Source organism: Pelecanus crispus, chromosome Z, assembly GCF_030463565.1.
Source record: "Pelecanus crispus isolate bPelCri1 chromosome Z, bPelCri1.pri, whole genome shotgun sequence".
NCBI classification, from domain to species: domain Eukaryota; kingdom Metazoa; phylum Chordata; class Aves; order Pelecaniformes; family Pelecanidae; genus Pelecanus; species Pelecanus crispus.
Genome location: NC_134676.1, coordinates 31,334,717 through 31,465,094, shown reverse-complemented (window position 1 = coordinate 31,465,094; position 130,378 = coordinate 31,334,717). Strand labels below are relative to the sequence as shown.

The window sequence follows — 130,378 nt, the reverse complement described above, 5'->3', positions numbered from 1 at the left end:
ATATACAAATTTAATTTAAAGAGAGGTATTTTTAAATATCTAAATTACTTCTTTTGTTCACCTTGTTTTCCCTAGGAGAAATGATCTGATATATTTGTCATTCTCACCAACTGACATCTGCACTGTTTAGAAAATATGTTTAAATATTAGAGATGCACTGCAATCCAATGTAATTCAGAATGTTTTTACAAAATAAAAACAACCATTGATAGCCATAAAAGTGCTGATGAAAAATAGATTTATTAGAAATATAAGTATACAACAGTAATTTCAGAGTTTAAAACATTTGAGAGCGCAGTATGAATTTCTGAAAATTGGGCCCTTGTTGCTCTAACAGGACATCCTCTTTGTGTATGGTTTAAAACAAATCAATAAATGGAATTCTAGTATCTCTGCTAATTTGTTTGGTGATTTAAGACAAACAAACAATAAAAACTGGAATAGAAGCATAAACACACAGTGCTTAGTTCTAGTATTAGAAAATTAATTTGATATAATGGCTTGCATTAACCCTTTGAGCATTGTAAGTAACATGATGGGAACAAAGCGTTTTAGATAATTTAATTAGTCCATTGAGCATATACGTTGAAATAGCTGACAGTGTTGTAGAATTTTTTTTAATTATGTCTATAGTAAATACTTGCATACTATACAGGAATGGTTTTGTTATAGGAGGCTCAATAGATGTAGGCAAAATGTTCACTGCCATTGATGTGTACTGGCTAATAGAAAACAGTACTTCAGCTCTCTTGTTTTCATAATTGCATAAATATATAAAGAAAATCAAACATATGTTTCTACAGATAGGAAGTTGTCTACTTTAAGATGCCTTTAGAAGAGAAAGGCTTAGAAAATATATTCAGACTATTTTGAAAATCTCCTGAGGTAGGTTAGTATTGGAATACTCTGGTACTGTAAGCTTTAGGATTAAAAGAAGGCTTAGTGAAGAAGGATACATTTTGAAGAATATTTGGTATGTTTGCATTGAAATTTTTGGCAGTGTTTTTGATAAATGAACAAAAAGTGCACGTGAGTGATACTCCTTTTAAAACTCAGTCACTGCAATAATGATTAGCTTAAAAGATGAAGGTATTTTATTCATCTTCATCTACGGGGTATAGTTTGGGTGGCCCTTATTGAATGTCAGAATTTTAAAGCAACCTAGAAATTGCACAAGCCTTTTGCCATTTTAAAAAGCCCCTTTGTTCTTACAAATACTGCTTACAAGAACAAGGGAACAAGTGTAGTAGCAAGCAGAGAGTCTTTGAACTTACAGATGGATATGCCACCTTACTAAGTGAGAGTACAATACATTTTCTACTGGTTTCTTGCAATATCAATCAGTCAGCAAACACTAAGTGCAGTTGTACTTATGTAAGTCTAGCTGAGGGCAAAAAACAAAGGGTCTCATTTTAAGTTATTTAATGGAATTCTGTCAGTAGTATAGTGCAAGTAAGCTGTAAACATTTTTAGTCAGTTAATGCAAATTCATGCATAATTAATTATCGTAAATGCAATACTCAAAGGGTTTTAATTTAACAACTTTTTTTATTCATAATTTACTGTAAATGCTTCTGAGTTTGCATGCCTTGATCATTGCTGCTAGTGATTTTATGTGCCAGTAGACCTGAGTTTAATTTACCAGTTTAACTAAGAAATAGTAAAAGCCACTTACAAAGTGACTGCCTAGTGTTTGTTTGAAGTAAAATATGCCTTACTTTGAAAAAGATCATTTCAACTCTTGTTTCATTCTGATTTTTTTTTCTTTTGCCTTTTCCTGTTGAAAAAATAAATTAGCATTTTGGGATTGGAAGCCCTGAGTAGTTAAATATTTGGTAAGAATTGTTGTTGTAGATTGCTCATTAAGGCTGAAAATCACTGTAGAAAAGGCGGCCCAGAACAAGCCTATGAGCATCAAATGAGCCTCACTTAAATCTAAATCAGGAAAACGTTCTTTGTATGTTCTTAAGCACTTTCTTGATTGTGGTGCAACAGGAGTTTTCAGTTCTGGATTAATTTTACTCTGAAATAATAAATGTCTTTGTAAAAGAGGAATTTGGACTTCGGAGGAACAACCTTGCATGCAGTGGTATTTACCAGGAGCGCAGTTCAGTTCTTTTTGACTCACCGATACCATCAAGAGCTTTTTACACAAAGAACACTTAAAGGGTTCCCCCAGTAAAGTTTCCTTCAATACAATATTAAATTGATTGCCTTGTATTTAAACATTAAATATCCATCTTCAAGTAGCCCAATTAAGCAATTTAAAATATGCTAGGAAAACATCACTTTGTACCAAAGCAAGCTGCCCATCTCCACTCATCTTCACTGAAAATTTGGATTTATAGTTAATAACCAATGAGGCTGTTAAAGAAACTTTGAGTGCCTTTCAAAAACTTGGAAAATTGTGCCTGAGGTGGTAAACTTTAATTAGGTTAATTCTAGAGCTACCAATCAGTAATTCTGTCATCACTCAGGGCTTTCTTACCTTCTAAGAAACTTCCTTTGTTGCATTTATTTTATACTGTATTTTTTTTTAAGTGCCATCATTTAAATTTCACTTAGTAAGTGGCAGATTACATTATTCAGTCCCACAGCACAGAAACATCATAACACTAGGACATATTCAAATTTTTATTTTCCAGTTGACTGAATATATTATGTAAATGAGGTAAGCAACTTTTTGTAGATTGTATGTGTGAGATAATGTAATGTTCTTTTCCAGTTTTTGGACTACAGTTGAATATACTTTTTAATTATTTAAAGAAGACATCTTTACAAAATAACGTGATGGTTTTTTTGTATAATGTATTTGATTTTGTAAATACGTATTTCCTGATGTGATTTTTGTGAGAAATGCTAAATCTTTTAGTATATCATGTCCTCTCAAAACTGGCAGGAGCTAAATAATAGTTTGTGGGCAATTTGTATTGTGTACTGTACAATAACTGGGGAACTTTTATAATTATAAAAATATATATTAACTTTTAGTGTGTTGTTTAAAAAAATGACTGGAACATACTAAAGACAGTAGGATTTTTCTGAATATTTCAGACTTGAACTCAGGCTAGCTTTCTTGTGTTTTTCAAAACAAAATTGTGTCTTGTCTTTTAAAATCAATAAATTTGTTTTCTTGTTACAAACATATCTGAATTGCTTCAGTTTTTATATAGCCAGATATTTTAGATGGTGGTACTGTTGATTTTGAGAAAAAAATTACTTCAATTTATGCCTTTTAAGTAAGACTGCAATTTTTTATTTAGCATCAACAGAACTAAGTAACCAGTGTGTCTCAGATTGCAAAGGAAACTAATATTTTGAAGTGTCAATTAATTAAGTAGCTGTCACATTCTCAGTAAATACGGATAGTAATATACTTATTAATTTCAGTACTAACAATAACTTCCCATTACAGATTTAGCTAGTTAACAGCTGTCAGTGAGGGGGCATGCAGACTTTGGCCTCCAGGAATTAGTGGTGTCAATTCATTACCAGCAAAACCTACTTCTGCAAGTTTTGCTCTCAATATTCTGCAGTATGTTAATGCATTGGACATTTTGGGAGTTTCACAAAATATAGACAAAGTCTTAATTTTATCGGGTCATGTATCTTTTGGGTCTCTAGTATGTATTTCAGGCACTGTTTCATATAAAGAAATGCAGAATATTATTTTAACTGGGGAGGACCTGCTGAGTAATAGATGGTAAAGTATCAAAATGACTATTAGATACCAAGATTAAAACAGGTATTTCACACAAAACTGTGGTAAATATAGAAAAGCTGCATCCTAAAGCTTGTTTTTCTCAGGAAGGTCAGCTGTAAGTTGTGGTCCAGTCATTGCTTATCCTTTAATTTCAAATGAAGACCAAAAGCTTAGTAGACTACAATATTGGTTCCTGCAGTGCATCCTACCAAACAAGACTATAAATTTTCTACACCGGTGACCAGCCACACTGATGTTTACAGGATACTCCTAATTGGTTTGCTAATCAAGACTGAGATTTCATTTCCTAGCTGGTGCTTTGCTGAGACTAAATAGGTCTTACTCCAGCACACATGCAGAAGAAAACAATGTGTAGAGGGACATCTCCCTCCAGATGGATCTCACACCAACAGCTGATATAGCCAACAGGCTACATGACTCAGTTCTTTTCCACTACCAGTGTTACCAGGAAGACCCTGCAGAATTCAGCCTCTGCCACTGATCATAGTAATTAAAGTGGTTTAATTAGTTAACCAATGGAAGTTTAGTTCAGCATGCCAAAGTACTATGATCCAGACCTCAAACCATGAAGCATAGCTGAAATGTACGAGAAATTCGGAAATACTGGGTACTGTAAGAAAACACGAGTGTAAGAAGGGTTATAAGTGCAGCTTGTTTTTATTACTTCTGTAAGGTCATTTTCTGCAAAATGTTAATGATATCAAATAAGATAGATTCTATAGTTATTTTAAGTGTATTTAATTTGACTGATGTAAAGATGTAAAGTGTTCACTTCAATTATGTAAAATGTCATACAATCCAACGTGCATCAGTTGTTAAGTTCCATATCAAGGTCTATGCCAAAAGCCACCTGAAATATAACCCAGTTATTTTTCCAGAGGCGTCTGACCAAGGCAAGGAAGAAGCCTTGGTCCTTTTTTGGCACTGTTAACAGTATGCTAGAGAAAGTTTTTATTCTGACTTGATTCTGCTGATCTCATTCCAAATTTTGCTAAATCTGACTGTGTATGTTCTTCCCCAATACCTGAATTAACATAACCAGTAGGACTTTTCTACTCAAAAAACAAAACAACCCCTCCTTGACCAGTGTGCTGCTGATGACAGTTTATTCTAAGCAATTTTATAAGCAGAACTGTAAGAATCACTCTGCATATAGACATTTTCCACTGGCACACTGGGCACAAAATCTGCTGCTGCTTTCATGCTCAGAGTTTAGGGCAGACATAGTAGGTCAGTACTTACTTAGTAACTAGCAGTTAATAAATCAGATGTACTTTTGGAGATCTAGCTGGAAGCAGTACAAAAAAACTGCTGCCTCAAGCTGTTCCCTCTTTGCAGCTCCATGTTACCTTTCCCCACAATGGGGCCACACTAAAGGTGGTGTCCTGACACAGTTCTTAGCCACCTTTGCTCAAACTGCTGCTAAAAGTGGTCTGTACTAATGTCTCCGCTGCTGGAGACATTTGTTGGTGAGAAAGTCTTGACAGCTTGCTGAAAGCACAAGAGTGCACAGATTCTTTATCTTCCTTCCTAAAGTATTACTGCCAGAAGCATATTTACAATACTTGAGTTGTTAAAGCACAGTTTAGGAGAGCTACCGGTAGTTATTGTGAACAGGAACAGAAGAAGGGTTTGTGAACTGGTCCTTTGCAGGAGCTTTAATTTGAGGTTGTATTGTCTTCCACCAATATTGAAACACTGCAGAAACAGCTTAAGAAGCTTCTATAACACCGCAATGATTGAAGTTAGGGTCACAAAAAATTGCGTAGTTGCAACACAGGCATTGAATCTACTGGCCCACAGGCGTGACAAGATGACTTTTGTTCAGAATGGTAGCAATCCCTTTATCCTTCTATTTCCCAGTTTTTCCACAGTTTCTGTTGCCTAAGAAAAGTTTAGACTCCCCTTCTTCCTCCAGTTCACAGAATCATAGAATCGTTTAGGTTAGAAAAGACCTTTAAGATCATCAAGTCCAACCGTTTCACGCAAAAAAGCCAAACAACCAAAAATCAAAAGGTGCAATGAGTAACACAGCAAGGAAATGAGACAGCCCTAGCCTGGAAAGCCTACTTTCACCAACAAAGGGAGGCTTGGAGCTAAAGTAGCATGGCATGCTCCCCAGGCTCTTGATGGATCTTTTCACTGGCTTCAGGGTCACAGAAGAAAGACTTCTATCTGGGATCCACCAGCGACCAACATGATACCGATGTCGTTTCAGGTCCATAGCATGACATAGCAAGTAGGAAAGCTGTCACTTTGATGTTGCTCAACTGTTGGAATAATGCTCCCACCTAACTTGTGGATCTCATCTCTGCATGAAAGAGACGTCTCCAAATGCTGCTTGTTTTAGAGCTCAGACAGAGGTGCCTGATGCTTTTTCTCACATTTATTAGGTGGAGCTGTCTGCTTGCTATGGGGTCAAGGCACACTTCTCTGAAAGGACTTTGAGAGCGTGTGAGTGTTACGGTCACAGATGTAACACACAATGGCATTTTGCAACCATACTTATCCTCAAAGCTTTCACAGGTGCATTTTTTCCACAGGAAGGAAATGCTGAATAGTTCTGAAGTTACTTTGGCTGTGTATGTGAAATACAAAAGTATTTTATCTATAAATATGGCTAATCATCACCACATAAATGATAGCATTCTCCTCCTGGGGACTTCTGGTAGAGGGTCCGTTTTGTGTGTCTTTGGAAAGCATGATCCTTCTATCTGTACACTTTGCCTCCATCCACTTACTTTGGCAAATCCAAATCAAATTAATGTTTCTACTACACCAACTGCATTACAGGTAGACAAGAAAATGTCCTCTTGTAGGATGTTTCTGCTGACAAAATTGCCAAAATATCTAACAATATGCTGAATAATGTACTACAGTTAAGTTTTTTTGTCCTTTTCCTATAAAAGGGAATTTAGTTGATTTAAAATTCCTGAAAGTTTGGGTGGACTTTTCTTTTTTAAAAAATAAAAAAGTGGTCAAGTAGCTAATCCATTATAGACAAAGCTTATTGCGATGTCTGGAAGAGAAAGAACTTTCCTCATTTAACACCACCAGATGCTATACCTTTAAACACTAAGCAGGATTGTAACTGCAGTTGCAGCTTTATTTTAAAAGCAATGGGGCTCTCTCTGCAGACACAGCAGTCCAACTGGAAAAGACTGTGAAATTCCAACCTAGTTTGGTGTTATAGCACTTGTCACATTCCGAGGTGGTTTTTGTAATCGGCAATTCATGTAGCTGGCAAATGGACAGGGTATGCCTGCAGAACGAATGCTGGCTGATCTGTTCTAGCCTTCAATGTCAAAGGAGAGGCTTAAAAATAATATTTAATAGGATAAATTGTTGCACCACTAAAGTTAAATTTGGTTCAGATTTCTAAGTATAAAATACTTGCTTTAGCAAGACATACTGAAAACTTAGTGTTTATACTATTCATGAAGAACTAGTTGGTAGCATTAATTTCATACCTACTGATACTGGTGCCTTTGTTGATAGCCAATGAAGATAAAACTGGATTAAAATTGTTTTCCTATTACTTCCATTGATCATTTTTGAAACAAAAATGGTGCATTCTACACAACAAAACATTCACAGTGAGGTAACAGTTTCAGGTGAGCAACATCTTGAATAGTGTTTCCAGTCAAATTTTGGTGGAATTCACCGTATAAGGGATACAGTAATACACGGTTTGAGCAATAAACCTTGAAGTTATTTCCTCAAATTCTTGAGCAATACTGTAGTTTAAAGAGACTGATAGAAATATGGATAAGAAAATGATCAGAAAGTACAAAAGCAGAACATAAATAGTCAGTTGAAAGTTGAAAGTTTTCTTTGCTGAGTCATGTAACAATGCAAGATGTGCATTAAAGGCTAAAAGGAATAGTCAAAATTCCCTGTCTTCCATAGTCCCAGCTCACACTAGCTGTTACCGCTCAAACTTTTAGGAATACAGGGGTTTTTTCAGATACATTGTCCTCTTGTCAGATTTGATAATTAAAATTACTTTATGCCTTCAGAAAATATATTTGCCCTGTATATGTTTGGCAAGGGGCTGTAAAGCAGCAATTATCTCAGACCTCTTCCCCCCATGCCTCACCCCCCCAAAAAAGCACATGTATTTGGTTCAGGAAGCAACCTTGCTACCTTACCTTCATTGTTGCAGCCAAAAACTACTGTCCTGGAGCCACAGCCATGTCGCTGTTCAATGGTTTAGTGGTGGTACCTGAAGCTAAAAAGGAAGCAAGGCTGCAAGTTGAAACCGAGGTGGTAAAAGCAGCAATAACTATTGCCTGAAGTGGACAGGCCTCTTCTGTGGGACACTGTTTAACTCTTAAGGCTGCAAGAAGTAGTAATGCTGCTGAGTGGTTAGTGGCACACCTCTACTGAGGTGAGGCAGTCATCCAGTAAAGATACTGGTATAAAAAAGATACTCTCTGTCTCCTTGTACATGTGAAAAGAATTTACCCCTCCAAATTACCCTTGCCACCTTCTTTTTCAGAGCATTAACACCAGCAATAACGTGCCTGTTGCTCCATTTTATGACTGGCGTGTCATCAGGCTGTCACATCTAGGAGGCACCGAATCTATTTGCATGATACTTTCCTGCTTATCCACTGGACTTCTACAACTCTTAGTCTGGCACTTGCCCTAATATTTCAGCTACCTATAGATACTTTCTTCCAGGCTCAACAAAGGCAGTCATGCCTTACTTGTATTTATTCAACCTTTCACTGCAATATGAATATGACAGCCCAGAAATCCCCATTCTTTGGCATAGAGGTCAGTTAAGTGGCTGTGGAGTTGGGTTTGGGTATAAGCAATCCAGCTGAGTGCCAAAGCATTTACTGCATGCAGTGAGCTATGCACACACACCTGATAGCATGGACAGACTGTCTTATTCCTCCTTCCTACAGAGGTAAATAAATTCCTCATCAAATTCCTTCTTAGAAGAATCAAGAGGCGATACCTCATTTTTGTTCTCAGAAGGGGTAATTAAATCAAGGCAGAGAACTGCGCCATTGCAGTAACAGAATTGTGCTGTCTTTATAGACAAAACACCGTGCTCATTAGTGCACACACAGGCTTAGCAACATGTGTGCCGCTTCAGCACATTCTGTGGCTTAAGCGGCTGAGAGGAACAAGTCTCTGTGTACTTGGGAGATCATCTCTTTGTACAAGACGATAGTCTTTTAACAGTTGGGGTGAGTACATTCACTTCCTTTCCAGCCAGCTAGACAGAACAGCCCAAGTCACCATTTGGGTCCAGAGAACATTACTGACATACATATTACAGTAATGTCTGGAAACTCAATGAGCTGAGGCCCATTTAAACTTTATACAGCACTTTTAAACTCAGAGCACTTCTCAAATATTCATTAATTAACCTTCACAGTGTCTCTTTGACATGGAGGCATACAAACAAAAGTAACCAGCAGGGTTTTGGGGGTTTTTTCCCTTTTACCGGGGGGGGGGGGGAAACAAAAAACCCCCGTCAACCCCAACAAAAACCAAGTAACCAAACCAAACAAAACCACCAGGGAGAACTCTTATAGCAAAACAGCGCGCTTACAGCTCAATATTGCAGTTACATCCTTATGCTCTTAGCAAATAAAGTGGAGGGGGAAACACCAGGAAGGGAAAAGGCAAATTACCCGGTGTTCAGTGAACCCTCTCCTTAAATCACTGCTACAAAGTTCTAGTCCCGATGCCAACACGAGAGCTGCCCGTAAACACACGCGCACGGCCTTTCCCACCGGCTGCGTCAGGGCCCCGGGCTCTCCGCCAGCCGCCGCCGCCGGTCAGCAGGGGCGGCGGCCGGAGGAGGGAGGGCGTCACGGTGTCACGGCGTCACGGTGCCACCGCCTCCCCGCCGCGCCTGCCCCGCTGCCCTCCCAGCGCGGCAGCGACAGGGAGGCCGGCGGGCGCCCGGTGCACGCCCGGCAGCGGGGCTGCGCCACGGCCGCGGCCGGCAGGGAGGCGCCGCTGCGGCCGGGAGGTGTCGCTGCCCGCCGCCCCCAGCCCCGCTTGCCGTGCTCGGGCGCGGTTGAGGGGCTGGGGAGCTCTGTGGAAGCGGGGGTGAGGCAGCGGTGCAGATGCCGCGGGAGGCGTCTGAGCCGTGGAAGTGGTCTGCCGGCGAAGCCTCCTCAGCGGCTCTCCCTCCGCCGTAGGCGCCTTCCGCTGGGCTGGCAGGAGGAGGCGGCAGCGGCAGCAGCGCCGCCGGAGCCCGACTCGTCGGGCGGCAGCCGCTGTTGGCAGAGGGGGGTGGCGGGATCATGGCCGCTCCGTCTCCGCACGCACAGCAGCAGCAGCTGCTGCGGTGCGGCGTGAAGCTGCTCCTCGCCAGGGAGGAGCTGCCGGCGGGGCTGCAGCTCGCCAGCCCCAGCCAGAGAGCCCTGCAGCTGGAGGTGCAGCCGGGAGAGGAGGACGCGGACGTGACTGTGACAGACGGTTAAGTACCGAGCCCCACCGCGCCGCAGCCGGCCGCCCCCTCGGCTCCCTCCTCGCAGGGGGACACCGACTTCGCCGCCCAGGGCGGCCCCCGCTTTCCCCCTCCGCCGGGAAGCGGCTGGCCCTGGAGGGGGCCGGGCGCTTCTTCTCGTTGACGGCTCGGGGGACGGGGGGAGAGGCCCCGTGGGCCGCGGGGCTGTCAGCGCCGAAGGCGACGCCGGCGCGGTGCGGGGGGCGGCCGCCGCCTTCCGTCAGCGCCGCCGGCTCCCTCGCGGCCAGGTGGCGGCCGCGGCCGGGCGGCGCGTCCCGGGCCGTTAGCGGCCGTTAACGGCTGGGGTGCGGCGCGGGCGCTGTGCGGGCTGGGGGCGATGGGGCCGCGTCTCTCCCGCCGTGGGTCGGCGGGGGCCCCGGCACCTGCCCCGGCAGCGGCCGGCCTGGCCCCGCCGGGGTGAGTTCAGCTCTTGGAGCAGGTGGCTGTTCTCGGTGCTTTCCTCGGGCTTGCCGTGCGCTGGGGTGGACATGGGAACGAAATATTAATAAACTCATGGTGAGGAGCCAGCTTGAACTCCAGACGAGTGTCACGCACGCAGCTAGCGGGAACAGGTCTGGTCTGCGTGGCCCTGCAAAGCGCGGCCCCGTGTACAGCTTTCCCTGCTGTTGTGGCAAGCTTGTCGGTGGCAAACTGCCTCTCGGCAACAAGAAGTTGCCTTACCGGGCAAAGGTGCAAACTGGCACGTCAGGGACGGTTTTCCTCTCTGTTCTTGAGCATTGTTGGGTTTGTAACTTCAGCCAGGGATGGTCAGAAGAGGTCTTTCCCCCTTATCTGAAGGACAAGGTCTTCATTGCTTCCTGCGGAGCCAAATGGAAGAGACAAAATGACGGAACTGGAAAGGGAAGGAGGTAAAGGAGCCGCTCAGTAGTTGTATGAACAGAACTGCGTTTGTTTTTCTTCTGCTGCTGCCAGTTGGGCAGCTGTGCTGAGAGGGCAGCGGAACACTGCGGTGTCTCGGGATGCATTGTGCTGCTGGGAGAATCCAAACCGGTCCAGAAGGGCAGCAGTTAGCCCTGAAGTAATTCTCTCAGCCTATCTACAAGTAGCGGAGCCAGTCTTAAGATGCACAGGTGATGTCTGCATGCACACAGTTTACTGACTTTCTCGAAAGCAATCATTGTTTTGGATTTATGTCTTTACGGGGTAGTAGCAGAGCTGACATTTTGAAATAAAACAAACTTCTTGGATCTGGGTGGTGGGAAGACTGAAAAAAACCTGAAATTGCTGTATATATAGGAAGTAATTAGAAATGCTCTCAGTGAGTTGGGTGTATATGAGACCAATCCTGAGCAGATCTAGACACACAATACTTGTTGTGGCTTTGATTTTTCAAAAGTGATCTCAGTAACTTTTGAAAGGATTGCTGGAATAGATGGATTACAGTCATGTTTGTTTTTCAGTCAGCAGGGTAAATAAATCAGTTTGTATGCTCGTTGATACTGGATATTTGCTTGTGCTATCATTTGACATGTCATTTAAAAAAGCGTGAGTGGCAAAACCTGTGATTAGATCAACACTAATCACAGTTGAGACATGCTTCTGTCTTGCGTTGTATTAATTTGAAGACTGGTCTGTAGTTACTGTTCTCTTGGTCTTTGATTTCCTACACGCTTGTTCTTGCATGCATGTGAATGAAAGACCTGCTGGAAGCAGAGTGAAATTCAAAGTTATCAGTTGGTGGGGTTTTTTTGGTTTGGTTTTTTTTTTTTATTGGAAGGGCTCACATGGGACACAACTGAAAACTTTGAAGATATAGGGCATATATATCTTTTTTTTTATGCCAAACAATACTGGAGTGTAGTACTAAAGACCTGTCTGGTAAGTTTTGGATGAGGGTGCATCAGTGGGCATCTGTGTATTGTGGCTAAGAGAGGGGAACTTTGCAAACCTGTTTTGAGGTGCAGGCCATCTTCTTTCATCTTTTTCCTTTCACATGAAGATGTTCAAGCTGTGCCCTATCAGACCAAATGCGTAACACCAATCTTTTTAGTCATATCTGGGAGTTCAGTAACTTGATGCCTGAATACTTTGTGTATTAGGTGAGAGAAAAAGTCTGCAGACAGCTAGATGACATACCCTATTATTCATACTGCCCATGTACTGTGTTTTTCTAGCATTAATATCTGCTCTTTACAATTATCTTACTATTACTTATGTTGTCTTACCTAGGCTGGACAGTTTTGCTGTGAAAAGAAAAACCTTTCTTAGAAATCTTGATTAGAAATGATCACACTGTGGTTCCTTTTGGTGGTGGTGGTAAGATGCAGGTTATTTAAGCAATAAAAGAAATTGGCATAATTTGAAGTGTCGACTTCTTTCTTTTTTTCTCCATACTTCACACTGAAGTGATGAAAATTACTTTCTTTTCAAACTTTCTACCTGAATATGTGTCCCAAAGCTATGTATTGGGTATGGTTAGAAAAAATAATTTGGTTGTAGTTAATATGGTTCTTTAAACACATCTTGAAGGGGAGTTGCTGTTTCTTTTCTGATTATTAAAAAAAAAACCAACCAAAAACCCCAAAACCAACACCAAAACACACACAAAAAAAAACCCAGTTCTAGTTTAGGATACCATCGGCTTTCTTCACCGGTAAGGGAATATTTGTCAGGAAGTATTTTTGTGGAGAATGAAGCATACACTTTTTATGTGTATTTTAAAGTGATAAAATACCCCAGGTCAAACTGTCTGGTCAAAAATTACTCTGACTGCAGATCTGTGATTAGACTGTCCATCGGGAGACTGCATTCTTACCCTTATTACAGCATTCCGTTTATCCGTAGTTTTTATACTTCACTGCTGTATTTGTCTGAACTTGTTCTATTACTGTCTGTAATGTAATAATGGTAATTGAGTATAGAGCTAAGTAAGACTGTAGACTACTGTGCAGAGCATAGTGTGTGGTATATAGTCTGTTGCTGGTACTGAGATTGATTTTAAAGGCAAACGTGTGAGCAGGTTCTGCTGTGGTTGATCAACTGCTGGAGTTCGTGCTCCTTACTGGCACTGTCGGTAAGAATTCCACCAGCTCAAGCCTTAACATTTCCCTTTCATGTGGATGCACATTGGGGCAATACAATGTCTGAAGTCAAGGAATATCTATACAACCACTCTGTTCTCCAGAAAGGAGCCTGAAGCAGTAGAATTTCTCCGTAAGTGGAATAACTGGTTACGATCCTGAGAGATGCAGAAACTGACAGGATGTTAAAACAAGGAAGAATGAAGAGTTATGGTTTATCAGGCAATGGATCTGTTTCAGCTGTGGGACAGGAGAAAGCAAGAATCTCCACAATGCAGTAGTAATGTATGTAGAGTGGGAAGAAACACTGGACTTTCTAAAGTACAGGTGCCAAAGGCAGCAGGTGAGTGTACTTCTGAGTGCTGTGGAGTGGGGCCAGTGCTGAGCTGGAGCTACAGCCATCTGAGAGAAGTGTCCCTCAAGGAGACAGTGGTTTCTGGTGAGCTGTGAACCCAAGGAGAGCTGGAGACTGGTGCCTCTTATGGAGCAAAGGAGTTGTCAATAACATAGATGATCACCTGGTTCTACTGATTTTCTGTGACAGTTCTTCACCGCTAATTTGGAAATGAGAGTGTCTGCAAAACTACTCTTGAAAGGTAGCCTGCTGCTGCTGAGAGAACTCCAACCTTGGGCCAAAATATTTTTGAGGAGGATGGGATTTGGGAGGATGGAATATTAAAAATGTAATTTATAGCTGGTTTATGAAATGATCATAACAGAATTGCAAAAGTTCTGGTATAAGTGAGAACTTCTGGGAAGAAGGTAGAAAACACTCCAGGAAGTGTTCCCAGGAGACCAAGAGAAAATTGAGGGCTGCAAACTACTTGGATCAAAGGAAGCTTAAGAGCAGATGGCCGAGTGTCATAAGATGCAAATGTAGCAGTGTGGTGGCTTCTGCAGGGCTGGGAGACCTTTGGGATTCCCTTTCCTGTGATAATTGGTGTGTAAACAGGTGGTGGTCTTAAATTGAGGCTAGTGAAGTTCTAATTGAAGGCTCCAAAATTTGGCAACGCTTAGAGATTTCTCCTAACCACAGCAGCTCTACTTCAGTTCTGTTATATCCTTGTTTAGTTGCTCTGAAAGACCATTAGCTAATGTTTCTCTGAAGTATTTTTTCCCCACTTCATCTGACAGCTGTTTAGACAATTAAAAGAAACTTCCTTGAATACTTTTAAAAACATACTGTAAAATCCTTGGAATCTTGTATTGGTTTGGGTTCTTTTTGTTGATTTATTACTGTACTTTTTTGTCCCTTACAAGTATCAAGTGTATAAACACAGACAGGATTTAAGCTTTCAAAGAGCAAAACACATCCAACTCCCCCTTACCTAACAGAAGTAGATGACATTGTGCTTGGTCCTGGTGCTTTCAATATGAAACAAGGTTTAGAGCTATTGAGGCTGAGAACAGGAACTTGGCAGCTAGCAGCTGCAGCATCCATGTATTTCTTCATTAAAGTGCAAGTTCTGTAGAAGTGCATATTATACCAGCTCTTTACTCAGTAATTTGTTTTGCCTGAGGTTACTAGGAAAAACAAAATCCCCAGTATCTTTTTAGGAAAGGGTTATTGGCTGTACCTCATAGTTTGGAGTGAGGGAGAGAGAGAGGGGAGTATTTTTTTATGATTCAACGGTATTTTGACAAAATTCAACAGCAGCCTAGCAAATATGTAATTTTTATCTCCACTCATATGTAGAAGAAACTCAGCAATACCTAAGTAGGCTGCTTTGCAAACTTTTTTTCAGAGGACCTGGACAGCAGCTAGATGAAACTGGAAAAGTAGTACTTTTTTTTTGTTTTGAAAAATGAGCAGTCTTTTTTGAAATTCTGATTTTTTTTTTCACCTTACTTTCCATGTTCCAGTATCTGCAATAAACTTGTTAGTTGTAAATGACAGACATTAAAAATTGCAATGCTGGCAGATTATTTTCTCTCTATCTGTTTACAGTTGTAAGAAGACTATTAGGAAGTCTAATAAATTTGTGTTTTGTTTTTTATATGTGTTATGTGAAGTCAAAAAAAGAAGAAAAACTTGGGCATTACATATACAGGAAAGACTGCGGGGTAAATGCTATCCTTTTAGATTGTTGTTACGGTGTGTCATGGTTTAACCCCAGCCGGCAACTAAGCTCCATGCAGCTGCTCGCTCACTCCCCCCTGGTGGGATGGGGGAGAGAATTGGAAGCGTGAAAGTGAGAACACTCGTGGGTTGAGATAAAGACAGTTTAATAGGTAAAGCAAAAGACACGCACACAAGCAAAGCAGAACAAGGAATTAATTTACTCCTTGCCATCAGCAGGCAGGTGTTCAGCCATCACCAGGAAAGCAGGGCTCCATCACACATAACGGTTACATGAGAAGACAAACACCATCACTCTGAACGTCCCCCCCTTCCTTCTTCTCGCAGCTTATATGCTGAGCATGGCGTCATATGGTATGGAATATCGCTTTAGTCAGTTGGGGTCAGCTGTCCCCAGCTGTGTCCCCTCCCAGCTTCTCATGCACCCCCAGCCTACTCGCTGGTGGGGTGGTGTGAGAAGCAGAAAAGGCCTTGGCTCTGTATAAGCACTGCTCAGCAGTAACAAAAATGTCCCTGTATTATAAACACTGTTTTCAGCACAAATCCATAACATAGCCTCATATCAGCTTCCCTGAAGAAAATTAACCCTGTCCCAGCCAAAACCAGCACACAGTGTCTTCACTTATGCTTAAGGTTTTTCTAATACTTTTTAATTGTTGCTGATCAGAAAGTACGAGCTTCTATGGATGGCCATGAATTTTGGAAGAATTGGTACAATATGGGAAAGCCCTAAGGAAAGTCTATTGTATTTTACTACATTTTTACATTGTAACTTAAATATTTAAGATCTTTCACATCTTCCTTAAGAGCTGCCTCTCTGAGTTCCAAATTTCGAACCCTAGGAGAAATGATACACAATTTTTTAATAATTGTAATAAAACCCAAGTTATTAATTATGTTATATTTTCTGTTTAAAGATGTCACCTACTCTTCAGGAGGTAGTTCTGTGCCCCCAGAAGCAGATGGAAAATTCATATTGACTTCGAATATACTGATCATGTCCCAGCTGTGGCAGAAGACAATCTGCAGGCAAGCTGGATGGGCAGTAGGGAGTATTGACTCTCACAGGATATGATAGCTGTAGAGAAGCCCTGCTGCCTTTTGTCTTAATAAGTACTGGTATTATAGGCCATATTTAGCTTTTTTTAAAATTACATAAAAGGGAAAGTATGCAACATTGTTGGACTCAAGGAGAATGTGTTCTATTTGTGCTCCAGAATAAGGATGCTAATTAGAATTTTACAGCTTGGAAAATTCATCACTGCTGGTCCAGTTCCACCAACTCAGTGGTAAAAAAATATTTGTGGTAGTGAGCTTCAGACACTATTGAGCTGGACTGGATATGAACCATTAACCGCAAGAGATGAAACTCCACATTCTTTTACTTGGCCCTTGCTTAGTTGCCCCCATGCAGTACCTTGCAATCAAATACATTGCATATTTTTTTTTTCCTATCCCATACTGAGAGCAGTTTTAAATCCTAATACATTAGGAGATTAAAAAAATAAATCACTTACTAGCTGAAATTCAAAATTATCAGGTTTGGATATGGTGAAAAAAATATTACTAGTATGAATGCTTATGTTCTAATACTGTGCATTCACATGGATTGTACAGATTGTACTAGCATCAGCAGCCTCAGTGTGCTGGTAGAGGGCAATCACTGCCAATAGTTCCAAACAGGAGAACTGATGTCATTGACCATTTCCTTTTCTGCTGTGAAAATCTTCATTTTCCTAGTGGGGAAAAATCTGTTGCTAGAGGAAGTTTGAGCAGACAACATAGTTAATATTTTATACGTACGATTTATGTAACCTCTGACATGCAGGTGACATGGAGGCTTTTAGTTATCTTTTCCCACTTCTTTCTACATCTTTAGGGCAGCATAAAGGATTTCAGGAGGGAATAAACAAAGCACTTAAAATTTTTTATTTTATTCTGAGGGGAAATTGCAGGTCAGACAATTCTTGAAGCAGAATAGTTTGTGTGAAGGAATAGCAATGTGGTTGAAGGAGGTATGATTAGAAACAGTAATCCTGAAATTTTCTGTTAACAGTTTCATATCATAGTACTAAGTATTCCATTGGTTAGTTGAGTAGATAAATTCTTAAACTTACATTTCACAAGGGTCTTTTCTTATATCTCAAGTACTAGGTTTTTTCTTCCATGCAGAACTTTTGCAATATGTAAGTAATTTGCTAATCAGTCATGGCCCTTTTTTTACCCTGAAAGAGCAAGCAAGTAAAGCAAGAAGTGCAAGTTTTGCAGATTATGTAGATTAATATATAGAGAGATAATTAAAGACTGAATTGGGATGTTGAATAACTAGCCTGAAAGAGGCTACAGTGTATACTGGATAGCTTGGTTGGTTTGTGGTGATGGTGGCTTAGGGCTTTTGTTCGTTGGTTGCTTGGTTTTCCTTCTGCTTTCTCACAACTCTTGTTGTGCTCTTACATTGTGCCATCACACTGCATGTACTGTGTAACAAATGTGGTGCTCTGGCTATGGATGCAAGTATGGGATTTGAGAGACCTGGATTCAGTTCTGTGTTCTCCATGAAGCATCTTCATTAGTAATACAGCTAATCTTTCTGTAAAATGCGGTGATACCACTTCTGGCGCCATCAGCCATATAGTAAAGCTAAATATTTTAAAGTCATGAGGTGCTTGGAAACTGTGATGAGACCATCTATAGATGGATTGAAGTAGCTTTATAGTGACTGGTGCTGGAACAGGAAGCATTAGAGCTGAGTTTATGGTAAATAGTGTTGCCTTTAATGCCTTATGCTGAGAAGCCACTGTATATTCAACCACCCCGACATCTGCTGGAGAAGTAGCATGACAAGCTGTAGGCAATCTAGGAGACTCCTGGAGTGCGTTGATGGTAACTTATTAAGCCAGGTAATAGACAGCCCTACCAGAGGGATTGTGATACTGGACCTGATGGTCACCAACGCAAGTGAGCTAATCGGTGATGTCAAGATTGGAGGCAGCCTGGGCTGCAGTGATCATGCACTGGTGGAGTTCACAGTCCTGAGGGACATGGGTCAGGCAAAGAGTAAAGTCAGGACCCTCAATTTTAGGAAAGCAAAATTCCATCTGTTCAAGGAGGTAGTCAATAGGACCCCCTGGGAAACCCCCCTCAGGGACAAGGGAGCAGAACAGAGCTGGCAGATCTTTAAGGACACTTTCTATGAAGTGCAAGAGCTCTTGATCCCCACGGGTAAGAAATCTGGAAAGGAAGGCCAAGAGACTGGTACAGATGAGTCAAGACGTGCGGATCAAACTAAAGGGCAAGAAGGAAATGCACAGGCAGTGGCGGCAGGGACAGATATCCTGGGAAGAGTATAGGGATGCTGCCCAGTTGTGTAGGGATGGGGTCAGGAAGGCCAAGGTGTGGCTGGACCTGCACTTGGCAAGGGACACAAAGAATAATAAGAAGGGCTTCTATAGGTAAGTCAGTCAGGAAGGGAAGGTCAAAAAAGTGTACCCCCCTGATGAACATGACTGGCAGACTGGTAACAGACGAGGAGAAGGCTGAGGTACTCAACAACTTTTTTGCCTCAGTCTTCACTGGCAACCTCTCTTCCCACACCTCTCAAGTGGATGAGCCACAAGGCAAAGAATGTGGGAGCAAATTCCTTCCCACTGTAAGCGAATATCAGGTTCAAAACCACCTGAAGAACCTCAATGTACATAAGTCTGTGGGACCTGATGAAAATGCATCCCAGAGTCCTGAGGGAATTGGCTGATGTAGTTGCAAAGCCACTCTCCATAATATTTAAAAAGTCATGGCAGTCAGGTGAAGTCCCCAGTGACTGGAAGAAGGGAAACATTACACCCATTTCTTTTTTAAAGAGTAGAAAGGAGGACCCTGGGAACTACCGACCTATCAGCCTCACCTCTTTGCTTGGGAAGATCAGGGAACAGATCCTCTTAGAAGCTATGCTCAAGCACATGGAGGACAGGGAGGTGATTCGAGACAGCCAGCATGGATTCACCAAGGCCAAGTCTTGCCTGACCAACGTAGTGGCTTTCTGTGATGGATTGACTGCATCAGTGGACAAGCAAAAAGCTATGGATGTCTTCTATCCGGCCTTCTGTAAGGCCTCTGACACAGTCCCAACAGCCTTCTCTCTATACTGAAGAGGTATGGATTTGATGGATGGACTGTTTGGTGGATAAAGAATTGGCTGGATGGTCACATCCAGAGAATAATGGTCAACAGCTCAATGTCTGGATGGAGGTCAGCGACAAGTGGTGTCCCACAGGTGTCCAATATTGGGACCAGTACTGTTTAATGTCTTCATCAGTGATATAGACAGTGGGATCGAGTGCACCCTCAGCAAGTTTGCAGCCAACACCAAGCTGAGTGGTGCAGTTGACATGCCAGAAGGACAAGATGTCTTCCAAAGGGACCTGGACAAGCTGGAGAGGTTGGCCTGTGTGAACCTCATGAGGTTCAACAAGGCCAAGTGCAAAGTCCTGCACCTGGGTTGGGGCAACCCCCGATGTCAATACAGGCTGGGGGATGAAGGGATGGAGAGCAGCCCTGCAGAGAAGGACTCGGGGGTACTGGTGGATGAAAAGCTGGACATGAGCTGGCAATGTGCGCGCACAGCCCAGAAGGCCAACCGTATCCTGGGCTGCATCAAAGGAAGCGTGGCCATCAGGTCAACGGAGGTGATTCTGCCCCTCTGCTCTGCTCTGGTGAGACCTCACCTGGAGTACCATGTCCAGCTCTGGAGCCCTCAGCACAAGAAGGACATGGACCTGTTGGAGCGGGCCCAGAGGCGGGCCACAAAAATGATCCGAGGGGTAGAACACCTCTCCTGTGAGGAAAGGTCGAGAGAGTTGGGGTTGTTCAGCCTAGAGAAGAGAAGGCTGCAGGGAGACCTTATTGCGGCCTTTCAATACTTGAAGGGGGCTTATAAGAAAGACGGGGACAGACTTTTTAGTAGGGCCTGTTGTGATAGGACAAGGAGTAATGGTTTTAAACTAAAGGAGGTTAGGTTCAGATTAGATAGGAGGAAGACAATTTTACAGTGAGGGTGGTGAAACACTGGAACAGGTTGCCCAGTGAGGTTGTAGATGCCCCATCCCTGGAAACATTCAAGGTCAGGTTGGATGGGGCTCTGAGCAACCTGATCTAGTTGATGATGTCCCTGGTCATTGCAGGGGGGTTGGACTAGATGACCTTTAATGGTCCCCTCCAACCCAAACCATTTTATGATTCTATGATTTGCCTGGGCTTATCATCCTTTCGCTGTGTTTGTCCTCTGAACAAATTCCTTCTCTTGTACTAATTGACTTGCAGTTTTAAGGTGCAGTTTGATGGCCTTTATATTATTACTGGTAATACAGCTTTCTAGGAATTATTTCAGACAATTTTCTTTGGTTGGTTTGCAAAGGTCTAAAGACTTCTTGAGTGAGTTTACAAGATGACTGCATCTCTTTCTGAACTTAAACTTCAAATAAGGGCCTTCAAGAAAGAGTGTAAAAATTCTAAAGCCTAAATATGTGCTAGTAAAATTAAACTGCTGGATATTTTCTTTTCACAGCAATATATTAAGAATCCTAAATGAACCAGAAGACATTAAAGGCCTTGCTGAATAACAGTACTTTTGAATTTTGTTACTTCTGCTGCAGCTTGATCTGCACTAGATTAGGACTTGGAACATCCAGTGGTTATGACAAGAAGATATAGTGTGGATGGAAATAAGTATAATAGAAAACTATGCAAGATTTTTCTCCCCCCCCCCCCCCCCCCCCCCCCACTTTCTAGGTAGGCAACATACATCAGTGAAAACACCTGCTTAAGCTTGTGCATGTTTGCTTTTAAATGTTTTGCAGTGCTGCCCAGATATTATAATAGAAGTGGTTGTTTCTTAAGGAGTTCCCAGCCTAATTAGAGCGTAGAGATGAATGAGAGAAGAAAGAAAGAATCATCTTTGGTTTATAGATCACAAAGCTAAGGAGGAGGACACTAGCAGAAAGTTTTTTACATCTAGGAGGCAGCCAATAAGTGCCACAGTAAATATTTAGATTGAGTTTAGGATATGTTTTTAATTAAAGGAGGAGAAAGTACTGCCCTCTGAAATAGGTTTACATTTCTGTGTTTATTTTGGGGGAGAGAAGGGAGGTTATTAAGGTTTGTAGGGGCATGGGATTATTTTGCCGAATTACTTAAATTGTATGCACTGAGAAAATGAGTGGATACATGCCAAGATAGTTTTATTTAAAGGCCACTGGCATTAGTGGAAAGGTTCTTATTGACTTCAAGCAAGCCTGGATCAGTTCCTGGCTGTCTCTTTCCTCCAACCAAAGCCAATTAAAGGGATCAGCGTATTGTAAAGGTAACAAAATGGCAACTGAATACTGGGATCACCGAGTTGTTTTCATAGGTGGCAGAAGTTGTACTCAGCAATGTATTTAGTGCAGTGGACTTGGCAATTCTGTCACTTGTACCCCAGAAGCCACTACTGCTTTGTTCTGTGTACTACAGATGACTGAATTAGTGTTTTAATACATGGAAGGATTTCTACATAGTAGTAGTGCCATAACCCTACTCTCACAGGACACTTGCACATGTTTGTGTTAGCATAGTAGGAGTCCCATTGCTAGCTCTGTTGGTTTTATGATCTTTTCCTGTTCTATCTTGAATTTTCTGTGGTGAATTTTAATTTATTTAATCTGCAGAGGAAACTGAAGCTGTATGTAAATATATTTGGATCTTGAGGTAAGTGAATCTAAATGTAAATTATTTTGCCCTTTCAGTAACCTTACATGCTATCTATAAATTAAATTATATCTATTAATTAATCAAGGTCTCCGCATCTGAAATTGTAACTTGAAAATCTTGCATCCATTTATGTTTAGCTATATAATTTTGAGTGAGCCAGGCACAAATCCTTATCCTGCAAAAATGTGTACTAGTAATTTTGCCTCTGTGATTAATTGCCATTGACTTCAGCTGGCAGTGTTCCTGGAAGTAGCATGGGTGGCATTACGTCTGCATGTGTCTGTAGGATCAGGTTCTTTTTATCCAGAAAACAAATTGGAACTGTTTAATAATAGACATCTGGATAGCAAACCATCTGCACTGAGGTCATGACGGCCTAATCATTTCAGTGCCAGCTGCTTGTATGCCAGGTTCTTCTGGCAGCTAAAGAGTGTGCACTAGAGAGAGGCTTTCCATTCATTTCACACTGTCACACGTACGGAATGTTCCAAATATGTCCTGGACCCTGCAGTGGCTTCCAAAACTGTAGCAGAAATGCTGTATTAGGGACTTAGTTTTCCTAAAGGCAGGTCTGCTTATTTGATTTCCAACATGGCATGATACAAAACAAGTGCAAGGCAGTGTTGGTGCAGACAGAATGATAATTGGTTCAAACATATGCAGGGAATATTTAATGCAAAGACATTCCAATTTTTTTGTCCAACTCTAGAATTCTTCAATCTTTAGTATTAGTTACTATGTTCTGGTTTTAGTACTTTAGTACTTTGCCATGCACAGTGGCTATGTGTTTCCGAGTAGAAAGGAAGACTCTGTTGCCTGTTAAATGTTTGGCAAATAATATGTTAAAAACATCTGTGAAGCAAAAAAAGCATTCCTGAAGTGGGAGCACTACTGCAAATATATCAGGTATAATTAAAATATAATAAAGTAATGAAATAAGACATTTCTGCTGTTTCGAAGCAGCAGAAGGAGATGGCTGAAAATTACAGGCTGCGTTGCTAACTATAAGGTACTGAGGTAAGGCAGTAAAGGTTAGTGATGACTGAAGATTTGTCAGCATCTTTTGTTTCTTTCTTCCCTGCTCCCTCTCACTATGCTTAAAAAGATAAAATACATCTGACTTGTTGATTAAAATGTAACAAATCTTATATATGTATTGGTCAGTGACTACAATTTCTTAATTTCCCTATTTTAAAATTGTCACTTGTAAACAGAAGGCTAGTTTCTTTAGCTATCCATGGATAAGAGATTCTTAATTTACTGCTCTCCTCCTTTTCTTTCTCATTATTAGAAGATGAAGTTTTCAGGAAACAAACTTTACTTTTTAAATTTACATTTGATGATGCTTTGCATTAGACATTAGATTTAACATGTTAGTGTAGTCCTCAGTGCAAAATGAAAGAAGCTTGTATCTCAAAGTGATACAGATTAATTGGTGCTGTCATTTTTTGCTGCGCTGTACCCACCAATTCTTTAAAATATACTGCTACTGAGTATATTGGTTTTTTCAATCCAGAGGATATTGTGCTTTTCGATCAATTTTTTTTGTTATAATTTAAATGCAAATGGTCAAAAGTGATGTATCATGGCAACTTTTCCTTGATAATTTCATGGTATTCTTTTTAAGTCTTACTTATGTAAAACTATAGTTGAAATGTAATGATGCTGTCAGAGATGCGTGGACATAAAATTAGCAAAAATAAGGTAAATATATATTGTAATTAGAAAAGAAAAGAAGTTGCAAAATGAGAACGAGTGTAACCTTCTCTTTCTGTAAATCTTGTAACTTTACACCAGGCCCTTCCCCTCCAAGATGTTTTTGTATAAAGAGAGAGATGCACTGACTCATTAAACAAGCTGAGTAGACACCAGCAGTGTGAAATCAATTTACGACTAGCAGTATGAGGCATTATGAAATGCTATTCTTGATTTTCTTACTCTGAGTCCTTTAGAAGTACAAGGAAGTAGCTTATACACTGCCATTGTATTCTTTTTATCCTATCTTACCTGAAAGTGCAGTGCTTTATTGCTGCAGTGTTTCTAAGAGGCAGTGATTTACCACAGTAGTCTGAGATTAGTATTTGCTGGTTTGAGGTTAATGAAACTGTGCCTGTTTATAGTAGAAAAGAAACTCTTTAATACTTTTAGAGATACTAGTGTATAATTGAGAAATAAATTTCTCAGACTCAAAACACTTCTAGTTTAATATCTAGCTAAATAAATACTATTTTTTTAAAGTATCTGATTTCTCTAAAGATTGCTGCAGTACAATTAAAGTAGATTTCCTATTCTGTGCCTCAAATCACACTCCCATGGTGGTTATTTCAGAGCATTTGCTTGAGCTCTGACTGCCTTACAAACTACATCCAAGACACTCAGGATACTAAGAGGGCAGTTGTCCTAAATCGTCACCATTGTGAATCCATGTCACAGAGATTCTTTACACCTTCTGGGTGCCAGTTTTAGTCATGTATGAGGCTTTAAATGGTGCAGTTAATACTTAGAGGAGGTATCACTAGTGAGATTACAGGCAGAGGTGGGTGTTTGGATGAGGTGGTTTGTGTATCAGAAAAATATTACAGCCCATGATTCTAAATACCAACTTGTCCTCCTATCTCAAGCTTTTTTTCATAAACAGTTATGCTTTTTGAAACTTGAATGTGTCAGTTACACCAGTAATTAGAAGAGGTAACTTGTTCTAGTCTCTTGTTGGTATTGCAACATGACACTTCATCTTCTTGAGGCTGGCCAAATAAATAGGAGTACTCTTTTAAAATTGGCACTAATTGTTCTGTACCACAGTATTCTTTTTACACCTCTTACAGTTGGTAACTCTTGATCTGCTTGTGATTACATGTTTTATTCGTTAAGCTGCATGACTGCAGGTAAAGGCAGAGCTCTGTTTTGAGGCTGACAGACCAGCACCCTGACAGGTGCATGGTAAAAACCAGCTATGCCTTCAAAGGTCAGGTTACATATTAAGACTGTTGCCTGTAGATAACTTCCAGACTTGAGTCAGTGTCTTTGGAAGATGTCTTTTGCTGTGTGAGTGTACCAGCTTCGGTTAACTGTTACTGAGGGATGTTTACATTGCAGTTAGCTGTGTGGGGTAAACATTCTTTGTTGTGTTTGGTGTTTTAAAGGCTGTAATGAATCAGACAGCGTGATATAGGTGATTAGTAAGCAGGCGTATTTGAAGCCCACTATTGGTGGGGCTTGCTTTCATTTTGTATTTGCATCAATGGCAAAAGACAAGATGGTGTTAAAGGATGTGAATTGCTTGGAAATTGGTTTTTGGCATTAGCCTTCTGCATGCAGTAGGTGCTGATCTGTTTTCAAAATGGTATACAGGTGTAGGGAATAAAAAAAAACAACTGAAAGGCATATAGGAGTAGATAACTGTGTCAGGTTATCTTTGTTTTAAAGCTGATTAGCAGTGGTTATTAAATTAATGTAAACATCTTCTTCCTCTTAACCACAAAGGCCAGGAAAATCTTAAAAGAAAAGTATTTTGTCATGGGGGACCAGACGAGAAGAACTGGGAGGGAAACACCAGCAATATTAAATCTTACATTCCCTGAAAGAGTTCTGATACTTACAAAAAGTCATTCTGTGAAGTGAATGCCTTTTCTGGTGATTAAACGTTTTAGCTAAATAATAGTTAGTTTCAAGAAAAGTGTACCAGGGAAGTATTTAGAAACCACTTTGATGCTTTTTAAATAGTTCTCAATAGTTCACCTAACATCTTAATTGGAGAAAGAGCAGTACAAAAGTAAATATTTAGCGCTCAATTCTGTAGAAGGCATCTATGGGTAGGTACAGGTATCTGCAAGATAGATTTAGTTTCCAAGTAAACAAACACTGCTTAGCGATATTTCCTGAAAGACAATAAGAGGATTTCATTTCTAGTTTTCATTGAGTACTGAGCTGTGAAAGTGAAATTTTGCAGAGCTTGTTCCTTTGTTTTCTTTTTATCTAGGTTCATCCAAGCCCCTCTTCCCCATTTCCAGGCTTTGTCATATTTCTTTTCAGACTCTCAATCCCAGGGTTTTCTACCAAGGAAAATCTTACCAAGATCTCTTTTGAAGAGGAGCAAAGGAGGAAGACTTTCCTACTTCTAAAAAGATTACTGCTAACTCCTTTTTTGTTATTAATATGTTGAATAAGGAAAGGATTTTAAATAAATTACAGAAAAATTGTTATTTTTCTGTCTAGAAATCATTTAGCAAGTATTGATTTTAAAGGAATATATTTAATCAGATCAGCTTACTACACTAATGATTTGGCTTTGTTGTTTGTGAAGTAGGTAGGAGATAATGCTATGAAATACATAGTTCCTCTTGAAATTTGCATTTATTAATTCTTTTTTTTTAATTGATTGTGGTTGTGGGCTTTTTCCTCTCCTTCTGCAAGAAAATGGTACTCATTTGTTACCTAACAGGGCAGCTGTTTATTTTGAGCTTGAAAGCATCAAGGCCTCCATGTAGTAACACACTGGTGCATAAATTACACAGAATTCAGGCTTGTACTCCTTATTAAGGTTGCATCCAGTTCACATGTCAGTTGTTACCAAAACAGTATCTTAGGAATTTTGGTATAAAGTGATAGTAATGTTAAAGCTCTGAACAAGAGAAGTGTTAAGGTAATATAATGGCGAACTGGGCAAGATTCCAAGGCTTAAATCTCAGAAGACCTTTCTTTTTTTCCCTTACTTGCTTTATGTGAAAGAGCAAACTTTTTAGACATTTTGAGTGTGGTTGTTCTTGATATAGATAAAAGAGGTAGAACACTTTTTCTCTCTTTTTATTAGAAGAGCAGGTATAGTGCAATACTTGTATGTTAAACTGCCTCCTTACTAGCCACATTGTGCCATGATACAGTATTACTACACTACAGCCACTGTGTACAATCATCTAACAACATCAGGGAAAGTGAAGGAGAGAAGCATCAGTTTCAAGCGAGTATGTGAGATCATCATATCAATCTTTGTTCCTTTTTCGAGACCACCCGAGGAACCTCAATGTACACAAGTCTGCAGGACCTGATGAGATGCATCCCAGAGTCCTGAGGGAATTGGCTGATGTAGTTGCAAAGCCACTCTCCATAATATTTGAAAAGTCATGGCAGTCAGGTGAAGACCCGGTGACTGGAAGAAGGGAAGAAAGGAGGACCCTGGGAACTACCGATCTATCAGCCTCACCTCTTTGCCTGGGAAGATCAGGGAACAGATCCTCTTAGAAGCTATGCTCAAGCACATGGAGGACAGGGAGGTGATTCGAGACAGCCAGCATGGATTCACCAAGGCCAAGTCCTGCCTGACCAATGTAGTGGCCTTCTGTGATGGATTGACTGCATCAGTGGACAAGGGAAAAGCTATGGATGTCATCTATTTGGACTTCTGTAAAGCCTTCAACACAGTCCCCCACAACATCCTACTCTCTAAATTGGGGAGATATGGATTTGATGGTTGGACTGTTTGACGGATAAGTAATTGTTTGGATGGTCGCATTCAGAGGGTTGTGGTCAATGGCTCAATGTCCACATGGAGACCGGTGACAAGTGGAGTCCCTCAGGGGTCCATACTGGGACCAGTACTGTTTAATGTCTTCATCAGTGGTACAGACAGTGGGATCGAGTGCACCCTCAGCAAGTTGCAGCCAACACCAAGCTGAGTGGTGCAGTTGACATGCCAGAAGGACAAGATGTCTTCCAAAGGGACCTGGACAAGCTGGAGAGGTTGGCCTGTGTGAACCTCATGAGGTTCAACAAGGCCAAGTGCAAAGTCCTGCACCTGGGTTGGGGCAACCCCCGATGTCAATACAGGCTGGGGGATGAAGGGATGGAGAGCAGCCCTGCAGAGAAGGACTCGGGGGTACTGGTGGATGAAAAGCTGGACATGAGCTGGCAATGTGCGCGCACAGCCCAGAAGGCCAACCGTATCCTGGGCTGCATCAAAGGAAGCGTGGCCATCAGGTCAACGGAGGTGATTCTGCCCCTCTGCTCTGCTCTGGTGAGACCTCACCTGGAGTACTATGTCCAGCTCTGGAGCCCTCAGCACAAGAAGGACATGGACCTGTTGGAGCGGGCCCAGAGGCGGGCCACAAAAATGATCCGAGGGGTAGAACACCTCTCCTGTGAGGAAAGGTCGAGAGAGTTGGGGTTGTTCAGCCTAGAGAAGAGAAGGCTGCAGGGAGACCTTATTGCGGCCTTTCAGTACTTAAAGGGGACCTATAGGAAAGATGGGGAGAATCTTTTTAGCAAGGTCTGTTGTGACAGGACAAGGAGTAATGGTTTTAAACTAAAGAAGAATAGATTTAGACTGGATAGAAGGAAAAAATTTTTTACAATGAGGGTGGTGAAACACTGGAACAGGTTGCCCAGTGAGGTTGTAGATGCCCCATCCCTGGAAACATTCAAGGTCAGGTTGGATGGGGCTCTGAGCAACCCAATCTAGTTAAAGCTGTCCCTGCTCACTGCAGGGGGGTTGGGCTAGATGACCTCTGAAGGTCCCTTCCAACCCAAAGCATTCTATGATTCTATGATTCTTCCTAATTTAATGTACTCTTATTCCCAAGCCTTTATTGCATTTATTCACTATGTTTCATAAATTTAAGAAATTAGTTTTAAGTTGTATGGAACATTCTTTTTAGCTGTTGTAATTTGGTTTAAACATGCTTACGTCTGTTTCTTGAAGGATTTTTGCCATTGAATTAATAGTAGTCTAAGAAAAAGAAATTCCATAGTGTGTTCTTTTTTCCTGATGTGAACCCAGTAACTTTTTAACCTATAAGCTTTTAATCAGAAGTATAGTAATTCAAAGCTTATACAGTAAATACCATAAATCACACATAGAAAAGGAGTGTCTTTCCATGTAGAGAAGAGGAGCTTGGCACACTTTTGTGAGAAAAGATGATGTAATAATGCTGTCTGTCTCTTATTTACCATATCATTTTTGAGCTTGCTTGGAATCGAGGTGCTTCATATTTGTTTTCCACTGTAAAGTCTTGGCTAGTAAGAAGAGAGATGCCTGGGAAGGGGAGGATGCGACTGGAATGGCAAAAACTCTTGTAATCAAAATCTGACCTAATAAAAAGTTCTTACACCTTTTGCACTGCTAGACTGTTTTCTCTTTCTGTAAACAAAGTGGGAAGAGTCAGGGTGAAAACATGTCATTCTGGCATCTGGGGTCCTGCAGCTAGCCAGTCTCCAAGGCAGTGTTCACACAGCTTCCTTGCTTGGGCTTCCCCTCTGCCTCCATGATGCCCCTGGTCCAGTTGATGGCAGCATCCCACCTGGTGCTAAGCCACACAGTGGTGCATGATGGCATCGAATGACTTAAAATGGAAAAGACACAAAACCTAAAAATGATTGTGTATATGAAAGGAATAAAGTGAGAGGGAAAAGCAATGAGAAGTCAACACTCTTAATGCTGGGTGGGAGTAATGGGGTCTGTCCAGGGGACCTCTTCTAGTTTCTTGGAGCACTGTTCAGGATTTGAGAGAGCCCTGCTTATGTTGCCTTTAAACCATGTAAGTTTTGTATGTCCTTTAAAAGAAAAAGACATGCTGTTCTGAAATGCTGCATTTCCCCCCGAAGCTTAAAATTGCTGTGCTATTCTGTAGATGTTTCAATAGCTGGGAAGTGAGGGGGTTTCTTCAACGGTTTTGTTTCTCCTATTTACAGTAAAATTATAAACCCTTTTACAAGTTGGTTTTTTATATAGTGAAGTGTGTCCTAAGAGTGTCCTGAAACATATCCTAATGAGAGAGTGAACGTAGAGCCCATGGGGGAAGCAGGACTAGTTTTTTCAGTGGTGCATAGACTTTGGGGACATGCTCCACTGAAAATGGATATGAAATTATTTTCAAAGTCAGGCTGAGGAAATAGAGGTTATCACAGAGAATCTCTGGCATCTGCAAGTAGAAAAGCAATGCTGTCAGTAATGTCCTTGTCCACCTCAGTTCACTAACAACCTACTAGCCCTATTAAAGTCTTCTGTAGTTGACTGTTGCAGGCGTGCAGTGAGCTGTCAGCGCAATGCAAAAGCAACAAATTGAAATGGTATTGATTCTGTGTACTGAGTTTGAAGTGCGTTGTTTTCTTTTTTCATTTTAACTGAAGGGGGGAAAAGAAGTATTTACCTTGCCTTTCACATACTTCTGCAGGGTATGACATTGGCCACCATCTTTATTGCCTATGAGTCTTGGTACCAAAATACAAAGTCTGGTGCTTTTCTGTCTTTTGTTGTTGTTCTGAAATAGCACAGCATTATGCTGCCTGTCTGTCAAGGTGAAGAAAGATCTGTACAGGTCTGTACATGGCAAATAATTTTTTACCGATGCTGTTGTACTATATAGTTCACAGGCTGGGAGGAGGAAGGATCTCAGCATCTGGGTGTTTGCCATCTGTTCCCTAAAGGTCAGAAAATATGTGGGGAACGTCCACAGGAGCTCCAGTGAACATGTAGAGTATTCCAAGTTAGCAGGCAATTGATTTCACTATACTTAGGGCTTAACCATGATGTATTAATTGTAATTGGTAATTAATACATGGCAGAAGACAGGATGAGTGAGAGACTTTGGAATGAACTGTTCATTGAGTTGATTCCAAAATGGCCATTATCTCAGTCAGTGTAAATGTGGGTTGTAGGAATATTTAAGTGACAGCTGGAAGTGAAAATTTCCCAGTGCTATATTCCATTCTCTTAACATGCACCTAAAATTGGAGTAATACATAATATTTTTTTGCCTAATACTGCTGTGAGTAGTACTTCAAGATTAATCAGTGTTAAGAGTACAGACATGTTTTTGTAACTACTTCGAGATACACTTAGCTTCGAACTTTAGACCAATACCACTGTAGCCTTTCCACAACACAGTCACTTACTATTCAGGATTGGATCTCTCTATCTGGTTACACTCACATTGCTGTGTTTGGGAAAAATGTGATGTTTACCCCAAAATGTGATCTGGAAAAATAATGTTTTAAGTTACTTTTTGACAAAATGTTTGCTGTGTGATAGTTGCTGGATTATGGCTCACAGTAAAACCAACCAAACAAACAAAAAAAACCCAGGTAATTTTTAAGTGAAGGCCCAGCCTTTCAAATGAAAAAATAGTCTTTGCAAGTTGTAACAAAAAATTATTAGTACATTTCAATGAGCCCTTCCCATGACACTTCCAAGGGGAGTGGACTGCCATAAGCACACAGCAATTCCATGTTAAAGTACAGCACAGGAGAGACATGGACCTGTTGGAATGGGTCCAGTGGAGGGTCACAAAAATGATCAGGGGATGGAACATCTCTCCTATGAGGAAAGGCTGAGAGAGTTGGGGTGGTTCAGTCTGGAGAAGAGAAGGCTGCAGGGAGACCTTATTGCGGCCTTCCAGTACTTAAAGGGAGCCTACAGAAAAGATGGGGACAGGCTTTTTAGTAGGGCCTGTTGTGATAGCACAAGGGGTAATGGTTTTAAACTGAAAAAGGGTAGATTTAGATTAGATATAAGGAAGACATTTTTTACAATGAGGGTGGTGAAACACTGGAACAGGTCGCCCAGGGAAGTTGTGGATGCCCCCTCCCTGGAAGCATTCAAAGTCCAGCTGGACGGGTCTTTGAGCAACCTGGCCTAGTGGAGTATCTCTGCTCTTGACAGGGGAGTTTGAGCTAGATGATCTTTAAAGCTCCCTTCCAACCCAAACCATTCTGTGATTCTATGATACTTTGGAATGGTATATTTACTGTTCAGAGTGGCTGATAACTGGCTGTACAAGCCTAGTTACATTCCAGTCTATACTGAAAGTAAACTGGAAGTAAGACTAGATTAAAGGAATGTAGTTGTATGTCAGCATAATTTTCTGGCAAGGGTGCCCTGTAATTACTGTACTCTAATCACCCTCTGTGTGAACAAACTTCTAAATGTGATGATTGACTGCTTTGGCAGTGGTAATGAGATGCTCTGGAGGCAAGTAGTTTTATTCAGAAGAGGGCAGGTTGTATGATTCAAAGTATGTTTTCCTAATGCCTAATAGGTTATTCAATATGGACAGCCACTGCACCTGTTGTGTTTCCAAAATTAGATTCTGAGAAAACTACCACTTTTTTGGGGGGTAATAGGTTTATTTCTTAGCTATACATTTTTAAGCAACTTAGGCTAAGTGGATTGGTTTTCCAAAAGTGTTTTGTGGGTGAGAAAGGAGCTCTCACTGTATACAGGACTCATGCTGCGTAACTTCAGGCAAATGGTTTTGGGGCTTTCTGCAGGAGGCTCTCTTTTATTTGAGAAAGTTTAGGATCCTGAACATACAGACTCACAATCAGTAAAGCAAGTGAGCTTAAAATAAATGGAAGTAGATATAGTATAAATACCTTTCTACCTTTCTCTTGCGATGAAGTTGTGATTTATTAGTTGTGATTTCAAGTTGGATTTGATTCAGAGATTTTCTTGTGGCTGAAGTACAGGATTAGGAATTGCAATCTTTTGGCTTACCCTCAGCTCTCTTAGAAAATAGGTGCTTGGGGTTTTTTTCAAAGATAATGTAGTAGCAGAAGCTCTTCCTGTTGTCCTTGACATCCTTTGCTAGTTTCAAGTCTAGCTGAACTTTGGCTTTCCAAATACCAGCCCTTCATGGCTGGATAGAGAGATTAATTATTCATGTTTTTGCTTTTTTGGCAATAAGTATATGAAATGAATGCATGAAATTTCTGTACAGATTCTGAATTGTATATGATAGCTGTGGCTTTAGGGGTGTCAAGCAACCAGCAAAACTTGAAGTTTAATAATAATAATTATTAATACTAAAAATAGTAAAAAAATTACTAATACTCCTATGATTTGACCTGTTTGGTATGATCTTAGAGTGATCACTGTAACTGTACATTGGGAAATTAAAGTAGAATAAATTTATAATTACAGTAAAAATTTTATATATATAGGCAATATTATACATATATACACAATAGATACACATTTCTAGAAGGACATAAGGAGAAATAAAGTGAAAGCATTCTAGTGTGTCTGTCTGCATGTTTAGATCAACTCCCAATTGTTTTGTTTTTTCCTCTTTCTAAGATATTCCCAGTTATTAATTTCTCAGGAAACCCAATGACACATCTAATAGTCTTCAGCAAACGCTGTGTGCCTAGTTTTCTTTACCAGTATAGGAGCCAAGCTCAGATTGCATGTTTCTTTTCATACAGGCATCTATGTTTAGGATTCTGTTTAACTTCAGGTCAGCCTCATCTCCAGAGGTTGCTGATCATTCACTTAAGGAAGAACCATCCTTGAGGCTTTTGCCAGACTTTTGACAGCCTTCCACCTCTTTCAAAGTGTTGTTTTTCCTGGGCTTTGCTGGGTACCATCATCTTTGTCCTGAATTAAATGGAACCTGTGAATGACTACCCTACAATCTGACTATCCTGAGAACAAATTCATATCCATTGTGAGATAAAGTTTTGCATGCTTTGCAGGGTGGTGTTCAGCTCGTGCATGGTGATAATCAGCTTGCTTTGGGATGGCTGGGTGTTAACACAGCTGTTGAGCAATACTGTGCTAACTATTGAAGGATATCCTCCTGAAATAATGAAATAATAATGAAATAATGAAGTCTGAAATAACCACCATAAAGACAACATGTATTTTTGTTGAGTTCAGAAAAGATCAATCTTCATTATTCCAATGCAGCAAACTTTTTAAACTTCTTTTAATGAAAACCTTTATAATGAGGATTTGTCGAGGTCCTGTGAGTAAGTGTGTAATCTTACGAAAGGTTGGACTGTTTAGCAGGTGAAGAAACCCCCCACTAACTTAAGACCTGAATAGAAAAAAAGGGAAAGAAAAGTTCAACATGTTTTCGTCCTGCACTTTACAGACTTCTTCCATGTTATGTATTCTGAATGTAAAATGTATTCTGAGGATGAATATACAAATATTTTTGTTTTAAGACTGTTATATCTGTGTGGAATGTTATAAGGCAGGACTCATTCCACGACTGTTTTCTGTGCAGTTTTCTGAATAACAATCTCTGTATTTAGACCTCACACGTGATGAGGCAGGCATTTATCCTTATTCTTCATGCAAAATGTCAAATATTTAAAAATAATTTGCAGGTGTATATATGTATATGATAAAAAGCCTTGCACAGTCTGCATTAGGCCTGTGGCCTGTTCATACCAATGGCAATACTGTTTTTTACAGGACCATTGCATGCAAAAACACTTGTACAGCTATGCTATATCAATGTACTTATGTCTGAGTTCAAAACAAGTCCATATCTGTTTAGTGTGCTTCTGCTTTAATGGGTTACAAGGCCCTCTGCTTTAACTACACTACTGTCTTACATTCTCCTACTGGTTGCCCTAGTAAAGAGCCTTGCTCCATCTTCTCAAAGACCTCCACATAGGTGTTAGGTCCCCCCAAAGCCATCTCCAGGCTGAATAGCCATCCCATTTTGGGTCTCCAGTACAAAAAAAAGCATTGATAAAATTATAGAATCACACATGCTTTGGGTTGGAAGGGACCTTAAGGTTCATCTGGTTCCAACCCCCGCTGCCACAGGCAGATGTACTTTCCACTAGATTAGGTTGCTCAAAGCCCCATCCAGCCTGGCCTTGAACACTTCCAGGGAGGGGGCATCCACAACTTCTCTGGGCAACCTGTTCCAATGTCTCACCACCCTCACAGTAAAGAATTTCTTCCTAACACTTAGACTAAACCTACCCTCTTTCAGTTCAAAACCATTACCCCTCGTCTTATCGCTACACTCCCTGATAAAGAGTCCTTCCCCATCTTTTCTGTAGGTCCCCTTTAAGTACTGGAAGGCTGCTATAAGGTCTCCCTGGAGCCTTCTCTAGGCCAAGCAACCCCAACTCTCTCAGCCTGTTCTCATAGGAGAGGTGCTCCAGCCCTCTGATCACTTTTGTGGCCCTCCTCTGCACCCACTCCAGCAGGTCCATGTCTTTCCTGTACTGAGGACCCCAGAGGTGGATGTGGTGTTCCAGGTGGGGTTCTCGCAAGAGCAGAGTAGAGGGCCAGAATCACCTCCCTCGACCTGTTGGCCATGCTTCTTTTTATTCAGCTCAGGATATGGTTGGCTTTTTGGGCTGTGAGGGCGCATTGCTGGGTCATACTCAGTTTTTCATCCACCAGTACCCCCAAGTCCTCTGCAGAGAGACAGTGGTCTCATTCCACTCATTGCCCAGCCTGTATGCATGTTTGGGATTGCTCCAATGCAGGTGCAGATCAGTATGAATGAACTGAGACACAGATAAAAAGTCAATTTCATGTGTGTGCTAAGAGACAGTGTGAGTTAGAAATGGGTTAATTTACTCCTGTATCGCTGTACATTGAGAGTATTTTGCTTTTACAACTAGCTTGAATGTTTTCTTAGTACTGAGATTCTAAATAGCTGGTGCAGTATATATATGTTTTTAAAATTTCTTGTGGAAGATGGCATGGATGGTTATGTGTGGAAGAAAAGTTTGCATTTTGGGAAATGTAAGAAGACGTGCTTCAGCCAGGGCTTCTGGAACACCAGAACTCCATGTGCTGACCACTTCGCAGATCTGTGAAATGCTTTGGCAAACTGTAGTAAGCCCAGATAGTTAGGCAACTGCAGCACATGGTGTACAAAAAGAGTACACCAGAGGAGCTGGCTCTGTTCAGCCCAGGAAATATAAGGCTGAGTGTGTGCCTTCCATTAAAGAGACAGTGGTGACAGATTGTAGCAAGTCCAGTTGTCTGCCTTCAGTTTGTTCACAAGCCTAAATTACGCAAAAGGCTACAAAAACAAATGAGCGTGCAGATGGAAAAGTGTGCCAGCCCGCGTGAGACATATCCCCTTTCTTGAAAACATTTTTTGCCTGATTAAACTTTGCTCGACATGTGGAACATCTTTTACAGGTCTTTCTGTTCTGTTCACATCTCATCACAGCAGGTGCTGTGAAGTGTAAGGCTTAAAAACATGCACGGGGTGCCCATATGGTGTGTGTCTATGTATGCCTTCTCACTCTGGTCCTTCAAACGTTGCTAGCAGAATAACATAGCTCAGCTCAGTGTATAACTAGCTTTCTACTGAGTTTTAATAATAATTTATTTATTACATCTCTTGCTTTTCAAGATGTGTGTTTTCTTCCCCTTCATTCTGGCTTTCCTTCAGTTTTTTCTCTCGCACACATTTTAGTATATTGCAGTGTATCACCTTTCTGTGTTACTGCCAATTTGTGAACTCTTGATTTTAGTTGTCTTTTTGTTTCTGTTTTGCCTTAAACCTTTTACTTTTTCTAGGTCTGGTGGTTCTTTTTGTTTTGTTTTATCATTTATCTCCAGCAGGATAAAATGTGCATGTGGGGAGCATAATAAACACTTATCAGCAAAATGGACTAAAATACATGAAAGAATGGTCCAGGGGTATTAAGTCCTGGAGCTTTGCTGCTTGAGTGATCAAGATATATATGACACAAACCCCCCACAATTTAAAAGCTTTACCTATTGTAGCCCATGTCCATAGCTGCCATTTGCATGAAGTTCCCTTTCAGACCTCTTCAGGTTTCTGAAAGTGATAATGTGCATCTTGCTTGGTGTGCTCACACAGTTGCCTCCGGACAGCTGCGAGGCTGATAGTGAGACAGTGTGTACTGATGTACTGCACCACGTAAGCCTCTGATATTGGATCCCCCTCCCCAGGGAGCACAGTACACAGGCTTGCCCTCTGTTGCTCCTATTCCTAGCTCTGAAGTACTTACGTGTTCTTCATTGTCTGAAAAATTGCATTATTTTTTCTCATGTGGTAGGTTTATTGGTAGTTGTCATACATGGTGTGGTATGTAGTGTGTGTTTTCTGGAAAAAGCTAGTTTACTTCTTCTCGTTTAGTCAATGTAATTGATCCCTGACTCTTTACCCTGCCATTTAATTTGCCAGAGCACCATCTCTAGAGGTTATCAGGACATCGGCACATAGGATTACAGAAGCAAAAGAAGTAGAAAAAAAGTTAATTTAAGACATTGTTAGGGTTCAGGTAAAAATTAATTTAGACAGCTCTCTTTTTCTTCTGAGGACAGGTCAGCTTCAAGAAACTATGGATGATAAGTGGGATGGAAACTGTAGGTCACTGGAAAATTGGCTTAAGAAACAATGATAGAGAAAGTGTATTCTCACCAAGTTGTGTACTTCAGATACATGGTTATGTATATTGTTAATCAAAAGAGACATCTAGTTCTTTATATGGTTTTGGTTTTAAGTGCTAAAAGTTTTCTAAAGTATTTTTTTCCCTTCAGCTGATGGAGTCTGTGTGTTTAAATGCTTGGTTAACAGAGACACTGAATACTGTCGCGTGGGAAAACAGTCTGTGTTAATTACGCTGGGATACAACAGTGCCTTGCTCCAGTTCAAGTCACAAGCTGGTAAGTACAGCGTGCATTTGTGAGTATCTTCTCCTTCCTGCCACGCTATTAGTAAAGTTTGCTTTAAAATATGTTGTCTTCTACCTCTGTTTCATGTTGGCTATTTAAATATTACATTTTGTTATGGTGATTTGTGTAACTTCATTTGCTTCTAACCCACTCCAGCTGCCTTTTGTGGAGTACGGACCATTCACATAGTGGACGTAACATTTTTGCAAAACAACTGCAGATTAATTTTCTGAAGAAAGTAAATGCACATTCATATGACAACTTCATAAACTCTAATAACCGGTAAATGTAATACGTTGTTCGAGCAATCTGCCACTTGTTGCTCCCCATTCAGAAATTGTCTTGCAGATCTGTTTGTATAGTTAATTGAGGTAGTTTAACATACACCTGCAGTTCTTAGGATAGATATTTTGTGTGTAGTGATGCTGAAAAAGAAACTCAATCTGTTGTAGAAACATGACTGTATTTTAGTAGAATGTTGAGATCAGTATTTTTATACTTCCACCTGACCTGTGTTTTTGTAAATCCAACAGCTGAGACTTTTTAATATCCTCATGTCCTCATACTGGCTTTTGGAAAAACATTCTTAGTTTTTATGCAAGGAAATTCAGAAGGCTGCCTATTTATTCTGACCAGTGTGCAGCATGGCCGCAACTCATTTTGAAATTGTGTAACTATAGGTAACATACACCTTCCTCTTTAGCAATAACCAGTTCTTATAAAGCAGCCTACCTCAATAGGCCTGGTGATTTCCAGGAGGCCATTATAGTTATTTCTATTTTATATTGTGTGGAAAGTGAGGCACAGAGCAATTAGATTTTAGGTTTGGCAGCTTATTTAAAGACACATACATGTTTCAAAGCATCAAGGACTGAGAATTTGCACGTAGATAGGTTTGTTTGTGCAACAAGCTGCTAGTCCTGTGTCATGCAGACACAATACATGAAGTCTTGAATCCCACTCTACTAGAAAATACAGTTTTTAGAGTAACCTGATTTTTTCAGTTGGGTGCCAAATCTTCACGGCCTTTGAAGTCGTACCTGGTTACAGCCTTTCATCTGTATCCATCAAGAAAAACTGTTCACATTTTCAACCTCTTACCTTACTAAAACAATATGAATGTAAGCTAAGAATGACTGTGAGTGTCTGTTGTTTTTTTATCTATGTATCTGAGTGTCACAATTCAGTATTGTGCTTTCATTAATTTATTTCTTTTGAGACTGCAATACAATATTGTCTCTGTTACAGAGACCCACATCATAACTGAAGTGATAATTGAGGTTAGATTGTTTAGCAATTTATTATCTCACTGCTGAGATAATTAATAACTAATAATTAAGGAGTCAGGCAAGTTTTTCAGTACTCTGGTCTCCAATCTCTACCCTGTCTTCCCTACCTAGGAAGCTTCTGATTCCAAGAGGCACTGATAGTTTGGTATCCCAAGGCAAAAGAAGTTTCTCAGTGCTCTTCCCCACCTTTACAAAAAAAAAAAAAAGTTGAAAAAAATCCAGCTAATTTCTGTACAGTTCGGTATTTCTCCTGAGAGTAGTGTCTTGTAAATTAAGTGGTAAATTCAGTCCTCTCTTTAGCTATATTCCTTGGTGACTTGTGTTTAGTTTATTTACATAGCTACACATTGTGAAATAGACAAGAACAGTATAGATAAGTCTCTTAATTTATTACTTCTGATTACGTGTTAACATGACAAAATAGAGTGTTTTCTATATTTTTTCCATCTTTAAAATTCAGGGGAAAATAAAATCAAATGGCCTGTTAGTCCATGCAACAACTCATTGATAAAATGACAGGAATATAGTAGATTGGTCAAAGTAAAGTCTGTTCAGATTAAATGACAAACCTGCTGGTATCAAATGGAATGTGTTTCATGCTGCATTGAGCTGCAAGTTACTTGTAGGATGTTATTTCCCCATGCCATAGGAATAGTTTGCTGGTACCTTCTACATGTTGAGTATATCAAACTTGAGGAAGTTATATGTTTTTACAAAGAAGTCAAGGCTATAGAGCAGAAGCTAACCTTTGTTTTTTGCTGTGTACAAGTGTAGGTGTTACTCTCGGTTTTATGTGTTTGCAAGTATGTATGTGTGTATAATAAATAAAAATAATGCTGTTACTAAAAAATGGACTGAAAACTCCTTTTTTATAATTTAAGTGTTAGTTATGAAAATCCATTGTAAAAGTCTTAGGTTTTTTAAGTCCACTGTCTTTTAGGAAGGTAGAGGAAGATGAGGAGTGAGGACTTGGGGGGAGAGGGAAATTCATGCCCTGCTTGTGCCCACACAGAGAATTGCTGTTCTGGTTCCAGCATTTAGACAGTCATAAATCATAGACTGTATCTTTCATTTCCTGCTGAACATATGTTAAACATCTGAGTAGGATCAAGCAGGCAATAAAAATGAAGGTTAGTAGCCTACAGGCTTTTCTTTCAAAAACAAAGATCATTTATCTGTAACAGACCAACCAGCCAGTCTGTAACTCATCTGTGGCAGACTTGGTATGTAGCTCTCTACTCCTTGGTGGAAATGGCCTGCTTAATTTAGCACAGAATTAATTCATGAGCATTGACTGTAATTGCACCTCTGCAATTCACAATGATCGTGAAGTCCAACATTTGCTAGTCTCAAAAGAGTGGTAGGAGGTTCTACTACTGGAATGGCTTAAAAAAACAGAAAGGTTTTGACTTTTAAGCCATACTACATGCACAATTGTAATCCCTAACTTCTCACCTCCGGGGCAACAATTGTAATCCCTAACTTCTCACCTCTGGGGCAGAAACTTTGGTTGTGTGTCATACAACGGTTTCTAAACTACTCCACTGTCACAAAGTAGCTCTAAGCTTTGTAGGTGCTTTCCCTGAGTTAATTCATTTATGTGGCTGTCCCAAATGCTGGGTGGGCTTTGGGAATATGCAACCATCAGTTTGACCTGTTCAATTTCAAAAGAATTAAGTGTCTGATAATAATTTTCTAGGTTGTATTTGGAGCTGGGGACTGTGGTGTGCAAGAACACATACCCATGATGTGGTTTTGGAGACTGCTGGTCTGTTTGCAAATCTTAACAGAGAAGGCTGCCACTGACGATGCCTTCAGCTGCGTCTGTATCCATTGGTCTTGCTGTTCAAACCTCTGGGTTTGCCATTGTCTCAGTCGGTGGTTTTCTGTGCCATTGCCTTTCTTGATCCAGTTAGAGGCAACCATTCACAACCTTTGTGGTGTTTTGAGCTGACTCTCTGAGAGTGTGATGGGATGGTAGTAGGATCTAAAGGGAAGCTCAAGACCTAATCACTTATGGCACTATTTTCAGTACCTTTTGTTTCTCCAGGCTTTCTTTGAACATTTCTGTGGGAATGATTTTAGCATTAGCATTTTAAAGTATTGATTGATTTTGATTCCTGGGAGGGCAAAATAAAGGGGCTGGGAAAAGGTCAGTCACTTCTCCACAGTTTTTGAGTAACTCATAACATTCTGGTATTTTCATTGAAATTATTCTGGGCTGTTTTCTGCGTAGTTAACATTAGTGTTTGCCTTTCCAGATATGATCCGATTTTTTTTTTTTTCTTTTCTTCTATAGGCAAGTAATTTAATGTAATTTTCCCACAGTTTTAGGAAAAATTACTGTACGAAGGATTTTAAATTTCTAGATCTTTTTGCTCCTATCTGCTAGGTATGAGTACTGCTAGAACTGCCTGCCTGTAAATTACAATATGGCAGTGCCAATTCTGTGTTGAAGGTGGCAACATGCTTGTATTGGGAATTTGTCCAATCATTCAGAGTGTTTAAAAATCCATTTAGTTCTAATGTCTTGGGGTCTGCTAAGAGTGGAAGAGATTGGGGGGAGGAGGGATAATTGTTTAAAACAGACAGTACTTCATTCCAGTGAGGCAAGGTATGTCTTAGAAAATGTTGGCAGTATTTCGAAAATTATTCGCCACTAATACAGTGCTACCAGATAGTGCTTTCATGTGAGGCATGTCTGTGACCACCAGTTCAGAAGAGGCTCTTGCTAAGCACTGCTAGACTTTTTATGTACCAAGACTTTCAGCATTCTGGCTATTTAAAACTAGAAGACACAAGCGAACCACCTGCATTAACAGTATCTGTCTCAATATTTCCATTTCATCCAATTATACTGTACTGAGCAAAATAATCTTCCTTCATTAAAGTGTAATTTTTATTCTGAGGAAGCTTCTTTACATAAAAATCATCTGTTCTTTTGAGGAAGAATAAAAGAAAGAATCTAATGCTTCTTAGTTTAATAGTTTCCAAAGTATAGTTTAACTTCAGAAGTTTTGCAATATCACAATAATCTGTACAACCTTTATGTAAATTTGACTACAACTTAAAAACTAATTTCTCTCTCTGTTGTCTAATACAACTCTAATGGCCATTTTAAAGAAAATGAAACATTTATGTTTAGATACTTTATAATGCCATTTTGCAAATCATGACTTTTTTTTGGTAACATTTGGGAGAAGCTTTCACATCTGCTAGTTCACATTGCTTTGGAGTGTGGTTGCAGCTTGAAATTAAAGGTAATCCTTTAATATTGTTCTTGATGGTAACCAGCTTTCATCAGTTTGGCTTCATTTTTGTTTTATATCAGTGTGAATCACTTACTAATGGGTAGAATGTTCCTTTAGAAGAAAATCGATTTTAGTTAGGATGTTTAGCTTGGAGGTGATACAGTATTTTGCTTTCTGCCTACCAAAGAAAGCATATATTACTGGTGCTAAAAATAGAAAAGGCTTTTGCTTTGGGAAAAGTATGACTTAGGAAACTTAATGAGATTTGGAACATTTGGCATCCAGTTCCTGATGTAGAATGACACAAGGCCATCAATCATGTTTCCTGTAAAAACGCCCAACCAATTGAGCCCCCTGTGTGCTGATGAAGTGCTTACTGACTGAATTTCTAAGCATCTAGTTCTCCTATGCTGACACTTGAAATGATTCACCCATTAGTGTGTTTGGGACAAAATCATTCCCATTGCAAATCCAGACTCATAAAAAAACTTTGAAAGAAGGCTGCAGAAATTTACTTACGAAGTAGCATTGTGGTAAGTGACCTAGTCTGAAGATTGTGATTTAATATTCAGTAATGTTTACAACAAAACTATCTAGTGCAGATTGAAATATTAGTAAATGACTTCTTAAAATGAACAGAATCCCATTAGTCTATAATCTGCTGTGTTTATGGCAATGAAAAGCTGTATAATAGGTTAAAAGGTATAACATAAAGAGAAAAATATTTTTGATAAATATTGTCAAAGTGGTCTAAACCCAGGATTTCTGGGAGCTTTTTCTTTTGAGTCTTGTGGTGAATGCTGTTGGAATTTTACTAGGGTGCTTGTAGTAGGCATCACTGTGAATTTCTGAAGTCTGATGCTTACAACTGAATAGAAGCAAAAATATTTTCTTCATCATTTAGAAATAATACTCCAACCTCAGACGCTTTGGATAATAATCTGACCTTGATAAGCTTTCTATATTTTTACTGAATGTTTCACTTTTTTGCAAAGCAGGCATTTTATTATTCGGGTATTTTGCAATTCTGTTAAAGGGAAGACTGTGTCCCACTTGTTAACAGGAGACAGCCTGACCTGTCTGATCTTTTGATATAGTCTTGTGAGAAGTTATGGACTGACTTCCATTCATTTTTTCAAATGTGGCCAAAGTTATGACTGTCATCAGTTACAGGCCAAATTAGGCTTGCTTAATGTAGGTACTGCATGGTAATAGCAGCCTGCAGCAGATAATGCAAAATAATGTGGGAGTAGTGCTTCTCCATGGCTGTTATGCTAATGTCCTTAGATCAGAAAATCTAACAGCTGTTGGTAAAATATATTTATTTAATGATTTATTGCAAGTAGCATTATGTTGGATTGCTGCTGTGTGGAGTTTGTGGGGTTTTATTCTGCACTGAGTTTTCTTTCCCTTATTCTGTGTGTGTATGGGTTTTTTTCCCTTTCTTCCCCAACAACCATCCAGGTTTGTTACTGGAGACTTTTGTTGTTGTTGTTGCTTCTCCACCCTCTTCCCCTTTGGAGTAGTGAGAGACTCCATCTGTTTTGAGCAGATGGGTGAGGTAGCACTATGTTAGTAACTTGTGTTTGTGTGTCTGTGTCTTCTGCTGTGAGGATAAGCATTTTGTAAAGAGAAAGTACAGCAGCACTGCTTACACAGAGTGCAACCATTTGAGTGACAATTTACCAGGAATGGAGTATGAAAGTGTCTGTGGGAAGTGCTGCAGGGGCTGGGGCTTCTGCTCTCTTTTTTGGGAAGGGAGTAGTGTGAAAGAGACACCAGAAGCAGGGCTTTTTAGAAGGATGTTGCTGTTATCTTTGATCTCAGGAATCAGTTTTAGCTGGCCTTCATTCAGTTTCTACATAGTTCAGTTTTTAGGCTATCAGTGCAGTAGTATCTGCAGAATATCTCTGACAAGTTATCAAACTGTATAGTTGATTAGCATATGTTTAATGTCCAACAGCAAATGTTAGTTAGATGAGGTGTATCACTAGTCAAAACTCTACAGCCAAATGCCTCAGTTTTTCAGCAAGATACAGCTTTCTGTCAAGGTAAAAGTTTTCAAATTAATTCCTGTTTTCAGATTTTAATTTGAAAAAAAAGGGGGGGAATGAGAAATAAATAAAAATCCTAACAAGCTTGGCTTTCAAAGAAAATGTCTGAGAGTTACATTTTTTATGTTCTTTGAAATTATTTGCAGGGAAATTTTTTTTTCAGTTTCCTCACCAAGATCCTTGTGAAAGCACTTCAGCCCACCAGAGTGGGAGTTTTCCTTGCCTTCTCAAAGGCTAAAACAAAAAGGAGAAACTGACACTTTTCTTCTGAAAGCTAACAATACATTCTGTAATATGAGTTTTGCTCCAAAGAAGCATTTATTACGGGGTACACTAGAATATGAACTACGCTTTTTTTGCTGTTTCCTGGTAGCTGCTTGCATGAATGTTTTTATCACATGATGTACAATAGATGTGAGGAAGTGTACCCCTTACTGGAAGGAGATTTAGTTGTTGTGAAGTAAGAGCTTGCACATAAGCAGTTACTGAAGACTGCCTAATGAATTTAAATAATTTTCCAAGTTTCTTTTTGACTTTTAAACCAGAGACAGTTTGACTTGCTGGATTTAATTTTTTTCTGTGTTATGGACCATAGAACACAAGCTTCAATTCACATCAAAGAGTTTAAGGAGGACTTTTGAACCAGTTATAAGTACAGGTGTTTTAAAAACAGTTTATTTCAGCAGGCAAAATGTACAGATTTAAGTGCTGTGTTATACTTAACTGCAGTGACTGCAGGTCTTTTAGATGCACCCAGCACTTGGGCAAGTTTTGCAGCCTATTCTACTATGCTGGAAGTAAACTAGTGTCCAGATTAGCTAATACAAACTAGATTAGGCTGCATACTCATAGTGGTCTTCATTCCAATATTTTCCATTATTTTCAGAGTGACATCCAGATGAGGCTCCTTGAAAGAGAAACATCAGTGGGGTTTTGGGGACTTTTGACTTGGGTTGGGGTTTGAAATACTGAAAAGGTATAGATGAAAACACAATAAATATTTCTGCTTCCCTCTATCCTCAAGAACATCAGGTCATTCTTGTTGGAGTTGTTATTGGAGGTCTTACAATGCATGGGAAAGAGTAAATGCACTGTAAGAGTTACATTTTAAAGCCTTGATTCATTAATTTGCCACTCTTGGAACATGGCTATAACACTTGTAAAATTTTGAGGTTTTTTTTCAACCTGCTACTGGAAAACTTTAGATTGATTTAAGTGATTGGGGTGGGGCACAAGGATTTGTTTTTCAGTCAGTGAAAATTGTAACTTATCTTTCTGAAGACAGCCAAAACCATTCAAGAAGAGTCACAACTGTCTTCCCAGTTTGCATTTTTTTCAGAGAATAAAGCAAAAGAAAGAGTCTTAAGGGTGAAAGAAGATGGCTGTGCATAGCATTAAGGAGCACTTCATCAAGAAGCACTTGTGCCCTCCCTCCCCTCCAGGCACATTAATTTTGGATTTTACAGGATAGATTAATTTTTGTTTAAGTATAACACCTGATAACACAGAAAATTTTGTAAGCAAGCAGGACCTTTTTCTTTATAGAAGAACAAACAGGCAAAAAGCCTGCATGATTTGTTCAAGGTAATAGAAGGAATCTCTCAGGACTGGATAGAAGACTCTTGAAGGGGTGACATTTGAAACACTACACTCAGATTACTGGACAACACCCTTCAGTAAAAAAGCATTATACTTGAGTTTGCTTTTGAAAAGATGATAGAAGATCTGAAAAGCCTACCAGATTGTTCCCTGAGATGAGAAAATCAATTCCTTACATCATCAAAGGAAGAGATATATAGAGTGCTAGAACCTTGATGAAGAATACAGGGCTAAGGATTAATAAAAAATTTTCTTTGGCTGTTCTTGAAAAATATTTTACTGACTTCCAGTTCTGTATGGTTGACTGCTGGTTGCAAAATAAAGAGTTCCAAAGTACCCGACCCACCAGTATTCTAGCCTGTCAGTGAGCCAAACTGGTTTTGGTGTAGATCCTTTTCTGGTCTCCTTACTTTAAATGAAGAAGAAAATCCAGTTTTCGTAAAAGCCAAGATCACTTCTGGATATATTTCTACATGTGGCAGATGAAGTTCCCAGATTCTCAGGAAGATCAAAATTAAATTTAAGGACCTTGATCAATATGCAGATAAAGCCATGTTTCATATCACAAGCAGGATGAGGTATTGGCGAATAAGAATTTCATTTACATAAAATGTAGGAAGAAAACAGCTTAGTGTGTTTGCATGCAGAAGCAACTGGAGAGAAGACAGAGTATTGTAAATTGTTCCTAGATATAGAAAATAGACTTGCTGGATATAGAAAACAGACTTGAGAGAAATACTTTTCTTTCTCCTGGGACAGTCTACAAAAGGAAGAAACATGGTGTTCCTTGTCCATGCTAAAGAAAAATAAACCCATTTCTCTTCTCTATAGTAGGGGGACCTAATTTGGGAGAATTTATTTCCCAAATTCACGTCTGCAACAGTAATACCTTCCTTACAACCTGATCTTTAGTTTGTAGCTATTTAGCTATAATTTCCCTCAAATAGTATGTAGAAGCAACTAAAAGATTTTTGGTGAATGTTTTACTTATAAATGTTGAGGATAAACTAACATCCACTGAACAGATGAGAAAAAGAAAAGAGGAGCAAATTCATGCTGTAAGGGGACTTTTCACAGTATATTTATTCAGTCAGCACAGGATCAGACAAGGCTATGAAGATTTCTCAAAGGTGGAATCATTAAGTTTTCATGGATAAATTGCAAACCAGTGCTCTTGGTTGCTCTTGCTTTTTTCAGTAGAGTGTATTTTTCATTTCCCGTCCAACAAGAGCAATTAAATGTTTATTTCTATTTTTATGCTCAGATGTTTTTTCTCACAGTGTTGGCCACTGATGAATATGTATAACATGGAGCTGGGATTTAAAGTTTGTGAAAATACTGAGATGTATTGGATCTAATGCTCTTTTATTGCTGAATCTTTACTGCCATGTAATAGAGAAGATTTAAATTCTCTATTTTTCTTGAGGTTGATGAATGAAATGAGACAATTCTCTATAGTCTGCCAGAGACTCTTGTGATCTTGCAGGTACCGTGTTATGAAAACTTTAAGGGCATCTGACTCCATCAACCTCTTGTTCTTTCTTTCTGTTTTGACGTACCCTTCAACTCAGTGAGTACTAGTTTTGTAATTTCTCAGCACTCTGGAGAGCTCCAGCAGCAAGCGTCTTATTTGTATATAAAGAAGTACTGTATCACAAAGAAATCATATTTTTTTTCATAGAATCAAAGAATAATTCAATTGGAAAAGAACTCATATGGTCAAGCCTCCTTTGCAAAGGAGGTTCAGCCCCAGGTTGCTCTGAGCTTTGTACAGTTATGTTCTGAAAACTTCCAAGGATAAAAACTTCTACGGCATAACCTCTCTAGGCCAGCTTTTCCAGTTTTTCTTACAGTGATGTGGTTTTGAAATCCATTCTCATTCCTGGACACCAAAGACACCAAAGATGTTCTTCTGAGCTACCAAAAAGTCTCTGCAGAGGTATGAAAATAATGTGTGAAGAGTGACTAGAAAAAAAAGGAGTCAAGCATCATCTCTTACCTTCAGATAGAAAAAAAAAAAGGAGAATAATGTGGTTTAGCCTCTCTTGACAACCAAGCACCACACAGCCACTTGATCACCCTCCCCCGCAGTGGGATGGGGGTGAGAATCAGAAGGGCAAAAGTAAGAAAACCTGTGGGTTGAGGTAAGAACAGTTTAAGAATTGAAATATAATAATAATAATTATTATAATAATAATTGTAATGAAAAGGAGAACAACGAGAGAGAGAGAGAGAAGCAAAACCCAGGAAAAACAAATGATGGAACCACTCACTGCCTGCCGACTAACGCCCAGCCAGTCCCTGAACAGCAATTGCTGCCCCCCAGCCAACTCCCCCCAGTTTATATACTGAGCATGACATCATATGGTATGGAATATCCCTTTGGCCAGTTTGGATCAACTGTCTTGGCTTTTAGCAAGAACTAAAACATCAATGTGTTATCAATGTTATTCTCATACTAAATCCAAAACACAGGACTATGCCAGCTACTAGGAAGAAAATTAACTCTATCCCAGCCGAAACCAGGACAGAGAAGCTTGAGACAATGGGTGATTGCCTGGAAAAAAATCTCCACTGTCCAGAGTCAGACTTTTTTCTGGTGTTGTCTCTCCATACAGAGAAAGAAGGCACTGATCTGTCTTAAGCTGATTTCTGCATCTTCCAGTAGAAAATTGGCATTGTCTGTAATTTGGGCTGCTCTTCATTGTCATGAAACACTTACTGTTTCATTCTGCCCATCCTCCCTGTGTGGGAGTTGAAAAGGCATGTTGATGACATTTGTACATTTTCATGGTAATTCTACTTCTGGAACAGTTTAATTATTTTGAGACTCCCATATCACCCCAAATTCAGATGTTGAATATGGCATCTTCTTCCCACTGGAGCTGACAGGCCAGAAGTAACAAAGTGGGACTTTCTCCCACCTGGAAATTACATGGGAATATTCTGCAGAGTGGCAACAGATCAGCTCTCTAGCAGATTTCCTCAGCAGGTGAAGTACATTTGAATAAGCTGGTGAGTTGTGTTTTACAATTTCTGCCACCATTACAGTCTTCTGCTAGAGTAAGGTCGAGCTGACCTGTTTGTTCACAGCAAACTAATGTGGTGATGCTTCTTAGAGCTATTGTTCCAGACTTTCAACAAAATTATTTCATTGCAGATATTAGACTGCTCATAATTTCAACTGAGAGAAATGGCTTGAACTCTGGATGCTTATAAGGGGACTTTGTTATGTGGGGTAGCCCAGAGGTACAAGGGGCTGTGTCCTCAATTTATTTGGACTTCTCTGAGGAAGTATGGCTGTCTGTCACATTTTTGGTGTGAAATTCTTACGGTGAAACAATGTATGACTGCCCCAAAGATGGAGCTCTTTCCATCCAGTTTTCTAGTTCTAGTGCTTTCTAGCTGTATAAAGACTGGAAAGCTTGGATAACAATAATAGCAAATTGTGATGCTTTTACTGAATTCTATACTGTCTTTATTATACACTTTTCCCAAGAGTTTAAAATTTTCTACTGATGATTTCTCTCTCAAGACCCTAGTCAAAGATACTTTTTTGGCCCATTAAAGATAAATTTGCAGCAACCATGCTTAAGCTGGGTTGTGTAAACATGGGTCTTTGTTTTCATTCTCAAACCACCTGACATTGAGCTTGTCCTGATTTCCAAAGCTAAAGCGAAAGTCACTTGCTATATTTTACATCTCTTCCCTTTTGGATATGCCAGCTTTCTGCAGTGGAAAAGGATCAGTGCAACCAAATCTCTGTTTTGAGGATTTCAAAATTTCCTGAAATGATGAGGGAAATTCTCCTTGCTTACTGTATTGAGAAGTTTATTAATGATTTGTTTCTGTTATCTTCAGACCCTTTGTTTCAAAGGCCATTCAAATTATTGAATTATTGAATTATCTCCAAATGATTAGAGCACTTAGCTGTACCTCCCAGTGCACAGTTACATGCTTCAGGCAATTGCTATCTTTATTTGAAAATCTGTGAACTGTTGTAGGAGTTTCCTGTCTCTCTGGTTTAGCAAATTATGAATGTGGTGCGGTCTGATTTCTCTATCTTCTCTTGTCTTTGTATGAACAGAAGATGCAGGACTTCCATCCCTGATTTTATTGCTGTCATCTGTATTTCCCCCATGACAATTTTTCCTTACAGTGTTTTTTCTAGAGACTTTCTCCACTTACTGGCAAGTGCCTTTCTTTTGGACATCAAGGAATTACTTTACACTTGGGAGGTTGGTTTGATCTTAAAAGATGGAGACAAAAGCCCTTGTGTGAACTCGTTATTTGTTTCTTAGGTCCACATGATTTTTCCTGTGTCGTGGTTTAACCCCAGTCAGCAACTAAGCACCACAGAGCTGCTCGCTCACCCTTCCCCCACCCCCAGTAGGATGGGGGAGAGAATCAGAAAAAAAAAGTAAAACCCATGGGCTGAGATGAAGACAGTTTGATAGGGCAGCAAAGGAAGAGAAAATATAATAATGATAAAAGAATATACAAAACAAGTGATGCACAACACAATTGCTTCACCACCCACTGACCCATGCCCAGCCAGTCCCCGTTCAGCAATCGCTGTCCCCAGCCAGCTCCCCCCCAGTTTATATACTGAGCACAACATCATATGATATGGAATTGTCCTTTCATCAGTTTGGATCAACTATTCTGGCTGTGCCCCCTCCCAGCTTCTTCTGCACCTGGCAGAGCATGGGAAGCTGAAGAGTCCTTGACTAGCATAGGCAGTACTTAGCAACAACTAAAACATCAGTGTGTTATCAACATTCTTCTCATACTAAATCCAAAACACAGCACTATGCCAGCTACTAGGGAGAAAATTAACTTCCTCCTAGCTGAAACTGGGACATCCTATTACTTACCTAATGTCAGAAATGATCTTGTCAACAGAAGCTGAAGGGCTGTAACTGAGCTTTTTAGCTAGACTGCTTCTAAAGGAAGATGTATGGTCCTCAGTCTGGCTTTTTAGACCAATTAAATTTGAGTGTTTTATTCTAGGAGGTAAACCTCCACACTCAAATCCATGCGTTTCACAATAACCCTAGGTGGTTCTCTGTGTGGAGCTTGGGTTAGTGTAGATTAACCTGAAATAGTAGATTGAGTCTTATGTTCAGCCACTCCTCTGTTAGAGCTCACCATCACAGATGTTTTGCAGGAGTTAGCTATGCTGAATGGAGAATCCTTGACAGCACTGTTGAATGCATCCAGGTGCTTCTTAAAATCTTTCAATGCTGGACATATCTTTGCAACAGCTCTTGTCTGTTTAACGAAATTGAAACTGTTTACTGTGTATTTATGAACACCATAAGCCAAATGAAGCATTCCTCTCAAGTGTGACTGTGTTCTTATCTTGTCATTGGATGTTTATCTTAATTTACTATCCTTGTGTCTTTTGCTACATTTATGTCCTTTTTATTTTTCTTTTCCAGAATACAACACATTTTCAAACGCATTGAAGAGATGCCGTAGCCAAAAGAAGGAGAACTCTGTGTTCAATCAGCGAACAGATGAAGCATCCGCTGCTCAGTATTTTCAGGTAATGAAACTTCAGTGCCAGTTTGTGAAATCTAAGTTACTGTTGTTTGCTTGACCTTAGTCACCAGGTCAGTTAGAAAGATAGCTTAGGTTTATTCAGAGGGTGGTCAGGACCTTGGTAATTTAAGTACCAAGTAATTTAAGGTAAGATTGATAGAAGATGGGCTTTATCTTTTTCCTGTTTTTCCTCTCCTCCTTTCCTTTTAGTTTTATGGCTGGCTGTCTCAACAACAGAATATGATGCAGGATTTTGTGAGGACAGCTACTTATCACAGAGCTATCCTACAGAACCACATAGATTTTACAGACAAGGTAAGCTCTTAAATATTCCAATATGCTGCGTAGGCTCTAAACTTCAACTTACCCTGTAGAGCAACACTGATCAGACTGGAGCCTTTTCTCACCTGGGACTTTGTGCATGAATATACTAATTCATGTGCGCTTTATACTATTAATTTTATCATCAAGCTCATGGATGACAATGAAATCTGGTGATGGTACACCCTCAGGATGAATGGCACCAAACACAGACCCAAACACGAGCTACAAATTCCTCTGCTGTCTTCTGTTGACAGTCTGGGAACCTACACGTATATGTTTCGTGACATTTTGGGCTGTTATCATTACCATTTAGCATCTTGGAGCTCATATACAATATTAGTTTCCATATCTTAACTGTTGACTGTATATTTGCTATTATGCCATATAGTCTCTTGTAAATACCTGCAAAGGTATTCTAGTTTATGTCTTTTTCATGGAGGTCTACACTGAATGTTTTTGCACCCCACAGTCATTACAAACTGAGCAAGCACATAACTGTCTGCTGTGACTCCATTTATACAAGGCAAAGATTTGGAAACAATGCAGGAACTTACAACTTCAGGTGCCAAACTCATCTCTAAAATATGTATATAGACCTTAAAGACTACTGTAATGAATATAACAGTCATTATTATTTCTTTGTCTAGTCCTCTGCCTCTCACATTTTCCAAACCAGATACTTCAGCAAAAGCCAAAAGAAAACTTACACTTGGGGAGATGTAGGATAATCTGCCTCCCAGCCACAGATTAAGTAATTTTCTAATTTCATTTTTTTAGGCTCCTTTAAATGCAAAGCATAGGACTAGAATATTTTACAATTTTTTTTACTTTTTTTTTCTATTGCAGTTAGTCACACTAACTAGAGACTTGCTGACCCTCTCCAGGACCAGACCACATGCACACTCTTCTCTGATTCCACCCTTAATACAGCAACAAATTCCATAATGTAATCACACATTATGTGGGAAAGTATCTCCTTTAGTAAGATTTTTAATTTATCAGCTTTCTAATTCTGTCATTTTGCTCTTATGTTGTGAGTCAAAGGAGGATTGAAGATCTAATACTCTTTATATCATTCCTCCATTGTGTCAATTTTTGTGGTCTCTTCTCATGTAGTCTTGCTTCTGAGGTCAGTGTTCTCAGCCCTCTCTGTGCTTTTCTGTATGAAGAAATTGCACATGCCCTGTTATCATTCTTGCCCTCTTGCTCAGCGTCACCTGTTTTGAGAAGGATTGGCAGGAGTTATGCATGGTAGTGTAAACAATGCCATACAATTGATTTATACTGCAGAATTCTAACTTCACAGTTATTCTTTACTGTACTTCTCATAAATCTTGACTTTTTTTCCTGGGACTGCATCTGTCCATTGAGCACTGATCTTCACCAAAGAATTCATAATGGTGTCTAGGCTCTTTGTTGTTGTTGTTGATGATGATGATGATTATGATTCATTTAGAACTTGGATGGTATATGAACAGTTCATATTTTCCACGAAGTTACATTATTCAGCATTGAATTTAATTTACCTGTGCAGTGTCCAGTGGCCTAGCTTCACTAGCTCTCTCTGCTCTTTAATCACTGGATGTTGTGTCATCTGCATATCTTGCTATGTCACTGCTCACCTCTCAATAAAATAATAAAAAACAGCAAAAAATATTAGACTACATGTGACCTTCTGTAAGCAAATAGGCAGTTTGTAAGCAGCAGCCTAGTAGCCTAACAGGAATGTTTTCTAGGTCTCAGAATGTCAGCTGAGACCAGGTGAGCTCTCTTTGCAAACAAAAACAATGGAGAAAATGAAGCTGCAATTGTCGGTTTTTTTTTTTTTTACGTAGTTGTCATTTTTTGTCTTCTCTCTTTTTCCCTTCCTTTCTCTCATTTTTCTGTGTGTTCTCTCTTTTAAAAGGAGCCTCTGACTTCAACTCACACCAGCACAATGGCTTTACTACATCACAGAAAAGAGTCTTTAATAACATACAGGCAAATACCAAACAAAACATTTCCCTTTAGATGTGTAGCATATTTATGGCCAAAATGAGGACAGTTGTAAGAAATTTATCTGAATTGTTTTAAGATTGTTATGTTTTAACTGTTAATTAAGTTTAGTAATAAATTCAAATGCAGCTGATAATTTTTCTTTGCCACACAACTTAGGTAAACTGTGCTTCTTTAAAAACTACACTTAAGTATTTACTTTCATAGAAATGAAACAAACCTTTATAGAAATGAAACAAATAGGTTTCAGCTTCTGTAATTTCTTTCACGCCTGAGACAATTGTCCTCTCCTATTTAATTCAATAAGGTTAGTAAACTAGTGGTGTGCACAGGGCTGCTCCAGTTTGCTATGGGCATCAGAATCAAACCCAAAAGCATGTGCTATTGGATGATACCAGCTGGGTAAGTGGAGCTACTGCATCAGTAATGGATTACATTTTGTACTGGAATAAGTAACTTGAATATATGGTGAAAGAAACAGCAGAGAGAAGATTTTATTTGCCATTGGCTTCTTGCCAAATAGAGTGCTCCCATGTTGTAATGCAAAAGGCGGATTTATCTCTGTAGGTAACATACCCATTCCATTTTTGTGCCTGCAGTAAGGAATTCAGGTTTTGTATACTCTTTGCCTCTGTAGGAATTCTTGCTGCTGTGCAGTAGTACAACTTGCTTGCTTTTGCTCTTGGTTTATTTATTTTCCCAACTGTCGGAGGTGTCTTGGCTTCTCTACAGCATACCTAATAGTAAGACTATTACAGGCTGGGTGTTGCTGGCCACCCACCTAGAAAATTATCTCTCTTCTTGCTGATTCTGTTGAGAAATGGCAATTTTCAGAATAAATGTAGCTGAAAAAACTGAACTGCCTACATTGTGGCAAAATGCTTTCCCATTGTGCTGAGACTTGATCTGTTGGAAATACAGCAACTATATTTATCCTACATCCAGAAACTATAAGGCAGGCAGAAACATTTAATGATGGCAGTGAGGAGATAAAAAAGACAAGAAGGACATAGTTATTTTAATACCTCCATTACTGGAAAAAGTTTTATTCAATTGCTGTTTGTCTTATCGTTTCCCACCTACTCTGCATCCCCCCAATATATTTCTTTACCTTGGCTGCTTCCTTCCCTAAATTCTGTAGAGATTTATTATACAAACGTTTTTGCCTATAGTGAAGGAATATCTGGTGATAAAGCATGTTTTTTTTTACTCGAGGCTTTGTTTGTTTTGAAAAAATATCTGTATGGGAAAGTGAAACAGGTTATCTGAGTTGTGCTGGACAAAATTAATTCTGGACCGTTTGAGAGGGTTCTTGGTGATAAATTCAAACACTGTCTGTCAGAGGTAAACTGCTTTAGGACAAGCTGGGAGTAGTGTTTGGATTGACCATTTATGTCTACTAAGGCTTAAAAGAATAAGGAGAACTCATTCAGAATCTAACGAATCTGAGGCTGGATTTGTCACATTAATACAGTAATTCTTACCAGCATATACTCTTTTATATTTACTCTCAGAAGGAGTCGCCTTAGAGCTTTCACTAATTTTTTTAGTAAAACTTTGTCTTAGAGTTTGAATTGTTATAGAGCCAAAATGGGGAGTTCAAAGTGGTTTAATTAGTTATACTAAAAAAGGGGCTCATAACTATATTTTACAGTAGCAGTGTATAATGCTGTTTCAAACTGAGTAAACATTTCTGCTTCTTTTGAAAATAAGTCTTATATTCTAAGCCTTTTGAATTTTTTAATTTGTGGTCTATTTATGAATAGTTTACTTAAAAACAAAGCAAGTAGAATTAGAATATTTCCAATGATCCTGGATGAAGGATCACACAAATTAATAATTCACATTGTGCAGTCAAAGGCACATACTACAAAAAATTATGTTTTCTGTATGTAATCTTGCAGATAGGTAGTAATTTTGAATGCTAAATGTCATTGTAGATATGACATTTTTGCTTTTAGTTTTATGTGTTCACCCTGTTACTCTTCCTTGTTTGACCTCTGCCCCCTACCCCTTTTATTCAAAAGTGTTTTTCAGGACTGTAATTGTGCAAGTACTCAAGCATACAAGCATATTTGCACATGTGAGTAATTCCCATTAAATTCACATTAAGAAAGCTATTCGTCTGTGTAGGTGAAAGCAAGAGCAGTACTGCACTGGTGTCAGGAGGGTAGGGTGTGGGTTATTCCTGACTGATTTCTTATAATTGCTGAAGTAGCTGCATTCACATTTGAAAATAAATACTGAAGCACATACAATCTACCACCTTTCCTCTCAATATGCGTATCATCATCACCCAACTATCTGTCTATTATTTATTTTAGAATTCCACTTTTCAGAAGGAAGCATACTAGTACTATGTATTGTTATTTCACAGAACTTTGTCATAATGACTGCTCTTGCAGCTCTGTTAGGATGCTTTTCCTATCTAGAGGGAGCAAAGCTTTCTGTAGGACATGCCACCAATAACAGCAATGCCACTTGGAGAGCAAGGTGTGCTATTCCAAGTTCATTGGATTAAAGTAATATAGGTCAGAAAGCGCCTCTAGACATCTCTAGTCCAAACCTCTCCTGAAAGCAGGGCCAATTAGACCAGGTTGCTTAGGGTCTGTCCAGTTACATTTTGAATGGAACCAAGGATAGAGATGCTACAGACTCTGTAGACAACCTGTTCCAGTGTCTGACAACCCTCACGGTAAAAACGTTTTACTACATCTGTTGGAATTTCTTGTGTAACGATTTGTGTCCACTGCCTCTTGTTCTATCACTGTGTGTCTCCTTCAAGAAGAGTCTGTCTCAGTTTTCTCTGAACTCCTATTAGGCAGATGAAGACAGCAATAAGCTCTCCAGTTAGCCTACCTCCTCCTATTAGAACTAGACAAACCAATTTCTCTCAAGCCTCTATTCATATGCCATGTCCTCCACCCCCCTAATTATCTTGTTGGACCTCCATGGGACTTGTGTCTGTCTTGTGCTGGGGAGATCAAAACTGGACAGAGTTCCCCAAATGTCATCTCAAAAATGGCCTTTCCCTGACCTCTGGTGGTTGAAGTCTTTCTAATATAGCCCAGTATGCAGTTGGCCTTCTTGGCTGCAAGGGCTGACTTGTTGTCCAGAAGGAGGGCCCTTATGTCTCGTGTTTTACAAAGCTGCTTCCTAGCAGTCATCCCCTCTCTAGAGGCTGGAAGTGTTTGTTAGCAGCAGATTCAGTAGAACAGCTCCCCTTCTCAGCTTATTGATCTCTACTATCAGGAAATCATCAAGACATGCCAGAAATCCCCTGGATTGGTTGTGCCCCACCATACCACCCTTGCAGTAGGAAATTGGGGTGGTTGAATTTCCCAGTAAGTAATAGGGCCTATGATCATGAGGCTTCCTCCAGAAGGCATTGATCCCCTTCTTGATCAAGTGGTCTGTAACAGATGCCTACCTCAATAATATCTGTATCCCTACTCTGTGTCTTCTCATCCCTACCCATAAGCTCTCAGCTAGCTCATTGCCTGTTCCCAAAGCTCCATGCACTTGAGTCATTCTTTGCATAGAGTACAACCCTTCCTCCTGACCTTCCCAGCCTGTCCTTTCTGACAGGCTGTAGCCACCCACCATGGCGTTAGCAGTGCAAGCTATCCTGCCATGTCTCTGTAATCCCCATGAGATGAAAGCCATGCCTCTGTGCATGGACTTCAGATTCCTCATGTTTGTTTCCTGTACTATGTGTGCTTGTGTACATGCATCTCAGATGGCTCCCCTGTAGTGCCGCTTTTACAAGGGGCGCATGGGGATCCTCCATTGTGCTGTCTCCTGAACACTTCCCTTTATGCCTTCACTTTTCTTCAGGCTATGGTGACGTCCAACAACATGTACCTAGTTTTTCAGTCCTCCTTGTTAGGTTGGAAAACTGATAGCAAAGATACTCTCGCCCCACTTTTTTAGAAGGTCCTGTCTCTCCCTAGCACTCTGTTCCTCAAGAAGGTACTACACTCATAAAAGCTGTATTTCTCTCTGTGATACCAGCTGCACAGCCAGGTGCTGATGCTCAGGGCTTTTGACTCTAAAAAGTGTCTGTGAAGATCCCAACTCTCTCCTGTTCAGCCTCCCTGATGGTTCACAGTTGGCTCCTCTCCACCCATTGCTTCACACCTGATGGCTCTCCCCAGCAAGACTCCACCTCCCCTACAGGTCACCACTGCTCCCAGCCTCAGGGAGAGCCATCAGCCATTTCATGCAGCCCAGCACCCACACAGCAACATCCTCCCCTACAAGTTCTGTCCTGGATCAAGGTCTCTGGTGTGCCAAGAGCTGTTGGTCTTAGCAGGCCCTACAGGCCATGCCTATGCCTTGTTATGCAGCCTCCAGCAATTCCCACACTGTGTCACATGATTTCTGAGCCCCTTTTCCCCTTGCTTCACTAATTACGGGACAAATGCTACCTCTGCATCAGCTGCCTGAGTTTGCTGCTCTCATTTGTGTCTTCATTAGGGTCTTAATGTGGGTCAGGAGTGAGCTTCTGAAGTTAATTTCTATCGTGGCCACTCAGGGTGCTTCAGTTCACATTCTGGACTGGTCTCAGAATAAGCAAGCTGGATTAATTTTGGATGAAAATGAACTGGATTAAGCTAGAAGAAAACCAGACTAGAGTTAGGCTTAGAAAATCATCCAGGAAAAAAAATGCTCCAATACATAGTGTAAGAAATTGCATCAGAATTAGGTCTGGTGCAAAAAGCCATACTTCTCCATTGGATTTTTTATGGTCAACTTGAGCAGTTGACTCTTCTTTATACTTTCCACATATGCAGAGAGAAAGCATTATTGTGTATGTGGTTCCCACTGGGTGTTGAGAAATAGCCTATCAAACCTTCTGTCAGACCTATGGTTCAATGAAATTGGCCTTGACTGGTCACTGCCTCCTTCCCTGCTTACGTAACCAATACTTTCTGTCATTCGCTGTTCTGAAGAGATGGTTCTTCTGGGCATAGGAGCATATTCTAACACCTGTGAAAGCATAGAAACAAAACAATCTGTAACAGCTTTTCATCTGTGATACAAAAAAATGAGCTTAATAAAATCTTTCACTAGGAAAGAAAATTATTAAAGGCAAGGTTCTGGCTTCTATGCCGAACTTGAGACTATGTGCAGTATCAGAAGCAATGTTAATTTATTTTGCAGTGGAGTACTTCTGTAACACAGATTCATATTACCTACAATAGATTCAGGCTGTGTGTGTTAGACTGCATTCTTTAGTACATAATCTAAATGTCATGTAGAGTAACTTTTGGAGAGTGGAATGTGCCCTTCATTCTAAGAGATTATTTTTCTGTCAAAAGTATTCTGTTTGAATACACAACATTTTTTCTTTGTGTTTTTAAAGGCTGGTAAGCAATGTGCATCATATGGGAAGTCGGGGCAGAGAAGCAATAAAGAACAGGGGTAGCTGGTGGTATACTAAGCTGCAGTATTACTCTGAATCTGTATTGTATTTAAGCTTCTCTGCTCTTGACTCTTGAGATTGGATCCGGGCTGTAGGTCAGTTTTGTGGTTGAAGTGCTTTGAAATCTTAGGAGGTTCCAGTTCCATGTGGCTTAAATCACCAAACGGGCTTGTGAATTTCATATCTTGAATCAAAGTTTAATGAGAATTTCAGCCACATGGATGGGAAAACTGTTGCTCCGTGTTTTCAGTCAAGCACAAACCCATAGGAGGAACCCGAATGGTGAGCTGTTTTGTGAGATTTTTCTCAAAGCTGGTATTAAAATTTTGGGGAAGCAAGGTGCTGGTATTACCCTAATTCTGTTGGGCAGTATAAAAGTAAGCTTTGCATCAAGGATTACATCAGTCACATCATCTTAAACATTTCTCCAGCAGTTAGTCTCTCTTTCTGTGTACTTACGCCTGTGCAGCATTGTTGAGTGACCTGTACAACAGAATGAAGCTAGGAACTAGAGGCTCATCTGGACCGCTGCAGCAGTTGCTGGCTTTGCATTGCACTATATATTGAAATAAAAATTTTGATCCTTTGAAACATTTCAGTCAACATTTTTTGTCTTGCAACAAGTGAGCCACCTGACCAATGGAGAAAATGAGGCTTTGAGATTTATGTTTAACTGAGGGCCTTTGGGACACACCACATCAAGCAGTGCAATTAAAGGTCTAATACTAACGTCAGCAAGCAGAGCCAATATTTGAACACAGATACTCAGTTTGGTTTTATCCAAGATACTTCCACATCACAGAGTGATTTTTCATTCAGAAAGACATGATTCTGTAGTACTTCAAAGAATTATTATTGTCATTCCCTCCCTTCCCAGTGTATTCAGACTACTATTGTTTTTCAAATTTTTCTCCTAAAGAAACTTTGTTACAAAAATCTATTTCCTCCAAACCATAACCATGTATTTACACATGAAAATAATCCACAGTCTTTTAAAAATATGCTGTTGCTGCTAAAATAAAGATTAAGGGCATTAAAACTCTTCTTTAACAAGTCTTTTCACTTTTTCAAGTGAAATTAGTAATATTTTTGCATAATGCCAGGCTTACTAAATGCAAGGTACCGCTATGAAAATTTAGTTACTTAGAAGAGGTGTCAGGAAGTGACTTTTTTATTATTTTGTTTCTTTTGGTCTGCCTTTTGTTTTCAAGGTGGTCCTAGATGTTGGCTGTGGATCAGGAATCCTTTCATTTTTTGCAGTGCAGGCTGGAGCCAGAAAAGTCTATGCAGTTGAAGCCAGTTCAATGGCAAAATATGCGGAGGTAAGTGTTTTTCACCTGAGCCAAGTTTTAGAATGGTGTAGAGTGAAAATGTTAAGAGACCTAGAACTGTGCCTCGAAAAGGCTAATGCTGAAGGCATCAGTGTGATTTTTCTAAGAAGTCAGATCTCTAACAAGGAACACTTTTGGAAGGTAATTTTTGGTGTTCTAAATGTTCTAATGTGTCAAATAAATGAACCATATGATTGTTGTTTCTGTGAAAAAAGGTGAACAGTCATAACTATGATTAAACTTTTTACTTTCAGAGGGGAGAAAAAAATAAACCAGATGTTGTTTTTATTGGTTCTGTACAAAAACATTTGAGTGTTTTTTTCCTAAAACTCTTGGACATCTATGTGATCAGACAGTTGAATTAGTTTCCTGCTAAGTGTAATCAGTTAGGTCATTCAACCTTCTTACAAAACTGTGTTCTTAGGGTTTAAAAAGGACATGTCTGAGGAATTCACTTAGTTTTAAAAGATATTTTTCAGGCATTATTTATACTAAGCATTCTAATATGATTTTAAAAAAATTTAAGCACTCAAAGTGGTATTGGTAACTAAATGCCTTAGGAGAAGCTCACTTCGTAAGAAGTACTAATCCTAAATAGCAGCAACAGCAAAAATCCCCATGGTTTTTCTCACAGTCTCTGCCTATTTAGGTGAACATCAGAATGTGTGGGGAGAAGCATGAGCATTATTGTTATAAATTTTGTCAACACTGATCACCTCTAGCTGAGTTTTAAAAATGGTTTTAATGTGGAAGAGGGTGAAAAGTGGTGAAGCGCAGGATTTTTCATCCCATACCTAGAGAAGGTTTGCAGTATCTAGAAGTTAATTTTTCTTTTTGCTTTACTGATCTAGAATACCACAGGTTTGCACTTGACTCCAGTCAGAAGTAAGCAAAATCACTAGTTGTGAAATGGCACATGCTGCATCTGTAGTGTATCAAATATTGTGTATTTTTGAGGCAATGTGAATGTGAGTAATATATCTGGCAACTTATTTGTAGAGAAATAGTATTAATCCATTGGTTTTAGAAATTTAATTGCTTTTCTCGTGGGGTGGATGAAATGCTAAACTGCTTAAAACGATGATTGATAAAGGGGAATAAAGAACCTTTGATTGATAAAGAGAAGTAAAGAACTTTAAGCAGCTGTAGATACCAGAGAATACTGGCTAAAATGTCAAAGTCTCAGTTTGATAATTCATGGATTTTTGGTCATTTCCCTCTCCTTCTACTTCCCCAAATGAGACTCAGTTTTCATAAGAATACAGTAGACTTTTATAGTCATAATTTCTTGTGAAAACTTGTTCACTAATGAACTGTATTGCTGATCAGCTGATCTATTAACACATAATATGTTTTAAGAATTTAAGTTTATTCAGTATGAAGATGCTTAGCCCTAGGTATACTATTTGTCATGTCTTACTATTCCACAGTGGGATTTCTTTAGTATGGTTTATCAAGTATCTGGATTATGAGAAGAGCATTACTTTCAATCCATTTCTTCTCTCATTTCTGTATGGATTTATTATATTTCTCATCTGTTTCAGACATGTGTAATAATGTTGAATATGACATTAACGAGTCTTGTTCCTTTTTTTTTTCTATTTTAATACAAATCACTTGAAACCAATACAATGAACTACTGACCGAAGGGAAATCATATTTGAACAGCGCAAATTAATGCTGTAATACTTTTTACTGGGAGATTTGTTGGGTTTACAGTAAATTCCTCTTTATGGTTGGTGGTTTATTTTGAAACAATTATATTAAAAATTTAGCACTACAATACAGTTAACAGAAATCAGATATCTATTTGACGGTGTTGAAAGCTGTGTACTGTGTACAGATGTGCAATGGTACGATATCTGAAAAATGTGTTAAAGGGAAAATTCATAGCAGCTGCTGTGTTAGGAACCATACTGGCTGTTGCTTAGTCACTCCTTTACTTTACATATTTGCTGGAGAATATCTCCTGTCTGTGTCTCTGTGTTCTGTGTAGTAGTTGGGTGGCTTTTTCGTTGGTTTGCAATATGCTTGGATTTCTGTTTTGTTCCACAGCTTCATTAAGCTGTTCAGAAAAGCTAGACAGACCTGAGCCTCTTTGTTATGGTTATCTATATGTTTGACATAATTCCAGTGAAGCTCATAAAGGTTTACATTAGACAAGTTTTATTTGCATTTAAAATAAAAATGACAACAGAAGATTAATTCATAATATATATAATTTTAAAATGCAACTTATTATTAAAGTCCAAGAACTGTAATATTTATTCCTCCCTCCAGTACTTTGCTGTTTGCCTACACTGAAAAGAATAGCATTCAAAGGAATTCCGGATATTATTGTGACCTTTTGTTTACTTTCATGTCAGTCTGGTCTACCTATTGGATATTGTTTTTTTACTAACACAGACAACAGTTTCTGCCTGGCATTTGTGTATCCAAGGCTTACCTGCTATCTTTTTTTCCTGTTTCAAAAACTTCAGCAGAGGAGAGGAAAACCCTGTGAACCTTTACCATGACTCTGCACCATTTTTTATTCTGTTCTGTGACTCCGTGTTTTGGATATATAGCTGCTGGCAGCTGGCTCCTGCCATGTGTAGTCCATGGTAGAGAAATTTGAGACAGATCTTGCATAACAAAACAGTTTGTAATATGGAGGAATTCATGTAGAGTGAATGATAGCCAGTGCTCTTCAGTGGTGTGTGCATGAGATGAAAGCAATCTCAATCTGCTAATCTCACTGTTGCACTAAATCCTTTGCCAAAAAAAATGGTGGGGAGCAGAAGAAGTAAGGCTGAAAGTGACTGGTGGTGGTAATTGTTTTGTCTAAACAAGAAATGTGATTCTAAGTAGCTTATCTAGGACCGAGGGGAAACATTAACATTAACAGACTGGAAAAAACATATATGTGGAGCACTTGGATAAACAGAAAGCGAGCTACTATGCATGGGGAAAATGTGATTGTATTGTGGAGGTCAGCTAGTGATGGGATCATTAAAAATAAAAATAATTACTTACGGTGAAATGCTTGTCTGTCTGTCATGATATGGGACATGAATAGTGAGTTGTTACATGCAAGACTGCTATTTAATCTATTGCAATAGCCAGACACAAGGGGATTAATTTAATGAAAGACAATTAACCTTGAGTGGACTGTGTTATGACTCCTATGAGGGTGCTCATATATGGGTGGACTCAATTTGCCTGCAAGACACATACAGGAATGTAGAAAAGCATTTGACATGCACTGGGGGCAGTCTTGCAAAGATTCTGTCTCAAGCACCATAATGTTTGCAGTTATTTGCTAGGTAGTGTTTAGGTCATACTTATGTGCACCTTACTATCTCCTGTGCAATAAACAAATAAACTGCACCTGTTTGTGTTTCGTGTTACTTAGATTAAAAGACTTCAAATATATTTAATTATGTGGTAAGTTCTCTGCTGTCTCATCTGCTATGTCAGATGCTGTGTCATGGGGTTTATATGGTATGGTGATAATGCACACTAAAAACTAAAGGAGGGCAGATTTAGACTAGATATAAGGAAGAAATGCTTTATGATGAGGGTGGTGAAGCACTGGAACAGGTTTCCCAGAGAGGTTGTAGGTGCCCCATCCCTGGAACCATTCAAGGTCAGGTTGGAGGGGGTTTTAGCAACCTGATCTACTTGAAGATGTCCCTGCTCATTGGAGGGGGTTGGACTAGATAACCTTTAAAGGTTCCTTCCAACCCAAACCATACTATGATTCTATAAAAAAAGGAAAACAAAACGTTGCAAAAGGCAACTGTAAAAACCTGAGAGCATATCAGTTTCTCTCTCAGGGAAGATGGGTTGTGAATTTCAGCTGTTAAGCTGAATACAGATGTGTAAATGCTAGGTAGTCACTTCAAAAAACCACAGCACTTGCTGCTGAGAATCTGGTGAATTCATCAGAAACAGCATAATGGAAGTACAGGGCTTTACAAGTAGATTTCTCCAGCCCAGAAGGCAAGCTTTCTTGCAACGTTCTTACCTTAAAGTTGGAAAGATATGGATAACAGATTGGCTGGATGGCCTTGTCTAAAGAGTTACAGTCAATGGCTCAATGTCCAAGTGGAAACCAGTAATGTGTGGTGTCCCTCAAGGGTCTGTACTGGGACCAATACTGTTTAATGTCTTCATCAGTGACCCTGACAGTGGGAATGAGTGCACCCTCAGCAAGTTTGCAGATGACACCAAGCTGAGTGGTGCGGTTGATAGGCTCGAGGGAAGGGATGCCATCCAGAGACACCTTGACAGGCTTGAGGAGTGGGCCCATGAGAACCTTATGAAGTTCAACAAGGCCAAGTGCAAGGTCCTGCACCTGGGTTGGGGAAATCCTCGATATCAGTACAGACTGGGGGATGAATGGATTGAGAGCAGCCCTATGGAGAATGATTTGAGGATACTGGTGGATGAAAAATTGGATAATGTGCGCTTGCAGCCCAGAAAGCCAACTATCCTGAGCTGCATAAAACAAAGCATGGCCAGTAGGTCAAGGGAGGTGATTCTGCCCCTCTGCTCTGCTCTTGTGAGACCCCACCTGGAGTACTGCATCCAGCTCTGGAGTCCCCAGTACAAGATGGACCTGTTGGAGCAGACCCAGAAGAGATCAAAAATGATCAGACGGGTGGAACACTTGTCCTATGAGGAAAGGCTGAGAAAGTTGGGGTGGTTTAGCCTGGAGAAGAGAAGGCTCCGAGAAGACCTTATTACAGCTTTTCAATACTTAAAGAGGGCTTAAAAAAAGACAGAGGGAGACATTTTTATCAGGGCCTGTAGTGATAGGACAAAGACCAATGGTTTTAAACTGAACCAGGGTAGGTTTAGATTGGACATAAGGAAGAACTTTTTTATGATTAGGGTGGTAAGACACTGGAACAGGTTGCCCAGAGAAGCTGTGGTTGCCCCATTCCTGGAAGTGTTCAAGGTCCAGTTTGATGGGGCTTTGAGCAACCTGATCTGGTAGAAGACATCCCTGCCCACAGCAGGAGGGTTGAACGAGATGACCTTTAAAGGTCCCTTCCAACCCAAACCATTCTATGATTCTATGATTCCTTGTATTCTTTGGAACCAGTGTAGAATAAACATGTCATATACACTCTTAGTTTACCTCTATATTTGAAAGGCTTGGCAGCTCAAATGAACTCTAAAGTGTGGACCAAGCCTTATATTTTAAGTTCTGATGTAAGTGTAATGACTCCTGAGAGCTCCTGTTAGGCGAGGTCAGAAGAGTGACTTACAATCTTGGATAAATGCAGCTGCTGATGATGTGCAAAATTTGAGCAGGTGGAGTTGTATAAAGCTTCCTGATAGACTACTAATTTGACTTTCTTTTGCAGCTGCATAACTGTACTCTTATCTATGACAATTGATGATTACAGCCAATTAAAGGCTCTGTCACATTTTTGCTCAGAGGCTTGGGTGGGCCATCTGTCAGTCTTGCTGTTTACTTTTGAAAAATGCACAGAGAACGTGCATGTCAAATTAACTTTGTATTTCAGTTTGGGTTTTTTGAAGAGTTGCACAAAGGCATGTTGTTAACACATATCTATGTTTTCACCTACGTGACTCCTCTGAGTCTTCTGTGTAGTGGGAAGAAAGTATTCTGTTTTCCCTGCATACCTCAGTGCTCAGTATGTTAGTAAGTTTAATTACAGGAGAACTTTCAAACACATAGTTCTTAAGCATCTCTAAAAAGTATGTAGTTGCACAATTAGATAGAAAGCCATTGTTACTATTTGTATTTCAGTATTAAGGATGCTGTTATGCTGTTTACTGTTTTGGCAGGGTTCATGTAGCAGTGTGTACACAGACTCTCTTTTAAATCTATGTGAAATACTTCAATCTGTTTGCCAACTTTGGGAGTCCTTTGGGAGTCAAATTTTGTGTTTTCAGAGTTTTGTTTTTGTTCTGTGAGGAATTATGCAGAGTTTTGTTTGGTCTCCAGAGAAAACGGACTCTTGACTTTATTAGGGATGGGTTCTGGTGTCAAAATGTAAAACACTTTATGATATTTTATAGTGTTTCATGATATTTCTGGGGGACATCATATGGAAAAGGCTTGAATTTTTCATAGCTTTGCATGTTCCATGGCATCAATTATCAGACTTATGGAACAGTTGGGCCTCTTTTTGTGTCTCTGTTGCATTGGGTAAGATATCTGCTGTGTCTGGATATAAAACTGGACCTCTCATGAGGAGAGATGCATGTGAGAATTTTCTGCTTACCTGTATGTATTACAGACATCAGGTTTGATCTGATTTTTGTCAGACAAACCCTTACTATTTTACCAAAGACTTTTGAACATTTAATTTTCATGAATGCTGCATGAAAAAATGTAAGGGAAAAAATAGGCAGAACACCAACTTGGCCACATTTGGTCGCAGGCTGATGCAACTCATTTGAAGTGAGTGCATATACCAGATACAAATTTAACTGTTTGTGTTTTGGTTTAAGGTATCAATTTTATCCTCCATCACTGTAATCTTGCTCTGCTGTCAAAGTCTTCTGAAATCCAGGAGAATCATGAGACAGGATGGCTGTTGAAAACAACACACTCCATTGACAAAATGATAAGATACTGGGTGGATTTTTTTTTCCCCTGAATTTTTTTCCCTTCATTAAAGCTATAAAATATTGAAACTACTTCACTCCTTTTGTTCAAACACATTGTGCTGACCATAATTTGGTGATTGCAGGAATTTATGAAATACTGTGTGGGAGGTGAAAACATTGTCAACACACCCACTCTCCTTTTGCCATAGACTTGCTATTGATTCCCAAAGGCACTGAGTCAAAAAGTTCTACTGCCATCACCCTTAGCTGCTTGTTCTTCATTTGCCAATAAGATCTTTTTTTAAAGTCACAAAAATTGCTAATATTTTAAAAAGAAGCTTCAACTTAGATTAGTAACAACAGCAAGCTGTCAAGATGAAGATATGGGATGGGGGTCTCAGTGTAGGAGATGAAGAAATAGTTTGTTTAAGGCATATCTCTTAAATGGCATGGCCAGTATTCCTGCCTGAGCAGCAAAGTCGTATTGGTGATGGCAAAAATAACTTTCTGTGTTTAAAACCCTCACTTCATGAAAGTGCTGCAGAGGGTGAATTAACTTAATAATACTGTCAAAAATAAGGTCAGTTCAAACAAGATTGAGGTAGTTGGGACAAAGAGTTAGTTTATAGCTGTTAGCTTATAGCCTCCTCGAAGTTATTTATTTATTTATTTATTTATTTATTTATCTATCTATCTATCTATCTATCTATCTCCGGTTTGGACCAATATTGCCTGGGAGTAGAAGTTAACAGTATCTTATGTGCATTTGATATAATACAATTGTGTTCTCTGTCTGTTGTAAATTATTTCTATTACTGCTGTAAAATATTCCTCTTGTACAAAAGAGATGCATGGAATTTGTGGGAGACTGTGGCTCTCCAATACTAAATGTCAATTAACTGATTTTTGCTTCTGTTCATGTGATAATGAGCCACTAATCAGAGTTTGTAAATGCATGGTAAATTTCAGTTTCAGAAAAATCATCTTTGTGTTTAAAAAATAATAAAAAAATGGTTTTATGTTTAAAACTATCAAAACTAGCTTTTCATTGCCACCAATCCAGCTAGATATGAACTGTTAATTAATTCTAATTAAACAACTGTAAAAATCACCAAAAGCATAGCTGCCATAAGACAAGTGGTCTTCTCCCTGAAATACATCAACATCTTAATCTAGTCTCAGATATGCATGTAAAAATACTTGCTTAAGCTGGCATTCATTGGCTTCCTGACAATGTCGGTACACAGACTGAGATTTTGGCAGATGCAGAATTGCCTTGGTTCTTCAGACCACTGTCAGAGCATATTGGTGGGACACTGAGAAGAATCTTGTGTGAATAAGCAGAGGTCTCTGTTCCCTGAGACTCTGTGGCCAAAACCTGACATCAGCTAAATTTCTTTTAAAAATGCAGTTTCTATCTGTGTTAAGCTTCAGAAGGCAAAAAGCACAGCGAACTTTAGCTTTCCTAAGTCATAGCTATACTTTAAAGGAGAGGACTAGTACTAACAGTGTTTCTCTGATATTTTTTTGTTTTGTTTTGTTTTGTTTTCTCTGTATCTAAAGGTAGGAAAGCAAATAAACATTGATGATTTTTTAAAAGTTGAGTAATAATAATAATATGGAATAGCAATGAAAAACTTTTTCTATTTGTCTCCATGCTACTATTTCCAGTAAAAGTAAAAATTTTCATAGTATAAGCATCTCCACTGCATTTGATAGAGACACTGTAATATTCTGCTGCCCTCTAGCCAACTATGTGAGTTATCTGTCGCAGTCTGTGAGGGTCTGAAATGATTTAGGCTTCTTGCTTTTTACATACATGCTGCTGCTGAGCTGTTATTTGACAGTTAGTTATTTTTAGATTCAAAATTCACCTGTGAGCAAAATGGTAATTTCATTTCCAAAATGAAATCACATCATGTAGCCTCTGCTCTAAAGAACTTTTAAAACAAAATCTGTCAACCTGTTCTTAGAAATGGATACAAACACTTGTCAGTAAAAGAAGCAGCATTGTTATTTAACTAATTGATAGTATGTTACCGTACAATGACTTTTGTTTTGTTTAGGAGTTTTATTATCATATTAGCATGTAGTTTATATTGGCAGGTTATGGCTGAAAATCATTAATTGTATCACTCATCCAAGCTTTAATGCAAATCCTTCACACAGGTGTTATATTTATTAGGTAAGCTATAAGCAAAGAAGGTGCTATAATTCCACTGGAGAGTGTTGAGAAGGTGTTTAATAGCTGGCATTTCCCTTCATTTGAAGGGAGCTAAATAATTCAAAAATTTGATATAGAACTCATAAAATTATTAGGACTTTATGAAGTATTCTGGTCTGTTCTTTCAGTTGTTCTGGGTTGGGATTTTTACTAACTGCTTTAGCATATTCACATTTCAGTGAATTAGCTAATAACAACCTTAGTCTCTCTTTCTCTAGTTGGAATGAGTCATAAGTTTCACAACCGTTACCTAAGGCCCAGTCTGTATTAGAAAAGGTTTGCTGAAGTAATTATGTACTTCTATTGACATTACAATTATACCAGTGCAAGTACATCTGTAAGGGAGTGTTTTCTATTACTTATTGTATTGCGTATACTTGTTTTTCCTGCTATCTCTGGACATCAATACAAATCTCCTACTGTGCTGTTGGAAAGGATGCTTCATTTTATAGAACCTCCCAGCAGACACCTCAGATTAGTGTGAAATAATTCCTTCTTTATAAGTTTGTGCCAGAAGAAGCCAGATTCTACTCATTATTAAACATAAGATTTAGATACTTCCCTGTATGTATGAGTATAGTACCACTAAATAGGATATGCTTCTATGTATAGATATATAGAGGCTTTGAAAAGGTTGTTCTTTTCCTTAATAACTTGCTGTATCAAACACAAAATTTTAGGTCTATTTCTTCTGTTCATTAAACATTCTGATCTGAGGTTCACTGTACACAGAGAAGTAGATAAATCTCCAGTACCCTGGCTCTAAGTACTGCCCATTTGAATGTGTTTATGTGTATATAGTGTTATGCTCCATTTATGCCTAGAAATTACTCACCGCAAACTTTTCAGCACTTCATCCTTTTATGACTGTGTAACTCAAGAACAGTATTTTTAAAAATTTGGAGAATTATGAAGACCCTTTCTTTGCAATCTTCTGTAATGAATTAAATATCCACCTTCTCCTGGTAGATATTTATTCTTGTAGATATTGATTACAGGACAAATTATGTCTTACAGGACAACAGTACTTGTACTGTCACTTGCTGATTCCACACAATGTATTTCTTTGAATTTGTTCCAGTGAGCCCCAGTCTTTAGAAATTTTGGAGTAGCAAGGAAAAATATGTTACATCTCTATTTCATTCTGATTTACAGACTGAGGTAGTTGGTTTACACTATAGGGGGTTTAATGCTAATTAAAGATCTCTGATATAAATTCTGCTGATCAAAGTAGTTAACACCTTCTGTGTACTTTTGTTTTTCCTCCAGCTGTTGGTGGGAAGCAACAACCTTTCTGACAAGATCACAGTTCTGTCTGGAAAAATTGAGGAGATCTCCCTGCCTGAGAGTGTTGATGTGGTAATTTCTGAACCGATGGGTTATATGCTGTTCAATGAAAGGATGTTGGAAAGTTACCTCCATTCCAAAAAATGGTTGAAGTCAAATGGTGAGTGTGTCACCACAGCTACCCCCTGCATAGAGAAAGGAAGATAAAAGGCTTCTGAAAGAAGAAAAAGACTTGAATTGGTAGTCCAGGATTGTCTGGTTTAATACCCTCGTTCTAGCTCTACCACTAATATCTAGGGGGCCCAGGGGAATTAATATAATGATGCAACCACCATTGCTGTTGTACTATGCTGTGACTCCTTGCTGTTTCACAGTGAAAATAGCTTTTGAGTATGCTGCTGTTGCACTGTTGAGTTCTGCTTGTGTTTTAATCTTAGCCTGCTGCTGTATCACTATGATTGCATCTCTGTTGCAACATATCACAACAGATGATGGCACCCTAGCCTCAACTACCAGACAGTGGAATGTGAATGAGAGCAGAACAGTCAAATAGGATGAGCTTTTTTTTTGTAGAAGAACTCTAATATATTGTCATTAGGAAAACTGTGAAGTTCAAATTGTTTTGACATCCTTTCATTGGGCTTCTCCCAAATACCTTATTCTAATACTTAGGTGTTGCCTTTTGAGTGACATGTGAGAGATTCACAGCATTCAGTGCTCTGTATTTCAGAGTATTTCTGTACTCTGTATTTCACCCCTCCTGTGTTTGGAGAAGTTTTGAAGGGAATCTGTAAGTTCCAGGGCCTCGTGGGAATTTTTATGAGAAGCAAATCTGAGCACCCAATTGCTGAATGATAAATCTTGCTACATGAACTGCTGAAATGAACTATGAAGTCTCTCTTTAAAAGATTTCTTTAAAAGACACCCGTCTCAAGTAAAATTACTGCAGCATCAAAGTTTTTGAAGCATGGGCTGAATCTGTGCCTCAGTGCAGGGAGCTAATAACTTTGCTGTTGAGTTGTTTCAAACTTGCAAAACACATTTGGATAGTATTTTTCAAGTCAGCCACTGATCTTAAGTCTCCTGCCTAGATTCTTAGGGGCCCAGTTTCAGAGGAGGGCTTCTGAAAATTGATCAGTAGGCAGCTCATTTTCAGTTTTAAATGAGTGAATGCTTTTAAAGATACGTGCCTAGCTTTCTGATTGCTCACTTGTACAGTGGGAATGAATCACCTTATGTGGTGATTATTAAACTTAATGATTGTTTAAGAAGTGAGCTGAAATTGTGACATTTTAGTAAGTTGCTAATATTTTGTACCAATTAGGTTTGGAAACTTTCTGTCCCAAATTCTCTGCAAACTTGTTAATATTCTCCCCACAGCCAGTTTTAAAAAGCATGTCTATTTTGTGAGTGGGTGTTGTTCTTTATTTAAATTCCTGTGGACTCTTCCTACATGATGTATTTACAAAAGGAAAGTTGTTTCCTTTTCCCTCCCCTCCTTTGCCTGTCCTGCCCTTCAACTGTGCATTGTGTTTTATACCAGATTAAAAAAAGGTGAAGAATTATGCTCAAGTGTAATTCAGAATTGCCAGGCTTTGTTTCCTGCTTGCATTGACACATGCACAATAGAATACAAGGGCCTTCATTTAAGCTGCTAGGCAGTCTGGTGCACTCTCCACAGAAAATAATGGAAAGTAATTCATCTGGTTTCCCAAACCATTAGGATCCTAATGAAAATGCGTTCTTGCAAACTAGTAGATCAGGATTTCATTCCCTGCTCTGCCACTGATGTGCCACTTCATGCAAATAAAATTGTTTTTCAACTTGAACATCTGTTAAAAAGAAGAAAGGTGTAATATACATTTTTGTGTTTGTAAAATTTTCAATATTTACTCTGAAGTGCTATGACTTACCTGGATAAAAGTCTTAAGAGTGAAGTGCATATAACTACTTCATTCATTAACAGCAGTTCTGCCGAATTTGACCAAAATCATACCCAGCAGTTTAATTGAAGATCAAGTCTGAGCTTTAATGCAAATCCTTCACACAGGTGTTATATTTATTAGGTTAGCTATAAGCAAAGAAGGTGCTATAATTCCACTGGAGAGTGTTGAGAAGGTGTTTAATAGCTGGGATTTCACTTCACTTGAAGGAAGCTAAATAATTCAAACATTTGATACAGGACCATAAAATTATTAGGACTTTATGTAGTATTCTGGTTTGTTCTTTAAGTTGTTTTGTGTTGGGATTTTTACTAACTGCTTTAGCATATGCATATTTCAGCAACCCATATATATTAATGAAACTGAATGTTAAGATATCTGAAGTGTATGACAATTGCTACATCTGAACTGGTGGTTTCTTGCTAGTGAAGACACTCCTATAGAGATGTCTGTAGGGACTATAGAATCACAGAATATCCTGAGTTGGAAGGGACTCATGAGGATCATCGAGTCCAACTGCTTACTCCACACAGGACAACATTAACATTAAACCACATATTTAAGAATGTTGTCCAAACCCTTCTTGAACACTTGCCTTCCTACTTGGTATTATCTTTTGTTTACTAGGAATGATGTTCCCAACATACAGTGACATTCATTTGGCTCCTTTTTCTGATGAGCAGCTGTACGTGGAACACTACTCCAGAGCCAATTTTTGGTAATGATTATTTATGTTATTTTATTTTTATCAAAGATTCAGTAGATGTTAAAAAATAAATCAGTTCTTTGATTCAGCATAAACTATCTGTCAACACTGGAAGAGAATGCTTGTATGTTTTCCATGTTCACTTCTGCTCTGGTCTACAGTCATACTGTTTATTGTGCAAGTCTGAAAGATCTGTCAGAAAGTGCTAGAGCTGACTGGGTCTTTTTTTGAACGAGAAATTGACTCTGTGGAGCATCCATTGCAAGAAAGAGTTGTCTGTGAATCAGGTGCTAGTGTTTCCTTTGCTACACGAAAGCGTAGTATGCTGCAGACGGTGATCATCATATTGCCTGAAGTCCCAGGTGCATGAGCACAGGAAAGATTCCTTGGTAGTCTTCACAGAGAATAAGTATTAATTCCCATGTACTGAACAATTTTCAATTTGGTAGTTACTTTCTGCCCACCTAAATTTTTCATGCACCTTTAACTAGAAGTTGTACTCCTTTTGCCTTGGAGTGTCCTACTGCTACTATGCACTGTTGAGCTGTTGCTGTGCTCTATATAGGAGGAAACACAGCAATATTCTAATGAGGACAAATTGAGGTGATTCCATTTCAGCAAAGGGCAGGTTTATTTTTAAACATCTCTACTCCTTCATGTGATACAGATCAGTTAATTTATAAATTAGCCAGTCATAGATTATTATTTAAAGGTTTTGGATAAAAGGTACTGTAGAACTCCAGTGTTAACTATTTTAAAATCTTCTGGAAGATCATAAATGCAGTCTTTCAAATGTTATTTCAGCTTGCAATGTGGAATGTGAATATTAAGTGCTCTTCATTAAACCTATTTGTTGGTTTCTTAAAGACAAAGTTTTCTTCTATGCCCAGGTTATGGTATAACTGCTCCTACTTAGAAGGTTTCTTCTGACTCTCTGAAGTAGAGCTATGACAAAATCTTACAATTTCTATAGTGATTAAAGGAGTGAGAGAAATTTGCATGATTTACATACTGAATCCTTTGCTGGCAGTGTTACTTTATACAGCCAGTTTGTGCTCTTTTGTCTCACTGTGTAGCGTGAGCCAGCTGTGGAATGTTTGCATTGTATGTTTACAATCACAAAAACTGCAACAGTATTTTTCTATGTTAAGAAACTGAAAAAAGAAGGTAGAAGTAACTTCTGATAAGTTTTTGCATCTCAACTGTCATTCTGGTCCCTCTTCACAAAGATCATGTTATTTTTGCTTATATACATGACATGTCAGTCATATATATTAGACTGTAAATTACAAGGCTGAAGCACAATGTTGTACCACGATGCAGATTCTTTATCACTTAATAAAGAAAATAGATACAAACTTAGTAGTTTGAAGCAGAAATATAGCGGGTTTTTTCCAGGTCTATATAGGATGGGATGTTACTGCCAATATGAAAGCATTTAATTTCAGACTGCTTGGGATGCTTCATCTTCATTTGTTATAAATATAAGACATCTATGGAATACCTGTGTGCTGTGTGGTAGATACATTGTAAGTGTGTGTATCTCCATGAACACTGACGTATATAGTAATGTTATTGGTGGTCAGAAAAAAATCAGCTGCCTTTTATTGTTTAAGAATTGTACAGTTGCGACTGAATAGTCCAGCTAGATTAGTTTCTTATAGTTTGTTAACACAAATACACCATCTGCATTCTAAAAAAAAAAAAAAAGAAAGGAAAACTTAATCTGTAGCTACCTGCATGGTTTGATTCCAGATATTCTGCGTGCATACATTTAATAAGCTGAATTATCTGTCAACCACTGAAAGGCTTTCAGAGAATTGCATAAAGGGGAAAAACAGATTTTTCAAGTCTGCCTTAGTAACTAATTTTTCTTTGGACCAAGAATGTTTTTGTCATTGACATTATAGCCACAGACTGTAGTAATATTTTGTAATTATGATAGCAAACAGATTGGTATCTAAATTGCAAGATATTGCAGTCTTTCCTCCACCCATCTTTGCAAAAGGATGTCTCCCTTTTGACAGATCCTTTTATTATCTACTTTTATTTTCTTCATGAGAATGTTTCAACCAAACTAACCACAGAAATGTCACACAATTAACTTTTATGATACTCCTTGTATATCAGGTTCTGTTTGACATAGAATCGTAGACTGCTTTGGGTTGGAAGGAACCTTTAGAGATGATCTAGCCCAACCCCCCTGCAGTGAGCAGGGACAGCTTTAACTAGAGCAGGTTGCTCAGAGCCCCGTCCAACCTGACCTTGAATGTTTCTAGGGATGGGGCCTCCACTACCTCTCTGGGCAACCTGTTCCAGTGCTTCAGCACCCTCATTGTAAAAAATGTGCTTCTAATGTCTTCAACCAAATGTGGGATCAAAATGTTCTGAGTGAGTGCAGTAGTTCTGCTTCTGCACCACTCTAGGATATTCAAGTTCTTAATATTGAGAGGTCTGGATATCCTGATAGATCCAGAGCTATAGAAGTCCTATTTCAGACAAAGCACTTTCTCAGGGCTTTCTTCGATATTTGAAGTAAACCATCAGGAACTAGTTGGTGACAGCCTGTGGTTTGCTAAGCTTCTAATTCCAGGCCTCAAGAAACAGCTTTCATTCATTGACCAGCTTTGTTACTCAGAACAGAAGGTGTGTTTTGTGTGTAATAAATCCTTCCTATTTAGCTAAATCTATATCCTGTGTCTTAGAGATTGGATAGGGTTTGGGATCCAGTTGGATGATAGTACTTGAGCAAAAGACTGAAAGGAATAGCTAGAATTGCAATTTGAACTTTCACCTGGTAAAGGCACTAGGACCTTCAAAATCCTATGCAAAAATCATGCTGTGTGTTCTAACATTAGATGCAGCAGTTAGCATAGCCTAAAGGAAAGGCTGCATGTTTCTCATACACTTAGAATTATTGTCTTGGATCTGTAGAGTAATAGTAATTATAAGACTGTGTAAGTATGTTTTGTTTCTCTTCAGGCTTATAGACTGGCTTACTGTTGTGCTTCAGAGTTGCATATTAATTTGTATTTACCAGTAATCATTCCTAAAAACTTTACAATGTATAGTCTACCATAGAAGAGCAGACTGCTCTCTTTGTTGGTGAAAACCTTGCAAAGATAGAAAGATACAAAGCATAAAAATACAGCAAGTGGCTAAAAATAGTGTGTATTTTGTCTGTGTATCTCATCAGTGATAAATAAGCAACTCAATTATACAGAACAGCAAACATATGGAAAAGCGTAAAAGATCACTTGTAGTTACTGGTGTCAGCTGATTTCCTCTGTTGTGCTTATTTGAGTTCTTTCCTTAAAGATATCTTGCCAGATATCTTTAAGGCAGTCATCTGGGCATCTTCCCTTTATGCAATTAGCACAGAACTAGTCATGCAGAATTTATCAGTATTAAAGGGATATTGCCAGATTGGTTTAGACTAACTCATCCACTTTGAAAAAAGTTATGATAGTTTAAGAGTTGTATGATACTGTAACAATGAGAACAAACATTTAGAGTTTCCCTTTTCAAGTGCTCCTGAAGACTTGGAAGGCTTGACCATGGTTCTGTATCTAGATGACACTTCCATCACAAGGAGTTGAGCTTCCTTGCTGTTTTCCCTTTCCATCCCCTTTTGTGTATGTTATCTGGAAGGAAAGTTACCTATTAAACTTTTCAATGAATTGATAAGAGGGTTATATGCAGGAGGAAGATTACTGCAAGCATGTATATTTTAATTTCAAATTTCATACTGGAAATGGTCTGAATATACATTAAATGCACATTTGCATAAATTGGTAAGATAAAAATACTATTTCTTTTCCCCATTCAGTGGGTATAGGATGACCTTCATTTTCCCCTTTGATGTCAATAAAAAGGAACAGACCTGTAATACAGGTGTACTCATCACTATTTTGATTTATACAAGGTCCACCCCCAATTCTAGAATCGCTCAAGATTATAAAAGTAGCTTAAGAGTGCCTCAGCCCTTCTCCCTATTCTCTGCTTGCTGTGTGGATTCTTCCAGAAGCATAGTGTGAAATGTCTCCATATGTCCATTTGAGGGGATCATGTCACCTCAGTGCTATATAAGATGTCTGTGGGGAAGGTAAAGTAAGCTAGGGAGGGTTGCAGTTTGGCCTCCTGGCAGACAGGAGAAAGGGAAAGAGATGCATAGCCACACTTCACCTGCCATTTACAGTTATTGTGCCCAGTTCTGGTTGGAACCCACAAAAAAACATTTTTCCCTAAACTTTGTATGTGTTACTGTTTCTAGGTACCAAGAATGCTTTTATGGGGTCAACCTGACCAGTCTGCGCAGTGCAGCTGTGGATGAGTATTTCCGACAACCTATTGTGGTACGTTTGTATGGCTGGGGGTTATTTTTTGTGATTTTCCCTCTCCCTCTCTTGTCCCCTCCACAAAATCCTACAGGTACAGTAGCCTCCTTGTTTAACAGAGTTCTGTGACTGTTGAGTAGAAAGCCAGGAACTGACTCTGCCAGTGTGAACAGACCTCCTATCAAAGGTTAACTACTACATGTAATATTCCTGGTTTTGCTATGAATAACAGATATCTTGAGATATGCACACTTTAGGAAGCCATGGCATGTGAACAACTGTCTTCCTAACAGACAACTAGCTTCCCTCAGTGTTTCTAGTCTCTTAAACAAGTAACTTGACCTTAATTTTTCCCTTCCCATCTCTGATCCACAAATTAAAGGAAAAGAGAAAGCAGCCAAACAAATGGGTTTCTGTATTATGAAACAACCTTTTTTTAATAAGTAAATATCCTTATTTTACCTGTAACTTGGATCTAGCACCTGCCATTCTCCTTTCTTTTTAATAAAAGTCTAGGTGGTACCTAGTTAGAAAGAATGCGGGAGAAGTACTTCTCACCTGTCTGGGAAAAAAACTAAACAATCCCCACGCCCCTGCCCCAGTATAGCGCTTCAGTGTAGGTGTAATGGAAAGGTTTGCTCTCAGAAATTTGACTGCAACAAATCTTTGCTAGCTTTAGGCTAACTAGTTTAAGTAGCAATAGCAGTGTAGCTGCTGTCACATGGAGACCCTAAAACCTGTCCAGAAATCTGGAAAGACCATCAGACTACTGAAGTGACCTTTTGCACTCAACTGCTTTTAGTTCTTGAAATGGATAAGAGAAAACTCATTCATCTTCATAAATTTCAGCCATATCGTTGACTATAGCATGGTCATTCTCAGTGCTGGCTCTTTGGCTTTCAGTTAGAGAATGGAGTAATCTGTAGAACTGTGGCACATACTTGCATCCTGTATGAAGTACATGTTTGGCTTTGGTTTCTCAGCTGAGATTTCTCCTCCCTTGAACATCAGTAATGCATTGCCCAATAAAAGCCACATTAAATTGTTATTTCTTTTAAAAAATCACACATGTCCTTGTCTTCCCCCTAAAATCTGTAGATAGATTTTAGTTCTTAGATGGATTCCCTGGGGGGCACGTGATACAAGCCTTTACATTAAGAGTTTGCTTTTCTTATGAAAGAGCTTGTGAATAGTGATAGATTAGGACTAGTACATGTGATTAAAGAAAGAAAAATGAAGGGAAAAGATTTCATTTGCTGATGGACTACTAACTTTTTTCTAAAGGACAATCAGTATTAAGTAATTCTGCTTACTATACTTCATAATTTAATTTCTAAGTATTTCCATACTGTCTTAGTTCAGCTTACTGAACTGTCCAGTGCAGAAGAGCACATTAAAATGTGCGTAGGTTAAAAAAAAAAAACCAACCTCAAATAAATCAGCCAAATAAACCCACCAATTTTTTTTTACAAGTGATTAACTTCTGGACAAATTTTCTTACTTCTAGGCTGAATAAAACAGTCTTTGATAGGTATGTAAGCTATCAAATAATTAAATCCTGATAATATTGCAAAATCTAACAGTGTTCTAAGGGATGCTAAAAAAATGAAACATTTAAAATAAGTTTATTGGGGTGAAGGCTGGTCTTTTTTCCCTTTTTTTTAACAGAAAACAAATTTATATGCTGACAAGACAGAATGATAACACTTGCAACCTTTTATTTTTTACCTCCCTAGGATACTTTTGATGTGAGAATTCTGATGGCCCGGACAGTGAAGTACACCGTTAACTTTATGGAAGCTGCTGAGGAAGATTTGCATAGGTCAGCAGATGCCAGCAACCTACTCTTAATCTTTCATTTCTGTAACTGGCTGTTGATCGTTGGTGCTCAGAGACAGAGGAAGCTTTGGTGGTGGACATGGAGGAGGGAAGGTGGTGTGCCAGTATGATTAGTACACCACAGCTGCCTTGCTGAACTCTTGTTTATCTCTTTTTCTTAAACATTTTCCAGTCTAACAGGAGTCAGCAGTACCTCTTTACTTCCCTCCAGAGCTCTTTCAAATCTTTAGTTGGAAAGTCTTATATATAAGCCAACCTGCATCCCTTGTGTCCCAGAACGACAGCAGAGAAGCCTCCTTCTCAGTACATCTGTGAAATAAGGTGTACCAGACCATAGAATCATAGAATCATAGAATTATTTAGGTTGGAAAAGACCTTTAAGATCATCCAGTCCAATCATTAAACTAACATTACCAAGTCTACCACTAAACCAATTAAGGGTAGAGTAGCAATTTCATGTTTCCTGGCTTGGTGGCTGGATTATTTATAATGAAAGTAAAAACTAGGAATCATTAAGATTGGCAAGGACCTCTAAGATCATCAGTCCAATCATCAACCCAACACCACCACGTCCGCTAAACCATGTCCCAAAGTGTCACATCTACCCGTTTTTTGAACACTTCTAGGAATGGTGACTCCACCACTTCTCTGGGCAGCCTGTTCCAATGCTTAACTACCCTTTCCATGAAAAAAATTTTCCTAATATCCAATCTAAACATCCCCTGGCACAGCTTGAGCCCATTTTGTCTTGTCCTAGCGCTAACTACTTGGGAGAAGAGACCAACACCCACCTCACTACAGCCTCCTTTCAGGTAGTTGTAGAGAGCAAGAAGGTCTCCCCTCAGCCTTCTCTTCTCCAGACTAAACAACCCCAGTTCCCTCAGCCGCTCCTCGTAAGACCTGTGCTCCAGACCCTTCACCAGCTTCGTTGCCCTTCTCTGGACATGCTCCAGCACCTCAATGTCTTTCTTGTAGTGAGGGGCCAAAATTGGACACAGTACTCAAGGTGCAGCCTCTCCAGCGCCGAGTACAGGGGCACAATCACCTCCCTGCTCCTGCTGGCCACACTATTCCTCATACAAGCCAGGATGCTGTTGGCCTTCTTGGCCACTTGGGCACACTGCTAGCTCATGTTCAGCCGCCTGTCAACCAACACCCCCAGGTCCTTTTCTGCCAGGCAGCTTTCCAGCCACCCTTCCCCAAGCCTGTAGCATTGCATGGGGTTGTTGTGACCCAAGTGCAGGAAACGGCACTTGGCTTTGTTGCACCTCATCCAGTTGGCCTCGGCCTATGGGTCCAGCCTGCTCAGGTCCCTCTGCAGGGCCATCCTACCCTCCAGCAGATCGACACTCCCACCCAGTTTGGTGTCATCTGCAAACTTACTGAAGGCGCACTCAATCCCCTCATCCAGGTAGTTGATAAAGATATTAAACAAGAATGGCCCCAAAATGGAGCCCTGGGGAACACCGCTCGTGACCGGCCTCCAACTGGACTTAACTCCATTGACCACTACTCTCTGGGCTCAGCTACCCAACCAGCTTTTCACCCAGCAAAGAGTACGCCCATCCAAGCCATAAGCTGACAGCTTCCCAAGGACAATGCTATGGGAGACTGTGTGAAAGGCTTTGCTGAAGTCCAGGTAGATGATGCCCACAGCCTTTCCTTCATCCACCAGGTGGGTCACCAGGTCATAGAAGGAGATCAGGTTGGTCAAGCAGGACCTGCCTTTCATGGGAGAACTTGAGGGAGTACTTCAAGTCCTTGCAAGGCACTGTCATAAGGGGAAAATATCACAGACTGTTTTTGAAACTCTGAACCCTTGTTCTTTCAACATGACTCACAACTAATTGTATAAATTACATGCTCTAGTGAGAGAAGAATTGCTCTAAGAGCAGGGAAACAGCTGGAGAATTGCTTCCCAGTTTTAGCTGGCTAGCGTTCACTTCCTTCAGTGGTTCTCAGAATTAACATGTTCATACCTGAATGCTAATTTTATGATATGTGTCTGCAAGAGTGGGTGAGATTTGGGTTCAACTACATAGCCAATAATAGTTCTTTTGGAAGGGAAAATATTCCAGCTCTTGATCAAGCAGCTCAATTTTTTCCTTCTGATTCCAGTAGTAGTTCTGTTTGTCAGATTTGTAGTGGAACATTTTCCTGTTCAAAATAGTATTTAAACTAAATCCAAGTCCTTCACTGGGAATGGGAAATTTTCCACTGGAAAGACTGTACCCCTGTATTTATAACAGTCTGCACTGTTGCCACAAATGATGCAGTAACACTTGTGTAGTGGCATATTTGATTCTACTGTTGAATAGGGCACACAAAAACCTAATACCTAAATCAGTGCCATTAGTTAATTCTACTGACACAGAGAAAAAGAGCATAGCCTTTTAAATATATGGAAAATTGAGATGTAAACTGATGAATAAGAATGGAAATACATAAATTAGTACAAGGTAGGTTTCTGGTGGAATTTCCAGTACCTTTTGGAATTTACTTTGGCAGCATATTGTTTTTTCTCCTGCAGAGTGGAAATCCCTTTTGTTTTCCAAATGATGCAGTCTGGACTAATCCATGGCCTGGCCTTCTGGTTTGATGTGGCATTTGTAGGATCACTGTAAGTACTTCATTCTTCCTATGAAATACTAACTACAGGGGAAAAAATCGTGTCTTTCATACAAAGTGGGCCAGAATTAGACCTTTATCTGGTGCTGACCTTGTTTATAATGTAATTCCATCATATTAAAGAAATTATGCCTTCTAGAGATAACAAGAAGTGTGATAACCTACTGCTAGCAGTACAACTAGATGGTGGTGATCTTGCTTGCCATTGATTGGGGTGCACATTTTCTACAGGAGACCACAGCCAGGAACTGTTGAGGGTCTAAATGCACAGTTCCACACAATAATGATTCTTTGTAATATTATATATCTTTCTGTTTTACATTGTAAGTAAAGCAGCAGCATTTGATCATAAGCTAGATTTTCCTATTTGGGCTGGTCTTGTTTGTGGGCAACAAGGAAAGCAGGTTGCAAGTTCCAGCTAACAAAATAGAAATGCAGAAAATTTCACCAGGCTTGGGAAAATTTTTCACTGCAGCACCAGGCAATTACTTCAAAATGGAGACATTCATCTGGCATAGTAAGTAGGTGAAAATTAGATAAACTTGTTCAGCTAGTCAATACGTAGATTTCAGGTACCTGTATTTAGCTCTTAGATAAGATTTGTTGATTTCCCAGTTACATTGACCTAGTTTTAGATGAGGTGATCTTTTTCAATAAATTGTAAAATGCACTTCTATTTATTTGTATTGATAAATGCCTTTTATTATCCTTTGAAATGAGGATTGTCAAGAATTCAGAATAGTATATCCATTAAAAGAAAATGGACATATGTGCATTTGTATTTACTTTAACAGCTGATAGTAAAATTTTTAATCTTAAAAAAGGAACCAGAAACTCCACATCAGTTAAAACAGTATAGAAAATTGCAGACTTGTAGAAACAGACTGAAATCCTTCACTGAGAAGGCCTCCATTTTGGAGTAGGCAATTGCTTAATCAGCATCTCTTTCATGTTTCTACAAGTCTGGAAGTTCTTTGCCTTAGCACTTGAAATCTCAGTAGATCAGGCTCCTGGTATTACCTGTGTTACCCCTTTCTTTGCACCTACAGCCCCTTTCAATATATTCTTGAAATACCTCTTGCAAGTGAAAACTAGGTATAGGACCTTCTTGGGGAGTGTTGTTTAAGGATAAAACTACAATTGTGAAGAATCACATCGCTACGTTTCGGGCAAAGTTTCATTTCCTGTAATTTGTTGAAATTGTCTGAGTGGTAAGAGGAAAGAGAAACTAGGATTCTCTGTCCTGGCAGTGTGGAAAGAAGAGAAAAAAAAAGGAGTCTGAAAAGTCTCCTTTTTGAATCTCCATAATTGGCTTAGGCACACAAATCTGGTGGTGACAGGCACATTATAGATAAAGAAAGAAAATGAGGCATAATGTATTGATTTCCCAACATAGGGTAGCATCACTCTCCCATTTTACTTGAAGGTAGTTTAAAGTTTATTATAAGCAGTTGAGGCCTCACATACGTAAAGGTCTAACAACTTAAAATTATTTCCAAAAGAAGATAGGAGAGAAAGTCTAGATAGTTTTTCTCATTTGTTTTAGGGTAACTGTTTGGTTGTCCACTGCACCGACAGAACCTCTCACTCACTGGTATCAAGTACGCTGCCTTCTTCAGACGCCCCTCTTTGCTAAAGAGGGGGAAACTCTCTCAGGGAAAGTCTTACTTGTTGCCAATAAGCGGTAAGTGTAAAAGCTTCTCAAGCAGATTCTGTAGTGTGGCTATTCTTGTTAGAGGTACCCAAGAGACACCAGTTAATTTGGGGTATGCTTGTACCCACATTTGTTATTTCTGGTACCATTACCCGTTTATATGGTATCACTACACAGTTACATAGGCACTGCTGACCTTGTGAGACTGCTCACCAAAAGGTCTCCATGTTCCACTCCAGTTACCCGGGATGTTCCTTCTCACATATACCTTCTCCTTAACCACCTGTCACATCCTGCCTTCCCTCACAGAGCTACTTGCAGCTTTTGCCAGCTTTCCACCTTGCTATCTTTCACACACAGCAATTTTCTCAGGTCATGTCCAGTCATTTTTCCAGACCTTATTCTGGTAGTGTAGCCTCTGGCCATATCTTTGTCAACAGCTTGGTTGGTTGCTTGAAGCCCCAACATTCCTTGTCTCTCAGTAAGTCCTGTGTGGAGACAAGGAGAAGCAGAGTTAACCCCAGATCCATTACATTTTTAATTCTGAAAAAAAACCCCTCCTTATGCATGTGCTCCCCTGTTTAAGAATAGTGCTTTTCATTCATTGTTTGTCCTTCCACTGAGGCTAATGAAGATGGCTGCTTTTGGAAGGGCGTATTTCCTCACCAGACTTCTCTGCTGTTCCTGCTGTTAGTCAAATGTTTGGTAACTCCACTCCTACACTTTGCTTTGAAAACAATCCTCAGGTGACCAGGTGACACAAGTTGCAGCCTGGTTTGTTTATGTGTATGTATAGTTGTAACAGAAAACAAAGCCTCCTTGATATAGGAAGGTGAAGCTTTTTTTTTTTTCCCCCAGAAACATGCTGACCAGTCAGGTGATTCCAGTGACACAAAAACTGTCAGTAATGCTTCCATGACTCTTTAATCGCATCAGCAACAAATACTTGATTTGGGACTTGTTAAATTTCCAGATTTTCTGCTTAGAAACTCCTCACCAAGAAAATAAATAATACAGATCTTGATAGGTCTCCTTCTAACGTAAAATGTATTCATATTTTAATATATAAAAGGAACACTGTGTGTCACAAAGTGATCACACAGGCACTGCTGTTAAGTATGTCAATATACAAGGCATATCTACAATGGAGCACGGCTCAGACACCTGAGCTAGCAGCCTTGTCAGACTGAGAATGAGAAGCACTTTAACCATGTGTTAGCAGTGAGATAACAAGTCCTGACACAAAGCTAATCTGCTTTTGGGATCAACATACCACCTCTGTGTAGCTCTGCAGTTGCTGTTCTGCGCAGGACCAGCTTTGGCCAGCCTCAGCGTTTTAGTATGCTCTCAGTTGGACAGTTGGTCCTCCTTACTTTTCTGTGTAAACTCAGTTTCTTGCAAAAAGTCCTGTGAAAAATATCCTTCCTGGTGAAACCCAGGACTATGACAAGAGTGAACCTAATGCTGTTTGGCCAGTTAGATATTTTTGATCATGAAATAATACTCTGATTGTACATGCTAATGTTGAAATTTATAGTATTTTTGTCAGAGAGGGGAAAAAAGATCTTTCACTATTGAATACTAACAGTGCAAAATTTTATGATGTTTTTCAACCAGTAACTCTTAAAATCACTTAAGCATTGTGTAAATTTTACTTCTTTAGAGATGATTAAATAATCATGCCCTTGCACTGATACCACTGCAAATAAATTTCCTTTGCTTGTTATACTAAGTGATTATTATTCAGGCAGTAACTTTTTCACACAAGATGTTATAGTTGTTTTAGTTCCATTACCTCTTCTTTATACTTTTCTTTCTGATGCAGACAAAGTTATGATATTCAGATTGTGGCTGTGGTGGACCAGACAGGATTCAAATCTGGTAACATTCTTGATTTAAAGAATCCATTTTTTAGGTAAGAAAGGCTTTTGACTAAAATATGCCATTGTAGAGTGGTAACACCTTCTATGACAGGAAGCAAAGCACACCTACTGTGGAAGAAGAAGTTTATGACCTCTACATTTTATTTTATTTCTATAGGTATGAGGGCATCATTGTTTTGTATTAGCAGCAGTTACTTATATAAGCCAATATTCTGTTTAGGCTGTGTGACAAAGAGCAAAAGAAAAAAGCTTTTTTTTAAGATTGGTACTGATTTAGTGCTGTGACAAAATGGTAGACATTTACTTACTTGTATATTTAAAATCTTTTGCTGTTTCCTGTTGTGTGATGTGCATCATTGTGACTCAAGGGAGCAGCAATGTGCCAGGATGCACTCTGCGAAGTACATAGTATTGCTATTACTGTTTGACATGAAGGACCTGTCCTTTCGGTATTAAACGTGAGGGAAGGAAAAAAATCTGCTTGCTGCAATCCTTTCCAACCAAGCAGGGACCTTCATTAGATGCTGCTACAGCACCATATTTTGGGAAAAGGTGTCAGTTACAGATCAAAACAAGCAGGAGGAAGGAGCCATCAATTCTTCCAAAAGAAAAAAAGGTTTTTGAGAAAAACAGTCTGGCTGTGCTCAGTTCTCATTCTTGTGCTCTATTTGGCATAAAAATAGGCAAATACAGCTGGTGGAATTGATTTTTTCCAGAGGTACACATGGAAAATGCTCCCCTCGTTCATTATGTTTCCTGTTCGATTTTTTTTTTACTCAGACCTATATGACAATTCCACACTAATCCTATAAAACAAAATAGCCATTGTGTCTGATGAAAATTAATTAATTTTCATCTGTACATCAAATGTGCAGTATATCAGTCATTTTGGATTTAGAGTAGGGGCCTTTTGATTACATTTGTAAAACTGCCTTTGTAATAAGGACTGTTCATGGGAGACTTGCAATGATTATAAACCAAATCATGCACTGGAAAAGATAAATTTCCTCAGATTTGACCTGTGACATGGACAGTGTCTAGCTTGCTTATGTTTTTGGTTTGGCTAATACCAGTTTCAAATCTAAGAGCTTTTTGTGAGGATGATTACGAGTAAGTTTACTGGTCTTCTAACATCTCTGTTCTTACTCTCAGCACCCATTGTGTGTGAGTGACTTTTCAAAGGTGCTAGTCTCCTCATTTAGAAGCAGAAGATTTTGTATGAGTCTTTAACTTAACATATAAATTTGCAAGAAAGCAGGGGGGAAAATGGTCAAGTTGTGTATTACATATAGAAGTACTTTAAGTTATATGAAGTGATATTCTAGTTTGAAAATTGAATGTAAAAATGTCACTGTGTGATTTCATGGTTGCTAGGCAATTAACCATATTGAGTTCAATGATTTAGACTGCTGTTCTTTTATACATTAATTCTTAGAGTGCTTGGTTCTGAAATCCTGCCACAACACATTAACCTTATTTAACAGGCTTCCCTGTGAGGCTCCATTAGTTTTTTTTGTTTATTGATCCTTCTCCAGTCTGCCCCTGCCCTCCCATAGCAATTACATGATTTCTGAAAGAGTTGAAAAAACAAAAGCAAAGAAGGCTTCCCAAAAGAAAAATGCTTATTTATAAACATGAGGTAACTTTCAAAGCATTCGTAAGGTTTTTAAAAATTAAAATATAATCCAGGTTTTAAACTGTGACATGCAAATTACTGTGCATGGTGGGACATTATGCCAACACATACAGAGTAGCTCTTTTCTGTGTCACTGCTTCATGGTGTCCCTGATACAAATATTTATCTCTGTACCACAGGGATGGATAGTAAAGGAAGAGGCAATTCTGAAGATTTTTTGCTCATTTAAAACAACTCCTTACTAATTCTATAGCATAAGGCTATATGGACAGGGAAGCCTTTCATTTCTGTGAAGGTAATGGCCTGAGCTGCCATACATTAGAGCAAAAGAAAACCTCTGCCTTTGTAAAATAAGCTACAGTCGATTTGTTAGCATTTGACACTTGCTTGCACAGCTGCAAATCTAGATGAAAAGACAAATTTAAATTTGAAATCACGCTACATTTAAGAAATCCAGTAACAGCATAGGGGACTGATTTCCTAGCTCTATTCCAGTGAGACTTATCTGACATATATTGGCTGAGTGTTGTGCTTACAACACTTTCAATTTCATAAAAGTCCTTATTAAATATCAAAAAGCTGTCAATAATTTTTACTCAAGTAAAATAAAAGCTATATTAGAATTTATTAAGTTTGCTTAGTTCAGCTAGTGCTGTAAGCTATCAAAGAATTGTATATTTTATTTTAACTATTTCATTCTTTCATCCATTTTTAGGTATGCCTAGAATATATTGTAATATGGCATCTGAAAACAGGAGTGAGATTCTCACCAAGCTGAGTAACCAGTGAGACTGAAATCAGTTCAGTTCTTAGTAGGCATACTGGTGCTTGTGTTAAATCAATTTGTAACTGTACATACCTGTAATTGTATGCCAGTCACGTGAGAGGGGAATATTGTGGTTCCATCCCTTTTATTTTCAGTTGAAATTTAGCCTGCACTCATATTTACAGACTTGAATTGCAGCAGACTCAATTTTATTCCAGAAAGTTCATTTGGTATAGAACAAGAACTGTTTCTCTGTGTTGGTTTTTATTTCTGTTTTACAGTAAGCTCACATTGGTTCACTGTGGGTTTTTTTTTTTTTTTAATACCAATATTCTAGGTTCTGAACAAAACCTACCTCATGTTTATACATGTAACACATCAAAAGATCTTTGAGGAGTATGTAGTGTCCATGCTTTAAACATTCAGCATTTATTTCCAGATATTTCAATGTATGGTGTCTAGCTCACCAGGGCAGTGTGTTAAATACTTCAGTTTTCTCTCAATGGACTCATTAATTTGGTTCATTTTGAGACATGAACCTAAAGTCAACTCACATATACTTTGTGAATGTTCTGAGATTTCTCTATGCCTATAGAAGTGTAACAGGACACATTTGTAAATTAATCCCAGCATAGCATGATATAAAACTGTATGACAGGATATGTGTGACTTTTACTTTTCATGTAGCTCTGTGAGAAGTATTGGTAGTCCAAACTATATAAAGATGTATTTTTGGCTTGTGTACCTAGCAAATGGGGAAGACTATAGAGCTATAGTACAGATTTTAATGAGATCTCTCTCCAATGTTATCCATAAAGAGCACATAATGACTTTTACAGAATGTGTTTCTGTCATTCAAAGTATATGCCTTAGGCTGAATTAATGAGCTGGAGTCAAAACAGAAATGTATACATCATTTTACTACCAAAAAACATAACTGTAGTGACACCTCTCGCAAGGTATAATCAGCCTTTAGCCTTCCACACGCTGTGGGAAGGCTGGTTTGAATGAAAAAAACCCCTGACCCTTCTCTCAGGAAGTTACATGCCACATTTGATCAAAAGACCAGCTAAGGATCCTGCTGGGAGTAATTAAGACACAGCTGTAGTTTCAGAGGTTTTTCCCCAAGTCAACAGCCATTTGTAGCTATTTAAAGATAGTTTATGAGATTATGAAAGTAGTCCCTAAAATTGTGAAACTTGTAAAAGCAACATGGACTTCATGGCTGAGGCCATGAAACCATTGAAGTTAGTGTCAGAAACTGATTGCCTTGTTATTTCCAGTAGCAATTTAATACAGCAGGTGAGAGACTTCTAGTATGAAAATGTAGTTTGCACAATAAAAGACCATTTTGTTACACAAATATATAATATATATATATTAAAAATAGTATTTAATGTGGGTTGCTGCCTCAGAATGATAACAGAAATTATCATTCTAACCTGTACAGGCAGTGTCATGAGATTTCTGATGCAATGTCTGGTGGTTGGGTATCTATCCTTCCTAAATTTAGTCTGTACAGTGGTTGGCGGTTTTATGCTTATATGAGAGAAGGAAACAAATCCAGGCATGCCCAAATCCAAATACCAGGCAGCTGTAGTTCAGAGCTTTCTAGAGTTTGGAAGGTTTTCCTCAGCACTTGTGAAAGGAGTATATTAAATGTGAATCTGAATTCAGCTTATAGATTTGTAATGTCTCCTATTGACCTGCATGTCTGTCTGGATCTCACATTTCAGTCTTAAACTCTTCTAAAAAGTATCTATGTATCAAAGACTTCTATTTTCTATGGGGAAAAACCTTACATTGTAAATTTCATGTGGCAACTTCAATACTTTTTAAGGAAGAAAGTAAATAAAGTGGAGGAAAAACAACAGCAGCAGACAGCAGTGTCAGGTTGTGTATCTTTATTTAATTCCAGAGCAAAAGGTGTATGTATCTAATAACTGCACCTTCAATTTATATAGAAAAGATTGTTTCCTTGCACACTAAGAAGTACAAAGAATATTTCACAGTGATTGCTACTTTGAAGTGATCTGGATAATCCAGGACTGGTATTTGTATTTCCCTCTACTTCCGGAATTCACTTTATTCCAGATAGTATGCTAAAACTGAAAAGATTGACATTGGATGCTGTACCATTTGCAGTCTGAAATAAGGTCCTGTGATTGTCTTAATTTCCTTATTATTTAACATTTTCTTCTTTCCTGCCTTGAAGCCTTGGGGATTTTGAAGTATACAGGAGCCTACCTTCAAGGACTACAATGTACTGTTTTCACCTTACAGGACTTTCTGTGTATAAACATGAGAATATATTTGTAAAGTATTTTTCAAACAACATGTCAATGAAAACATTTTATTGATACAAATGCTGGTGTTTTGTTTCAATTTTTTATAAAGGCAACATTAATGAATGCTAGAGAATGTAGGAAAACTAAAGCAGAACTGTAGGGATGCTGAAGCAGTGATGACGTAGTTTTACAACGTTAAGACTCTTGAACAGATTTGAGCACATCCTGAAATACAGCATTTCCTCCTTTATAGTTAAATAGGCTGTATTAATCCTGCTGAAAAATGACATACTGTTTTGCATCGCATTGCAAAGACTCAAAAAGTACAATAGGGAAGACACTGAATATCCTATTAAGGAGGTATAAATGTTCATGCTTTGTTGGATCCATGGTCATTTAGAAGGTTCATCTTCAAGAAATTACAGCAGTAAGGAATACTTTTAACAGCTTATTTTTCAACAATTGCATGTGGTTAATTTCTTTTACCTTCAACCCAGAGAGATATATTTAAAGTTTTGTAAGCAGTCATATATATGTAGCGATTCATGATAAATTGCATTGTCAGTAGTAATGACTTTTAATTTTGAATGTCTGTATGAGTTCTCTCATCTGAACTGATGATTAGAATATTCTGTCCTTAGGAATAGTACAGGAATTCAATGCGGTTACTATTGCTATAGTGGTTGCTATTGCTATAGTGGTTGCTAAGAGTAGTGTGCTCTAGATCCACAGAAATCTTTGTGATAGCATTCTTTGTAATACTTATGATGAGTATGACATCCAAAAGCAATCTTGATGCCTCTGGATCTAAGTGCAGTGAAACACAATGGAATTGGTGTTAATTTGCTTAGCTAAGTTTCTACAAGTTGTGCTTTTTTCTCAAGATGCAAAAAAGAAAAAAAGAGATGGGGGGGAAAGGTATTTAGAGGTTGGAAAACAAGTCTCCAGACAGTATGCATTTTATTCTTCTTTAAGCCTTGGCATGTGCTATACAGGTTTTCACTCTTGATTAGGTAACGCACATATTTATAACTCTGCACTGATCCAAGTTGAGAGCTAAAACTGAGGAAAGACACACTGCCAAGATGCAGCTGAAGAGTCAGTAGAATGGAGGACAGCAGTTCAACAGGAGACTGCAGGCAGAAAAATTCATTTCTTGCTGGACACAGCGAAGAGGGTATCAAATACCTGACATTAACCGTTCTGGTTCAGCTCACCAGGCTTGACCCATGCTGATTTTAGTGATATTCAGATGCATATATTTACAGAAGAAAAAGAAACTAATGTAAAGTGAAGAAAACCAAAGACAAAGGAGTGGGAAGTATAAAAATGTCTTTCTCAAAGTGGCTGCCCCTCCCTAGGTTGGCCAGCTGTCAGGCATATCTGGCAACACTGAACTGGGACTTCAGCCTGATTTTGCTGGGACTTCAGCCTAATTTACAGGAGACTTTAGATGTCCCTTAGCTAACTGGTCAGTCAGTGGTCAGACATCCAGTGGATCATGATTAAAAACTACTGTGAACAAAGAATTGCTCAACAGCACTGGAACTTACAATACTAAATCTTACGTTTAATGGCCTCTGCACAACAGCTACTGTTCCGTTTTCACTTCAGATCAGTGCCTTTCATTTGAATTTGGTCTACAATGAACATTTTTGAGTATCTGTGAAGAAATGCCAAGCAAGCTTTAGTCTAACATTTCTTCACTAACTAACCCTTCTTCAGTGGTGGAAGGGGAAGCAGAAACTTGTTTTTAGTTTTATGGGTGGTTTTCTATGCTGAGGTGCCATGGCTAACATGACAGAGATCCTGAAATCTACATTAATCCAGTAACACTCATAAAAGCAGCAGTAAAAGAGGATGGTACCAAAGAACATGAAATATGCTTGAGTTTAGGAAATAGCACAACTCAGGAAACAGCACAGAACCGAACATAGTACTTTCTTTAAAATAAACACCACCACCCAAAATCCCAACAGAACAAGTTTTCCTTTGCTAATAGGTAATTGGTAAATGCATACTGAGAGCAGGAACATGGATCCCATTTTGCTAGAGTTTAGGTGGAACTTCCCAAGAATTTGAAGTGAATAGTGCCTTCCCAAGATCTGTTAGGAATGCAGGGCTTGGTCTGGCAAACCTGTAGATCAAAGAGCACTCACAGTCTTTATATGGAACACAATGCAAGAGAAAAAGGCCAGCCTTCACTCACAACATTCAACTGTAACGCTGGATTTCAGAGGATTGCAGAAATTCTCCCAGGAACACTGGTGCCAGGACACGCACATTAAGAATCTGTTCTTTGCCACACTCCATCCACCCTCAAAATAGTGAGCTGAGAAATAAGAACAAATGACTCTGCAGCTGAGTGTTTTGAGCCAACTTTGGAAAAAGGGAAATATAATTCACTTAAGTTGTCATGTGGATGAAACTCTTAGAAGGTATATTAAACTACAAACAACAGCAAGTGAGCAATATCAAGATGGCAGGAAGCCTGCCCTCTATTTTTCTGAATCAGTGGCTAAATCGCTTTCACTCTTTCACTTCTACCAGGTCTCTATACTTTGGAAAATGACCAGAAATTCAGTCCTCTCTCACACAGTCTAAGTGAGGAAATAAAACAACACAACTGAAATTAGGTTGTGGTTCTCGATGTAACCAGATATCCCAGAGTAACCTGCTGTAATTGCTACTGAGATTTCACCATTTCTTTAAAATTGCATCTCACCACCTTTTCCAACTCAGTTGACTTTTAATGAACATTGCACTGGATATGAAACCACTCAGAAAATTAAAAATCATGATGCAAGAAGCTTGCAGGCAGCTACAGGCAAAAGCAAAACAGGCAGTAGACAGTGGGGGGCAGTGAAATACCTGTGGTTCCGCTGCCTCCGTGGCTATGGTGTAGTCCAGGAAATGGATGGTCACTCATGAAAACATTACATGCTGTCACCACCCTTTCCAGCTCCAGCATGGCAGCAGGAGTAAGTGGCCTCTCCACTGCTCATCGCTCAGGAGCAACCAGTTCCAACCTGTCTTTAGATCTGGATCTTTGGGGATCCTTTTGGGCAGCAAAATTCAGTTATGCCTATACATAAGCTGATAGTAAAAAAAAAAAAAAAAAAAAAAAGATGTTCAGGTTTGGTTTTTTTTTTTCCAATATGAAAGGGTTGGCTATACTTAGTCAGAGTGAAGCATACCCAGTGTTGCTGACTAACAATCTTTCCTGCATTGCCTAAAAAGCAATAGAGAAAAGGTCTTTAGCACACTGCAACGGGAGCAGCAGAGATGCAAATGGCTTCGGCTGTGTCTGTAGGTCAGAGGCCTGTGTTGTGATGACAAGAAAGATTAAAAAAGGAAGTTTTCTATCTGTAGGAAGTGTAGAAGGAGAAAATGAACTGAAAGGCTCTGCAAGAGTAGTGCTCTCTCCAGAGATCTCCTGGTGATCAATCCATTTACAAGGACAGCAGAACTGCCTACTTCTCCACAAATAATGTAAGCTATAAAATACTAAGTCTTAGACAAGGTACATATAGCTGTCTTCAGAAACTGAGAATGTACCTTCAGTAACCATTCACCAATGAAAATCAAATGATGCAGTTTTACCTGACTTCTGTGGTAGTTTTCTCCTGCTGCCTTGGTAGCAGGAACAGTCAGCTTATGGCTGTGGCTACACTCCACCTTTCTTACAGCTTTGCACCTTCAGATGTCTTGTCAAAGGAGGCTCACTGATGTGAGCAGAGCAGTCCTGACCAAGGCAGTAGACAGCACTCCTCCAGTGAAGTCTTCACTACAGCTGCCTTAATACAAAGTCCACATGTATTGTCACAGAGCTGAAATATTTTTTTAGATGTGAAAATGATCACATGAATGTGCTGTTAACAAAGTAATGAATAAAAACCAGGCTACTTTTTTTTTTAAATTTCATTGACTTCTTTACTACAGACACTACAGGATTATTGTTTCAGCTAGGACACGTAAGTAGACATACTGTCACACTTTTGTGAATCTTCATGTAAAATGTGAGATGTCATTTTTAAACTTCCTGTTGTACTTACCACAGCTCTTATTTCTTCAAAGTCTGCTAAGAAGTAAAGTGGTACGGCATTCAGCACTACTGAATTCACCATAGCTCTCCTTGAGCTGGAAGCCAATGCCAGAAAAGTGCCACATCAGGGACCGGCCCTAAGTGCAAGTATGCTAGCACTGCTTCCGATACTACTATACAAATTTATTCCACCGACAAATCAGAACAGACATGGATGCACTGTGTGAAAGAAGAAAAGGCTGTAGACGCTTCATGATGATCTTATCCAGCCTATGACTATTCAGTGAAACACGCTTCTTGCTCTTGGAATGCTTACTGCTCATTTTTGCTGTCCAAAGAGCATGATCCTTCTTTCTGTTTAAAAAACCCGTTGTCAGAATCACATTTTCAAGGGTATCCAAAAACATGTTTGGGATACCAAGTTGGAAACGTCATGCTGAAGGAGTAATACACAATTATGTGAGTAAGACACAATTTTAGAAGAATCCAAATGTAAAACTTGATCTTGAGATGAGGCTTTCATTAGAGAGACAGACTGGTACTATTGAGTTTCAACATTACACATCTTGTTCACAAATTAGAAATTCAATTTTCTGAATTTTTACCTTTTGGTTTTTTTAATAATTTTTATCTCCATGGAATCAAAACACTGTCCAGAAGAGAGATAAAACAGACATAAAAAAGAGACATTAAAACATCTCTGCTGAAACTTGACTATGAACACACTTGGGAATATCCTGGAGATGTGATTAGGTCAACAACTATCTTCTATAATTACAGCCTGTTTTAAGGTACCTGAAGACCTTTAAGGAACCCTTCATTATTTTGTTATGAAAGACACATGCTTGAACCTGTAAGCTGGTTGACTTGAAATCTCTGCCTGACATTCAAAAATTTCATTTGTTTATCCTCTGGAAGATGTTTGTGTTATAGCAACCAAGCTGAACACAGCAATATATTTTCTAATGTCTTAATTGATCATGGTCTTAATTCATAGAATCATAGAATGCTTTGGGTTGGAAGGGACCTTGAGAGATCGAGCCCAACCCCCCTGCAGTAAGCAGGGATTGAACCTGTGAACTTGGCGTTATTAGCACCATGTTCTAACCAACTGAGCTAACCCGGCTGGTCATTCTTGAAAAGAAACCACCAAAAAACTGGAAAATGTCATTAGTGTGTAAAATAGACTTACCTCAAATATCTACAGAGGTCGTTCCAAACACTGAAGCAAAGCAATTGGATTGTGGGATCATGCAAACTTGTGGTATTATGCCCCTTGACTTAAGCCATGCCTCAAAGTACACACCCTTTCTCCCCCACTCTCTTTAAAACACACAATATTCACTTAATTTTGACAGGCATAATGTTAACATTTCGAGGAGGGGGAAAACTAAAAACCATAATCCTGCCTATGCCTGTTCTATTTTGGAAATCACTGCTACATGCTTCCCAGGAGACAAATAAAAGAAACAGTACTATCACCGGCTGTACTGAAGGAAAAGCTTTGCTCCACCGAATAATTTCTCTCTGCATCACTTCTTTAATCAAATATGCAATGGGTGGCATTACATAAATATTTACTATGGTCTGACTTCCTGTCCGAGGTACTGTAATCACACAAGTGTAATAATTACCACATTTATGAACACGGATCCCCTTTCCATTCGGAAGCGATGACTTTATTGAACACCCGAATATGAAAACACACTTGACACTAACGTTTCACGCGACTAGTCTTGTCTGCATCGTCTTGAAGTAACAGCTCCACCTGGTGCTCTCCAGCATCATCGCTACTTAATCTGTACTCTGGTACGTTACCCTATGTTCAAGCCAGGATCTTACTTATGCTGGGCACTGGGCACACCGCGCTCGAGAAGATGGCGGCAGGCCTGCAGGTCTAGCTGCAGGCCCGGCGGAGGGGCAGGCAGAAGGCAAAGTCAGGAGCACGGGGAAGGGGATGGGGCCTCTCCTCACCGCAGTTCGCCCTTTCTAGGGCTCCGGGGTGAGTCTACACAAACGGGAACGGCTACGGAGGATCCCGAGGTGGATGGAGGCGACTTCGGCTCGGCACCCGCGGCCGCCAAGGGCCGGAGAGAGGACGCTGGAGGAAAAGCGTGGCGCCTTTCGCCTTCTGCGCGGCGCTTTACGGCACGCTGCTTCGGCACTGTCGCGCAGCGGCGGCCAGGCGGGCCAATGGGGAGTCGCGTCCGCCGGAGGGGGCCGCAAAGCGCGGGTGGCGCGGCACGTGTGAGTCGAGCGGCGCGGCTGGCGACTGACGGACGGACGGACGTGGGTGGGTTTCCCGTGGAGAACCCACACGTCGTGGCCTCCCGCGCCCGGGTGCGGGTCGGCGGCGTGCTGCTTCCTCCCGGGCGCTGTCACTGGGCCTGGTCTGGGGATCCCTGGCGAGCGGGGCCGGGGCCGCGGCCTCAGCTGCACAGGCCCCGTGAGCCGCGGTCTTGCCTAGCTGAGCTTCCGTGCTGACTGGCCCGTGGGCGACCTCCTCTGGTCCCTCACCGCCCACCTAGGGGACGGGCGACCGCCACTGAGAAGGGTTTAACTCCGTCAGGTGTGTTAACCTGTGTTCCGGGAGGCGCAGGCTGTCTTTTCCTCACATCGTTAGCAAGGGAGCCACGGTGGTCCGGTAATGCTGTCTCTTGCTCCCTTTGCAGTGTTGCCACAATGGAAGCCAGGGGTAAAAAGAAGTTTGTGGGGAAAAGTGGAAAAGCACCTCGTGGAAAAGTGCCACACGGGAAAAAGAAATTTAAAAAAGGTAAGAAGGCAAAGCTTCCTTAATAGGCAAAGCTTCCTTAATAGGAGTCCTGGCTCAGTGATTATTGTGGTGCACAGGCATGTTTGAACTTCATTTTTTATCCTGGTAAACTTATGAAATTACTAGCTTGATAGATGAGTGAAGAGAAGTGGATGTTGTCTACAAGGACTACTGTAAGGCTTTTGACACTGTCTCCCATATGATCCTTGCAGAGGTGCTGATGAGTTATGGGCTGGATGAGCAGACGGTGAGGTAGATTGAAAACTGGCTGAATGGCTGGGCCCAGAGAGTGGTAATCAGTGGCACAAAATCTAGGTGGAGGCCAGTAACTACTAGTGTACCCCAGGAGTCAACACTGGGTGTAGTCATGTTCAACGGTGTCGTGGTTCAGCCCCAGCCAGCAACTAAGCACCATGCAGTGGCTCACTCACTCTCCCTACCCCAATGGGGCTGGGGAGAGACTCGGAGGAGTAAGAGTGAGAAACACTCCTGGGTTGAGATAAGAACAGTTTAATAACTGAAATAAAGTAAAATAGTAATGATAATAATAACAATATAATAATAATGATAATAATAATATACAAAGCAAGTGGTGCACGATGCAATTGCTCACCACCCGCTGACCGATACCCAGACAGTTCCTGAGCAGCAATCGCTGCTCCCCCGGCCAACCCCCCCCAGTTTATATACTGAGCATGACACCATATGGTATAGAATAGCCCTTTGGTCAGTTTGGATCAACTATTCTGGCTGTGCCCCCTCCCAGTTTCTTGTGCACCTGGCAGAGCATGGGAAGCTGAAAAGGCCTTGACTAGCATAAGCAGTACTTAGCAATAACTAAAACATCAGTGTGTTATCAACATTCTACTCGTACTAAATCCAAAACACAGCACTATGCTAGCTACTAGGAAGAAAATTAACTCTATGCCAGCTGAAACCGGGACAAACAGCTTCGTTGATGATCTGGGTGTTGGGGCAGAGTGTACCATCAGTAAGTTTAACGATGACTGGGAGGGGTGCTTGATACACCAGAGAGTCATGCTGCCCTCCAGAGGGACCGAAACGGGCTGACAGAAACCTCATGAAGTTCAACAAGGAGAAATGCAATGTCCCACACATGTGGGGGTACAACTCTATACACTAGTACATGCTGGAGGAAAGCAGCTTTGCAGAAAAGGCCCTGGGGCTCCTGGTGATCAGAGTTGAACATGGGCTAGCAATGTGCCCTTGTGGCAAAGGTGGCTAATTGGATCCTGGGCTGCATTAGGAGGAGTGCTGCCAGCAGGTTGAGGGAGGTGATCCTTGCCCTCTCCTCAGCACTAGTGAGGCTACACCTGGAATGCTGTGTCCAGTTCTGGGCTCCCCAGTACAAGAGAGACCTGGACATACTGGAGAGAGTCCAATGAAGGGCCATGAACATGATGAAGGGACTGGAGCATCTCTCCTGTGAGGAGAGGCTGAGAGAGCTGCGACAGTTCAGCCTGGAGAAGAGAAGTCTGAGGGTGATCCTGTCAATGTATACAGATACTTGAAGGGAGGATGCAAAGACAGTCCCAGGCTCTTTCCGGTGGTGCTTAGTGACAACCAGAGGCGATAGGCACAAACTGAAACACAGGAGGTTCCCTGTGAACATCAGGAAAGACTTCTTTACTGTGAGGGTGACTGAGCACAGGTTGCCCAGGGCCACTGTGGGGTCTCCATCCCTAGATACAGGCAAAGCCACCCAAACATGGTCCTGGGCAGCCAGCTTTGGGTGGCCCTGCGTGAGCAGGAGGGTTGGACCAGATGATCTCAAGAGGTCCCTTCCAACCTCAGTCATTCTGTGATTCTATCTTGCATTCAAAACGATACTGACTATATGATCAAATATCCTGGAAAAAGTAAAGCTGAAATGCTTTAAATAGCTTGCATTGCAAGCACTTCAGCTCTATTTGATTGACCTAGAATACTCTTAATTAAAAATTTGAAGTTATAAAGTTTCTGATTCTACACTTTGCTTTTCCACATTAAGAAAAAGTATATCTGAGGGTTGAAGCTAGGGTGTGTGAAGTGCTGTGGGTTAGGATTGAGAAGATACCTTTCAGTGTTTGCTGTCTTCTGCTTAAAATGGATCATGTCAAAACAGCTCTGACCATAAACTGTGAAGAGATGATTTGGGGATCGATGACTTTGATATCAGGGGTGGTGAAATTCTCGATTTAGAATTATCTGTTTTATGCCTGGGCTGTTATACAGTTGCCCAGAAAATAATGCCTGGGCAAAACTTCCCTAGGGAAAACTGGGACACCCAGGGCCTGCAATGAAAACACCAGCTTTGAGAAGCATGTAAGGATTATTGTTATACATATAATTGTTATTACAAAGTAGTTTAATTCTTGTTACAGTAATAATTTGTTATTTTCAAGTGACATTAGCTCTAGGATAACATTTTCATTTCTGTTTCATTGGTTAATAGATTCGGGTCCACCAAGGAAACTTCTTAACAAAGGAGATGAGGAGGGAAAGCCTAAATCCATTTCCAAGAAATTTGTGAAAGGGCAGTTAAGACCTGGAAGAGCTAGTGGCAAACAATTCAAGAATAAACAGCAGTCAGAAAAGCTTGCAAAGAAGAGGAAGCTCCAGGATGGTGAAGAGGGAGGTGAGCAGACTTTTAAGCCTGGATATCAACGAAACTAGGGTTTTGGGAAACACATTGTTCATCTAGGTCTCCCTCTTTCCCCCTGCCTTGTTATCACCTTTCCAAATTGGCTGTCTCCAAGCTTACTTCATGTTTAATCTTTGCTATGGAAAAATTTACTTCACCTGACTAAGCTTGAGGCCAAAGTGATGAGAATCGACAGTTACAAATTTTCTTGGAAGTCAGAAGCAAAGATGCAGTAACAAATTTAAATAATTGGTATGCCATCATAAAGCCATGATTATTTTAATGACACTTAAGTGGCTAGTTGGATTGTTTTCACACAAATTTGGAAAATGGAGAGTCTTTCATAGGCCATTTTAGAAATTTAATCCTCTGTTCTAAAAGTACTGACTATAAAATTTGGAATACAAAATTCATGAAACAAAGTTGATTATCCTTTATATTATTTTTTTCTGTGGTCCAAACTATCTAGACACCTCTTTTATTTTTTTTTCTTGCAAAAAAGACATCATCAGTGTTATCACTGCCTTTTACATTTTACAGCATATTTTTGTGTTTATACAGGGAGGCTAAATAATTGTCTGGTTTTATCACTGTTTAAATGGATTTCTTTTTTAACTTTGTTTCTGGTGCATGAGAACTTCATGTGGTTCCTTCTGCTGTGAAGCAAAGCTCTACTATGATAATTAAACAGCACTGTAAAATGAGAAGTGGAGTCTTATGTGAGGGATTCTGAAGTTCTGCAGAAAAATGTTAGTTGTTTGGAGGACAGTAGAAGGTGTTGAGTGTATTGTTGTTGCGTGTTTGCAGAATGGCTTCACATAGAGTATACACTAGTTGTTAGGAAATTTAGTAGTAACAGAATGCTCATATTAAGCTGCTTTAAAAAAAACCCAAAACACAATTACAAACAAATCTTTAGATGTTGTTTATAAGAATAACTGAAAGCTGCTGTGTGTTGCATGGTGGCACTGCTCTCAAAGCAAAGTGTTACTGTTTTTGTTTGTCACTATTACTTTAGGACAGTGATAGAAAAAATTGATAATGCACTTTGTAAAAAGAGAGCATGGTTTTTGGATGGGTAAGACAGTTAAGTGCATGCTGCTAAATACCAGCAAGTTGTGCTTTAAGGTCTAAAAATTTAAAGCTGGGTCTTTAATATTCCATATAGAAGTAATAGTTAGCATGACTTGCTTCTGTGAAACCATGTAATATAAGATGATGGGTTTTGTCAAGGTATGAATAAAACTAAAATCAAATACTTGAAGTTTTTCCATAACTCATTTGTGGCACTTTCTATAGTTACCTTAACTTAAGTTTATTGTGTGGCAGTATATCACTGTTGTATAGGAAAATCCCATGCTTAAGGAATTTGACTGAATAAAAAGATTAAGCATGTAAAAATACTTCAGTTTTTTTCCTTTCTCTGAGATTTCAGATATGTATCTTTGAATTAGGCCTTTTCTTTTGAGAGAGGGGAAAACGTATGTATGAGTACAGGTTGAACTAAAAAGGGAGAATTACCTGGGGCAGTCATAGGCTGCTGATACATTTTGAGTCAATTTTCAAGCTATTAAGAGGTTTGCGATGGATCTTTTGAAATTAACTCTATCCCATCCAAAAGCAGCACACAGAGCTTTGAGGAAAAATCAGTTTGCCTTGTTCTTCCAGTATTCTAGAAGTGGGAATTACTAGCTTAGCATACTTATTAAATATTTACACTTTCATATTAGCTAGCTGCCTAACTGCAGGTAAAGCTTCTGAATTGTTAGCAATTCAAGTCACAGAGCTGCCACAGTTTATGCTGATAAAGGATTCCATTGCTCCTCTTTTACTGACTATAGAAACTACATTTATTTTTGTCTTCAGGGTCAGATTCTAAGAAGCCAAAGTGGAGTGACTTCAAAAAGAAAAGGAAGGAGTTAAAGCAAAACAGACAACTTAATGATAAAAGTAATTATGACATAATTGTAAAATCAAAGCAAATATGGGAAAATGTGAGAAGGTAATAGTGATTTTTTTTTTTCTTTCATTCAGTTGGCTTTCAGTTGCAAATTGGAAGAAGACTCTCTTTCTTCTCCTGTAATTATCTGAAGCTATATTTTCACAGTGTAACTCCATGGGTGAATGATAACATTACATGCAATTCTGTGGATGGTTCAAGCAGAGTGTGGTGACGCGCAGTGCTAGAAATGTCTCGCTTGTATTTTAGGCTAAAATTTGTGAGTAAATACTTCAGGAGTTGTCTTATTTTTTGAATCCTGAAGCACAGAACATAGAATCGTTTAGGTTGGAAAAGACCTTTAAGATCATCCAGTCCAACCATTAACCTAACATTACCAAGTCCACACTAAACCAGTTAAGGGTAGATTAGACTAAACCATGTCCCAAAGTGCCACATCTACCCGTTTGTTGAATGCTTCCAAGGATGGTGACTCCACCACCTCTCTGGGCAGCCTGTTCCAATGCTTAACTACCCTTTCCAAGAAGAAATTTTTCCTAATAGCCAATCTAAACGTCCCCTGGCACAGCTTGAGCCCATTTTGTCTTGTCCTATCGCTAACTACATGGGAGAAGAGACCAACACCCACCTCACTACAACCTCCTTTCAGGTAGTTGCAGAGAGCAATAAGGTCACCCCTCAGCCTCCTCTTCTCCAGGCTAAATAACCCCAGTTCCCTCAGCCGCTCCTCATAAGACCTGTGCTCCAGACCCTTCACCAGCTTCGTTGCCCTTCTCTGGACATGCTCCAGCACCTCAATGTCTTTCTTGTAGTGAGGGGCCAAAATTGGACACAGTACTCAAGGTGCAGCCTCTCCAGCGCCGAGTACAGGGGCACGATCACCTCCCTGCTCCTGCTGGCCACACTATTTCTCATACAAGCCAGGATGCTGTTGGCCTTCTTGGTCCCCTGGGCACACTGCTGGCTCGTGTTCAGCCAGCTGTCAACCAACACCCCCAGGTGCTTTTTGGCCAGGCAGCTTTCCAGCTTCCCTAAGCCTGTAGTGTTGCATGGGGTTGTTGTGACCCACGTGCAGGACCCGGCACTTGGCCTTGTTAAACCTCATCCAGTTGGCGTCAGCCCATGGGTCCAGCCTGTCCAGGTCCCTCTGCAGGGCCATCCTACCCTCGAGCAGATTGACACTCCCACCCAACTTGGTGTCATCTGCAAACTTACTGAGGGTGAAACATGTACTAGTTCAGCCTGATCTTGCAGTGGGATTACTGCATGAGTTTTTTGTGGAGGTTTGTATACTCTGTCTGGGCAGATGTAATTCTAGAACTGGGGCCCCACATCAGAAGGAGTTAATTTTACTTGCTCTAAGTGTCTGTGCTTTGCAGTTTTGGCTGTGAGATGCTTACAAATCTTTGGATCTGTAAACAACTCTGGCTGCAGGTTTGAGTTTATGTTCTTTTTAATAATATTGTTACTCAGAAAAGAATAATTTTTAAGTGCAGAAATCTGGTTTGGTTTCTAGGAACTGAAACTGTTTAATTACATCTATCTACAGGTTTAATGAATGACAATGTAAATTTGGATTAGCAGGAGCTAACTTAATTCTATTTTGCACTGTCTTGCTTCTTAGTTTATAGATATAAGTGAATCATACTACAAAAAAGCTGCTACCTCAGTTAAGATTGTTTTACTTCTTTTTCCTTGTAGGAAGAAATGTGATAAGGAAAAGCGAGAAAAGCTAATGAATGAACTACAGAAGCTTCTTCAAGGAAAAATTAAAAGTGTAAGAAAAATGAATGCCATAGTGCACAAATTCACAAAAGCTTCTTTAAAGAATGGTGAAATACAAATGAACTTTTAATAACGTAGTACTAACCTGTTCATCCAAAAGCTAGTTTTTTTAAACTGAGTAAAAAAGAACAAAAAAAGAGTTGAAAAGCTGCATTTGGCACTTGGATTTCAGGACAGTAGTCCTGGGATGGTTTGTCTATTAGCTGGCTATTATAAGGTTGTCTATTTTGCTAAGCAGCTTTAGTCCAGTGAAATTCGTTGTTAACTGAAGTTCAAAACCATCCAGTCAGAGTTTTGATTAATTACTATTGTTGCTTTGCAACTTTCTTTTAGAGAAGTTAATGTCCTGATACTACACTACTGCAGTCTTTCCGGTTAACTCTTGAAATGTGTAAATATGCAGTGAAATACCTGTTGGATTTTAAAGTGATTCTTGGTATTCCATGCCTAAGTGGAACTGTATCATCACACTCACTCTGAAATTACAAAGAACAGAGAAAACAAGATACCATTTCATGCTTCTCTTCCAGTATTAAAACCTTGATGCATGTCCTTAATTGTCAGCAAGTATTGTCTATATTTTGTTCGACAGAGTACTTATAAAGCAGTAAAAAACCTTGAAACTTAAACGGGTAACTACTTTTATAACTGGCATTGCATGCTACATGTAGCATAAAACTATATCAGAGAGCAAGTGCATTAAAATAAATTTGGTGCATGATGCCGTTTGAATGGCCTTAGGATAATGAAATCTCTGTCCTGTAGCTGGCATTTGCACATGATTCAACTCGAGTGATCCAGTGCTTTATTCAGTATGGCAATGAGAAGCAAAGGCAAGAGACATTTGAAGAATTGAAAGGTAATTTCTTCCCATTTACATTTTACCTATATGCTTCTGTATTGTTTTCAGGATGTATTAAAATGAGCCATATTATTTTCTCGTGAATATTTTTAAATTTCTGCTGAAATGATGCATCGTTCCTAGTGAGGTCTTAAAACTTACTTAAATAATGGCATCTTGTTTTGTAGAGTTAATGTAGTCAAACCAGCTGAATATTTTTCCCTTCTTCTAGATAGCCTAGTAGAGTTGAGCAAGTCAAAATATTCCAGAAATATTGTGAAGAAGTTTCTTATGTATGGGTGAGTATGAAGTAAATTTCCTTTGCTGTGTTGCATTGTTTCATTTCCAGTGTGAATGCTGCTCTTAATCTATAGTGCATCGATCATGAATAAAAAATATGTCTCTGAAAACATCTTTATAATAGTGACAAGACAGGAGAGCGTCTGATATTGCTAACAGCAGTTTTCCTATTGCAAAAAGTAAAGCTAAAGCTGTACACATCAAGGAAAACATACATCAAAAAAAGGTCAAATACATGCTCAAAGCTGATCTCTGCGTAATACAAAAAAATTTGCTTTAAAAAATTTTCTCTGCTTAGTGTTTCAGGAAGGCATCCTTCATTCTGTCGAATTTATGCACTGGTTTCTCTCCCTCAAAATGTGTTATGATTTACCCAGATTCCTGGTTTTCTTGCCATATTTTCATAAATGCCATAAGGCTGATCCAGACTCATATATTTCTTGGTTTCTATGCTAAAGGTTATCACCTAAATGTGCTTCCAAAAATAAAACTATTGATAGGTCAGCTTATCCCTAAAGTTTTAATTCTTGCTATCTATCTTTCCCTGTGAAACAGGACAAAACCACAAGTTGCAGAAATAATAAAAAGTTTTAAAGGCCATGTGAAAAAAATGCTCCGTCATGCCGAAGCATCTGCTGTAGTGGAATACGCATATAATGACAAAGCCATTCTGGAGCAGAGGAATATGCTGACAGAAGAACTATATGGGAACACTTTCCAGGTTTACAAGGTGACCTTTCAATACTTTCTAGTCTAAGGTGTTTTAACATCTAAGGTACTATGTTAGTAATACCTTACCTATTTACCTGCTATTTCTTTTGGTTAAATTTCTTTCTGTCAGCTGTCCAAATGTAGTCTAGTTTAGCATGTTTAAATGTTATTATTACTTGCACATTTCTATTCTAGATTAAGTTGTTGTGTTTTTTCAGTTTGTACTATGTAAAATATATTGTGTTCATGTATGAGCTTGCTCTGCTCATCAAAGACAGTCTAATAGCATATAGTTGCAGTTATTTTAGTGTCATAGTGTCTAGCCTGAAGTGGTCATGCTTGCTGAGATAAGATTTACACTTAATTCCCCATTAATGCTGTAGATGGCTTTTGTGTCAGAACTGCCTTATGTCTCGTGAGAACTGAGTGTGGGCGGAATGTGCCTGTATCTATATACAGTATGCCATTTAGGCTTAATTTTTGGCTTTGTTTTCTTTTCCCATGGATACTATAGGACTTCAATCCAAACTCTTGAAACCATTTAGATGTAGAACCTAACCAGGCAGTGGGAACCTTTTTAAAAAGTACAATCTCCTTTCTTCTGACTTCTGTTTTTCCTTCTTTCTTGCTGACTTGGAAAGTCAGTTTCTGTTAGAGGCACAAATAGTTTTATTTGGTCCAAAGTACAAAACAGTTTTATGCCATTATTAACTACACTAGAGTGACTTTTGCATCCCGGTGTACAAAACAGCATGCTTTTACCCAAGTTTTCTGTTAAAATTGTCTGGGAAATTAACAGTTCATTTCTGAACTGTATTGCTATTTTTTCTTTACAGGTTATTTTAAGTTTTAGTAAGGCATTTTGCAACACTAATAGAAAGGCGTGTTAGCTGTGTTTGTGGGCTGTAATCTGTACTGGGAGTAGAACAGCCTCTGAAATCACGTGCACTGTTAGCTTCCATCATTCCAGCATTCTTGGCATGAATGCTTCAAGTATTCAGCTAGAAACTGTGATGTAATCCTTAACAAGACCTGGAATTTCTTGGAGTTTTGAAATGTGTGGTTCATTTTTACCCCTCCTGCCTCCAACGCTCCCCCCTGCCACACACCCTACCCCACCCCCAGCAGGGATGATTAGAAATTGATTTCTTCTAATTTTCTATCTAGTCAGACTGTTCTGCTAACAACAGATTCTTTTACAAGAGTTACCAGTGTAATTGTTTAGAAGAGATACCAGGAAGTACTTCTATATTTGAGGTATATGGTATATATTCTTCCTTTCTGTTATTTTTGAACTGGAATTTCCTCCTTGGTTAACTTTTTAGTTCATCGACTTGTTGCTGTGTTGCCCCCTGATGCATGCATGCTGTCATGCAGGATTTCTGCTTAGCTCAGGAGTCCCTTAACACAATGCCAGTCTCGTGTATTTTACCTCGTATCTGACAGTCTCATGAAGAGTTGAAAAACAAAAGGCAAAAACCAGTTCAGACCATAGAAGTAGCTTTTGTTTGCTAATGATGAGTATTCAGTTTGTAGAAACTTAAAATATACAGCTTCTGACATACTCAAAGTAGATAAACTTTTTATTTTTAAAATTGTAAAAACTGTTAGTTTTGCAGAAAGTTCATTTTGTCTGTGATATTGTTCATAAATTTTGATTGAAAAGAGACTAAAGATTATAATTGTCTGTGCACTCTGATGCTTACTGGGAATTATTAAATCTCTGATTGTATGTTCATTTCAGACACCAGTTGTCCCAACTCTGGATAAAGTGTTAGAAGCTCAGCCTGAAAAGAGAGAGGCCATCTTGGATGAAATGAAACAGATTCTTACACCAATGGCACAAAAGTAAGGACGAAAATTGATTTAAGGTGTGACAATCTAGCATGAACCGGTTTGTTTCTGATGTACAAAACAGTGATATTGATACTCTTTTAAGCTCATGTGACAGTGATACTGATACTTTTAAGCTGTAACATTGCTGTGTTGTATAGTAAGTAACTATGGTTTTTGTCCAAAGTGTCATAATGAATATCTTAATTTTGAACTCCACTCCTATAAACTAAAGTGTCCCCTGCCCCAGTCAGACAGTCAGTAGAAATCCCACAGTGTGGTGTGCTTCCATAATGCATTATTGGATAAGCTTCTCCAGTAGTCTTTAGGAGAAAATATTTTATTATGTTTTAGAATTTTCTGCATCCTGTAAATGCTAAGCATCTAATCCAGAATGACTATGTGTTTTCTGCACACCACACTGCCTACCTTTTTCTTTCTTAAATACAAATGAAGTATTGCTACCTTATGTTAAAACCATTACTTGTGGCTTTTTGCTTATTTTCTTCTTCCCAAATACAGAGAAGCTGTGATAAAGCACTCACTGGTACATAAAGTATTTTTGGACTTTTTCACTTATGCTCTTCCGAAACAAAGATCTGTAAGTATGTTTTGGTTTTGTCGTCTTTTGCTTTTCAGTGGATTGTTTTTAATCTTCTTGTGAAAGTATTGTAAGGTAACTAGACAGAAAACCCACATCTTGCATTTATAGAGTTTCAAACGTCTGGCGATTTCAAGTAGATGATCGAGGAGTACTGTTGTATGGAGATTTACAGTCACAGTGAACTTTCACACTTAAGCAATAGTGTTTGTGATACTTGAATTAAAAAAAAAATCTGATGGAATGATTTTGATGTTTTCTCTCTCCATGCTAAATGGTCCTTCTCAGTAGCTGGAGAATTAAAGCCAGGGACATTGCTTCCAGTAGTTTAGCTTTCCAGCATGTAGTTTCTTAACCACTTCTATCCTTTGTCCAAGAAACTCTTGAACAAAATACACTTCTGGTAGCAGCCAAAACTTCATCTTCTGCCTCAGCCTGAGCCAAGCATATGGCTTTTATCACTATGTCTGTATTAAATTCCAGTTTTAAGGTTCCCCCAGCCATTCTTGCAAAAATTAGGCCTAAATCCATCCAATGCAACATTGTATAAGCTGGTATCCTGCTTGACTTCACCTGTTCTTCAATCTGTGTCCATCAGCCTTGCCCTGGTTCTGCAGCTGGCACTGTCTCACTCCAGGCTGGGTGGAGCCTTCCAGACTTGCTGTCTCTTACCTACTTCTGCTGGACTGGACTCCTGAACTCTTCTTTGATACTATTAGCAAACCCAAGGCTAAGGGTAGTGAGGTGGACTATTTGTGGCCTATTCTGAGTCCAAATCTTACCTAATTAAAGGTTCCTGTGCCTGGTTTCATGTGATGCTTTGTCAGAAAATGCTTCTGGATTCAGAGTCTTGTGTGAATCAGGGGAGTAAAGGCGTATCTCCTTCTTGCTTGGCTTTCTGTGCAGACAGGGTAACGTATGGATATTCTCCTTGGGGTTTGGAAACCCCTTTTGTAGATCTGTTCCTGCTTGTGCATGTAGCTAGTGACACCAATCATGTTGTGACTGAGCAGTTTGTAATTAAATGGTAAAATGCTTGAAACCTTTCACTAGGGAGTGAGAAGAAGCTAGGCATAGAAAGGGAGATAGGTGGGAGCTTCATGTCAAAGAAATCTATCAGATAATAACAGAAGTAGTATCCAGTAACCCAGGAGGAGGGGGTTTTTTTTCTTTGGTTTGGTTTTTCTTTTTTGGTTGATGGCTTCAGAACCTCATTACTTTGATATGAAGACTAATTCTTCATTTATAACATCACCTGTTTTATAACTGATTTATAACATCACCTGGTGCTTAAGTGACCTTTTAGTTCTTCTTGCTTTCTGGCTAATACCCTGTATGTGTAAATAAATTGCATCACCTTCAAAGATTTTCTTCCTAAATGAATGGTTATCTTTTTCTCCTCTAATTTTAGTCTAAGTTCTGAGCACCCTTCCTTGAATTGTCTGTAGTAGGACAACTGACAAGCTTCAATACAGTTCTGATTTCATAGGATGAATATGATGAACAGTGTAGTTTTGGAGGGAGAAAGCTTATGTCATTCACAGTCTTTTGGACTCCTTTTGAGGCCTTTTTTTCATAGGTCAAGGCAATGGGAGTGGTTCTGTAGAGCCAGTGATGCTCTCTTCAACATTGCAGGCAGACAAAAAATGCTTTCATGCCCTCACCCACCTGCCTTGATATTTCTCAGGCCTTTTCTTTCACCTATTTGCTTTATCACATTTTCTTCCTCAGGAAATGATAGAAGCGATCAGAGAGGCTGTCATCTACCTGGCACACACTCATGATGGAGCCCGAGTAGCAATGCACTGCTTATGGCATGGTACTCCCAAGGTATTGTTTGGTTTCTGTCTGCCCACTCCTCTTTAATAATAGCCTGAGAGTGTGAGTATGATTGCTTACATGGGTCGTTCTGCCAGTGTGCATTTTGATGCAGTTAAGTATTTGAGAGCGAGGTTAAAAGGTGGCCCTTTACCTGTTGGCAAATATAAGCAGTAGTTTTTCATGAATCAGATGCTTTCATTAGAACCTTTATAGTGGAAGCATCTCCATTTATTTTAGCAGAGTTCTTGCAGATGACACATAGAGCTTTTCCATTTTATTATTGGCCATTCATTCATCCCATAGATTTCTTAATGCAGGGGAAAAAGGCAGTAGGGAGAGGACAGTAAAGAAGTCATAATGTAGATTGATGTTTGGCTTTGGAATGCCAAGACTTAGAAGATGTTATAGGTACTGTGTTTTAGTTTCTTCTGCTGATACAGTATCCTGAAATACTTTAGGTGTAACGTATGCCATCGTCTCTTAGAAATACTGTAATGCCTCCTATGTTTTTTTGTATTTTAAAAAAAAAGATGACTTATGAAAATAGTCAGCTTCTTAAAGAGTGCTGAAAAAAATATGAAGTTGCTAGGATCTAGGCGTGGTAATGGGTCTAAAGAAGACTGGGCCGTGATTGCAAGAGGCAAAAATACAAGCACTGAGGAAACTGGCAAAAAAATCTTGCTAGTAAAGGGGTTTTGCAGCAGGCTAGAGTCCTTGCTACTTTAAAGTTTCAGGTCTTGTTGAATAAGTTTCTTTCCAAGTAACAAGTTGAAGTGCATTCTTCTGTAAGTAGTGAACAAGATACAGGTGAATATATGTGGTGGTTTGGGGTTTTTGTGGGTTGGTTTGTTCGGTTTTTTTGTTTGCCCCACCCCCCCACCCCAAGTTGCCCTTTTTGGCATCTACCATTGCTGGGCTGGGCTTGTAAACATATCACAGAACCTCCCTGGGACTGAGTCTTTCACAGTTCAGGTTTAACTCTTTACACTGTTTCTAGGTATTGACTAATAGTACAAATGTGAGACTTTGGTAAATAGCCTTTGCTTTCGTAAGCAGATTGAAGGCTATCTTTTTGAAGGTGTAAATAACAATTTACTTATTCAGAATCACTGGCATTATAGGCTCATTCAAGTTTCTTGTTTCCTTTTGGATAGGACAGAAAAGTCATTGTGAAAACTATGAAGACATATATTGAAAAAATAGCAACAGTGAGTATTCGTTACCATTTATTTCATAGTCTGAAACACAAGTGATCTGATAGAGACTAATTGGAATGTGCTTTGGTACTGGAAACAACTATGAGATCTTAATAAAAGTAGGTTTAAAATAGTGGTGATGTACTAGATAATATGAAATATATTGAACTTTACGGACTATTTAGAGACATACTGAGAAGCTTCATTGTGGGCCCTACATGTAGTAGTATCCTTTTTTAAAGTAGCTGAGTTAATAAGTCCTAATTTTTTTTTTCTTTCTTTGAGCCCAACTTTATATTGCATCTTCAGATGGCTTGTTGGTTAATTCTCCTTGGCTGGGAATAAAATAACATGTATACAGAAGTGGAACAAAAATTAAGATGTGTTGGGGATGTCATTGGAAAGGCCATTTGAATGTGCATATTTCTTACAAGATGTTCAATAAGTTTTTAAGACGGGAAGCTTCAAAATGAATTAATGCTGAAGTAACATACAATGGAAGAAGTCTGTATTTAATTTTTTTCTGAGTAACATGTACGTTTGGAGGCTGCAGCATCAATGGAATAACAGCTACAACCAGATTTCATAGTGCCGGGCAAAACTGCAACTGTGAAGAAAAGCTTTTAAAACTTTTTCCCTTCCTGGTTGCTGTATTGTTCTGTTTACTAAAAGCTGACATGCTCTCAATCAGTGGTCTCCAAACTTTCTTGATCACACAACCCTGAGCATGCATCACCAATATATGTATATTTATGTGTAAATTATGTACACGTACTACTGTACTAGTATACATTATAAAACATACACAGAAATAGAAATTTTAAAAGGATGAGGTAAAGATAACCAGTGGTAATTTTTATATATTTATTAACGGTACCAAAAATTATTTTCTTCCTGCACCACAATGGATTGTATAAATGAGTTGTTGTATTTTATAACATATATATTATATAGAAATATGAGACAGTGGGTAAATAATAGCTAAAACAACACTGGAGCACTGAAGGTCTGGCTTCACTTTGACGTAGAGTCTCACTGACATACAAGTGAATTGGGATGTGCCCTTTTGAGTATGCTGGAGACTTGCTCTCCACTAATGCAGTAGAGACTGTATGGCTCATTGCAGAGACATGATCTCCAAAAATATAGTATGTGATCTACCCCAGTTGTAAGCACATCCACCATAGAAATAAAATCTGTGTGTAATGTTCCTGCAAGGCAAATCCTATGATTTCAACTGATGATTAAACAGTAGGATTAGGTTAATAGCTTGGATGTGGTAAAGCAGTGTATCAATTTATAATGGCAGATTAACTTAATCTACCTTTGTTTTAACAATATGCTTCTCTTAACAAGGCTTGCTTTCAGAGAGTGCCTAAATGTTGGGCTTCTCTCATTCTATGACAGTAGACAGAATTTGCTTGTGGTTCATGTTGTGTCATGTTTGAGACAGACTCTCAGAAATGTTGATTCTAAGTCAGTATATTAATAGAACCTGACTGCAAGTAGTTTCTGATGTCTCATCTTTGCAGGGTGAATTTTCTCATCTGGTCTTGCTGGCAGCATTTGATTGCATTGATGACACTAAACTTGTGAAACAGTTAATTATATCTGTAAGTAATTGAATATTTCCTAAAATAGTATACTAAATAGTGTCAGTGTGTTTGTCAGTGTATAGGAGGATGAGAGTGGGAATCTGTCTGCTTTTTTCAAACCATTTAATTCCTTTCCACCTTTTCTGTTTCATTATATTTGTGTATCATGTTTTGTTTTGTTTTCTTTTTATAGAAGACCTCAGCACTTTCATATGTTCTCTTTAGTTATTTGAATTAGTTTTTAAGCTGGATTCAGTGCTTGCTGAAAATTACCCTTTTTGTACTTGTTCATTCTGGCTAATGGATGAGTGGAATCTCTTTAAGTCAATGTCTTTGTCATAGAAGTTTGAGCTTTGCTAGTATTTCAAGAGATTAAACTGGTGGAAAACTTTAGAATGAGGATGTCACCTTATCCATTTAACAGGCAAACGTAAAATGTCAAGAATATCCATGCCCAGAATGTCCTTATTGTGCAGATTTATTGTTGTAAAAAAGGTTTTTTAGCACATTTAGCTCTTTTCTTTTGCAGAAGTAGCATCTCGGAAAGTGATACTTCAAGATAAACTGTAGTAAACTTTCAGGAACATGGCAACAGGCCTGAATATAGTATACCATGACTTCAAAGAAGAAAAAGTACTTGGGGACTTTTGGTTGGATGCTGAAACCATTAACTCACATTCATTTTTAGAACTTGACATTTTTACTTAATACGTTGATAATTAAATGATAACTAACGTTCTGGATAAAATCCATGTAATATTTTTGTCTTGCTTGCAAAATGGATAGAGATAGATGTCTGAAACATAGGAGTACTCTAGCTGTTTTGCTTCACCTACGTGGAATTGCAGAATGAACAGTAAGCATAGTATGATCTAATCTGCATCTGCTTCCTTTTGGAATGCCCCATTTCCCCACTGTCCTTTTCAAAAATTATTTAATAGTGTTTCATAAAGTGTTAATACTTAAGATTATGTTTACATGCAAATTTTAGACCTTCTAAGATGTTTTACTTTGTAAATTACCATGAAGTCATGTTTTCACACTGATAAAAGAGGCTTTATAGTGCACAAGTAATTTTTATGCAAGCAGGATAATTAACATTGATGTATAGGTTGTAATGTGCTTGTAGTAGTACTCATGCCATAGCTTTTAGGACTGACGGGTTGAGAGGCAGTGGCAGGGAGGTAAAGATGAGGCAAATACTCTGCATGTGGAGGAGGAATATGAGGAGAAAGTGGTTATGATGAGGCTTGCTTTAAAATGTATGAGCAGTTCTTCCATTAAGCAAATTTGTATAGGGGGGAATTGGATTTTTGTACCCTAGCGTGGAGTTTTGGCCCTAAGCCTGTGCCTCTCTGATGGGTGTGGAGAGATGAAAGCATCCCAGTGTGGAGATGGCTTTTGTGTCTCGGGTATATTAGCAGTAATCACAGCTGGGTTTTGCTTCCAGAGTCCAGTCTGCAATGTAACAACTTCTGGGCAAGATCCAAGCAAATAAGCCCTGACAGATCAGAGCTGTCTTGGTACGAGACCATTGAGGTGTTCCTGTGCTATGTTACAAGCACTCTGCTTTCTGGAGGGTTTACTAGTTCAGATACTGTGTTTGGCTTTAGCTGAGCTTCCAAGGTATCGTTTAATTCCTGAATCACTTGTGTTTTTCCACTGTCTGAGATCAAAGATAATGGAGTGTTTACTGTTTGGTCACCTTACTGCATCAGTCTGGACAGAAGAGTAAAAGAGAATAAGGAGGAGGAGAATAAGGAGGAGTGGCCTTCACACGTACAGGATTGGCCAGTCTGGGTTTATATGAGGTCAGGAACGGGGAAAGGATGTCAGGGAAAAGGAAAGAAATATCAGATAAGGTCAAAACCAGCTCTTCAGATGGTGAATGAAAACTAGTAGCAGAGGATGAGGTGGAAGCATCTAGAAATCAACATTGAAGCATACACTATAAAAGAATCCAATCCTTAAAATTATCTTAAAGAGCAGTTAGACTTCTAAAACACCTTATGCCAATTATCTTTCTGTCCATACTAAAATATAAGGAAAATAATAAAGATGGGGGGGGAGCAGTGTTTGGGCAAATCTCTCTCTCTCTCTCCCCCCCCCCCCCCCCCCCCTCTCTCTCTCATTATAAAACTGATCACATATGTGGAGTGGCAGAATGGCTGGGAATTTGTAGGTAAGGGAAGGTTTTCAGCTTTTCAAATCCTTTGAGGAAAGTCTGTCCTTATCATCATCTGTCAGCTCCACAGAGTCTTAATCCAGGACCAGAGAATATGTATGGTGCTTTAAATCTTCATATGTGATTGGAACTGTACATTGTGAGCTTGGCACATGTCAGGATTCAGGCAGATTTTAGCGGGAAATCCCTCTCTTTCATTAGGACTGCAAGCAGGCAGTGCTAGGGAGTCGTACTGACAAGAGACAGCATGCCTGTGTCATTTAGAGTTTCTCCTGGTACTTTCTCACAGTTCTGGCACTGAAAGTGACCAAATTCATCAGAATCATGGAATCAGTGGGGAAAATACACTGCTGGAGGATTTAAAAGAAATTGTGTCTGTTATCTTTTATGCAAAATGGCTGTGTTACAGGTTGATTTTGAAGTGCAGATGATTTTTGTGTTTATTTGTACTAAACGAAGTATTTTCTTTACCTGTTTTGAAATATTTCAGCACCTTTGTCATCCATTTATTTGGTAAATGAACCTCACATACATCTGAATCCGAATGTACGTGCTGAGAAGACAGAAAAGATGGGTTTTTTCCCCCCATGCTTGGAGTGTGAAGGTTACAGTAATAGGTTTTTATTCATAGTTACAGTGCTGCATCAAACCGATGTTCATCTCAGTTTACCAAAACTCATTTTCACCTAGGTTTAAGCAATGTTTTTGAAATAAGAACATTGTCTTACCATTTCCTGCCAGCTTCCAACAACCTTTCGCTTGTTTCTCTTCCCATCAAAGACAACCAGCTGGGCTCCATATTAATGAAGGGTGACATTGGTTTAAATTGTTCTATTTATCTTTTTCTCGCTGTTGCTGGAAGGATCTTCATGGTGGGGAAAAAAGGGATTTTAAGGGCTGTGGCCTGCAAAATGTGCTGAAAGTGCCCAGAGTTCTGTACAGCCCTCGTTTGCTTTGATAATCATAAATTTTATACGCATGTTAAAAGTTGCCAGGAATAGATTATCGTAATGATCAAGAGTATCTTGATGATATTCAGGATTCTCCAGTGGTACCTGGAACTTGCATAAAATGCATGTTGCTGTATGAAAGGGCATTTGTTGAGAAGCTGACAAAAATTTGAGTACAAACAGATGACCTGATATAGGTGCTTCCATCTGAATGTAGCAGCATCCTTCTATGAGCAAGAAAGCTCCCCTGCATATTAATGTGTTTCTTCCTCAGCCGTGTTAGTGCACAAGTGTATGAGGTGCCCGCTCTGTAGTTTACAAAGTAGTTACTCCTAGCTAAAGATAACCTCTGGGGAATGCCCAGTGTTTTCTGTTAATGCTCATGTAAACTGCAAATAATACTGCCAGCAGAACCCAGCTTTATTCTATTATTGAGACTTAATTTTTCTTGGTAAATATTCTGTGATTGGTTGAAGATGGACTTCCTTCCCATGCTCTTGTTGCTGCCTAGGTACTTATGTACGCTCCTTTGAAAGTCAGCATGGTATCAGTGATTACTCTTAGGTGATGTGGTAGGTGATCCTTTGTATGTCTGGTCTGCTGAGGTTATGACTTTTAATGAGGTTATATTTGTACAGTGTATGACATACCAGAATATGTGCTGTTCTTTGTACTTGCATGTATCAATGAAAACAAATCCTGTGCTTTTGTAGTATTTTCTAATTGGTGTCATTGATGCATCTGATGAACACATATTAAACCTTAATATTTTTTTATTTCTCTCACTTCTCCAGACTTTTGTTCTGATTAGAGGTTTTTTTATTTAATTTCACAAGCAGACATCAATCTTATTCATAGTATATAGTCTTCCTTTCCTAAGCTTTGCATTTGAAAGGTACTGTGTAATTGCTAATGGCTCAACACTATTATTTCATTAATGTGTTCTTGCTGTTTGTTTACTTTTACAGGAAATAAATGCTTCTTTGCCCAGTATAATAAACAACAAACATGGAAAGAAGGTCTTGTTATACTTGCTGAGTCCTAGAGACCCTGCACATTTTGTTCCAGAAATCATCACGCTTCTGCAACAGGGAGATGGCAATGCCTACAGGTAACAGATACGAAGGTTATGTTGTTTTCCCTAGAGTCCAGAAGAGTTCACACAGCTTTCTGTCATGATCGATTTAATTCCAGCTTTTCTTCATAATGTATCTAAGTAATGTAAATATATATAAATAATATATAAGTATTATTAAATATGTTAATCTGTAGTCCTTATTTTTGCATTTTTGGTTTAAAGTTCATGTATTGGTAACCAGCAGTGTATTTACTCCCTTTGTAAAGGGGAAAAATTGTGATATTTTCTTTGTTTAAACTCCTATAATATGGTTTATTGGTGTTTTGAGTTGCATCAAAGTATATCTCAAAATCTAGCAATAAAAATGGAAATTGTTAAATTGAATTTACTCTCTGGTATTGACATTGATGCTTATCAGCAATTGCAAGGAGCAATTTTAGATGGTTAGTGAGCTGTTTAGAAATATATCTCAGTAGTGGAGATAACAGAATGAATAGAAAATAAACAGAGGTAAAATTATCGTTGTTAACAAAAAAACTTTGCACACTTCATGTGTTCTTAATATGTGCGTGCAACGTATGTTTAATTTTAATGTGAAACAGAGGGAAGAATAATGCTTTATTTTGATCTTCCAATAATTTATAGCTGTCTCAAATAGTGTATATGTTCTAAATTTCTTGTTGCTTGATGTGTGTACAGAGCAAGTCTTCTACAGTAACATGCTGTCTCTTTCATCAGTAAGAAGAATACTGAAGTCCGCCGCCGTGAACTCCTGGAAGCCATTTCCTCACCTTTGCTAGAATATTTGCAAGAACATACCCAAGAAGTAGTGATAGACAAAGCTACCTTTGTCTTGGTTGCTGACATCTTAAGAACAGCTCATGGTGACATCCAGCCTGCACTAGATGCAATTGCTAATTTAGCAGCGGAAGAGCTGGTTCCAGGTGGCCGTGATGGGCAGGTAATGTAAGAGAAGACAAGGTGCTGAGATTGTGCATAGTGTTTGCATATTTTGTACTATGAAGTATGCTCACTTTTTCTTTTACGTAAGAGGTCAATGTACTGCCCTGATAGCACTCATACATTAGAAATGGTCTCTGTTTTCTGACATTTTCCTTTCATAGTTTATTATTATTGCATCTGGAGTGATTAAGGTTTGAACCAGCATTTTATCTGAGTTGTAGAGCAAGGTACTTCATGATCTTGAATCTTCAGAACTGCTTTAAACGCTTTGTGGGAAAGTAGCTGACAATCATGTTACACAGTCTCTCTTTTAATGTTATCACTATACAATCAAGCAGTTAGTAAATTTTTATAGTTCATTTGACTGTTTACACTGAGAATGATAGGGTCTCTTAGCGTTCAGGTATGCATATTTCCATGCAAGGGAAGATCTTAGACAATAGCTGTTTGTCTTACAGTATGACCTTCTCTTCAAAGTGTGCCCCTCCCCTATTTTGTTGAGTTAAGCTCAGTCTTTAGACTAGGAAATGAAAAATGCTCTGTACACTGTATTTAAGATAGATGCCCTCCAAATTTTTGTAGTTGTGCTGAATTTGCTCCATCTTTCCCCTTCTTTAAGATATGCATTTTACAGAATTTTACATGAAATACTCATGTTTTCTGTGATTTTCAGTGAACCATTCTGTAGTGAATTTTCAAGTCTGTGAAAATGTGTAAAGTCTGGAAGTTCTTGCAGAGGCAGCTACATCAAGAGATTCTGCTCAATAAGCATGGAGTCCTTGGAGGGGTGGATGAAACATTGGTTGATATGGATTATATTACTGGAAGTCAGATGTTACAGGGAAGGTGATAGAAAAAATAAACTGATCAGTTTAAATAAGTATTCAGATGCTTGCATCAAACTTGTTGATATTTGCATAGGTGATGACTAAATGGATGGGTACAATGTGGTGTCTGATGGCAGAGTGGGTAAATCAAGCAGGAATATTTATGGACAGACATGTAACTGCGTTTTGAAACATCATCATTAAATAATTTGGTTTTGGTTTGTTTTGGTTTTTTCCCTTAAAGCTTCACATTGCAGAGCATCCAGCAGGCCATCTAGTTTTGAAATGGTTAATAGAGCAAGATGAAAAAATGAGAGAGAGTGGAAAAGAAGGTATGTTGGAAATTCAGCTTTATTTGATCAAATTATGACTTCAGAGTAATCAGTTACCTGACCTAAAGTAAGATTGCTGCATTTATTTCTTTGAATATACTAATATATGGAAAACTTACCATGTCCTCTAAGATTATTGCTGCTTCTGTTGTGAGCTGTTATATGAACACATTTGCTTTTTCTGCAAAGCAAGTACTGGCCTGGTTTTTTTTCTCAAGGGTTTACTGTGTATTTGGGACAGAGTTCATTTCTGTTCTTTAAATGTCTTGATAGCTTTGCTAAATTACAGAGCGATTTAAAGGATAGTAATAGAAAAAATGAAGTCTTTCTGACAGCAAGACTTGTTTCATTAGTGCTTGTGAGCCAAACTGTAATCTTTACTGTGTTCATTAGTGCTGCTGGGTTAATGCTTTATGACTGTTATTACAATAATTCATGCAAAAAATAGGACATCTTTATTATTTTATATCCCAGAAGGCAGAGATTGGGCACAGATGTTCTCATCTTAATTTAGCTTTTAAACTTATTTTATTACATAACTGTAAAATCTTGTGTGAATCACCATATCCTAATAGAGATTACTTTTTCTCATACAAAAACCTCAAAAAATGAAAGCAGGTGGGGGTGGCATAGTATAATCTGGAGGGAACTTCTCTGTGTGTAGGGGGCTTTTTTCTTTGTAGAATTATCAGACCTTCTTAAACTCTTTTTTTTCCTTTTCTTCTTATATTCAGGTATCCACTGTTTCCTTTAAAAATAAGAGTTAGTTGGGTGTTACTAAATGTTTGTGAAAGGAGGCTGTTTTGCTACTTCTCAACCAGATGATTAAAAGTGTCCAAAGGGGAAGTTTTATATGAATGTCTTTCAGAGACTAGCCGAACTGAGGTGATGATAGTTATCTGGATTTATTTCTGCTAACACTGTGCAATTCCCATTTTGAACACAAGCCGTTCCCTTTGGTTTCTTTGTTTTCCACCAAAGAGTGCACCATTCAGAATTGTTGCTCTGAGTTTATGGAATTGGCATTAAAAAACAACCAAATTGTTAGCACGCAGGGAACAAGTTGAATAAAAACTGACCTGTTCATCAGATGGAATTCTGATCTAAAGTGACACTGAAAAATAGCCTTAGTGTTTCGAGGTTGGAGTTTGTTGGAGTTGGGTGGGGTTTTTGGCATTGTTTACTGGTAAGTTTGCTCAGCATACAAGTTGTAAGAAGTTTTCCTGAAGTTCAGTTCTTCAAATTCAGCTGAGGACTGGAGGTCAGGCTAGGTTCTTTCTTTTGCATATGTGTAATGAATCTGCAAGTCAACCCTAAGCTTTCAAAGCTACTGAAGAAATAGAGCCCTGTAGCATCAGTACAGCTGAAAGAAACAAGGTTCCTAGTGGTTTTCATGCATCAATAAAGGATTAGCTCTGAAGTTTTAAGTAACTTCATCTGTGCAAATTCTGTTTCTTCAGTTTTAGTCAGATGCTTCAAAACGTAGCACTTTCCAGCAGAGGTATATATGTATTTAGTATATTGCATATAATTACCTCTTGTGTTGATGTCGTTCTTGCAAAGTTCTTTCTTCGGAGTGGATGCATTCTTTAAGACATGAATAGCCTTTGACACCCTTTTAAAAAAGAAATACCAAGTTTGTCTGCTTTATGCTAGTAAACTGTAATGCAGTGCTGCTATTGTCTAACTAATTTTAAGCAATACTTGGAAGTAGTCAAGCATCTGTAAAGGTATTCATGGCATTGAATAAATTATTTTGTGAGAGCAAAACTCTGTGAATACTTGGTGCCTAAAAATTATTTGATTGAATCACAACTGCAGAGAACTTTTAACAGTCGTCTTTGTATAAAGATACTGTCTAATTTTTTTCTTCTCCCTACCCCTTTTCCACATTTTACAGTTTGCTTCGGAAGAACGTTGGTGGAACGTGTTGGTATTGAGAATATGAAGACCTGGGCAGAAGTAAATCGAGGTGCCATTATTCTTTGTTGGTATGTAAGGCACGTGGCTATTTCTGATTAGGCTTCAGTGTTAATTTCTTGAACAGCTAAGAGAACATCAGTTGCAATTTCTACCAGCAAAATGCCATTTTTGTACTGTCTTTCATGCCACTGGTAAGTCTGTGATGGAACAGGGTACTGGAAAAATTCAAACCAGAGTTTCCATAGTTTGTTGCTTGATCTCAGGCTTTTGCAGTACTAGGAAGTAGCTCAATGTTGGAAACTCTTAAGATAAAAAATAAAATTTATTTTTAAAATTATGCCTACCATGTCTTGTTTTACAAGCACAAAATTCTCAAAAAACCACTCCATCCAAAGTTAAAATAATTAACTCTGAAATACCTGTGACTGGCAGAAACACAGAAGAATCCAGATTTTTTGTCTGTCGGTTTGTAACTAATTGCTTTGTGTTGATGCCTTAATTATGAGTCTAAGTATGTCTCATACTGAAGTAGAAAAGTGTTTGGAATAGACCACACAAAAGAATAGACCAGACAAAGGCTTATGATGAGCTAACTGGCTCACAAGTTTGAAGCAGTGAACTGTGCAACTTGTGAGATCAAAAAGACCCCACAGGAATCAGACTAACATTAACATTTTGTTTTATCAAATGCAGTCAGCTGTGTTAATCATCGCTGTTTTCACTTTGTAACTACCTGTCAGTGTCAGGTCACAGAAACCCAAGGTTTTGTCTTTAGCCCAAAGTGTGTGGTCTGTTCTGGAACTGCTGGGTCAGCATTGCACTGCTGGCTCCTCATAAAGACTTGCACTGAGCCAAAATCAGCAAACAATTAAAACGGACAACATGATTTTGAAAAATCAAAACCTCTTCTCTCTTTCTTCTACCCCACTTCTTCCTCTCCTAATGTTTCTTCAGACTCCTTGCTGTTTGCTTTCCATCTCTGCTCTTTATGACTTCAGAGTGAGGCTACTTAGATGATGATGCTCTTTTGCAAGGTGAATCAAAAGCTGTTTTCACTAATAGGACTTCTGTTAGTTAATCTAAGTTTAATTCTAGCTTTGTTTAGTCATCATTCGGAGCACTAGCGAGAAGAATTGATAGTAGAAGGGTAGTTGCAATCCAGGTACAAAAACCAGTTTGCGCAACATCATAATAATCATATGGATCCGTCTGTTAAGATTGTTGAGCTGCTAAAATGGCAACACTTTTTCTTTGCCTCTCATAACAGGCCTTTACAATTCAATAAATGCATCTAATGCCTTTGTTATCTGATCCTGCACACAGATGTTCAGTAGAGATTTGTTATAAAGGCTTGTTCACTGATGATGTATTATTAGTGCATGGGCTTTTTTCCCCCTAACACAGGGCTGAGGAGATTGATTTAGCGTGGGGTGTTGCTGGTTTGTGTACTAAGCTACCTTGGATGTCCAAATGAAGTTGCAAAGTAAATTAGTGGAATTTTTTCCATGTATAACACTTTAATAACTGTTCAGCAGTCACTGTGACAACAGTCTCTTAATAGGTTTTGAAGACTGATAGAAAAACCAGGAAACTGGTAATTGCTTATTAGCAAAAAACAGCACAGGGGCAGTGTATTTCATGGAAAAGTCTGTGAGGAATGTCAGTCTTTCCCTCTTTGCTATTACTCATGGCACTACAGGGTGGGGCTTCCACAAGTGTGCTTTGTTACCACACAGGGGAGCTTATCTCCTAAGTTGTCAGTTGAACATTATTCACCAATACTGAAACTCACCTAACAGGAAAGAGGGATAGAAGTATGGGGGAGGAGTATTTGCTTGTTTGCTGGATTTTTGTTTAGGGTTTTTTAAAAATTCTAATTAAATCTGAATCCTTCATAGTTTAAACTTCTCTTGATGACTCTTTAGGCATGACAACCTTTTGTTTAGGCAGCTGAGAACACACAAACATAACCAGCTGCTTTTGTTCCATTTCATGTGACACCTGCTTGCCTCGCTAACATGTAGTAATTAATCTCATCTTTGTTTAACTGCATGCATTGAAGCCAAGAGTTTACCTAAATCATACAGCAATGATAAATTTAATTTAGTCTGGTAGAGATAATAACAGCAATATTTTTTTACATAAAATAATTGTTGTTTTAAAAAACCTTCTCATTTAAAAAAAAATACCTGGATACTTCTTTTGTTATAAAGGAGCTCAGATCCCTCAGGCAGAGGTAGTTTTCAGACGCTACCAGTTCTCCCTGAAGCTATGATTGATTTTTGTTTTGTTGTTGGCTTTCGGAAGCCATCTGTCACTTACGTGCAGATCTGAAACTCAGAATTACCCAGTCAGTCCATTTGAAGATTTTTGTCTTTCTAGTCATTTAAGCTTATTCACCAGTTATGAGCAGTTCATTGTGTGTGCTTGATTGCTTAGTTACCTGGTATCCTCTGGACCCCTTCCTCTCATTCCCATACTTGCTTCTAATTTGAATTTTATAAAAAATCTGGGGCTTGGTTCTGAGCTAGTACAAGCATGAAGAGTCCTAGGGCAATGAGAGGGCTCTTTGCAGACATTACAATCCAGCTTAGTGTAAATAAGTGTTGTAAGTACTTGAATGTCATGGATGCTGGTCTATTTATGTTTCTGCACCTGACCTCTCCTCAGTATTTTTTAATTTGTAGATGATGTGTTACATCAAGGTAGAAAATGGATAAAAACATACTCTACCAAATGATGTTGATTTCAATGTGTCATTTCTGTAACCTGTAAAATTATGTTTTGTATCCACAAAGTATATAGGTGCCTGCTTACCAGATCTTAGAAGAACTTTCAGAAAAATAATTTTAAAAAAACCCCACTATGTTGGTCTTTTGGCTGTATTATCAGACATATAGATGTTCTACAGTAAAAATACAGTGTCTTGAAATATCTGTGGATACCAAGAGTTTGAAAGCAGCTTTACATGTATAGCTGTTGGCAGATTAAATTCTATTTTTAGAAATACATAAAATGCAGTCCAGAGTGGCTTGCTACTTTGTATGCTCTTTGTCCCTGGTGGTAAACCATGTGAATCTCTCCATGTTAAGTACCACTGTGTTCAGCACATCCTTTGTCAGTACTGTTGACTTTCTTGCTGTTATAAGGGGTACATGACTCACAGAAAAGTTGAAAAAGTATCACCCTCACCTGTGTTGGATTCAGTTTATAGAAGGCCTCTTGATAAAATAGTACTGTCATAGCTAAAATTGTAACAGAAGTTGCTCCTAGAAGTTGTTAGTCATAGTCATAGAAATAAATCTAGGAATAAAGCAGCTGAAAACAGTGGTGTTGCCAGATGGCCATCCTATGCTTTACTGTCTATAGTGTTGCCATCCTGCACAGGATTTGGAGTCCTAAGGAGACAAAATTTAAATCCCACCTTAGCTACATTAATTCCTTTTCTGTCTTACTCAGTTCAGCTTGCCATGTCTAATCCTTGTTTAAAAAGTAGGCAAGAAACAAGCTTATAGGTAGCTGCAAATTTGGGAGCTGTTTGCAAGAATCCTACGGATTGTAAAGACTTGTAGTGTCCTGGAGCCTGATTGGTACCAGTGCATGGGTGCTACAGTTTGTTTCTGATCTTAGTTTATTTGTATGCCAGTGCAACTTATAATTCTGTTCTGGATTGCGCACATTGGCTGTAGAAGATGTTTTTTAGGCAGTGTTCACTTACCATTTTGAAGTAGCAAATCGGGTGTGCCATTACCTCTACTGATCTTGTATTACAATCCAAGAACATTTCACTATTACCCAAAGGAAGGGGAGAAGGACAATCACTGCGTAGGCTGATCTGGAGAGTGCAGAAGCTTTTTCTTTTCTAATAGTATTTTACAGCTTACAATTAATTTCCTTGTTTCTGGGGAAGAAAAGTTATCTAGGAAAGCTGGTTTGTTTTCCAGAAGTAATATCTAAAAAAGAACAGAACTGGTAAGGCTCTGTAGTCCTGTGCTAAACGAAGCATGGAAGTACAATAGTGAAAGTACTTGATGTGTGTTAGATGTACTTCACTGCATCCAGTTTTAGGACCCCCATTACAAGAAAGGTATCAACAACTGGAGCGAGTTCAGTGGAGGGTGACCAACATAGTCAAGGGCTGGATCCCTTGGCCTGGGAGGAGAGGCTGTGGGACAGGGGCTGGTTGATCTGGGAGAAGGGATGGCTCTGGGGGCACTTAACAGCACCCCAGCACCAGAGGGGATAGAGGAGAGTGGGCTCTTCACAGCAATGCGTGCATGGCTGGAGGGTGAGAGGCAGCAGCACATGCTGAAACACAAGAGGCTCAGCATTTTCCCCATGAAGACAGCCCAGCGGTGGGCCTGGGGCCCAGGGAGATGGGGCTGTCTCCTGCATTGAGGGGTGTCAAGCCCAGACTGGGTGAAGCCCTGAGCAGCCTGGTCTGACACAGTGTTTGAATCTGCTTCAAGAAGGGTTCTGCAGTTCCTTCCAGTCTGATTTATCCTGTGTTAGTTGTGTTCTCATTTGGTGTTTCATGCTTTCTGCAAAGTTTTACATCTTTTTCTAATAGGCCATGATGGAATCTGCTCTGAACTGTATTATTCCTAAATAGTTACTGTTTGCTTACATGGACAGCTTCTTTTCTTATGACCTATGTGCTTACCTTTGACATCCTTGGGTTTTTTTTCCTGTTTCTTGTAGCCTTCTCCGGAGCACTGATCAAGAAGTGGCAAATACAGTCAAAAGAGGACTGAAAAAGCTTGTCCCAAAGTTGAAGCTGAATAAAAGTGTGAAAGGAATAGAAGCATTACTGGAGAAATTGACTTCCTAGTGTAAATGAAGCTAAAAAGACAATTTACATCAATGCAACCGAGAGTTGGTAAGATTTTGCATCATGGTTGTTCTAAGAAGCAGTGTATGCATTTGTAAATTAAATAATTTCTAAAACAACTTGTCTGTTGTACTCATTCTGTTGTGTGGGCTAATGTTTATTCTCAGAGATTGAAATCTCAAGAAGATTTAAGAGCTAGTGGAAACTTCTGAACACGTAATCAAGAAGTTAAATCTTTCCTGATAGCTTGCAAAAAATGTTTTGAGTCTTGTTAAAATTTGCATATATGTTGTCATAGTTACCATAGAAACAAAAGCAACTGTTCTGGAGGTATTCTTGTGTATTGGCAAATACACTTGTTCTTAATCCCCTTCCCTCCTGGTTTCTTCCAAAAACAAAGCAGAAAAACAACTCAAGTCCCATTCTTACCCTGTGAAGGAGTGATGGAGGCTGTCATCCTTCAGGAACTAACAAGAATAGAAGGAAAATAGTGTCTCTGACTTTTTTCAAAGGTCCTGAAGGAGAGGCTGACTTTCAATGGGCCACAGTTTGGGTTTGTTTTTCTTAAGTCTTCTGAAAGGTACAGACTTTTAAGCCCTAATAAACCAGATGGATTAGGGGGTTTTTTGGTGTCTTCCAAATGATGAATTTACTTCTGCATTATATCAAGTAAGTGTCGTATTGATTTCTACTGTACCCTATTTTGATCTAGAAAAATCAAGCCAATATTTTATTTTCTCATTTTAAGAAAAAAAAAACACACAAAAAAGCAAAACTTTCTTGGTAAGGCATTCATACAACACCCTGGTGGTGTTTAATGCCATGCTGGTAGACTGATCCAAACAGAGGACCAAATTAATTCCATCTCCAACTGCAGGAGTCACTTTTTACTGTTGCTTAGCCTGATAGGATGTGGCTCCATTTTTCATAGCAGATAGTTAGCCATTATTCCTCCTAAGGTACAGCTTCCTCAACATAAAGTGCAATGCAACTAACTGGAAGTAGCCAGTGGTTAAGTAAACTGGCTTAAATTTCCATATTTGACATACTTCAAATCAGTCTCCTAAATTCCTGGCTTTATTCTCAGAGGTCATGATGATCCACAAGTACTCCTACAGTCCATGGGAAGCTGCAGTGCTCAGCACCCATGAAAATCAGATTACCCAGTTCAAGGCTCAGGCTTGCATGCTTAGCATGAGGTAAAATACTCTGGTTTTCTGGGGAGCACCTGTATGTATACAGATGCTGGAATTGTTAAGTACATTTTCTAGATGTGTATGCTTAATTATAAGTAGTTTATCCAAAGCAATGAAGTACATTGTTTCATCTTAAGTAATCTCTTGCTTCTCACTGGTCCTGTCTAGGGGGAGCAGTTTTTAGTATAAAAAAATGACAAGATACCTGAATAGGCAGATTTTTAAAAAAATCGTAAACCCAATTGTAATTCATAGTTTACTGAGGTTATGAACGTTAGAGTTAGGGAATTGTTTATAACATTGTTTCTGTTTGTATCTGTTGATGTACTGATACTTTGCTGACTGTGCTTCCCTCTAATTCCACCTATACTTACGAGTAGTAGTAAATACTTAAATGTTAATCCCAATTAGACCTGACTGGTACTGGCATTAAGTGTTCATGCTTGTAAACACATTCTCTCAGTTACTGAAGGTTGCAGCTCATTAGTTTCTGCAGCAGGATTTTCTTTTGTGACAATAAAACAGATGATTTTAATTAGCAACAGATAATGAATTTAAACTGTAGTGAACTGTTTCTAAAGAAGTCTCAGTTACTGCCAGAAAACCCAACCTGAAGGAAATATGCAACAGATTTGTGACTGAATAATTAGTGGTAGAGTAAAACAGTGGGGGGGAGGAAATCTGGTACAGCCCTTCTCAATTTTCAGGTTATTGAGCAGAATAAACTAATGCTTAGAATCTGGCACAGACATATTTCCAATTAAGAGAATTAAAGGGAGCAGTGAAAATAAGTCCTAGCTAAAGATAGATATTAATAAACTGAATAGGAAAAACCTGTGAAAGAATGTCTGCTTATTTGAATCTGATTTGTTGTTTTGATTGTGTGCAGTAATTCTGGATGCTTTAACTGAATGTCTACCAGGCAGTTTATTTGCATTTTTGAGACTGTGTATATGATTTATTTTAAATTATGTGTAGTAATTTGGGGTGACTGACTACTAATTTTCCTTACCACAATTTGAGAAATTCCACTCTAGCAGAACCTTAACTGATTTCTACTTAATCAAAAGATGCCACTATTTTCCTACCAAGGATAGAACATGAATTTTACTGTCAAGGTATGTCTTTAATGTTGGTTGAAACAAATTCTGAAATAGCCTAGTGGAAGGACAGGAAAAGGAGTTTATGGGAGGTACTAAAGACTGTTTCAGTGGCTTAAGGTACTTTGCAGAGTGGTCTCATTTTTCCCACTGAAGAAGTTGATTGGATGCAGTGCCATTTGTGTCCCAGTGTGCTGCGGGTCTCTCTGTGACTGTGTGAAGGCTGAGAGGGAAATTGTTTGAAAGACTCTGAAACAGAAATATTCTTTTCAGTGTGTCCTTTTTCTTTTGTTTGAAATGTACTTGGCAAGGACTTCTGCCTACTTCAGATTATCCAAACTGCTCAAATTATTGCCAGCATCTTAATATAGCTAGCAGTATTTTTTTTTTTTATTGCCAAAAAGACAGTGGAAGTGCATGTGCAGCAATTAAGTGTCTGTGTCACTTGCTCAGAGGAGAGGCTGTTCCAGGAATTACAGGGCTCTTGTTTTAAGTTGTTGTCCAGAGGTGAAGTCACTGTCCCCTTGGCCATCCAGAGCCAATACCTCTCTCACTTTATGTAGCAGAAGTTGGAGGATGATCGGCCAACATTTAATCATTGTGAATGCTAGAACAGTCTAGGACAGAAAAGGTGGTGATTATTTTATTTTTGGTTCTTAGAAGACAGAGGATCCATTACGTTGGTAACAGTGTATATTAGTGTGTAATAGTGTATTTCCCATTATCGTGGAAATAGGGGTATACAGAGAGGTACTATTGCAACATAATACCTCTTGGTTTAAGCTACAAAAGGACCAGCTTTCCCCTTTGGTGCTGACAGCCAGAGCTACCAAGAATAAGCAGCGTTTCGCTTTCCACTGACTCTCCACCAACTTACCTTTTCTTCAAAAGCAGAAAATGTACATTGTGACACGGAGCTTGTTTCTGAGTGCAGAACCAAGGACAAAGTGGGGTCAGCAGAAAATGCAGAATAAATGAAGTAGCTAGAAAAAAAAGGGGGAATGTTTTGGGACAATATACACATTGCAGGCAAACTGTCATGCATAAACTGTGAGATTTTCTTTCTTACTCCTGTCCATCTCTTGTCTAGTTGGGTTGTAGGCTTCTCAGAATGGACACAAGGCCATATCCAAATATGCACACCACTTGGCACTTAAGTGTTTCTACGTAACTGTTCTCACTGTTCCTGTGGTATGTCTAAAAAAATTAAAAATTATACTAATCAAATATTGAAAGTACGGGGGTTTTGTTTCTTACATTCTTAAAACAGATTCATGTAAGTGTTCATTGTGTTAATCAAGACACACTTCCTTCTGACTTCTTGGAAGAAATCTGTAGTGTCCATTAGACAGTTTGCATTATTAAGTTCAAGGTAATTGTCAAAACCCATGCCTTTTGCCTTGCTAGTGTGCACAGCATTCCTCAGCTGCTTTGTGAAAATGCAAGTTTACTCTAACCGTATTATTCTTCCAGCACTTCCAGTTTTCTGCTTGGGGCTTAAAGCTCTTGTATTGAGTTGCTCTCTTAAATGCTCCATTCTGTAAGTGGCACTTTCTTTCACTGTTAACAATTTTTTATTGTTGTTTAAAGCCCCTTGGGTTTTTTTCCTGTGTCTTGCTTTGAGACCCTGGATTTTAGGATATGTAACCTTTTTCAAGATCAGTTAATGGTAGCTACCATTGTACTAACCATCTAGTAAAGAGAAACAGGCATTACTGGGAAGGATTGCTATTTAAGAAATATGAATCTATCATACTGTGTTCTTCACCTTTTCTCCAGTCCCTGTAACTGCAAGTTTCAGCAGTGCAAGCTTTCCTTGACATGTTGGTTTGTTTTTTTCTTTTTAAGTGTATGCAAAGGCTCTAACCCACTTTGCTGTAGATTCCAAAGTAGCAAGTGTGTACTTACAAGCTGTACTATGGGGAGGGATTGAGGCAAGGGAAAGCCACTGATGGCTGGAAAACTGGAAAATGTGCCAGGTAAACTCAATCTTAGTTATAAGCAGTAATTCCGTACATATACCCAATTTAACATTATCTATCTTTGTGATTTTTCTCTTGGAATAGTCATGCATGTAAAGTTTTGTCAAGGGCCATGTTAGCTGAAGTGGGTTTAGTCATCTTGTCATCTGCTGTTATGGAAGATGGTTTTAATTGTTGGATTTTTACGCTCTTTCAATCAGAATGTGTCTTAAAAGTACATTCACGCTTTACAAAATACAAAAATCTTACAGATTCTCTAATTTGCCCTGTCTTCCCCACAGCTGCTTCTGCCTGTCATTGCTGTAGCTTGTCAGTCTGTGCTAACTTGAGAGTGTCTACGTGGATTACATTTTTTATTAGAATAGTGGGATAGTCATAAAAAGCATATGAGAGGGAGCTGACAGGAGCTCTGGGTATACAGGCGTATATGAACATGTCCTAGAAGCATTGAACTTAGAAGTCATCAGAAGGTTTTTCTCTGTAAAACAGATGCAAACAAGACACTTGTGGGGGGAAAAAAAAAATAATAATAATACCAGGGCTTTTCATTTTAAAGATGTACTCATTTATAAGCATTCCTGATAAAATATTTTTTGTGGAAAAAGGTAATACAGGAATATGAGAATTGGTTCAATATGTTGCATTGGTTAAAGTTTCTGCTCCCAGTAAGTGATTAGATGAAGAAGATCGGGTGCCACAACACTTGGTATTAAGTCACCTTCACAGCATGGTGACAGCACCAGTTTCCATGGCAGTCAAAATCATTCTTATGATTGAAATGTTTTCAGAGGCTGTTCTACAAATTGGTGCCACCAGTTTTTCCACTTAAGCATTTCTTCCTGTTTTTTCTC

At 39.1% G+C, this 130,378-nt stretch overlaps 2 protein-coding genes across 3 annotated transcripts; both read left to right on the top strand.

Moving 5' to 3' along the window:
- Nucleotides 1–9,999: 9,999 nt before the first annotated feature.
- LOC104024735 (histone-arginine methyltransferase CARM1) lies at nucleotides 10,000–87,726 on the top strand. Its single transcript, XM_075726441.1, is given in 15 exon segments — nucleotides 10,000–10,174; nucleotides 37,339–37,464; nucleotides 51,111–51,217; nucleotides 51,424–51,528; nucleotides 60,172–60,282; nucleotides 70,358–70,535; nucleotides 72,946–73,036; nucleotides 77,298–77,379; nucleotides 79,098–79,183; nucleotides 81,731–81,820; nucleotides 83,375–83,512; nucleotides 85,308–85,397; nucleotides 86,922–86,944; nucleotides 86,947–87,004; nucleotides 87,717–87,726. Coding segments are annotated over 15 exon segments (1,470 nt in total).
- A 9,030-nt stretch (nucleotides 87,727–96,756) lies between these two features.
- Nucleotides 96,757–125,271, top strand: PUM3 (pumilio RNA binding family member 3). 2 transcript variants are annotated; one of them, XM_075726454.1, is made up of 18 exons: nucleotides 96,757–96,873; nucleotides 97,115–97,120; nucleotides 99,329–99,511; nucleotides 101,384–101,519; nucleotides 103,179–103,254; nucleotides 104,028–104,121; nucleotides 104,336–104,402; nucleotides 104,959–105,133; nucleotides 106,859–106,962; nucleotides 107,470–107,548; nucleotides 109,280–109,378; nucleotides 110,524–110,577; nucleotides 112,098–112,178; nucleotides 116,264–116,406; nucleotides 117,112–117,334; nucleotides 118,408–118,495; nucleotides 120,396–120,486; nucleotides 125,120–125,271. In XM_075726454.1, the coding sequence occupies exons 1-18, from the start codon at nucleotides 96,783–96,785 to the stop codon at nucleotides 125,247–125,249; spliced, it is 1,920 nt and encodes a 639-aa protein (XP_075582569.1). In that variant the 5' UTR covers nucleotides 96,757–96,782; the 3' UTR covers nucleotides 125,250–125,271. The 2 variants fall into 2 exon arrangements, with proteins under 2 accessions (XP_075582569.1, XP_075582568.1); XM_075726453.1 differs by lacking the exon at nucleotides 97,115–97,120.
- The last annotated feature ends 5,107 nt before the right edge of the window (nucleotides 125,272–130,378 follow it).

Bases quoted from the DNA above. Each gene is read 5' to 3' on its own strand.
- PUM3 (XM_075726454.1), top strand. From the start codon at position 96,783: ATGGAAGCCAGGGGTAAAAAGAAGTTTGTGGGGAAAAGTGGAAAAGCA. The intron at 109,379-110,523 runs GTATTGTTTGGT...CCTTTTGGATAG, and splicing joins TATGGCATGGTACTCCCAAG to GACAGAAAAGTCATTGTGAA. The intron at 118,496-120,395 runs GTATGTTGGAAA...CACATTTTACAG, and splicing joins GAGAGAGAGTGGAAAAGAAG to TTTGCTTCGGAAGAACGTTG.